Source organism: Gossypium arboreum, chromosome 13, assembly GCF_025698485.1.
Source record: "Gossypium arboreum isolate Shixiya-1 chromosome 13, ASM2569848v2, whole genome shotgun sequence".
NCBI lineage: Eukaryota > Viridiplantae > Streptophyta > Magnoliopsida > Malvales > Malvaceae > Gossypium > Gossypium arboreum.
Window position 1 is genome coordinate 123,548,415 of NC_069082.1, and position 101,801 is coordinate 123,650,215.

The 101,801-nt window shown below is 33.6% G+C and overlaps 9 protein-coding genes and 1 pseudogene across 17 annotated transcripts; 5 read left to right on the top strand and 5 right to left on the bottom strand.

Moving 5' to 3' along the window:
• Positions 1 to 5,100: 5,100 nt before the first annotated feature.
• Positions 5,101 to 11,315, top strand: LOC108463920 (probable cyclic nucleotide-gated ion channel 5). 2 transcript variants are annotated; one of them, XM_017763924.2, is made up of 8 exons: positions 5,101 to 5,302; positions 6,510 to 6,596; positions 6,741 to 7,323; positions 8,051 to 8,263; positions 8,457 to 8,773; positions 9,493 to 9,604; positions 9,730 to 9,966; positions 10,407 to 11,315. In XM_017763924.2, the coding sequence occupies exons 2-8, from the start codon at positions 6,538 to 6,540 to the stop codon at positions 11,115 to 11,117; spliced, it is 2,232 nt and encodes a 743-aa protein (XP_017619413.1). In that variant the 5' UTR covers positions 5,101 to 5,302; positions 6,510 to 6,537; the 3' UTR covers positions 11,118 to 11,315. The 2 variants fall into 2 exon arrangements, with proteins under 2 accessions (XP_017619413.1, XP_052880154.1); XM_053024194.1 differs by having other exon boundaries at positions 5,109 to 5,158.
• A 195-nt stretch (positions 11,316 to 11,510) lies between these two features.
• LOC108463152 (transmembrane 9 superfamily member 10-like) lies at positions 11,511 to 14,878 on the bottom strand (annotated as a pseudogene).
• Positions 14,879 to 16,319: 1,441 nt separating this feature from the next.
• Positions 16,320 to 20,067, bottom strand: LOC108464252 (leucine aminopeptidase 1-like). 2 transcript variants are annotated; one of them, XM_017764441.2, is made up of 11 exons: positions 19,788 to 20,067; positions 19,616 to 19,685; positions 18,934 to 19,348; positions 18,648 to 18,842; positions 18,199 to 18,424; positions 17,949 to 18,075; positions 17,697 to 17,792; positions 17,467 to 17,544; positions 17,283 to 17,343; positions 16,782 to 16,969; positions 16,320 to 16,667 (listed from the first exon to the last, which is right to left on the bottom strand). In XM_017764441.2, the coding sequence occupies exons 2-11, from the start codon at positions 19,664 to 19,666 to the stop codon at positions 16,536 to 16,538; spliced, it is 1,569 nt and encodes a 522-aa protein (XP_017619930.1). In that variant the 5' UTR covers positions 19,667 to 19,685; positions 19,788 to 20,067; the 3' UTR covers positions 16,320 to 16,535. The 2 variants fall into 2 exon arrangements, with proteins under 2 accessions (XP_017619930.1, XP_017619929.1); XM_017764440.2 differs by having other exon boundaries at positions 19,616 to 20,066.
• A 19,113-nt stretch (positions 20,068 to 39,180) lies between these two features.
• LOC108464216 (uncharacterized) lies at positions 39,181 to 44,058 on the top strand. Of its 2 annotated transcripts, none has more exons than XM_017764380.2 (6): positions 39,181 to 40,567; positions 40,747 to 41,665; positions 42,383 to 42,440; positions 42,531 to 42,614; positions 42,689 to 42,830; positions 43,484 to 44,058. In XM_017764380.2, the coding sequence occupies exons 2-6, from the start codon at positions 41,179 to 41,181 to the stop codon at positions 43,856 to 43,858; spliced, it is 1,146 nt and encodes a 381-aa protein (XP_017619869.1). In that variant the 5' UTR covers positions 39,181 to 40,567; positions 40,747 to 41,178; the 3' UTR covers positions 43,859 to 44,058. The 2 variants fall into 2 exon arrangements, with proteins under 2 accessions (XP_017619869.1, XP_052879716.1); XM_053023756.1 differs by having other exon boundaries at positions 40,286 to 40,656.
• Positions 44,059 to 44,384: 326 nt separating this feature from the next.
• Positions 44,385 to 47,636, bottom strand: LOC108463123 (probable LRR receptor-like serine/threonine-protein kinase At2g24230). Its single transcript, XM_053023755.1, has 2 exons — positions 47,129 to 47,636; positions 44,385 to 47,033 (listed from the first exon to the last, which is right to left on the bottom strand). Exon 2 carries the CDS (start codon positions 46,881 to 46,883, stop codon positions 44,556 to 44,558), a length of 2,328 nt encoding a protein of 775 aa, XP_052879715.1. The 5' UTR covers positions 46,884 to 47,033; positions 47,129 to 47,636; the 3' UTR covers positions 44,385 to 44,555.
• Positions 47,637 to 50,130: 2,494 nt separating this feature from the next.
• LOC108464339 (omega-6 fatty acid desaturase, chloroplastic) lies at positions 50,131 to 54,738 on the bottom strand. The gene is made up of 10 exons (XM_017764600.2): positions 54,158 to 54,738; positions 54,012 to 54,066; positions 53,065 to 53,315; positions 52,494 to 52,637; positions 52,227 to 52,378; positions 51,779 to 51,901; positions 51,472 to 51,649; positions 50,983 to 51,101; positions 50,654 to 50,768; positions 50,131 to 50,541 (listed from the first exon to the last, which is right to left on the bottom strand). Exons 1-10 carry the CDS (start codon positions 54,194 to 54,196, stop codon positions 50,380 to 50,382), a joined length of 1,338 nt encoding a protein of 445 aa, XP_017620089.1. The 5' UTR covers positions 54,197 to 54,738; the 3' UTR covers positions 50,131 to 50,379.
• A 4,090-nt stretch (positions 54,739 to 58,828) lies between these two features.
• LOC108462196 (beta-galactosidase 15-like) lies at positions 58,829 to 62,789 on the top strand. The gene is given in 18 exon segments (XM_053024656.1): positions 58,829 to 58,984; positions 59,078 to 59,286; positions 59,386 to 59,452; positions 59,556 to 59,598; positions 59,601 to 59,650; positions 59,737 to 59,880; positions 59,985 to 60,073; positions 60,160 to 60,265; positions 60,345 to 60,432; positions 60,541 to 60,659; positions 60,758 to 60,919; positions 61,011 to 61,207; positions 61,294 to 61,397; positions 61,492 to 61,607; positions 61,694 to 61,918; positions 62,007 to 62,221; positions 62,310 to 62,586; positions 62,660 to 62,789. Coding segments are annotated over 18 exon segments (2,484 nt in total). The 3' UTR covers positions 62,777 to 62,789.
• Positions 62,790 to 66,371: 3,582 nt separating this feature from the next.
• Positions 66,372 to 79,068, top strand: LOC108464600 (formin-like protein 13). Its single transcript, XM_017764965.2, has 19 exons — positions 66,372 to 67,154; positions 67,277 to 67,366; positions 67,703 to 68,403; positions 68,630 to 68,848; positions 68,923 to 70,331; positions 70,420 to 70,543; positions 70,967 to 71,038; positions 76,495 to 76,593; positions 76,755 to 76,796; positions 76,988 to 77,068; positions 77,160 to 77,210; positions 77,310 to 77,391; positions 77,491 to 77,585; positions 77,752 to 77,823; positions 77,910 to 78,026; positions 78,104 to 78,172; positions 78,267 to 78,333; positions 78,430 to 78,756; positions 78,875 to 79,068. Exons 2-18 carry the CDS (start codon positions 67,294 to 67,296, stop codon positions 78,597 to 78,599), a joined length of 3,543 nt encoding a protein of 1,180 aa, XP_017620454.2. The 5' UTR covers positions 66,372 to 67,154; positions 67,277 to 67,293; the 3' UTR covers positions 78,600 to 78,756; positions 78,875 to 79,068.
• On the bottom strand, positions 74,150 to 76,678 carry LOC108464599 (uncharacterized). Of its 5 annotated transcripts, XM_053024281.1 has the most exons (3): positions 76,509 to 76,678; positions 75,948 to 76,183; positions 74,150 to 74,516 (listed from the first exon to the last, which is right to left on the bottom strand). In XM_053024281.1, exons 1-3 carry the CDS (start codon positions 76,551 to 76,553, stop codon positions 74,456 to 74,458), a joined length of 342 nt encoding a protein of 113 aa, XP_052880241.1. In that variant the 5' UTR covers positions 76,554 to 76,678; the 3' UTR covers positions 74,150 to 74,455. The 5 variants fall into 5 exon arrangements, 1 of the variants encoding a protein (XP_052880241.1); XR_008277373.1 differs by having other exon boundaries at positions 74,150 to 74,507; positions 75,991 to 76,545; XR_008277372.1 differs by having other exon boundaries at positions 74,150 to 74,507; positions 75,008 to 76,545.
• A 1,329-nt stretch (positions 79,069 to 80,397) lies between the features above and the next one.
• Positions 80,398 to 84,512, top strand: LOC108464568 (reticulon-like protein B21). Of its 2 annotated transcripts, none has more exons than XM_017764925.2 (9): positions 80,398 to 81,730; positions 81,815 to 81,877; positions 81,957 to 82,059; positions 82,141 to 82,215; positions 82,309 to 82,453; positions 82,548 to 82,617; positions 82,735 to 82,800; positions 83,955 to 84,077; positions 84,185 to 84,512. In XM_017764925.2, exons 1-9 carry the CDS (start codon positions 80,740 to 80,742, stop codon positions 84,289 to 84,291), a joined length of 1,743 nt encoding a protein of 580 aa, XP_017620414.1. In that variant the 5' UTR covers positions 80,398 to 80,739; the 3' UTR covers positions 84,292 to 84,512. The 2 variants fall into 2 exon arrangements, with proteins under 2 accessions (XP_017620414.1, XP_017620415.1); XM_017764926.2 differs by having other exon boundaries at positions 81,966 to 82,059.
• Positions 84,513 to 101,801: the final 17,289 nt, after the last annotated feature.

The window sequence follows — 101,801 nt, forward strand, 5'->3', positions numbered from 1 at the left end:
ACGATAGTCGTTAATCCACTAATTGGATTTTTAGTGAGTAATATGTGAAAACAACAAACTAACATGGCATTACACATATGATAATATGTTTACCACATCATATTTTGGAAATAGCAAAACTTAATGAATTTAAAAATTATCATTTGGTGAGGGCTAAAATTTTAAAATTTAAAAAGTACAGAGACTAAACATGACCAAATCAAAATGATTAAATGTAACAGCCTAATTTCAGCGGTGTTGGAATAGTGATTCGAGATCACTAAATCCGAAAAATGAGCAGGAAATATTATTAATTTAGTGAGTATAAGTTAAATCTGGAGTTAGGAAATTTTTTGAAATAAGTGAATAGTGTACTAAAAATAAATACTAAAATAATTAGAATCGAAAACGAGGTATCGAGACCTCAGGAATTTTAAATCGAGCCATAAATATTTTTATAAATATTTATGGAGTGTTAATAAGTTAGTATTAAAATTTCGTCAAGAAATTTTAAAGTTTTGATAGTTAATTGAACAAAAAGGACTAAATTGTATCAAATGCAAAATTGTGGGAAATTATTAAATAGCTTAAATGATAAAAGAAAGAGGGTTTAAAAGGAAAATAGACCCAAGGTCTATTTGGGCTGGACGGAAAGGGCATGAAATCAGCAAGAAAATAAGGAGAATTAAGGGAAAAATTAGAAAATTGCAAAATTTACTTAATAAAGCTAGGACTACAGTGGAATTATCTAGATTTCTCTTTATTTTTCTGCATTCTCATCAGAAAAAACGCTATGGAAGAGTTCACTTAAGCTGTTTTTTCATATTTTTACTTCAATTAAGTTCAATTCTTGATTATTTCTTGAAATTTTTGTGTTTTTATGACTTTTACATCTAGGTCCACTTGTTGAATTCATTATTTTTTGATTCTATGAAAGAAATTGAAAGTTTCTATGAATATGTGCTGGAATTATATGATGATTTGGCATGGAAATAGAGCTTTAAATTGTTTATATGCTGATTTTATTGAAAGAATTGAATAGAAAGTGAATGTTTGGGACCTAATTGTAAAATAGTTTGAAGTTAGAGTTTTATGTGGAAATTATGAATTTCAATACTTATGAAATAACTTATAATGTCTAGAAAAAGTATTAATTGAGAAAATTATCTTAATTGAGGGGTTAATTGAGCAAGGACTGAATTGTATGAATTGTGAAATTTGGGGCAAAATGGAAATCAACATTTTGCACTAAAACTGTTTTGGACAGCAGCAGTAGTCTAACTTTGAAAAATCACCAAAAATTGTAGAAATGGAATTAAAGGATGAATAAAATATGAAATTAAAGCTTATTGAGTCTAGTTTCTTATAGAAGAAATGATGTAAGCAATGGAATTGTAAATCATGAGATATGATGAATTTTGTGAGACAAGGCCAGAATGATTTTGGGTTCCCCTGTTCTGACTTTGTAAAATCATCAAAAATTGGATAAAAATTATTAGGGGCTTAAATTTATATTTTAAGAGTCCTGAATGAGTCTATTTTCAATAGAAACAAATGGAAACATCATTCGAATCCTGAACGAGGAGATAATTAATTTTTAGTGAAGAAGGGTCAGAACTGTCAGACAGCAAAATAGGGGAGATTTCAATGAATAAACTGTATTAATTGGCCCAACCAAAAATTATGAAATTTTTATGGTAATAATATATTTGAGTCTAGTTTTAGGGAAAATTTGCGGACCTTAATTTGGAGTTTCGTAGCTTTAGATATAAATAATTTAGTGACTATGACACGGGTGGATAGCTTGAATATTCACATAAGTAATTAGTGAAAATTATGGATAAGGTTACTCACAAGTGTATTATTTATACTAAGGATGTGGATGGAGAGGAGGAGGAGGAAAAATATACATATATATATGAATGACTTGCATACAAATCGATCACATGCCCGATTATAATCGATATGTGTTGAATTAGAAATAATATAATGATTTATTTGGAATATTTATTATGAAATTATGATTATCGTTATAATACAAAAATCGAACTTCTGAGTTTATATGGCTAAATTTTAGTGATCATTTGTTAATTTTATGAATTTCATGATGTGTTATTTCATATGTATTGATGATAAAATCGTGAATAATATAAAAGCATGAAAATTGAATAAATGATCAAATTGAGAATTTCAGTTCAGTGACAAGATGAATTGAAGGAAAAGACCATGGTTAGACCATGGCAACAAGTGATAAATGATAGCTTCGGCTACACTTATTTGATCAATGACAAATGAAAGTGATAAGTGATAGCTTCAGCTACACTTATCTGATCAAGGACAAGTGAAAGTGATAAGTGATAGCTTCGGCTACACTTATCTGATCAAGGACAAGTGAAAGTGATAAGTGATAGCTTCGGCTACACTTATCTGATCAATGACAAATTACAAGTGAAAAGTGGTAGCTTCGACTACCTGATCAGTGAAAAGTGGTAGTTTCGGCTACCTGATTAGTGAAAGTGGTAACTTCGGCTACCTGATCAGTGAAAAGTGGTAGCATCTGCTACCTGATCAGTGAAAAGTCGTAGCTCCGACTACGATCGATGAAAATGGTAGATCGGCTACGATGCGTGAATAGTGGTAGCCTTGCTACAAGTGACAAGTGACAAGTGATTTCCGTATAAGACCATATTTGGGATATGGCATCGGTGTGATATATGCTACTGTATAAGACCATATCTGGGATATGGCATCAGTGAGATATGTGATTCGTGTAAGACCATAGCTGGGCTATGACATCGATATGTGATATGTGATTATGTGTAAGACGTTAGCTGGGCTATGGCATCGATATATGAATATGTGTAAGACCATAGCTGGGCTATGGCATCATTATGTGAAGATGTATAAGACCATAGTTGAACTATGACATCGAGAAAACGAAGTACTCAATTCCGTAAGATGTTCACTAATTTGAAAAAGTTTGGTAAGTATTACAAGGAATTATGTGACATAAGGAAATATGAGTTGATGAGACATGAGCATAAAACTTGGTTGATGAATGAGTTCATTTGTGATTATATATTTCTACGCCTTGAGTATATTATCCGTATGAATTGGTATTCCAAATGAGTTAATGAGAAAACTTCTAGTATGAAATAATCTGAGTTTGAAATGAAATATCATGAAAACGTACTTGAAATACATTGGTATGTCTTGTATATGCTATTTGAATTCATAAATGTGGAAAGTACATGTATGTGGAAATATGAGATGATGATATCTGTACATGGAATTTATTGATGAATACGTACATCCAAATTTATATGATAGATTTTCGTGAACATTGAAATTGGGCTCAATAAGTGATTTGGCAATTTAAATCGTGATTGGTAGGAAGAGTCAATGAATTACATATTTATGAATTGTTACACGTATTTGTCTGAAATACAAGGAAGTGATGGTAATTGATACATGGAAATATGAAACTATGATATATATAAAAACATGGAATATGTGTGATAAATGTGTTCATTCATAATTATGGAATTATGTACCTCATGTGTGCTATTTGCATAAAGATGATATTTTAAATATTTTGGTGAAGAAAGCTTAAATATGAAATAGTATGAAATCGAAACAAATTGTTATGAAAATGTATTTAAATTATCTATAAGTGTTTCGTGCTTCTCGATAATGCCTCGTACTCTATTTCGGCGACGGATACAGGTAGGGAATGTTACATTAAATTTACAACTTTCGTAAAATACAGGGACTAAAAGCAGAATTTAACAAAAAAATCTAGCTCAGGCACTCCCTAGCTCCTTAATAGCATAATTCATATGTGATTGTCTTTTGTTGGTGTTAATGGAGTTTGAAAATCAACAAATCTTGCCAAGCTTATGCTGATTCAACTTTCTTTACATCTAGATTTGTGCTTTCTGCTCTGCCTGGCTAACGTTACATGTTATTTTGCAGGCAGCTTTACCGGCTTCTGCAGCACAATGTTAGTGCTATGATGATTGCATGTTAACAATACATGCACGTAGGCTACGAGTATTGCATCAAACATAAATGTTACTTTTTCAACATATTTGGCCCCGTCGCACGAAGGTGCATGGTTTAATGTTAGTACCTTAATTTAATTTTAATGTTCGTTTAATATTTAAGGGTTTTTATATTCGAAATAATCATATTCTCGTATAATATTAATCGTAAGTATTTCTTCTCCATTAATTAAATTTTTAAAAATTTATCACCTTTCATCATTCCAAATATCCTTAAAATTATATATGAGAAACAAATCACCTCTCATTAATAAACGTTAACATTTTTTTACTAGTATTTCTTAGTTAACTAGCCAGTAATAATTAAAAACGTATTTGAATTTATTTTATATACAGTGTGAACTGAACATAACAAGTGATTAATCTTTACAAAAAATCAAAAACTTCGGAATCAAATTTCACTTGTCTAAGATTAACTCAAAATAATTTTTTTTCCTTCAACCTTATTTGCTTTATAATGTAATTAAGATTGTGTTGTGTTATTCTATTAAAAGCATTGCTTCGTGCGATAAAAATAGGTGAAAGTATGCTATTAGTTCATGTACTATGCATAATTTATGGATTTAGTCCCTATACTTTAATTTGATTAGATTTAATTATATTTTTTGATATGGTTGATTTTAGCCACACTGCTTTTCGAAAATTAAACTTTCAGTCCTGATTTAATCATTTTTCTCCAATTGTATCATTCTTAGTCTCTATACTTTTTAATTCCAAAATTTTAATTTTTACTCTTGACTCAAATGACAATAGTTAAATCAATTAATTGATTTTTTTGAGTAATATGCAAAATAATAAATTACACCATATTACAAATGTGATAATATGTTTGCGGTGCCAAATTTTGTAAATAGAAAAATTAACTTAATGAATTTAATGACTATTATTTTAACTTAATGAATTTAATTACTATTATTTGGTGAGGGGTGCAATTTTAAAATTTGAAAAGTACAGTAACTAAAAATACCAAATTAAAGGGACTAATTTCACATTTTACGCATAATACAGGGACTATTACCAGAATTTAACCATAAAAATAAGGTGAACTAAAGGCTAAAGGGGACCATTTGGACATTTCCCAATTTGACTCCCTTTCTCTCTTCGTCCTTTTTTCGGTAAATATTATCTTCGTGTCTGTCTTTCATGTTTTTTCTCCCACATTCTTCTTCTTCAGTCGCGCTTAATTGTAAATCTGTTTTGTTTTTACATTATTAAGAAGCTTTTAATTCATTTTTGAAGTAAATTTGAAGGATTTCTCTGTAAGTTTTCTTCCTCATCTTAATTAATTTTATTTTAGATAATTTTATAATTATGTACTGATTTTTTTTTCTTTTTTATGAGTTCTTAAAATTGCTTTATAGTTTGAAAATTTTATGATCTTTTTCTTCTTTGTAATTTATTCAATTTTTTGTTGGTATGATTTATATGAGTTGAAGTTTTAGCTAAGAGTTTCGAATCTAGAAGTCAACTCTGCTTTCTAATTAGTCGTTCGTTACTTTGAGCGAACTTTCCGTTCGATTAAGCGGTTAATTAAGGATAGTAAATTTGATTCTTTAATAGATTGAAAGCTTGGTTAATACTTGAAAAGGACAAGCTATTTTTTGCAGCCATTTATTGGGATCCAGTAGTATAGGTAGAGAATTTGCTCGATTTCTAGCAATTTAACTTGCTAAAAATAGAATAATTAGGAAGGTGGAGATTTTTAGTGAAATTATGGTTTTTATTTGATCAGTAGATAAAGAGATGAAATTTGCGGCTTTTGGTAACTGTAGAAGAGGTGTGTGTTGGTTTCAATTAGGTTTAGCTTAATCGATTTCTAGCAAAATAACTTGGTAAAGATAGAAGGATCAGGAAAGGTAGAGATTTTATTGAAATTATGGTTGTTACTTGATCGGTAGATAAAGAGATGAAATTTTCAGCTTTTGGTAATTATGCGTATCTGTTAAAATTATGTTTAGCTTCTAAATAGCGATTGTAGAGGCATATGGCTAGTTGAAATTTTGAAGGAGGGTGATAATTTGTGATTTTGAGAAATATGGACTAGTTCAGTTCTTCAACAAGTGTATAACACTAAACATCTGAATGATGTTTAAATTTAGGGTCTTTTGGAGCATTTGTTGAGTCTGAATTTAAATTTAATTCACCAAATTATTTCAACTGGAACTGAACTCCACTTGAAAGGATTGAATGATGGGAATTTGTTTCTCCAATTATAGCGTTGAAATCTCTTAGAAACTACAGACATAAATTATATGCAGTTATGTTACTTCTTGCGATCATAAATTTGATTGGTCTTACGGGAAAATAGGTTTGTGCTTCCTCCTTATTCTGTTCAAACATTTAGAATTTTCTTTGCTTTGCTATCTTCTGGAATTGTAGCTGCTTAACTGCTGGATCATGAATGATAGCATAAGAAACTTCTCTAATTGCTTGGCACTTGATTGAATCGTTGTTGCTGGATTGCAGGATGTATTTATGCACTCTATTGTAAAAAATGTTTGATTGTGGTCATAAAGCTCAGTATATGAGTGGACAAAGGGAGAAGTTTGTCAGGTACCAAAGCATTATTCTGAATGTTCTTTTCCCCACTTCTCTATCTCTCGTGGTTAGAGTTTAAGGCTGATAGCTACCGCTGTTGGGTAAATTATTTTAGGGGAAGACATATCATCTTTAAGTTTTTCTTTCTATTTTCTCCAGGTTGGATGACTTGGACTCTAGATCATCATCACCCTCTGCTGCAGGATTGAAAAATTGTGGGTTTAACATTGAGGGATTAGGTCGTTCTGGCCATGCAAACAATAGAACATCTAGATCTTTCAAGAGAGGGATCAGAAAGGGATCTGAAGGACTTAAGTCAATTGGTCGCTCACTTGGATTTGGGGTTTCTCGAGTCGTGTTTCCTGAGGATCTTAAAGTATCAGAAAAGAAAATATTTGATCCTCAGGATAAATTCCTCTTGCTATGCAATAAATTATTTTTCGTATCATGTATTCTGGCTGTATCAGTGGACCCTCTATTTTTTTTTCTTCCTGTTATTAATGATCCAGAAAAGTGTCTCACTATTGATAAAAGTTTAGCAGTCACTGCAACCACTCTGCGGACGATTATAGATGCTTTTTATCTTATCCGCATGGCTCTTCAGTTCCGTACTGCTTACATTGCACCGTCTTCTCGAGTTTTTGGACGAGGTGAACTTGTGATTGATCCTGCACGAATAGCCAAGCGATACATGCTGCAATATTTCTTCCTTGATTTTCTTGCTGTGCTTCCATTACCACAGGTCTTAACAGTTGTTTCCTTCAGTATTCAATAGCAGAATGCTGCATATTATCATTTGTTCTAATGCATCTAGCTCTCTGTTTCTTGCATTATATCTTTCTTTATTGATTTTTTTCCTTCTCATGTATCCATGTTTGGTGAGCCACAATTTTATTTTTATTCCATCTGATGTTGTAGTATTGTTCATTCTTACTTCTTGTTTTGCTTCATTATTGTCTGCTTTATGTGTATTAACTTTCTTTGTATACATGCTTCTTTTTTCTTTCACATTGACACACTCTTTACCGCATGTATTCTGTTATTTAAAGTGTGAAACACGGGAGCAACTGATGGTTTGTGTTGTATATATGGACTATGTTAAAAGTAATTTTTTCATTGCATTTTTTTTCTGTCATCCTTGGCTACTGTTAATTCACATGGGTAATGCTTTGAACGCATGTAGGGCAAGGCCAAAATAAATATTCTCAATTCCAAATACAGAATGAATATAACATCCATAGGATTTTTTAAGTGAAAATCTGGTTGAATATTATTTTCCTTCAAGTGCTTAATATGCTGATTATGGATGTCCAAGTTAAGATTATATGTGCATTGTCATATTAGGGAGTCGTAGTTAACTCTACCTAGGAATAATGTTGATGAACTATCATTGCTGCATGGCATCCTAGTTGCAACGTGGCTGATCAAAAGCACGTGCTGTTTTCTCACTATTTTGTTCATAAATGCAGATTGTTGTTTGGCGATTTCTTCATGGTTCAAATGGTTCAGATGTGCTAGCAACAAAACAGGCCTTGTTTTTCATCGTCTTGTTTCAGTATATCCCTCGATTTCTTAGAGTTATACCCTTAACATCAGAAATGAAAAGGACAACAGGTGTCTTTGCTGAAACTGCTTGGGCTGGAGCTGCATATTATTTGGTATTATATATGCTTTGTAGTCATGTAAGTCCCTATCAATATGCATCTTTATTGCACTAATAAAACCTGTTGTTATTTGTTCTCCACTTCTTTGATTTAGGCCATCTTTTGATCTCTAGGACACAATTTTCGCTCTAATCTGTTCTTTAACAAATATGATTACTTGTGTAATTATATTTTGATCTATGTTTTTTTTTTTTTTGGATGAATGATTCAGATAGTAGGGGCATTCTGGTACTGGGTAGCTGTAGAACGAAATGATACTTGCTGGCAGAAGGCTTGTAAGGATATTGGTAGGGATAAATGCAATACAAATTTCTTATACTGCGGGAATCAGCATATGGAAGGTTATGGAGTATGGAATAATACCAAAGACACTGTTCTTAAAGAAAAGTGCCCAGCTGATGACAATATTAATAATCCTCCATTTGATTTTGGAATCTTCACACATGCTTTGTCATCTGGTATTGTTTCATCAACAAAGTTCTTTTCCAAATACTGCTACTGTTTATGGTGGGGTCTACAGAATTTGAGGTGGGAAATCATGTTCCTTCTAACTGTTGATTAATATAATAAGAAAATAAGAAAATAAAATGTGGATTCTGTTATATGATATTCTGCACTGTATATTAGATTATTATGTAGCAAGAAGTTGCTTTCATATCAGACATTGATAATCATCATTTATCATGATTGCTTGAAAGAGAACTTGCAAGACGCCACTTGTGTGGAAAGTTTTCTTGTCTTCTTGGCAATGCATATGAAATAGATACACTATAGGTTGTGTTCTACTTTCTGTTATTTGTGATCTATTTACAGGGACTTGGATGTTAAATACAGCATCTATTACACATTCAACTCCTACTGATTGAACCCTAAGAACTCAAAGCCACATGTACCCACATACTCATGGATTATGAGTTATTGTTGCCATTTCAGAACATTAGTCTTATATTTGTACTATCTTTGATACTCTTTTTTAAGTCTTACCTTCCTATCTTCATCTTTATCAATCCTTTGGCCTTTAGTTGCTAGACTATATAATAAAGAAATAAATAAAAGGCCTCTCCCCTTATGCTTAAATGCTTCCTAACTTGATTTTTGGTTATTTGCCCTTGGTGCCTACTGTTTTGACTTATCCTTTATATGGGACGGTTAATTTCTTGTTATTATATGTTCTCTATGCTTGTGTTTGACTTATATTCAGCTGATTCCTAAGATTCTTCTGTGTATTTCCTTCAATATATTTGCAGTACCCTTGGCCAGGGACTTGAAACTAGCACCTATCCTGGTGAAGTCATATTCTCCATAGCACTTGCCATTTTTGGACTCATTCTCTTTGCACTTCTGATTGGAAACATGCAGGTAGATTTTTGAATATTATCTCAAGCTTTATTTAGCCAGTTAGTTAGTTGAGACTTGAGACTGTAGAAAGCAAAATTGATTTGAGAATGTTCTGGTATTGTTGTTGTTTTCAATGTTGTAAACAGACCTATCTTCAATCTCTCACTATTCGGCTAGAAGAAATGAGGATTAAAAGGCGTGATTCAGAACAATGGATGCATCATCGTATGCTTCCCCAGGACTTAAGGGAACGGGTGAGGCGTTATGACCAATACAAGTGGTTGGAAACACGCGGTGTTGATGAAGAGAACTTGGTCCAGAGCCTCCCAAAGGATCTGAGGAGAGATATTAAGAGGCACCTCTGTCTGGCTTTGGTTAGAAGGGTAAGTTATTTTCTTTGTGTTTTGGTGTCTTCTTTATTAGCAGTAGTGAGAACTGAGTAGTACAAGTTTTTTTATTTTTCGTGCAATGGATTACCTTTCACTTGTCTTTCTGTATCCATGTTCTGAAGCCTATGGAATACAAGTTTTCCCCATAACATAAATCTCTTGTTTGTATTATATATGAAAGTGATCGGTAGCATGTTGTACTATCTTCGTTTAGTGGATGATCTGGTGTGTCTCTAGAAGTTGTTTTTGCTATACTTCATGATTTCAATTCAGTTCCGTATTTACGCATAGGCTTAATAATTTTTCCTTCAATTCCATTTCCTTTTCCTCCTGTTTTTTTGTATGATCCTTCCATTGTGGTCTTTTCTCGACTGGCATCCAATATTGTATTGCTTTGGCACCATCGTACGCTCTAACTACTTTCATTTTTGTAGGTTCCTCTGTTTGAGAGTATGGATGAGAGATTGCTTGATGCCATTTGTGAACGGCTGAAACCATGCCTGTTTACTGAGAGCACCTACATAGTCCGAGAGGGGGATCCTGTTGATGAGATGCTATTCATTATTCGTGGCCGTCTTGAGAGTGTAACAACAGATGGTGGAAGGAGTGGGTTTTTCAACCGCAGTTTGCTGAAAGAAGGAGATTTCTGTGGAGAGGAACTTCTAACATGGGCATTGGATCCCAAAACAGGTGCTAGCCTTCCAACATCTACTCGGACAGTTATGGCTTTAACTGAGGTCGAAGCTTTTGCCCTCATAGCTGAGGAATTAAAATTTGTTGCCGGTCAATTCAGGCGTCTTCACAGTAGACAGGTACAGCATACATTCCGTTTTCATTCACAGCAGTGGAGAACCTGGGCAGCTTGCTTTATCCAAGCCGCTTGGCGGCGTTATTCCAAGAGGAAGATCATGGAGGAGCTTCGTCGTAAGGAAGAAGAAGAGGAAGCAGCAGCAGGAGGATCAGATGGAACCCGCAATAACAGCGGTGGAGGTTCATACAGCATCGGTGCTACTTTCTTAGCTTCCAAGTTTGCTGCAAACGCACTTCGTGGCATTCATCGGAACCGGAACGCTAAGAGCGCAAAGGAGTTGGTGAAACTACAAAAGCCTCCGGAACCTGATTTTACTGCTGAAGACGCAGATTGATATGTAATCCATGATGTTATTTTTATATTTGTTGTTACGTTTGATTAGAAGATCTGAAACCACTATACCCAATACATAGACATTCCAGTTTGGAAATACAGTTGTAAGTAAAGGCTTGCTTTAAATTCTTATGCCTATGGATTTACATATAGTTCCCATTTCCCTATGAGATATTATTTATTTTAAAAGGAATGAAAACGATTGATTCATGTTAGTATCATCAATCACGTCAGTACTTAATATTAAAATAAATAAAAGTTTTAATTTTAATAAAATGATCAATTTATTCTTTGATCTTTTATATAAAATTCATTTATTTTTAGTAGTACAGATTTAAGTAGTAGAGATAAAATGTAATCGAACTCTTGCTACAATGTATATAAATTGATCATCTTCTTTATTGGAAGATTATGAAAATTCTTTATTGACAGAATTGCAGGATGACACAACATGACTATCAACTCTGAATACAACAATTCCTTGATTTCTAGACAAAAAGAAAAATGACTTCTGAAAAAGAGATTGCTTCATAATCTCTTTAGTACAAAACCAGTAATGGAATCAGTTAACAACTAAAAATTAATCAAAGAACTACCATGGAGAAATCTAAAAATAAAATTAAACCATTTCAATGATCAAAATATTCAAAACTTAATTGGTGAAGTCCACAAGCAAAAGAATGTCCTGCATTTCTGATTCAGTTTTGGGGTTTGATTTTTGAGCAATCCTCATGATGAATTAAACCCACAAATTTTGATTTGAGTCGCACAAAAAACAATTCAATCGATCTTCACCGATGAGTATATGAGCCTAGTGAACCAGAAGCAAGCATAGAAACCAATTGTACCGGTGAGTACGAAGAACGCGTATGACACAATCAACATGTAGCCAAAATACAACATTCCGGATACCAGTTTTGTGATCTCAAGCTTTGTGAAGAAGTAGAAGGCAGCATAGAGGAATAAGTAAAGTGCCGAAGAACCGGAAGTCAAGTATGATCTCCACCACCATTGGTAATCCTCACTACATAACTGGAAATAGCATAGAACAACTGTGATCTCGGCACAAGTGACAACAAGAATGATGAAGACAATGAAGAGGAATCCAAATATGTAATAGAATTGATGCAGCCATATTGATGTTAGGATGAAAAAAAGCTCAATGAAAACAGCACCAAATGGAAGTATGCCCCCGATCAAGATCGAAAATGCAGGGTGCAAGTACCACGGCTGGTCCGGGACTTGCCTTGGGATCTTATTAGTTTTCACCGGATCTTCTTTTACAGGTTTCTTGAAACCAATATAACTTCCCACAAACACGAGTGGGACGGAGATGCCGAACCATAAAAGTACGAGAGCGAACATGGTTCCGAATGGTACTGCACCGGACGATTTCTGACCCCATATCAATGCATTCAAGCCAAAAAAGATGGCAAAGACAGTTGCAGGGAATTTAATAGCTGTTTTGAGTGTGATGCTCTTCCAGTTTGCTCCTTTGAACATCTTATATAGCCGAGCCGAAGAGTATCCGGCGAATAGGCCCATGAAGACCCAGAGTAGAAGCATTGCAGTCATTAATCCGCCTCGATTTGAAGGTGATAGGAAGCCAAGGAGAGCAAAGATCATTGTAACAAGAATCATACCAAAAAACTGAACCCCTGTTCCTACATACACACAGAGTAAATCGAAGTTTGTTGGAGGCCGAAAAACATCACCATGGACAAGCTTCCACCCTGTTTCCTCTTGAGCTTCTTCTTGTGTCTCGAGTTGGTTGTACTTGGAGATATCACGATAAAGAGTTCGCAACATGATCATCGCCACCATTGCAGACAGGAACAGAACAATCATCAAAGAATTAACAATTGAGAACCAATGGATCTGATCATCAGCCATCAGAAGATAGGTATCCCATCGAGATGCCCACTTTATATCACTTTCCTGCAAGATTACTAGGAGCAAGGTGATTAGAATGAAATAACATCAAATAGACTAGTCAAATTGTAACAAGTAGCAAGAACCAATGTTGATTGGGACTATGTTCGAGTAACATATGCAATTTACATAGGGGTACATGACCTGACCTGGAACTCAACATCATATGTGAATATGATCTCCTTTTCTTCAACCTCTTGTGGAGATTCAGAGCTCGTTACTGCACGTTTTGCATGGGGATCGCAGGTCTTAAGACGGGTCTTCGCGTTCCACTCGCCCTCGTATTCATGTTTAACACTGCATTCATCAACATGATTTGTTAAGAAACACAGAAAATAAACACCATTGATAAGAGATATTAAAGGCAACAAAGTCTAATAACCTGAATGGCTTGACTTCAAATCCAACAATCCTTGCAGTTTCTGCCAATGGATCCTTGTGAAACTTGACTGTAAATGCCAAATGATTGTTAATGAAATGTTTCTCTTCCTTGCTCTACAATTCACAGCAACAAACCAGCGATGTTTGCATCATCAAATTGAAAAATAAAAATAAAAATTAATCTAAAAAACAAGCTGATAAATCTAGTATTTACCCCAGCATACTTCCCTTTGAGACCAACATGAAAACCATGCTGGTACACAACAGCATTTTCAACATCAGGCCTTCTTATAGGAACAACCAATGGAAGATTATCCAAAATCCTATATCACAAACAAAACCATAAAAAAACATATTCATTCCATTGTTACTCAAAAGAAATAATACTGAAAGTGGGAATTTTTTTGAGAGCCCTCACATGTTAACACGATATTCATCATCTATCTTCTCTTTGAAAGCTTTTGTAGCTTTTTTATCAAGAACTTTACGACATACAACATTGCACATTCGTGATTCTCTCATTATAAACTGCAAATTAGAATGATTCTTTTTTTAATCACTGAAAACAAAACAAAACCAAGATATAGAGTGTAAAGAGACGTAAAAGAAAATCATAGTGGTGGATTCACCACCGTGTAAGGAGAGTTTTCAATTCGATCACCACGAAGGACTTCCCCAAGATTCTCTGCACTGTCAACTATGTGATCAGGCTGACAATAGGGCAACGAATAGTAGGAATAAGGAAGTTGTGTTCTAGTTGAAGTTATCTTATTCACTTTCACCAGCAATGGATCCCCCTGGCATTGATGGAAGAATACATAAATTTGAAAAATGTTAGGATCCTTTAAACAATGGGGGGGGGGGGATACAAACTATCAAGAGATCATAAAACGCAGATCTGAATAAAACCCAATAACAGAATGGAAAATCAAAGTCGACCCAAAGATCCAAAAACACATTATAATGAAGATGATGCATCAATCAACATTGACATGCATGCATGCATATGAAGAAAGTAACTGACCGTTTTGAAATCTTCAGGGGCAACACCAGGGAGGTAGAAGCAATGCGAAGGAAGGAAGAAGAGATAAAACAAGGAGAAGAAGATCCATGCAACGTGAAAACAACGACCTGCCATGGTTTTAATTTCCTTTTTATGGATCTTAATCAGATAGCCTGGATTAATACCAGTTTTTTCCCTATTGAAAAGACACGATGGTGGTGTTTATGGAGTTGAATATTTTCTTGGTCTTTGTTTGGGACCAAAAAAAGGAAGGGAAAGATGGAGAAAGAAAATAAAGGAGGTAGTTTGTTAGGAAGAATGAGAGGAAAAGAGAAACGACTATATATATATATGTTGATGAAGGGAAGCTTTCTCCTCCATTGGCACCCACGAACCATGTTTTGCTTCTTTTTTTCCTATGTACGGTCTCGATTTTTGATGAAATCGACTCTGATGGTTTTACATGTGTTACGTGTTATGGTAGGGTTGATTGCACTATACACACTCAAATTCTAACTTTCACTTTAAATGGCCATTATAATTTTATCCCAAACCATTCAGCTTATATCAATAAGGTCCTTCCATTATCAAGATAATTAATTTAACCCGCTAAATGAGATATCAAATATTATGTGACATAATTTAAAGAAAAATGAATATCGTAAAAATATTGATTATTAGGTTTTCAAAGCTTTTACAAAAGCTTTATCACTCACTTTTTTTTATAAAATTTTTACTTTTAAAAATTATGCGGTCATATTTTACTTTTCTTTAAAATTAAATTGTCATTTAGGCTTTCTAATTTTTTAAAATTTTAAATTAGTAAAGGTAAAATTTCACTTTAATCTCCTCTAAAATTATAAAAATATAAATTATAAAAATTAAAACTTCATTCGGCCCTTCTAAAATATTATTCGGCTTCACCCTTAGAGAAGCTATAAATAATTTTAGGTATTGAGTCAAAAAAATATAACCAGAATCTATAAAGAAATTATTAAAAGAAAATTAGATTAGATTTTGCTTGGATTAAGCCTAGCCTTAAGTATTCTAGGGTAAATTTTTAATGGTGAATATAAGTTTAATCATTTATATAGTGTAAAAATTATATTTTGGTCACCAAATTATAGATTCCCCATCATCATTATTATTTATTTATTTGCTTTTGAGACAAAATGATTTTTTTCTTATTATTTATTTATATTATTTTTATATAATATTTTAAATTTTTTAAGTGTTATCAAATTATATTTAAGTTTAAAATGAATGTATTAATCTATTTTTACATAAAATAAATAGATTAAATTGTTAATAATGAACTAATTTTTATTAAGAGAACTTTCGGAAAATAATTAGTGAACCAATGTGACTTGTCTTAATGTAACTTTCTTAATATTTTAGCAACATTTTCCCATAATTATAAGTATTCCTAGTAATCACATTTTTAACTATCTTTAATTATTTTTCTATTTCTACTTCCTTCTAGGAGAAATAAATTCATTTGAGTTCTAAGTGTTTCATAGGATAAATTATCCTTTTATTTTTGGTTAAATCCTAGTTAAGACTTGAATTTAGTAATTATTCTCATATTGAAACTTAAAATTTTTTTTATCCGACTTAGTCCTTGAGTTTGATAATTGTTCTATATTAAGACCTAAATTTAATAATTATTCCCACGTTGAGGCTCAAACTCTAAAATTTTCAAAAAAATATCAAGTACTGGTAGATAAAAGAAATGTTTAAGTCCTAATATGAGAATAATAGTCAAGTTGAAACACCTAACTTAAAAAAAATTTTAACCCTTTATTCTTTCCTAAGTTACCCAAATATCCTGATATATATATATATATATATATATATATATATAATATAGTTAGAACACAATCACCATAAAACATGAGAAGGAAAGATATTTATTGGTAAAAAGCTTTATGTAGTTATAACATTGTAGGAACAAGCTACAAAAAGCAAAGGAAAACAGAGCAGTATTCCAACAACAAGCTTCTTATTCATGAGACAGATCTTACAGAACCCAACAACCTCGAACAGGTTGTTCTCCTTTTTCGGTCTGCCACCGTCACGACAGAGCATGTTCCAAGCTTTCATTTAAGAAGAAGAGTTCTTCAGAACCCATTCCACCAAAGTTGAGATGCCAAATCCAGTTGCCACATGCTTCTTATCATTCAAGACAGGCCCAGCCATGTCAATGTGCATCCACTTTACTTTTTCATCAACAAACTGCAAAATCATAGTTCCAACAACAATGAAGTTCTGCAACATGGTTCGACCGTGGACATTACAATATCTATAGTTTGAATGCGTAAAAATATACAGACAGTAAAATTGACATACTTGTTTCAAGAACAGAGCTGCATTGATAGCACCGCCTTGACGACCGCCGGTATTTACCATATCAGCAACTCCTGATTTCATTGATTCCCAATAGCTTTCCTCTAATGGCATCCTCCAAAGTTTCTCACCACTGGCCTCTGAAGCTTGAAATAACTCCTTTGCTAGATCATCATTGGGTGTGAAGACGCCTAAAGAAAATTTTCCAATAAATTGGCAACGGTGAGACAGTACACACTTTCAATAATTGAGTAACAATCAATGAAACGATGACTGCTTGCCTTTCGAACCAACTATGAATAAGGAAAACACTTTAAATGGAAAGAAAAAAATTGTTATATTGAAGTGCCAACTTTAAATGTTTAAACATTCAGATTGCCTGTTGTTTCTCCGAACTTAATTGTCATCCAGAAAATGATCATAAACCTGCTTCCGAAATTAACCAAAGCTAAGTTCGAAAAACTGTTTTCCAGGGATTGTAAAATTCATATGTCAAGTATATACCTGCAATTGAGGGTCCAAGAGCAACAACACAAGCCCCGGTTAGTGTTGCCAGGTCAACTATCTGCAAAATTAGTCAACCAGACTTGAAAAATGGAAATCTGATTATCTATACAAAATAAGCAATTGAAACTACCAAGTTTACAACTCTAATCACAAATTTACGATATCTGGTTTTCAGGTTTACCTTCTCAACACCTTGGTTGCAAGCATAAACCAAAGCATCTGCTAGTGTAAGCCTACCTTCTGCATCAGTGTTATTAACCTGCAATCAGCATAGTGGGCAACAAGTAATTTATTAAAGACAACGAAGAAAGAACCCAACTATGAATGTCACAATACCATATATATTTCATGTATACCTCGATTTTCTTTTTTTTTTTTTTTTTTTTTTGGCTAGAATAGAACAAACTATACCTCAATTGTCTTTCCATTTGAAGCTGTGACAATATCTCCAGGCCTCATACCCTTTCCACTTATCATGTTTTCACAAGATGCAACAATAAAATGAACCTGCGTATTAGGACAATTTATGAAGTGAAAGACTAGATTTGATGCAGAAATCAGAAGAAGTAAACAAACATAAACTAACATATAAAACACAATAAGAAAAGATTGCACAGAGATGGAGAGCAACAATAGTAAAATGAGAGCAAGCAAATAAATTACCTCTACTCCAGAAGGTTTGATTTGTCCAAGGGCTTTTGCTGCACCAAAAACAGCTGCCGAACCTCCCATGTCTACTTTCATGGTTTCGATCGAGGAACCAGGTCCAGTCTTGATATTGTAGCCACCACTAAGAACATTTAAGACAAGTAGTCAAAACCTGAACAATACATTGCTGGATAGTTCCTATGGTAACTGAATCATAAAATATTCGCCTGTTAGAATATGTTAATGTAATTATTTATGAAATTACCTGTCGAAAGTCAACCCTTTTCCAACTAATGCTAACTTGGTTTTAACAGATCCGCTTGGTGGTTTGTAGCATAAATGAATAAAATGAGGAGGATTTGCAGATGCTGCAGCAACTCCGAGATAAGATCCCATCTTCAATTCCCTGCATTGCTCTTCGGTCAAGATGTTTGCAGACAGAACATCACTGTACAGTGAAGCAATCTTTGAAGCCTCTGCGGCTAATGCAGCTGCAAGCATAAACAGACACATTGGTTCAAAGAAATTACAAATTTTCTCTCCTTTTTATTGCCCCATCTAAACAATATACTCACTGTCATTGACAAGTTAGAAATTCAGCCTTCTAATTACACCTTCAGACATAAAATTAAACAATAATCTTCCTTACAATTAAATGCAAAAAAGAAAGGAATATTGGAAAAAAAAAAAAACAAGAATAGTGCTCGTACGAACCAGGGGTAAGTACGTTGGCTGGTGAATTCACAAGCTCTCTTCCAAATATTATAGCACAAGAAACAACTTCAGCATACTTGATCTTCTTCTCTATCTCTGGTCCAGTTCCAAGACCAAGAATATCCAGAGATTTAAGCTGTGGTTTCTTTGACTCAGATTTGTATCTATTATCTTCATATAATCCCAGCACCGTCCCTATCGAAAACCAAACCATTCAACTAAGATAAACTTCAAACTTCGGAATAAGAACATTGATCATGATACTAAGTAATCATAAGAGCATTACCAGATACAATAGCTGCAGCAGTGTTGCCCTTCGACATGACGGAAGGACATTCTGAAGAGGCAAGGATGACGGCGGCAGTACTGGCTTGAGCAGTCTTTGCAGCTGCAGCAACAGCCTCACCAAGACCATGAAAAGCAGCTGGCGATGAAGCTGACTGACCAAGGCCAAACAAACCAACCCTTTTGGAGCCAAGGCCTGGAAGTCTATGAACCAAGGACTGGCCAGCTTTCCCAGTGAAATCCTCCTCAAAAGAGGCCTCAGCTAAGAGACTACCCAACAGGCCATCTAATTTTTTCAAAATTGGGTTTTGGAACTTGGAGTTTTCATCTTTGGTCATGTCTTTTTCAGTGACCCCAACTGCAAGTAAGTCCCCTTTCCATTCTGCCACATCGATCTCTTTTGCAGCAAAAGAGATCTTTCAAGCATTTTCACAAACATTAGACTGACAATTTTTTTAGCTAATTTAAATTCAAGTCTGTACTCATCAATCCAATGATATGCACATCAAAATATCAACTTTTAGAGACCCTTTAAAGAACCAATCCATGACCAAAGTTTGAAACAAAAAAAAATCCAAACAATCGATAAATATAAATTATCCCCGTTAGCGAAATGTCAGAATTTTCAATATTAAAAAATTAAATCTAAACCCAAAAAGTCAATCAAAAAATGGGGCGTTCACCTTGGGGAGTTCTATGTTTGCTGGTTGAGTAAGACCAAGAGTGTGTGCCATGAATAACACAAAGGAACAACTGCCAAAAAAACAAAAGAAAAAAAATCTAAAAGCCCAGATGAAGACTGTAAGTCTGTAAGTAGCCGAAGATCAAATAAATAGGAGGAGACGAGAGAGAAACCAGATTAAACTACAAGACAAGTAGCCAAAGACGCAACAGTGGCGAGCATCTATTTTAGTGTAGAAAAGCCGGCAATTTTTGTAAGTATAACGAAACTAGTCAAAAAGCTAAAGCATTTAGGCAGTGACAATGATGGTGTATTGAGAATGACATGGAACTGTAGGACATGGCATGATAATCATCATTTCCACGCTTTGGATTATCTTGGGTTTCTCATTCTTATCTCATCGATATTACTGCTTGCTCGGGGCCAAGTGGCTCGCCCAGTAAGCCCAGAATCCCACTCCAATCAAATAAACTTTTTTTTTAAATTTAATCTGTATAAGATAATTTGGGGTTTTTTTTTATGTAATTGAATAATATTATTAAAATATGTTAGCTTAATATTAACATTAATAATATCGTGACTAGGGGCGAAGTCAGAAAAATTTTTTAGGGGGTCGGATGAAATTTTAATTTTTTATAGTTTATATTTTTATAATTTGTAAAGGAATAAATCGAATTTTTATAATTTTAAGGGAGCCAAAGTGTAATTTTATCTTTACTAATTTAAAATTTTTAAAAAATCTTAAGGGCCTAAAAATACAATTTTACATTTTAGGGGGGCCGGGGCCCATGCCAGCCCCCCTGGCTTTGCCCCTGATAGTGAGACCTAACAATTTCACATTAACATGAGGTAAAAATATATTTTCTTATTCTTGCCACATTAATTTTGTCTTATGATTTACCATCGATTGCCAGAGAAAGGCAATGTCGTGTTTTCACGGGTAGTTTTAACCTCTCTCAATTATTGTCTTTGATGGTCAATGAAGCTTTACCTTGAATGACTCGGTTTTTTTTTTCTCTTTGTTTTCTTCATGTACCTCTCTTGCTTTGTGAAGCTTGAATCATTCATGGTTAGATGTCAATGTCTCTTTGATCCCCCGCTAGACTTGAGTTTCGATGGTCGTTGGCGCCATTGCATTAGGTTCTGCCTTGGTGGCTATCATGGTCAATGTCTAGAGGTGATGTTTTGACCTTGACTCTTCCACTCTTGATGCTATCTTCGATGTCGTGTCGATTCTAATGATTGTTTTCAGGTCACCGGTTCACCGATCCAATTAAAAAACTAGTAAAAAATCAAAAATTTAAATAAAAAAAACTTGGTTCAACCTATTTTCGATTTAGTTGGTTCAAAGTCACTTTTTGAATTACTCTCCTGATCGGTTCCTAATTCGACTATCCGCTCTGGTTCAAACAACCCTGGTTATAGATATAACATGCATTGCATATATAGTATAAGTCAGTAAGAGTGTAGTCCTAGGATGGATGAGGGTAAAAGAGTGAGCCTTCCTACTGTTGACATTAGATTAGCCTTCTAAGAGCTTAGTTCTATTGTATAAATTAGTGTAGGCATAGTGACTGTAATAGCGATTTCACCTTTTTGAGGTAGACTCAAGTCTTTTTTTGCTGCTAAAGAAATTTGGAGGATTCTATTCACATCACTTTCACAAAAGGTATTTGTAATAGCCTAAATTCAAAGTTATCGAAACAGTAGTTTTGTAACCACAAATCCGATTTAAAGAGAAATTATTTTAAAAAATTATTGCATGAATATTAATATAATAGGAAAATCGTATGAAAATATCGATATAAAAATTTTACCGATTTAGTGGTTAGTTAGAAAAAAATTATTGAAGAAATTGGGTAAAAATAAGGTATCGAGATCTCGATCTCATAAAACCGAGTCGGAAATATTTTTATAAATATTTATGAAATGTTAGTGATGTGGTATTAAAATTTCGTCAGAAAATTTTAATGTTTGGGTAGTCAATTAAATAAAAAGGACTAAATTGGAAAAGATGTAAAAGTTGCTAGAATGATTAAATAGCTTAAGTGTCTAATGAGAAAGGATTTAAAATGAAATTAGACCAAAAATTTATTTGGGCTGGACGGAAAGAGCATGAAATCAGCAGGAAAATTAATGATTTAAGGGAAAAATTGGAATATTGCATAATTAACTAAATAAAGATAGGACTAAATAGGAAATATCTAGATTTTTTTCATTTTTCTTCATTCTCATCAGCCAAAATGCCATAGGAGCGGTTATTTAAGCTGATATTTCATAATTTTTGCACCAATTGAGTTAATCCTTGCCTATTTCTTGTAATTTTTTTGTTTCTAAGACTTTTACAACTAGGTCCTACTATTAAATTCATTAGTTTTTGATTTCATAGATGAAATTGAAAGTCACCATGGTTGAGTTCTGTAATTTTATGATGAAATAGAATGAAATTGAAGCTTTAATTTGTTTATGAGATGATTTTATTAGGTAATTTCAATAGGAATTGATTTTTAGGACCTAATTATGAAAATGTTTGGAATTAAAGTCTAGTGCTGAAATTATGATTTCCAAAGGCTGTAAAGTAGTTTAAAGTGATAGAATAAAGTGTTAATTGAGAAAAATCAGCTCACTTGAGAGGCGAATTGAGTAGGGATGAAATTATCATTTATTAAAACCTTAGGGGAAAAATGGTAATAAACAGTTTGCACTAAAACAATTTTAGACAGCAGCAGTAGGCTAACTTTGAAAAATCACCATAAATTTTATAAATCGAATTAGAAGATGAAAAAAATATGGAATTAAATCTTATTGAGTCTAGTTTCTCATAGAAGAAACGGTGTAAGCAATAAAATTGTAAATCACGAGATATAATAAATTTTGTGAGACAAGATTAGAATGAACTCGGGTTCCCCTGTTTTGAATTTGAAAAATCATAAAAAATTTAAGAAAAATAATTATGGGCTTAAATTTATATTTTTATAATCCTGAATAAGTCTATTTTCAAGGGAAACAAACGATAACATCATCTGAATCCTGTATGAAGAGATAATTAATTTTTAGTGAAGAAGGGTCAGAACTGTCAGATAGCAGAACATAGGTGACTTTAAAGAATAAAATGTACTTATTGGCTAAACCAAAAATTCTGAAAATTTATTGGTAAGAATATATGTGAGTGTAGTTTCAGGAAAAATTAGCGAATCCTAATTTGGAGTTCTGTAGCTCAAGAAAAAAATAATTAAATGACTATGACTCAAGTAGACAGCTTTGAATGAACTATAAATAATAATGGAATTATAGAGAATGTTGCATATGAACATGAAATGTATTAAATTGATAATTAAATTTATTTATTTAGATCCAGAAATTTCAAATACAAAGCTAGATCTAGAAAAGGAGGAAGTTTGGGATTAGTAGATTTTTGTATACGAACAAGTATCGAGGTAAGTTCATGTAACTTGAATTATATTCTTAAATACTTGAAATGTATGTTATTGATGTGAATATGATTTTAATATTCATTGTATGAAAATTGATGAAACATTAATATATTTGATAAAAGGGGAAGAAATCCCGGTTGAATGAAAGGAAAATTCGATGGATCTCCGAAAAGAATTGATGGTAAAAAGGATCTAGCCCGGACGGGTGATCCTATATTGATACAGCCCTCCCGAAGAATATGTGGAAAATGGATTTAGCTCGGACAGGTAATCCGAATTTGGGTCTGAATTTAGCCTGGACTGGTAATTCAAATCCAAGCTCATTAGAGTAATTTTCGTTGCAGGGGATTTAGCCTGGACTGGTAATCTATGAGTTTATATTACAGGGGATTTAGCCTAGACTGGTAATCTCTCTGTAAGGATGAGGTTCGTGGGAGTGTGCTCTCTGAAATAGAAATGTGCGCACATGAATATGAATTGACTGACCCGGAAATGTACACTAAAAGTGTACCTCTGAAATCCATCAAAATTTCGAGAAATTCAACGAGATAAATATGGAAAAATAACAAGGGAATGAAAATCATGGTATCGATGAGCTCATCAATCATGGTATATATTATTGATACATGAAAATTATTGGACTAACTTGAAAGTTGAGTTTGTGCATGTTAGGGTAATAATGTATTGAATGGATATTTGAATGTTTATTGCATTGTATTGAAAATATTAGGTAAGTATAATTCTTGTTACATGAGCTTACTAAGCACAAAGTGCTTACCCTATTTCCTTTTTTCCTGTTTTGTAGTGTTAAGAGCTCGGAGGTCGGATTTGATCGGAGACACATCACACTATCAACTTCAAGATTTCGGTATATCAGGAAACTTTATTTTGGAAATCAATGGCATGTATAAGCTAATAAAGTAAATATTAATGTGAAATGAATGTAAGGTCAGCCATTGGTATGGCTAACGAATCTTGGTTTTGGTATGTGATGAGGTTATCTTATAAAAATGCATGAATCTATCTTGAAAATATGTTGAATTGGATTGGTTGATGTGGATTGGTCTCGGTTTAAAATTGTGACAGCCCTAATTTGACCCTAGTCGGGAAGTGGTTTCGAGACCACAAAACCGAGTCATAAAAATAATTAATTGTTATATTCTATGCTTATTATATGTGTACATGCATATGTGAAAGTTTCATGCTCTAATTTTGTCATTTGTATGTGAAATTATTAAATAGGACTTATGTGAAATAATTGTGGAAGGTGATAGGTAATTTTAAAAAGGGGTCTATTAATGCCTATTAATGCATGTCACAAAAAGTTTGGACTTGCATGTCAAATATCCAATTTTTGATTATGGTGGCCGGCCATAATGATTGTTGATGGGCAATATATATGTTTAATTAAATATTATAATAAGAATTTGCATTATTTTGAAATAAAAATATTAATTGAAATAAGAAAAGAAGAACAAAAGGTTTGGTTCATCTTCTTCCTTGCTTAGCCGAACCTTAAAGAAGAAAGGGGAGATAGCCATTCGGTCACTTTTGAGCTAGAATTAAGGTATGAAATTTATGTTCATTTTTGAAATTGTAGCATATATTAAGTTAGTTACTAAGTCCCTAACTTAACCATGTCAAAATTTTGATTTTTTAGTAGTGATATGAGTAATCGGCTATGGAAGATTTTTGAAGAGAAAAAGATTAAGGATGTCACCTGATTCTGGTTGCTGTTAAATTTTGCATATCTTGTACTGTGGGTAAAATGCACAAAATAAATATGGTTAGAACCAACATGCATTGCTGTTCGGTTTATGCTTGAGGAGTTTAAAAATTTGGGAGCTTAAAACTGTTTAAATTGCTATTTATATTGCTGTCCAAAAGTTTCAATTTTAGTAATGTCCCATTATTAATAGTTGAAACTAAGAAACAAGTATTTGATGAAAGGATGTAGGTGGCTATCTGAAAATTTAATTGTTGTTAGCTCGAAAAGTATTCGAATGCGTGCTGGAAATTAATATCTAAAGGCACGCTAGAGTTTAATATGCCGAATATGAACAATTATAAGTTAAATTAAGGTTTGCTAAATTACCATTGTCATTGCCGAATATGTGCTTAATTAAAGAAGAATTTGTTGTTGAATGTTTTAAATGATTTAGATAGTTATAAATTAAGTCGAAGCTTGGTAAAATTGAATAATTGTGGCTTAATTGTTTAATGGCAATTGGCTATTATAGTGAAATGCAATGTTAATATTTAGTTGCTAGTGTTATATGTGTGTTAGCCGAATTTAAACTTGAATAATGATTTGAGCACGATGTATTGTATTGAGATTATGCTTTAGTGAAATTATAGATATATGTGATGAAATTGATTGGTGATTTACATGTTTAAATAACATGCATGCAAAGAATGTGTGAAAGAATGAATTGGTAATAAATCTGCTTAGGACAGCAACAGTAACGTGATTTTGGAAAATCACCATAAATTGTGAGAGTTGAGTTAGAAGCTGAATAAATTATGTAATTAAAGCTTAATGAGTCTATTTTCTTATAAAAGAAACTGTGAAAGCAAAAGAATTTCTGATAATGAGATATTTAAAGTGATGTAGGACAAGGTCAAAATGACTTCTAGATCCCCTGTTCTGTTTTTATAAAATCATGATAAATTTTAAAAAAATGGTTATATGATGTAGTTTATATGCTTAGACTCCTTAATGAGTCTAGTTTCAAATGAAATAAATGAGGACATATTTTGAATTCTGTAAATGATAAATTTGATTCGTAGTGAAGAGTGGTCAGATTAGTCAAACAGTGAAATAGGGGAAACTTTAAGAAAAATCTGGTATTTATTGGCCAAGCTAAAAATTCTGAAAATTTTATGGATAAAATATATATGAGTCTATTTTCAGGGAAATTTTATGGAAATTGATTTGGAGTTTCGTAGCTCAAATTATAAATAATTTAGTGACTATTGCTCAAGAAGACAGCATATTGTGAATTTGTGATTATGTGGTAAATATTGATAAAAATTTGTTAACGAGTTGCTTAATGTTTTCTTATAAACTTACTATGATCTATATGTGTGAAAGTCGTATATATATATATATATATATATATTATATTCTGAAAGTAATGCTTGAATAGTCGAATAATGACTAGTTTAATATTGTTGAATTTAAGCTCAAGAGCACAGAGAACCAAGGTTGGACAAGGGAAAAGAGAAAGTAGTTGAATAGCCAATCTGAGACTGTTCGAAAATATTCAAGGTAAGTTTTGAATAGTCACATTTAGTACGTAATTGATAATGTCTTGATATGTGTATGATAACTGTCCTGCGAAGTGACAAATAATTTATGTTTAAGGCTTAAAGCCGAATAGACATTAGAAGTTAAGCTTGGAAAGTAAAATGGACATATATTCTTATGTATGTTATTGAGCCAAAAGTTATATGAATGGTGCCCATGTTATGCTATTATTCGAATGGAATAAATGAACTATGATTTTGAGATGTTATGTGAATTGAATTTTCTTGCGAATAAGTATGCATGACATTCAGTGATGTATATCCAGACTTAGGGTCCGTAGGCTATGTGCTGGAATTATATCCAGACTTAGGGTCCGCAGGCTATGTGCTGGAATTATATCCGGACTTAAGGTCCATAGGCTACGTGCTGGAAATATGTCCGGGCTAAAGTCTCGTAGGCTTCGAGCTGGTATTATACCTGGTTTAAATTCCCGCAGGCTTGTGCTGGTAATTGGTTTCAAGTTCTAAGACCTGACAAGCTTAATGCCAGTAAGTTAAGTAAGATTACGATATTGAATGTTCGCAGTAAACTATCGTCGAGTAAGTACTATACATTTAATATGTTCAGGTACGTATTACTTACTCATCGGTGAATTGATTTCGAAGTGAATCATTAGCATCAAAGAAGAATATATATATAAATATGATTGATGGTTATATTTGCGAATATGAGAATGATTTGATCGGTCATGGTATATTTGTATATGAATTATATGTTAAAATTTCTTTATGTACTTATGTACATTCAGTCAATGATTTTGTGAATTATTAGTATCAAAGAATGATACTTAAGTGTGAATGATTGTTATATCTACGAGTAAAACAATGACCTATTCGGTCAAATGTTGTTATTATATGAGATTATTTGATTTAAATGCATCGCATGAACTTTTAGTAAAAGAAAAATATGTGCTGAGAATCTATGTGTATGTTTATGTGTATCCGGCCATGAAGCAATTTGAATTGAGAATAAGTCTGTTTAAATGAATGTTTTGATTTTCGATAAGTTTTAATTATTTGTGATGCTTAAACTTACTAAGCTTTGAAAGCTTACTTCGTTTGTTACGTTCTCTGTTTTATAGATTGTTGATTCCAGTTACCTGCTCGGAAAGAGAATCGTCAGCTACTCGTCACACTATCTATCATTTTGGGGTACTACTATATTTTAGAGCTAGTATGGCATGTATGGAATAGACTTAAGCGAATGATATTTTGAGATGTACTTATATATAAGCCATGTGAATATGGCTACTTTTGAATGTCGATACAAGTTTGAATTTCGATCTTTAATTGAGTTTGGCGATGTATATTTTTATTTTATTTTTATTGTGTATGTTTTTTTTTTAAATATTAAATTTTGGATCAGTAACTCTTCATAACCCACCCCGGCGACGGACACGGGTTATAGGGGTGTTACAAAAATTGCAGGGAAGGTTAGATATCTATAAATGGGCTATATTGAGTAAAAAAAAATTTTAATTCGTAAACTCCAATAATGCCTCGTACCCTATTCTGGCAACGAATATGGGTAAAGGGTATTACAGTATTCCTTATTTTTTCCACCTTCTATTGCCTCGAGTCAAAGTCAATTAGGTCCGCCATAACATTGATGCCAATATTATTAACATCACTTTGTCTTTTGTAATTTTTAGATCCTGACACTCACGTATCCTTCGCCACCGAAATTTGGGCCCCCATCCCTCTTCTCCAACACATACTATCTTTGAGAAGTCTTTTTGCATCCCACACATTTTTCTAGGTATAGGAAGGTATATTCTCTAACCCTACATTTAAGAAATAAATAGTCAGATAATATTTTGCTTTCAAATTATACACCAACAAAGAATTTGGACAATTAATTAATCGCTACCCTTGTTTTGTAAGTAAAGCTAAATTAAACTTTGTCAAACTCTGGAAACCCAAACCCCCCATTCTCTTTTAATTCACCTAAACGATTCCACTCACACTAGTATATTCCAAGCTTCTCATGTCCTTTTTTCCACAAAAAATTCCCTATAATACTTTCCAGTTCCCCACAAATAGATTTTGGTAGTAGGAAACATGCCATTTAATATCTTATAAAACTGGTTTTAAAAATACCTTTTTTCCCCCTTATGATAGAAATTTGGTGCTCTAACTATCAAATTTTGACTTCATACGATCCTTTAATATCTGAAAAGTCTACCGTTTCCCCCTTCCCATCATATTGGACAATCTGATATTTTTTTTGGAATTTTTGAAACTCGAACATTAAGTATCTGTGAAACAAAATTTCTATAACAATCTGGAGTATTTGTACTATAAAAAACAGTAGATTTTTCATAATTAACACATTACCTAAAACAATTTCCATATTCTTCAAGTATCTTTTTGATGGTATTTGCCCTCATTTCAGTGACTTCTCCAAATAAAATATAATCATCAGCAAACATTAAATGAGAAATTTGAGGTCCTCTTCGACATTCCTTTGCCCCTTTCAATGAACGATCTTGTTTTTTCAGTCTCAAGAGAGATGAAAGACCTTCGCTACAAATTAAAAATAAATAGGGACTCAACGGGTGTAATATCCTGATTTTGGGCCTAGTCGGAATAGTGGCTTCGTGACCACAAAATACGAGATAGAAATAATTATTTTATGATTATTTTAAGGTCTATGATATGATTGCATGATTGTGTGAAAATTTCGTGAAGAAATTTTATGCATAAAGTGCTTAAATTGAAATTAGGGACTAAATCGAATAATTTGCAAAACTTGCATTCTAGAAGTTTCTAGTATGAAATTGTTTTGAAATATTAATTAGGAGGTCTTAAAGAGTAATTTTACCAATTTCTAAGTCTATGGACAAAAATTGGACATGGATGGAATTTTTGGAAAGTTTAGTAGTAAGGGCATTTTGGTCATTTAGGGGTAAAATGAATTAAAATACAAAATTAAAGCCAATTTTGCTCATCTTCAACCCCATGGCCGAATATAGCAAGGAGAAACTATGGCTAGGGTTTTCAAGCTTCCAAGCTCGATTGTAAGTCCGTTCTACCCTCGTTTTAATGATTTTTACGTTTTGGAGTCCCTAGCTCGATTTAGCTTATGCTAGCAATAATTTAACCTAGGTTTATATTTGGAAAAATACCCATAGGTGAAATTTGTGTATTTTGGTGTTTTATGATAGAATATGAGGTTTTAAATTATGTTAGACAACTTGTGCTACTCGGTTTTAAGTGAAAACGAGCAAAAGGGCTTAATCGGTAAAAATACCTAATAGTCATAAGTACATGTTAGAGTGAGAATTTGATGTTGCCATAGAAGGAAAAATGATCAGCATGTCATAAAACATAAGAAAATAGGCTGAATTTTAATTTACGAGCTTTGGGGCAAAAGTGTAAATATGCAAAAGTTTAAGGGCAAAATTGTAATTTTTCCAAAATATGATTTTGGGTCAATTTGAATAATGTGAGTCCTAATTAGACTATATTTTAAATGATAGAGCAAGGAAAACTGAAATTGGGCTAAAATGGGGAAAATACCAAGTTGTGGACGAAATGGTAAAATAGCCATTTTCGCATACGAGGTAAGTTCATATGTAAATGTTGGTAACATAGTTATTATTTTAAATGTTTTTATGTTATTTAAATGATATGATAATTATTATGAAATATCATACTTGTGACAATTGTTTGATAATATGTCAAATTATGTGATATACTTGGAAAATGAAATGTGAAATACTACAGAGTATCGTATCGACATTCCGTAGGAGATGGTTGAGACGCATAATTGGGAAAAAGGTCCGTTGAACCTTAGGAAAGGATTAGGATACAAGTGACATGTCACTAGGATGTTTGGGCATCCGAACTCGTTGAGTTGAGTCCGAGTTCACTTATGGATGCGAATGTCCGAACTCGTTGAGTTGAGTCCGAGTTCGAGAGATGTAACTAGGCATCCGAGCTCGTTGAGTTGAGTCCGAGTTCACTTATGGATCGAACGCCCGAGCTCGTTGAGTTAAGTCCGAGTTCGCTTATGGGCGGGTTACGTGGTAGCTTGGCTACATATGTGGCACTTATGTGCAAACTTTCCATGTATCCGAATTATATTCGATGTGTTCAACGGGTAAAGTTCTACTCAAATGGAGGAATACTCAAGATGAAAGGGACGTATTGGTAAGTGTTGTGAAATGGATACTTTGAACAGGTATGTACTTAACCCTCGGGTTGAAAACTCGATATAACAACAATATGGTAAGATGATAAATGAAAAGGTGATATGAATGTCTTGGTGATGATTATGCAAATGATGTTTTATGTTTGCTTATATGGTTATGTTACTTGCTATTTGCATGTGAGCTTACTAAGCATTTATGCTTACTCCTCCTTTTCATTCCTTGTAGTGTTGACAAGCCAGCTCGGAAATCGAAAACGGTCGGAGGCACGCTCACACTATCCGTATACCATCTTAGCATAATGGCTTGTATATTTTGAGTATGGCATGTATAGCATTATAATCATTTTGTATATATGGTCTTATGATATGGTTATTGAGTGGTATGGAAATAGAAATGCTTGGTAATGATTAGCCATTGGAATGGCTAATCATGATCATATTTGGTATTATGTATGTCAAATTGCTAGCTAATCCATGGAAACCATGAAATAGGTAAAATTTACCATAAAATAGATTCAGACAGCAGCAGTAACGTGAGTTTGAAAAATCACTAAAAATAGTAGAAATGGAATTAAATAATGAATAAGTTATGGAATCGAAGCTTGATGAGTCTATTTTCATATGGAATAAGCGAAACAGGTATATGAGCTATATTTTATGAGATGTTTAAATTTTTGTAAAACAGGGCCAGAGCGATTTCTGGATCCCCTGTTCTGACTTTGGAAATTCACCATAAATTTTACAAAGATAATTAGAAGTCACGCTTTATATGTACAGATTTATTATTGAGTCTAGTTTTATTAGAAACAAACGTCATAGTCATTGAAGCTCTGTACAGGAGATATCTGATTCGTAATACACAGAGGTCAGAGTAGTTGAACCCTGAAACAGGGAGACTTTAACTAATAAACTGTACTAATTGGCCCAACTAAAAATTCTAGAAAACAATTAGTAGATATATATATGAGTCTAGTTTCAGGAAAAATTTACGGAATTGGATTTGAGTTTTGTAACTCGAGATATGATTTTTAAAGCGATTGTGATGCAGTTAGCCAGCTTGTCTGGAAATTTTAAAATGAATTGTATGAATGTTTAATTAATGAATTAAGTCCGTTAACACCTCGTGTTCGACTCGCAACGGTCTCGGTGCGAGGTGTTACATTTAGTGGTATCGAGCAGGTTTAGTCGGTTCTCGGACTAACCTAGCATGTGTAAAAGTTTAGCTGTACATGCCACCGATCGTGATAGTGTGATGTCTTCCGACGCGTATAAGTATCGTCTTATTTAGACAGGTACTCTCCAACCGAATGTGCCGACCATGTTCAATGTTATGTGAAGATATTTGAGTAAAATTATGATTATGATAAGTCTCGGTTCAGAAAAGTATGAATAAAAGTTTATGATACATATGTGATAATATGTGAGATGAAAGTTCATGTTGTGATAAATATCCATATTTGCTTAATGCTCATACGATGTAGTGTATGTGGCTTACTTGATAAGATGAACGGAATAAATAGAAAGTAGTAGAGGTATGAATAAAGGTCATAATATCATATCTGAATGAAAATGTCCTTGTCTTGATTGGACGTTGAATGTTGATGAATGTTAATGATATACAATTTTTATGAGATAAAGGATTATAATGAAATGAACTTATCTATGTTAAATTCTTTGGACTGAATTGTATGATTGTAATGATATGTACATGATGATGCACGAAATGAAAGTTTTGATTGTGATGCAAATATCTATGTTTGTTTGGCCTTATATAATGTCATGAGCATGAATTAATTTAATTAAATGAATGGATAAGTAAAGTGTCTAGAAAACATAGAATGTATGCATAAGTATATTGTCTAAATGGGACAATAGGAAAATTGGTGTAAGCCAACATGAATGAATGACATGATTTTGATGATGTTACTATGATGATGGAAGTTGTGTCATATGTGTATGTATAAGAAAGTCGAGTCGGAGGTCCTACAACCCTCCCCTTACAAGTGGTACTTATAATGGAATTTCATGAGATTTGTATTGAATAAGTTTCGGTTGAGAACCCAAAGAGTACAGTGATAGAATAATTATAAGTATGATTAGAGATTGAAAATGAGCTGATAAGTAAAGTCGAGCCAAGAAAGTATCGGATTGACGTAAAAATTATTGGAGTTATGCTTTGTCCCGATTAGAAAAGGAATTCTCCTTGGTAAACCGAATTACTCGGTGCAAGGTCGAGAAAAGTGTAAATCGAAATTTATTCAGAAGCGGCCTTCTTTAGTGAATGGTTTAATATGAAATTTGTGACGGAGAACTAGTTGGGGAAATGATAATTGAAATGTGAACTATCCGAGTGTGTGCAGTTATGATCGGACAGATTTAGCGATCTCTTTTGAGATGTTCTATGTGTTTACTTGTTCTCAAAAATATTTCTATGGCTATTGATCTTCGAAGAAATTCTTGTTATATGGGAATGTCTTCTAATTTGGTGTTGGATGAAAGCATTGGTAGTCGACTAGTTTATAATTTATATTGCTCTATTTCATCGGTATTCTATTTCATTTAAATCGATAAGAATTGATGAGAGAATACGTATGATATTATGATTCTGTTTCTTCTACTTGATGCTTCATCTAATATATATGTATGGGAAGATATATTGATCTTGTTATATTTGATTTCAGTGGGATTAAATGATGTTTTCTTCGGACTTTCTTTCTTTGAAGAATTATCGGGTATTCCGTATTTTCTCTATGAGTTTGGTTTTCGATTCTCGGCATAGTATCGTATCTTGGGTTTCTTTATCTGGATCTCTTTATTCGGATTTCTTTATTCGGGTTTCTCTATCTTGGATTTCTTTATTCGGTTTTCTTGTTATCTTTGTTCCATAATTTGTCAATTACAACTCATGTTCAAGTGGGTTCTTCGCTTCGTGATAATCATGTCAAATATGACTATACTTCTAATTTGATCTTGGTAATGTGGTAATTTTAGTATTGGGATTTTTCTAATTTCGTGTAAGGATTTAACATCGGTAAAGGCATAGGTGATAAAAGCGCGAGTTTTAGTCGGTATGGTAAATTATTTATTTGAAAGATTTCATGTGACAATTATGTCGGATTATTTTCCCAAGTCGATAATAGAATTTCATTTTGTACGGATAAAAGAGTAAATAGTTTGAACGAGAAGTGTATATTTATTAGAAAAGAGTTGGATATTAGTTTAAGTCACTACGAATGATAAGGTTTCCATCTTGTGAAAGTGAAAAGTTTATTACATGTTGACAGAGTTCGGATAGATGAGAATATTGGTAAGCAAGCGTCGAACTAGACTAGTCTACATTGAGCAAAGACTTTCTGACTTTCAGTAATGTATTGTTGTATGAATTGTGATGTGTTTCAAGACAGTGAGGTAATGTGATAGTTTAGAGCATCTGATGTTACATAAAATCGGAGTTGTTAAAGGGGTTAAAGCCGAGCATTGGGATCTATCAAAATTATCCCTGTCAGTGTTGATATTGGGATGGAAATGAGAAGGATTATTCTTGAAGCCATATCAGAATCATTTCTATGGCGGAAAGAGGAAAATGTGATGTATTCTATTATTAAATGTTTGGCGAGATCTACAAGTCATATCTGTATTGAATGAATTCCTACTCATCAGATCCATGGAATTTCAGGTCTCTTTGATTGTTGGATTTCTTGGAATTCTGGTCTCCATTAAATCAAGTTGAGATCCGGGTTTTATGTCATGATATCATGGGAAACTGAGAAGGGTTGAAAGTTTAAGAACAGTTGAGAGTTGAGGCGTAAGCTTTTAGATCATATGAGAAATTGAAGAGATGTATTGGAGGTACAGTCTAAGTGCAAGTTCTTGACACGAATATGAGATTAAAAGTGAAGACCGCTTTCGGTAAGATTTTCGGGACGAAAATCCACGAAGGGGAGAGTTGTAATATCCGATTTTGGGCCTAGTCGGAATAGTGGCTTCGTGACCACAAAATACGAGATAGAAATAATTATTTTATGATTATTTTAAGGTCTATGATATGATTGCATGATTGTGTGAAAATTTCGTGAAGAAATTTTATGCATAGTCTTAAATTGAAATTAGGGACTAAATCGAATAATTTGCAAAACTTGCATTCTAGAAGTTTCTAGTATGAAATTGTTTTGAAATATTAATTAGGAGGTCTTAAAGAGTAATTTTACCAATTTCTAAGTCTATGGACAAAATTGGACATGGATGGAATTTTGGAAAGTTTAGTAGTAAGGGCATTTTGGTCATTTAGGGTAAAATGAATTAAAATACAAAATTAAAAGCCAATTTTGCTCATCTTCAACCCCATGGCCGAATATAGCAAGGAGAAACCATGGCTAGGGTTTTCAAGCTTCCAAGCTCGATTGTAAGTCCGTTCTACCCTCGTTTTAATGATTTTACGTTTTGGAGTCCGTTAGCTCGATTTAGCTTATGCTAGCAATAATTTAACCTAGGTTTATATTTGGAAAAATACCCATAGGTGAAATTTGTGTATTTTGGTGTTTTATGATAGAATATGAGGTTTTAAATTATGTTAGACAACTTGTGCTACTCGGTTTTAAGTGAAAACGAGCAAAAGGGCTTAATCGGTAAAAATACCTAATAGTCATAAGTACATGTTAGAGTGAGAATTTGATGTTGCCATAGAAGGAAAAATGATCAGCATGTCATAAAACATAAGAAAATAGGCTGAATTTTAATTTACGAGCTTTGGGGCAAAAGTGTAAATATGCAAAAGTTTAGGGGCAAAATTGTAATTTTTCCAAAATATGATTTTGGGTCAATTTGAATAATGTGAGTCCTAATTAGACTATATTTTAAATGATAGAGCAAGGAAAACTGAAATTCGGGCTAAAATGGGAAAATACCAAGTTGTGGGACGAAATGGTAAAATAGCCATTTTAGCATACGAGGTAAGTTCATATGTAAATGTTGGTAACATAGTTATTATTTTAAATGTTTTTATGTTATTTAAATGATATGATAATTATTATGAAATATCATACTTGTGACAATTGTTTGATAATATGTCAAATTATGTGATATACTTGGAAAATGAAATGTGAAATATTACCGAGTATCGGTATCGACATTCCGTAGGAGATGGTTGAGACGCATAATTGGGAAAAAAGGTCCCGTTGAACCTTAGGAAAGGATTAGGATACAAGTGACATGTCACTAGGATGTTTGGGCATCCGAACTCGTTGAGTTGAGTCCGAGTTCACTTATGGATGCGAATGTCCGAACTCGTTGAGTTGAGTCCGAGTTCGAGAGATGTAACTAGGCATCCGAGCTCGTTGAGTTGAGTCCGAGTTCACTTATGGATGCGAACGCCCGAGCTCGTTGAGTTAAGTCCGAGTTCGCTTATGGGCGGGTTACGTGGTAGCTTGGCTACATATGTGGCACTTATGTGCAAACTTTCCATGTATCCGAATTATATTCGATGTGTTCAACGGGTAAAGTTCTACTCAAATGGAGGAATACTCAAGATGAAAGGGACGTATTGGTAAGTGTTGTGAAATGGATACTTTGAACAGGTATGTACTTAACCCTCGGGTTGAAAACTCGATATAACAACAATATGGTAAGATGATAAATGAAAAGGTGATATGAATGTCTTGGTGATGATTATGCAAATGATGTTTTATGTTTGCTTATATGGTTATGTTACTTGCTATTTGCATGTGAGCTTACTAAGCATTTATGCTTACTCCTCCTTTTCATTCCTTGTAGTGTTGACAAGCCAGCTCGGAAATCGGAAGCGGTCGGAGGCACGCTCACACTATCCGTATACCATCTTAGCATAATGGCTTGTATATTTTGAGTATGGCATGTATAGCATTATAATCATTTTGTATATATGGTCTTATGATATGGTTATTGAGTGGTATGGAAATAGAAATGCTTGGTAATGATTAGCCATTGGAATGGCTAATCATGATCATATTTGGTATTATGTATGTCAAATTGCTAGCTAATCCATGGAAACCATGAAATAGGTAAAATTTACCATAAAATAGATTCAGACAGCAGCAGTGACATGAGTTTGAAAAATCACTAAAAATAGTAGAAATGGAATTAAATAATGAATAAGTTATGGAATCGAAGCTTGATGAGTCTATTTTCATATGGAATAAGCGAAACAGGTATATGAGCTATATTTTATGAGATGTTTAAATTTTTGTAAAACAGGGCCAGAGCGATTTCTGGATCCCTGTTCTGACTTTGGAAATTCACCATAAATTTTACAAAGATAATTAGAAGTCACGCTTTATATGTACAGATTTATTATTGAGTCTAGTTTTATTAGAAACAAACGTCATAGTCATTGAAGCTCTGTACAGGAGATATCTGATTCGTAATACACAGAGGTCAGAGTAGTTGAACCCTGAAACAGGGAGACTTTAACTAATAAACTGTACTAATTGGCCCAACCAAAATTCTAGAAAAAATTAGTAGATATATATATGAGTCTAGTTTCAGGAAAAATTTACGGAATTGGATTTTGAGTTTTGTAACTCGAGATATGATTTTTAAAGCGACTGTGATGCAGTTAGCCAGCTTGTCTGGAAATTTTAAAATGAATTGTATGAGCTGTTTAATTAATGAATTAAGTCCGTTAACACCTCATGTTCGACTCCGGCAACGGTCTCGGGTACGGGGTGTTACAACGGGTCCCCCTAACATAATCCTTTCGTCGGATTAAAAATCTCTCCTTTTTTCACCATTCATAATAACTAAGTATAAGATAGTACTTATGCAATTCATAAATGAAATCAACCTACGATCTTGCAAAACCTATTCATAACATCATACTTCTAACAAAAATCCATTCAACACGATCATAAGCCTTACTCATATCCAGTTTCAACGCCATAAAGCCTCTCCTATCCGCCCTTTTCTACTTAAACGTATGTAAAATTTCGTAAGCAAGGAGAACATTGTCCACTATCAATTTTCAGCTACCATCTTTGATATCATTTTGTATAAAACCAAACATGAGCTTATAAGGCAAAAATTTGTTAAATTCGAAGGATGACTAATTTTTGGAATTAGCACAATATTTCTAACATTCAGAGCTTCCAACGACTAACCTTTATTAAGAATCTCAAGACAAAAAGAACTGACCTCTTGTCCAATAATATGCCAAAATTTCTAGAAGAAAAGAGTTGAAAAACAATTAGCCTCTAATGTTGTTGTTGGACGCATATTCTTTAAAGCTAAATAAACCTCCTCTTCTGTGTAGTCAGTAGTCAACATCTGATTCATGCTATCTGTTATACATCTATCCACTCTAGACAAAACGTGCTTCAAGTTGCTAATACCTGTTGTAGAGAAAGTGTTACTAAAATAATCACGAGCAATCCTTTTCATCTTATGAGCATATGATGTCATTTCTCCTTCCCCATTCTGTAATCTATGAATGCGATTCATACTCCTCCGTTTGGGAAGCAAAATTATGGAAATATAACGTATTTATGTCTCTCATTCGCAACCAATTTGCACGTGCATTTTGCTCCAAATACATCTATTCTTTTTCCATCTCTATTTTAAGATGTATTTTAACATCAATCAATTCTACCATTGTCTCATCATCTCTATCTAGCTTGTTTAAATAATCCAACCTTTTAGTAAGGTTTTGCGTCAGCCCCATTCTCTTCTCTTTAATTTGCACAACCCATTCTTGTAAACCAATCTTCAACTTCTCCAACGCCCTTCTTGTACCACTATCCCATATTCGCCTTATTTCCTCTTCACAAGATTCCTCCACTAACCACCAATTTTTAAATCTGAATCTTATTTTCCTTTATCTTATGTTTGTCTTATTTGTTTGAATAAAAAGAGGACAATAATTTGAAAAAAAATGGGGTAAATGTCGAATAGAATAATCAGTGAACATAGACATCCATTCAATATTTGTCACTCATATGATATTTATTTTTAGTAAATTCCCCCTCTCCCAAATGAACCATGGCCCTGAATAGTCAATATCCATAAGCTGACATTCCTTTAACACCTTATGAAATTCCTCTATACATTTATCTTCTTTCAGCATTCCCCCTAGACTTCTCAAAAAAATATAAAATCTCATTGAAATTGCCACAAACTAACCATGGCAAATCATGATTTTCTCCTAATCGTCGCAACAAATCCGAAGTTATTTATCTATTCCGAACATTCAAGGCTCCATAAAATCCCATAAACCTCCACTTCAAAACTTCTCCCTCTGTCTGAATCTCTACACCAATATGGTTTGTCAAATAACTTTGAACATTAATCAAATAATTCCCATTCCATGCTAAACATAGTCCACCTTGTGCCCCATCTGCTTGGGCGTCAATTCCATTTTGAAAACCACATCTTTTAAGTACATTTCTCATTTGGTTGTCATTTAATTTAGTCTCCATAAAGAAGACAAGTTTGAGATGATAAAACTTCAACGAATGCTGAAACCTTCAAATAACCTGCCAAACCCCGAGCATTCCAACTTAAAATTTTCATTTCTCTTGGTTGGTTAGCCCCTTGGCAGCCGCCAATATCAATTGGTTGCAAGCATCAGATCGCTCAACAATAGTTTCTAATGAATCCATCAAAACAAAAACATTAGAAACCAAATTGTTTGGGCGAGGCTTTTTTTTTTTTCCGTTCCTCATCACCATTGGGCTTTTTTTAAGTTATGCTCCATTTCAATTTGACCCAGACCATGTGAAGATCCACCCTTATTCGCATCCTTTTGATTTGAAAATCCCTCCAAATTAAAGCCTAATATTGGATTGACATTATTCCATGATTTTCTCCTAATACCATCCCTAAAATTTCACCCAAAATCTTGCCTTCCCTAATTTGCTTCTCCAGAATCTCCATCGTCACCCTTCCTCAGCCAAACATTGTTTGTGGCGAAAGCCTTCCTCGATTGTGTCTTTAACACCAAACTCCACCCCAATTCCACCTCTTTCGAGCCTTGGCTAAGTCTAACAAGGCAGAAATTGTCATTATGGCCTAAACACCTGCACATAAAACAAAATAACATTAGCCTTTCATATTGGAAATTCACATAAATGAACTTTGGTGGAAAAATCATAATTTTGTTTCATCTCTTTAAAGGGCGCCTAATATCCATTTGAACCCGAATTCAGAGATAGTTCTTCATTCCCCAATTTATTTACTTCATATTATATTCTATGACTTTCCCAATAAAGTTTCTCAATTGTATTACTACAGGTTCTGAATAAAAACCTGGAGGGAGATCATGTACCTGGATCCAAAAAGATGAGAAAACCAGTGAGATTTGCATCATATCTTCATTTTCCCCTAATTCGTGGATCACCAACGAGTGATTGTTAAAAGTCCAAGGCGTTCCATTGATCACTTGTTCAATGTCTATCTCATGAAAAAATTTAAACAAAAATCACTTTTTCCCCAAATAAGATATCTTTACTAAAGATTCACCGTTGTGTTTCTCATAGCCAAAAAATGAACTACACTTGCGATAAGAAAACATCCTACCAAGCAAAGCTAATATACCGATTTTTGGGATTCCAAATCAGCCGGAATTAACAACACCTCCTTTTCCCTTTCATCTAAATTTATGGACTAAATTGTGAAAAGCTGGTAAGTTCAGAGGATATAGTAAAAATTGGCAAGTTTAGAACTAGACTTTATCCATTTTCAAATTAAAAAAAAAAAGTAACCGGGAATAGCAGGTAATAAACCGGTCACTCTTCAATAAAATACTGCGAACAAAAGCCAATCTTCACTATTCTCTCTTTTCCACTCATTGGTTCTTTACTTCTTGCTCTAAATTATAGAGAGAAAATTCGATTCCTAAAGATCGAACCCTTTTTTTTTTCTTCTCTCGGTTTCTTTTCAAGTCTCCGATCAAATTTTCTCGGGAAAATGAAAGAGAAAGAAAGTACTGAATTGTCAGCAAATTTGTCAGTTTTTTCCCTTAAGACAGTGACTGAAACCAAACGACGCAGTTTCACAAACAAACACTGCACTAACTTTTTCTTTTGAGGTAACAGAAACGCTTTCTCTCTCGTTTTCCACAATGCAGAATGGAATCTCTGTTTTTTCGAGGCTAAATAATTTGAATTAATATACAATGTGATCCTTTTTTTTTTCTTCACTTTCAAAATTTAAACCTTTTTATAGAAGTAATCTCATTTTTCTCTAACTTTGGGTATTGATTTTTAGGGCTTCCGAGCTGAGTTGGAGACTTTGAGGATAAGGGAAAATGGGGGTTGTCAGGGTTCTTGTAAGGTATGCTCTGGATGGTAATGAGAGAGAGAGCTGTGTGGGTTTTTGAGGATTTGAGTGAAGGTTGGAGTGGTAGAATTGTAAATTTGAGGTTGTCTGGTGAAAAGCTGAGATCTAGTTTCTGAGTTTTCAAAGGGCTGTTAAAGGTTTTTTTGAAGTGGTTGAAGCTTTGTATTTTGAGGAATGTGATGTTTTACTGGATTTTTGTCAGTGGGTTTTTATAATTTTGAGGGTTGAATAGGCAATGTTTAGGGTGGGGATTGGAGTGAACTAAAGAGCTGCTAAAATGAGAACTTAGGATTGCTTTGCGGTTACAAAAAGCTGAGATCTCTATAGTTAGTGTCTGTGTTTGTGAGTTTTTCTCAATCTATGTTGGGTGCACCGAGATTGAGGTCAATGAATGCTCCTGATTCCGAGGCACGGCCTGTACTGGGACCGGCAGGGAACAAGGCCGGTTCATTGAGTGCAAGAAAACCAGCTTCAAAGCCTTTGAGGAAGGTTGAAAAGTCTCCAGCTGAGGTCACTGCAACAGAGGAGAAAAAATCCCTTCCATCATCTATTGTTAGTTCACTTTCTCCGAAGAAACATTCTGTCAGTGTTCCTTCAGTGCTTCGTCGCCATGAGAAGTTATTACATTCTAATTTATCACTAAATGCTTCATGCTCATCGGATGCTTCCACGGATTCATTTCACAGTCGAGCATCTACTGGTAGGTTAATTCGGTCAAATAGTGTTGGAAGTAGGAGGAAGCCATATGCGTCAAAGCCAAGAAGCTTTGTTTCTGATAGTGGTTCGGATTCGCCATCTGATGGTTCACATCAGAAAAAGAGATGTGCGTGGGTGACACCAAATACAGGTGTGTTGTTGTGTCGTTATAATTTTACAGTGTTCAGTCCTGATTGATTAGAAATTGTGTCAAATTTCTTCCTTGAGACTGCTTTCAACTGTTGTAATAACTGCAGAAGCTTGTCTGAGAATCAGGTTAGAGCATATTCCTCTACATTTAACTTTTGAATGTCATAACCAGAAGAATTACTTGGGGTGGCAATGGCTGCTGGCACTAGAAATAGGATATAATTTTTGTGGTTCTGCACTAAGAACAAAGCAATTTTTTGTGTAATTTATGCTTTTCAAGTTCTCCAGTCTTGATGTTGCCGTATTGGATTAGGTTCACTAACTATAAATATGGTGCACAAGGAAGGTTGTGACTCGATGCTTTGCAGATTTTAATGTTTTAAATTGAGCAGTTAAGTTGCCTTATATTTATCTTTCTGACTTCATATGCACATTCCATTTGCTTGCAAGTTTTGCATGGTTATCACCAAGCACATTGTATGACAGTAATTACATGAATGCAAATTAGTTACACTTTCAGAGATTCAGGTATTGTCTTCAAAGTGAAGAACTGTCTATCAGACTATTGCAATCCGTTAGGGATACATCCTCAAGTGATCCCTAATTTTTGAGGGAGTTTTATTTCATTTAATGAAGGCATTCCAGTGTGGTTCCCTTGATGCTCTGGTTTTTCTTATTTCATGTTTTTGGCTGACTTATTTTTGTTTGTTGGGGTCAGATCCAAGTTATGCCACTTTCCATGATGAAGAGTGGGGAGTTCCTGTACACGATGACAAGTATGTGATCGTAATAGTGCTCTGTCTGGTTATTGATAAAAAGAATTTCATTTGATAAATAGTTTGATTGATATTATTATCCACATGCAGGAAATTGTTTGAGCTGCTTGTACTTTCGGGTGCATTATCTGAACTTACATGGCCTGCTATCTTAAGCAAAAGGCAAATGTTTAGGTATTGTTTGGACAGAAATTCCATCTTACTTCATTGAATAAGCAGATTCATTGCGGATGTGTATCTTTATGCAGGGAAGTTTTCATGGATTTTGATCCTGCCGCTGTATCAAAATTGAATGAGAAGAAGTTAATAGCACCTGGTAGCGTGTCAAGTTCTTTGTTATCAGAACTAAAGCTTCGAGCTATTATTGAGAATGCACGCCAAATATCTAAGGTAGATTCACATTCTTCTTTTCACTATTTTTACCTTGCTTGGCATGAAAAGTAGTGCTTGGCTGCTCACTAAATCACTTCTAAGCAGCATAAACTAACAACAGTCTGTAAGCTAGACGGAATATGTTGCTCTACTAAAGTTTACACAGTGAAGTTATAATTTGTCGCTTATCTTGCAATATATAGCATATTTCTGCCATCTTCTTTACTATCTCCCAATATAGAGCTCATTGGGTTGATTGTTACGTCCAATATTTGGGACCAGTTTGCATCATTCTCTTGTTTTAACAAGTGATTAGCCAAATATAAAATTGCTTATTGATCACTTATTTGAGGAGGTTAGGTGAAAAGTAGCTGAAAAGTGGTCCTAAACCCTCCAAGCAGTCTTTTATCATATGGGACAAACCATAAGACAAAAATAGATAATTTGTCATATATAATCATTTTTTTTGAGCATGAGGAAACTTAATTATTTGTATCAATTAGATGCCAGCTTGCTTAATAGTTGGTAAATGCCAAGTCATTCATGTGATTAATTTACTTTCCATCCGGAACCACTAGCCATTGTTACAGCAATAAGTACCATAATTGCACTCTCCATAATGGCTATGATTATCGTTGCAACTAACTTTTTGCAGATTTTGGTGATGGCAGGTTATAGATGAGTTTGGGTCATTTGATGAATATATTTGGAGTTTTGTGAACCACAAGCCTATAATAAGCAAATTCAGATATCCTCGCCAGGTTCCTGTTAAAACCCCAAAAGCAGATGTCATAAGCAAAGATCTGGTAAGAAGGGGTTTTCGAAGTGTGGGGCCAACGGTCATCTACTCGTTCATGCAAGTAGCAGGAATAACAAACGACCATCTCACGGGCTGTTTCAGATTCCAGGAGTGTACAACAGCAGCAGAAGGAAAAGAAGTTGAGATCAAAGAGAGGGCTGAAGAAAAAAAACCCGATAATAGTGTTAGTGTGATCGAATCAGAATTATCCATAGCTATCGATGAATTGAGTTTCTCCTGCGAATGATGTTGACAGATGGCAGATGGTGCTTCAGGTTTAATCATCCGTTCACCCACATTGATTAATTCACTACGCTTTTGGGTGGTAATGAAGGTGGTTTTGTGTATAAAAACTTTCATGAATACTTGTGCATCATGAATTTGCTAGTTTGTAGATTTCTGAAAAAGTAAATGAAAATTTAACTGGTGAATGTGCTATTGATGGAAGCCTGTCTGTCATGGAGGTTCATAGTTTGATATACAATTTTTTTTTGTATAGTTGAAGACTTTAGTGATTAGAGATCATTTTTTTATACGCTAAAAATTAGATTCTTAGATCCTTTGGTTAATAGATAGGTAAAAACACTTTTTCCGTTCGATTGAGTAAATTGATTTCTCTCAAAAATAAAATTGGAGTAATTTAATCTTGTTCAATTTTAAAAGTGAACAACCAAAGAACATTATCATGATAGTTATTATTTTTTATTAATTGTACATAATTATGATTGATATAATAATAAATTAAACTTTCAATGTAAATAGATTTGAACAACTCGAGTTAACAAACAAGATTTTATAAATTTGATTGGCAATTTTCAAGTAATAAACTCTTGTATATAAAAATTATAATTTAAAGGAGAGTTTAACGGATACAACCATCCTCACCCTCCCATGGTGGCATAGGATAAAACCAAACTGATTTGCCAATTTATAGTCATTGTTCTTCATTGAGAAGCTGTGGGTTCAATATCCTTGAGAAGGCCAACAATTTGTTGCATGCTTGGTCGCTTTGTAGGAAGTTCAGCCGTACACAGATATGCAATCTTGAGGGCTTCCTCCATTTGGTAAACTGCTCCTGTATCACGAATTTTAGGATCAATGGCTTTTGAACCTTGGTTTTTTCTCACCAATCCTCTAACCCAACTAACCAAATTTGCTTCTTGTTCCTCAGGATAATCGTCTCTGATCGGCTTTTTCCCTGTGATTAGCTCAAACAAAACAACACCGAAGCAATATACATCAGATTTTGGTGTGGGGGTATCATCGGATTCCAGCTGGGAAAACTCTGGTGGTACATATGCAGGTGATCTACCGCTAATTTCATCATCCTCTAGACTAGTTCCAAAAAGTTTAGCCAATCCAAAATCCGACAATCTAGGCTCCAAGTTCAAGTCAAGATAAACACTACTAGCTTTAACATCTTTGTGGACTAATGGAGGTGAGCAGCCATGGTGAAGAAACGCCAATGCTCGTGCAATGCCGAGTGCTATTTTGTGTCGAAATGTCCATGTTGTTAATGTTGATAGCCCTTCAGAGTCTTCTTCCCGAGTATCATGTAACAAGTCCTGCAAGTTTCCATTCTCCATGTGATCATATATGGCAATCCTTTGATCCCCAGCCAAGCAATATCCGATTAACGGGACAAGATTCGGGTGTTTGATTCGACCAAGATACTCGAGCTCTCTTGCAACTTCATGGTCAGTCAATGTTGATCCATGAACCAAGATTTTAACAGCTACATAGATCCCACCAGGCAGAAATCCTCTGTAAACAGGCCCAAATTTCCCTTCTGACACTAAGGTGCTTATACTGAAATTTGATGTTGCAGACAAGAGGTCTGCAAATGTGATGTTTAACAATGGTTTCTCAAACATCATTACAGGGACTGATGTTGCATGTTTAACATCAGCCACCCATGTGGTCGAATCGGTTTGGAAAGAAAACGGACCTGACATATTTTGTTCTTCTTTATATGAAGGTTGTTTAACTAGCCATGTCCTAGATTTCTTTCTGCAATTAAAGGCTAAGAATAGCAAACCGGCGAGCAAGCAGACCATGGCAAGGGTTAAAGCTAAAGCAAGGTTAAGAGTGAAAACTTTGTGTATATGAGCTCTTCTTTTGAACAGGACAGGATTTGCAGCAATGGGACAACTGTTTAATGAACCATAAAAGGCTGTTTCAAAGGTGTCAAGGGAGAAACCTGAAGCACAAAGGGTTAAGTTGTTGTAAGAGAAGTTGAATCTCTTCATCAATGGCAGTTTTTGCAAGACAGGAACAGGGATTTCTCCACTCAAATTGTTTGATGAAACATCAATTGTATGTAAATAACTCAGTTCTGAAATTTCACTCGGAATATGACCGACGAGGCTGGTTTTAGACAAATTGAGATACTCTAAACTCGAAAGCATTCCGATTCTCGGGAATTTTTGTCTAGCAAATCGATTATATGCAAGATTAAGGTGTCTAAGATTAAGAGCTTGACTCAGGTTTACGAAAATTTCGCCACTAAGCCGGTTTTCAGACAAGTCTAAATAAACCAAATGAGACCAGTTGAAATTTACCTGATGAATGTCACCTTGAAACAAGTTGCCATAAATCTCATTTCTGGCAAGGTTCAAATATTTGAGCTTAGGAAATGCTGCAGTGAGACCATCTGGCAAGGTACCATTAAGACGATTGGAGGAGAGATCGAGCGAAACCAAAGACCAGCACCTTAGAATACCTGTTGGAATACTTCCTTCAAATCCATTCCCAGCAAGCTTAAGAGTTTGCAAACTTACCAGGGAACTTATAGTTTCAGGTATTTCCCCAGAGAAATCATTGTCTGAAAGATCAACAACTTGTAGCCGACCAAAGTTGCCAATGTTGTTAGAGAGAGACCCTGTAATTTTATTACAGGAGAGGTTAAGTCTCTTGAGTGACCCTAAACTCCATAAATCCGAAGGCAAAGCTGTGATTCTGTTGTTGCTAAGATCCAAAAACCGAAGCTTGGTTAGCTTGCCAATGGTGGAATCAGGAATCAAACCAGTTAGGCCTAAACCAGAAGCCTTTAAACCAATAACATTCTCCCCTTTGGCATCACATTGTACCCCTTTCCATGTAAAAACAGGAATAGAGTTGTTGTTGTGGGACATGTAAGAGTTTGAGCCCATTTTCTTCAGGAAATCAGAGACATAAAAATAATCTGTGTTGGGTAGTTGACAAGTAACATGCTTGAACAACAATGACAAAATTAGTAAACAATCGAAGAAACCAAAACCCATTTCAGCCATGTTTAAATATTAAGACCACCTTACACCAACTCAAAAGCCTCTTATCTCTAAAGCTTCAAATGACCAGCAACTTACAGACACTTGTCCATAATCTGCAAATTCCATTGAAGCTAGTTATGACATGAATTTTTATCCCTCTAGCTCTAAAACCTGTAAGAAAAATCAACAAAATGAGTAAAAAGATCTTGGAAAAGAATGAATGGAACATTAGCTTTGGGTGTCTCTTACAGAGAATGTGAGCTTACCTTGTCTGGCTTTGCAAATGGATCACTTTTGTCTGTGTTGGAACTGAAGAACAGGAGAGAAGCAGAGACAAGGATTCAATAATTTTAGGTTGAGCTTCAAAGGAGAATTCAATACAAATATATTACACAAAATATAATTTTGGGTTGGTGTATTTATCAAGGATATTGTTTTGGTGGGTGTTCAATGATACTTCATTGAGTGTTAGAAACTGCTAATCATCTTTTTTTGCTAATACATAGTATATTAACACTTAGTTCTTACAATAATTACCTTGCAACTACCACAAAATCTTTTACATTTTTTTCTTTCTCCATCAGTAAATCACAGTTCTTCAAACCTGTTTTCTTCTCCCTGTAAAAACTTTGTTAAAACTATAGATTTTAGTCAAAGAATGTAAGTCATAGTTGTAGAGCGGAAAAAAAGCACAAGGAGATTTCAATTTTTGTGTTAGCGGAATTGATTTAAGATGTAACAATTTTCTTTTCAGTAAATATATTGGTACAATAATATGTTTAGTCCTCATCGTTTTATTTTTTGTCAATTTAATTTTTATTCTTATTTTTTAGTTAAATTTGACCATTAACTTTTTAAAAATAGTCAAACGGAAATACCAACTAAAATATTATTTTTTTAATGATGTTATAGTTCATATATACTTCATGCTAATATAATAATACTATTTGTCATGTCAACAAATAATTTAAATATTAAAAAATATTAAAAAATAAAAATATATAAAACAATAAAATTAAAAAATAAGTAAATGTGAACTAAAAAATGAAATATGCTATTGAAATTATTTGCATATATTTTAATATTTTTATTTAAACATTATATTATATTTTAAACTTAAGTATATTTTTAAAATTTAGTTTATATATTCAAAATATTATTTCATGAACAATTTTTATTAATAGATAAATATTTAAATAATAATTTTATATAACAAACGAATAACTCGTGCATTACACATGATATAAATATAGTTTATTATAAAATAGCGAGGATATATATATATATATATATATATATATATATATATATATATATATATATTAATTAATGAACTTGTTATTTTAATATTTTTATATCATTTAATCTTTGATTCAATTTTTTAACCTTGATTTGATTTTGATCCCACAGACACTTTAATTTCTCCAACTTGATTATGTTGAATTGTGGATTCATTATGATAGTTACTACCATTATAATCATTATCATTATTTTCTATTACTACTTGGTAATAATAAAATAAAATTTCAGCTTTTAAAGTATTTTTACTGTAAATTATAAATTCGATCATATCTATTTTTTTTTACATAATATTTAGAATTATTCATAGCGTTTCAAAGACACTTGAACGACATCCTCCTTTATTGACAACAATATCAATAATATTACGTTTGGAGATTTAAAATATATTTATATTTAATGCGTATAATTTAATACGTGACAAAATATTGTTTATTAAAAATATAATAATTACATCTACTTTTAAAATTATTTATTAATATATATATTAATAATGCATCTCGATATGTAATTTTTTACATAGGAAATGAATGGAATTTTACAACATATAAAATCTCATCCATATTTACCTTGAATTTTAAATTAAAAGGAGAACAAATGGTCCAATTGAGCATGCCCAAATCCGACAGGAAATTAAAAAATATTGAAGAAGCAAAATCTTAATCATTTGCAATGACTTAGGAAGATGAGTGACAATAAATCGGCCGGTAAACAGTTTATTTATTTTTATTCAAAAGCAATTTTGAAATATTCATACGTTTTTCTTTTAAAATATTTTATTATATCTTTAATAGGCCCTATTAGTCGAACTGAACAATAGTTTATTTAAAAAGTAAGAAAATTTGGACAAAAATATAAGTTTGAAGGATGGGTTTAGGTAAAAAAAAAATTCATTTAGAAAATGAAAATGGACTAGGCCTTGAGTAAGTTTTTTTTGCTCGAGCTCAACCTGAATTTGCAGAAACAAAAATTGCTATTATTTTTTCACTTTTGTCGTTGTTTTGTTGTCATTTCACTATTATATTGCTACTATTTTGTTGTTATAATTTGAATATTGTATAACTCTTATTTTATTATTAATTTTGTTACTATTTTAGAGGCATTTAATAGTTAAGTTGTACTTATCTTAGTATTTTAATTTTTTTAGTGTATTTAACTTATTATATTTTTAAAATTTATTTTTATGTAAATAATAATAAGAATTTAATACGAGCAGGTCGGGTCGGGCCAGGCTCAAATTTTAACTTTTTTTATCTAAGTTGGGCTTGAACAAAATTTTAGACTATTTTTTAGGCCGAGCCGACCTGGGCCTATAAAATAGGTCTAAAATTTTGTTACAACCCGCGCCAACCCATAATCACGTCTAAACCCTTAATCAACCCCTAGCCCTACTTATGAAGTCTAAAAACCTTACTAATAGTGTACCAAATATTTTCCCTATCATATCCCATACATTAATGTTCTATCCGTATAAACTACAATTTTAAACAAACTTTGGAATCAATATGAATGGATTTTACCCTAATTATTATGTGTTGAATTTTGCTTAAAATTGAAGGATCTGGTTAAATTTACCCTTTTGGTATTATTAACATATTAATGGGGAAATGCAATAATGTATTGAGTTTAATCTGAAAAAATGAAAATCAAAGGTTGTAATTAAAAAAAACGAAGTAAATTGCGGCTTTGTTAAACGTCCATGAATGAATTGAAGTTGATAAAAGGGGAATGATTGTTGCCATCCAAATACTTTTAAGTATGAATGAAGCAAACTTAAAGCTTTGGGGCACCTGTAACTAACAATTATGTCAAAAGAATGACAAGGTGTGATACTAATAATAATTAATAATCATCACTACCACTCAAACAAAATATTATTACTTCATAGTGAATGAATATATATATATATATATAAACTTAAGGAAAATCAAGATTCGAGTCTAAGCAACATATAGTGAGAACTATATAATTGTGAGTAAAATCCATCAACTATCATGATTCATAAATTGCTATATATATGTATCGGCAGTCAAAATCAACAAAAGATATTTCCAGGGAACTTGCACTATCATACTTTCAAGAATGATTCACCATTCAAATGAATAATATACTTTCTGAAACTGGAATAACATTACCTAATTTGACCCAAAAAGTGATGGCTGCTACCAGATAAGGAAGTACCTAAAAGCAATGGACCCCCAAGGTGTTTAACAAGGAGTTAAGCATAATCAGGCATTACTCTTTTCAGGAATGTGATTGGAGAAGCTTCATTAGGTGCAAGTTCATCAAAACCGATGTAATTTTGCTCCTTGTCGTAAACATGGCACACTGTCATTATCGTCTTCATCAGACGCCAATTCCATGTAGCCTCGTTCAGATACTGTCATGAACATTAACATGCAATGAGAACAATCATTAGCATCTCCTGAGGGAGTTTGAAAATAACCATATTGTTGTTCTACAAACTATTTTAAAAAAGTACTGCTCCATACCGGTCCCCAGTTCTCTTGAATAGACTTATGTGCTGCTCGTAGATTATAACTTGGTATCCTTGAAGATACATGATGCGGAATGTGGACATTGATATCATGGCAGAGGACCTCAATCCTGTCAAATATATAAAGTTCAGCATTTTGCCAGAGTCTTCAAGGACATGGAATCCGAGGAAATAGATGAGATGTTGAATGAAGAAATAGTGGAAAGGCATCCCCTAATATGATGTCTAATAAAGCTAATTCTACAATCTAGTTTATCAGCTTTCGGGAAACATGATGGCTCAAATAAAAGATCGATAGAAGGGCAGCAAAATTAATATATTTACCAACGAGGGTAATCACAATGCACTGTTCCATTAAGCTGAGCCTGAGCCGCATTCCATTCATCTGAATGTTTGAAGGGTATATGAGGGGCCGTGTGATGCACCATTGTGAATGTACTCATCTGGCCAATTTAAGAAAAACCACAAGTTCTAAGGGTATATAAATAAGTTTCATTTGCATAATTAAATCACTCACATTCACATCAAGCCACGGGTTGACAATCTATGATTAATCAACTCATAACAAAACATGCAAATATATGAAGTTATTCGCTTCAAATAGCTCTTGTTTCAAGTATCACTTTGGTCAATATTAGACTAAAAGAAATAAGGCCGGTTTTCCACATGATTAAATGGCATTAGAAGATAAATTATTGTCCACCAAACTGGTATAGAGTTTCACAGGTATCAAATCTTATCAAGTGATGATTTCCTGTTAAAGATGTTTGAACTCATAAAATATAACCACATGAAACTTGGAAGTAGCATTACCCAAAAGTGATAGCCTAACCATGGCATTAGCCAAAACTTGATCCATCCCATTATTCCCGTCTTATAGATGATCAATGGCCATCCAATTGCCATAAATGCAAAAACACAAGCCAAACTGATCTTCACTCTTTTGACTTCATTCGGTCTGAACTTGTTCAAATCAAAGTGCCATATCAACCTATGCATTTAAAATGTACAAGTCAAATTGTAGGAGAAGAGGATGGAAGTGAAGTGTGTTTAACTCATTTAAGATAAGCGTGGGCACTGCAGTCCAGAATAAAAAGAACCAACTATTTTGCATCCATACCAGTGAGCTATGGACATCCAAGGTCGAAATGGGCCATAACCGAACATGATTGCTTTGCGTAGAAAAGGAGAAGTCTCAAACTCTTTTTCCCAAACAGGGTGCCAAGCTGTATCTTCTGAGAGCCTACAGATATGAATAAATAATATAACTTGGGTAGAAATGTGTGAAACATTAGAACATTGCTGAATTTTGTGGTAGCTGAATCGAATCCCAAACTAGTCACCCCAAAGCAACAATATCAAACAACTTGTGTGGAAATTCAAGTGCTTACACTACATGTATAAGGATAACATGGCAGTAAAGGAGCTAATCATCTAAAAGGGGTAGGACATATATGCAAAAATCTAGCACATGTGCAGCAAAAATGTTATTTGCATCCCCTGTAATGACATTGAAAAACTTCACTGCAACAGTGATAATAATAAAACAATAAACATATCATACGTACATGTTTGTCTTTGCATGGTGCCTGTCATGCTTAAACCGCCATGGCTCATATGGGTATATTAGTGGTAGAAAGGCCAGAGTTCCCACAATGTCTTCCAATAATTTGTTTTTTGAAAATGATTTGTGAGCGCAATCGTGGCCTATAACAAAGAACTAAAGAAATTGCAGGGGAAAAAGATACAGTAAATAAGGTGGCATAGAAGTATGTCTGTATTTGGTTTTATAACAAATAAAGGGTAAAAAATGAAGAGACTGTAAAGAAATGTACCCCAGTTATTGCTGTTCCTGTCCATGCCCAAGCTAAAGGAAGTAGATACCATGGGGCTTTTGAAATCATGAAGATCCCCAATGCATAGGAAGTGACAGATATTAAAACTGAAGTCCATGCTTTCACATCGTCAATCTCAAACACCTTAAAGGAAAATTTGGGCAAAAGAAGAGGAAATCAGTAAAGAGATTTATTGGTTAAGCTAGCATTTTCATATTCATGTTCATAAATTCAATTCGGTAATAAAAAAAGAAGAAGAAAAACAGTCATGTTTAATTTTTTGCTCCCCTCAGTTCAGATTATCGGAATAAGTCATTAATAAGAAACATGCTCGAACAACCTGATCCACTGTAACTGCAAAACTGTTTTATTATATTTAACCATGAAAGGAACAAAGGCACAATTCTTCAATAAAATTATCTCATTATACAATCTTGCTCATACAGACAATCATAGAACCCAAAAACTCAATCAGCAGCATGTTCAAAATGGCAAAACATTATACCCTGGACCAAATTCATCGCAAATGATCTGAACAAGTAGGATGTATGGGAACCATAAAAAAGAATACCTTTCTTGGAAGGGTGTCTATAACATCCTTTAATGTAACATTATCAGGAAGAGGCTCTCCAATTTGCCTGAATCCATAAGTTTCCGCTAACAGTTTTCTGTACTCAGCACTGTCAGCACTGTCTGCTGAAGATGGTCTTACTGGAACCGCCACAGCTTGTATGACTTTATTCCTTCTTAAGGGAATTATACCCTTCCTATGGTTAATTCCCTTAACGAGAAGATTGTCCCACCTCAAATGACAGATACTTGCTAATGGGGGAGAAAAAGGCATTAAAACGGTAAATGAGAGGAAATCATATGGAATGATAGCATATAGGTTCATACCACACAATGCTAATCATACATGCGGGAAGGCTAACAACTCTGAAAGGACTCGATTGATTTAGATCAAGAAGTTAACATCGTATTTGGTAAAAACTAGTTCAGAAGTCTATAATTTCTTGACAAGAAGCTTCACATGGGGCCCGATGAACAACAAGAAACTACCTACTTGTCCACTTGAGTCTTGAAGTTCTTTCAATTGAGCATATAGCCATTCAGTGCTTCAACTTCAAAGCATAAGCAAGAGAGCATCCACATAATGGTTTAATTGTTGTTAATTTGTTTCATAAGGTACCCCATGTCCTCTTTTTGCAGCTTAGCTTATTCAAGTTTGCAAATAAAATGATGTCTTAAGAAATACTATACCTAATTATCAGAACCAGTGACACTAACACTATGGTGCAAGAGAGTCAGATAAGGCACTGATTAACTTAGAAATGAAATTGGCATAGTCAACAGATAATGCAGCTCAAAGAAACCATGGCAAAGAACACTAGCTTATGAAGAACATCAAACTAACAAAACCCATCCCACCAAATGTACCAAAAACTTCACCAAGTGGTCTACAGGTTGAAATTATTGAGTTTAATAGCCAAGATTAAAGAGAGAAAGAAAGTTGAATACCAGTAGAAGAATGAATAGCAATTGTTTGGCTCCTAATTGGCCTTTGACTAGGACCCTGAAAATCAAACCAACAAAGGAACGAAATTTAGAATTCAAAACAAAGAACATATATATATTTCTAAAAATATTGAGAAATCAGAACATACCAAGCAAATGAACATGGAATTTGAGATTTTACAAGCCATGGAATTGGGAATGACGGAAAGCAGGCACCTTCCCTTTTTCCCTTCTCTTCTTAGAAGAGTGTTTAATGAAGTTGAAGAGAAGAAGAAGACAGGGAGGAGAAAGATAGGCTTTTTTTAAGCCGTTTTAAAGGACAAAAGAAAGGAAGGGACAAAAAATAGAGAGAGAGAACACTTTGAAAAGACTCTGAACCCCTCTCTCTTCAATGGAAATGATAATATTGACAACACAACTCCAGCCAAGTTTACAATTCTTGTGTGGTCTGTGTCTCTCTCCCTCTCTAAACCGCCTTTTTCTTTTTGTGGATAACAATGCACGCGTTATTCAACACTAATGGCTACCACTACCCCTTACCATTTTGTTTTATCATCCATGGCTTTCTGGATTTGGGTTTTGTTTTCCTTCTTGTTTTCGAATGAATCAAGAAGGGTTGGTTTTAATTTTTCCCATAAATTGTTAAACCATGCCACCATGTCTATGCCTTTATACATTGTATGAGATATTTCTGTATTTGATAATTAGGTTTTTAAATTTTCCATTCTTGATATTCTGAATATATTTATTTTTTATTAAATACTAAAAATATCATAAATAGAAAAATAATCCGCCGACCATATAAATGTTTAAATTGAGATATATGCACTTAAATTCGACGTATTGAACTTTTCCCCGAACGAGTAAACTTCCTCACCGGCAACTCGTTTTTGGACATGTACAAGTTGCGTTGCGTTGCGTGGATTTGTGACATTTCCCTAATTTTGAAAAGCTCTCCCATTGAAAAGCATGAATTGCATGCCCTAATCTCTCTCATAAAGCTTCCACTTCCCCACTTCGATTTGATGCACGTTTTCCATGTTCCATCAAAGAGTTAAAAGTTGATTGACCACCGTCCTTAACTCATTGGGAAAATGGTTTATGAAAACAATAGCAACATCATGTATGATCCCCAAGAATTTGACCAATTCCTTATCAAATCAAAAGCAATGGACACGTATCGGAGCTTACAAATTTAACTATTCTATAATCTCCTTACTCATCTTTTGCTCGGTTGGGAGACGGGCGGAAAGCCAAAGGTTGTGGAGAGGGTGTTAAGGTTGGAAGTTGAAAGTTGTGTGGGCTTAATATTGTAACACTCCACATTTAATTTGGTTGATAGATTCAAATGCATGATGTCACGTTACGTTATCGAAGCAATTTAATCATCAATCATACTCACTAATATGTATTGATAGTGTTTAGGATTCAATTCATCATACTGCGGGGTTATGGTGGGTCAAATTTAGAATTAGAAATCAAATTCAAACTTAACTATCAAATTTCAATGTTGTGTCTCGAGACAGAGGACTCCTTGTCTCGAGATAGAACTCACTTTATTTTAACTATTTTTGGTTCGATGTCAATATGTCTCAAGACACTAAAGGTGGTGTCTCGAGACTAGGTCTAGAGACCAACCTTCCATGTTTCCTTAAATTTGCTTCGATGTTTAACTGTCTCGAGACAAGGGATTCTTGTTTCGAGACCTAGAGTAGGGCACAACTAATTTAGTTTCAAAGTTTACTTATCTCGTGACAAAAATCACTTGTCTCGAGGCACTACGCATATAGATCAAAATATAAAGTAAATTTTATTCTTATGGTCTTTCATGTTATCTCAAAACTCAATGGTAAAATAACTCTAAATACACATTTCCAAGTGTTCAAACCATAAAAAATGGTACCTCAAACATACATAAACTTTACATCAAATTAACATCATCAATTAAACTCATATAAACAAAACCAAACATCATCAAATTATAACCATCGATGTAACATCATTTAACCAACTAATTCACATAAACAAACTTATAAAAACTAGCTTAACTATCTACTAATTAAAGATAAAAATTCATCTTATAAAACCTTTTAGGTTAAGTACCAAAAATACCAAATATACCAAAATGAACCCTTAAACAACATACCCAAAACAATCTACGTACATGTCATTCCAACTCAAACATATATATACATACAAAAGAGTTAGCAAAAAAATTTTGGAGCTGAGCTTTCTAGAATGGATGCTTTGACATTTTCAACTAGTTGAAATCCACGTCTGATATCTACGCACATAAATCAACAAAACGTACATTGAGTATTGAATATTCAATGGTGCTAATATAATTGAAATTCAAACATATTGCATTAAGAATAAACTAAGTATAATAACAAGTATAAATTATTTTGATAAATACTAATTTAACTAATCATATCATTTTTCTGCTTTCTTATTTATTTCATATTTTAATATCATTTTCAATCAGAGGCGGATACAAAGGGGGGCTAGCAGTGGCCCTGGCCTCCTCTAAAATAGAAAATTTATATTTAGGCCATTGAAATTTTTTTAAAATTTTAAATTAGTAAAGGTAAAATTGTGCTTTGCCCCCCCCCCAAATTAGAGAAATTCAATTTAATCCTATAAAAATTATAAAGATATAGACTATAAAAAATTAAATTTTTATTTGGTCCCCTTAAAAATTTGTTCTGGCTTCGCCCCTGTTTTGAATACTTATTGATTCTGGCCCTTATTACTCGAAGATAAACATTAAGGCGGATACACAAATCTATTTTATTCTAATATCCTGGGTTACTCGATAACAATGACTTTTAGAATTTGTATATTGTACCGTCTTGGGTTGTCTGACAACTATCACTTTTACTATTTGTTTGTACTGTTCATTTTGCCATCTCAGATTGCTCGACAATGATGGCTAGTAAATCACTATATCGATGACCCTATGGCTTGCTAGGTATACCCGAACCACGTCTAGCATTGTTTAACGAGCCATTACATCATAATCAGCTTTGTAACACATACCATCATAATATCAACGTCTCAAAATTTATATAAATAACAAACACAAATTCGAATATTTATCACAAATTCCAAATATCATCAATTGAATCCATTATTCAAAGTTTATAGAGAAAGATGTCATTACCTCAATGCATAGGCATATTGATTATAACAATTAATTAGTTTACGAAAGCAAATTGAAATTGAATTATAGAAGCATAAATCGAAAGCGACTATTTGTTAACGGCTTTAACTTTTCCTTTGTTATGAGACAGTCCTACGCCATCTTTCGCTATAAAATTTAAGTTCGAAAACAAAAACTCATTATCCGTACAATTCAAATAATTTACGATCATTTAAACATGAATGCATTTATTCCAATTTAATCCTTTACAACCCTAATATCCAAAACATTCATATTACATAATTTATCCAATCAAATTTGAATCCGATTTAATAACTATAGTATAGGACCCTTTCCAATCATTATTTGCTATTAAAATTTAAAATTTTTATCTTTTACAATTAAGTCCCTAACCACTTATAACATCACATAATTAGATCAATCATTCAAGTCTAATTCATGATTAATTCCATGTCTCTTACTACACTTTTAACATATTCTTTCCTTAAATAAACTAATATTACACAATGCACATACATCATTTTAAGTCATTAACACCGTAGATATAATTCATGAAAACTTAAACTTCAACATAACCATTTCCAAAATTAACACTTGGGCAACTACTACTTTGATTCGAGTACTAGCAATGTGAATAGTTACTACGGTTAACATTATAGCTGAATCGTGGTTGCGCAGTGATGTGAAAAGTCATTATGGATATACCCTTCACTAATTGCTCAGTGGCCAGACTGCCCCATCGGGAATGAGTTTCACTCGGTTTTGTCTCTGCATTTCTTATTAGGGTATCCTTTCTAAAGATGATAAAAAAAATTAAATGTTAAAATTATAATTTTATTATTGTAAAAATTAAAATTTAATTTCCGCCCCAAATTTCCTGCCTTCGCTCCTGCTAATGCAAATGATTTTGTTATTGGCAGGTTGCAAAGTTGAGCATACTGACTTGCAACATCTCCCCAATGATCCTTCTCCAGAAAGATAAAATGCTCTTCTGGAGCTTGGAAGGTATGCTTTTGCCTCGTATATATCACTATATTTTCTAAACAGAGTATGCCCGGATTTCTTCCTTTATTTCTATATGTTCGCTACAAACATTGCTAAGGCTGCCTTCTCATTCCCTGTTAATGTTTTGGCATAACAGAAGAAAGGCGATCCACACAAAGTCCTGGATTCTGAACCGCCCGAAATTAAACTGCTTTCGAAGACTTTCAGCTGCCTTCATCGACCTGATCGCAACTGCCGAAAACACCCGTCCTGGGTCTGAAGAACTAGAATTGCCCCAAAACTCTATTTTTACAGAAAATTGCTCAAATTAATCCTAGAACATCCATACTTATCCAAAGAAACCTTAATTTAATATAACTAAAACTCTAAATGTTTTAATAATACGAGAATTTAATTAATTATAATTAAAAAGTTTATTTAATTAATGCTGTCAACTCGTATTATTAAATCCAAAATCTATTTAATGATAATATGCTGATTTAACTAATAATATAAATCTAACTAAAATAGTAAATAAATCAAAGTAAATATCTTTTGAAAATCTAGTATTTGATATGAATTCAATTACTACCCTTATAAATACATTATCACACTCTTCTCATTTTTCACTCAACACTTTTTCTTCTGCTTTACAGGGTTGAAAAAAATGGATATGTTCAATATTTTATTTTCTGCTCTTATTTTTTCTTTCTTCTTATTTCATTCGAATGCGCTTAATGTTACTCATGATTCAAGGTCTATCATAATTGATGGAAATCATAGAATTATCCTTTCAGGTTCGATTCATTATCCGAGAAGTACTGCTCAGGTAATATTTTACATTTAAATTATTTGAGATTTTTTTTATAATATGATTTCGAATGATTGATTGATTAGTTTTTTTTTTTTTTTTTTTTATTAGATGTGGCCGGATCTTATAAGAAAAGCCAAAGAAGGTGGATTGGATGCGGTTGAAACATATGTGTTTTGGAATGCACATGAACCAGCCCGTCGTCAGTATGATTTTAGTGGAAATCATGATATTATTCGATTTCTTAAAACGATTCAAGACCAAAGTTTATATGCAATTCTTCGAATTGGACCTTATACTTGTGCTGAGTGGAATTATGGGTAAATTAATTTATTTTAAAATTTTAACTAATTATGTTATTTAATAAATTATTTAATTATTTTTTTCAGCACTAACAGTTTTATTATTTTTTTTATTAGAGGCTTCCCTGTATGGTTGCATAACATGCCTGGAGTTTCTCTCCGTACTAAAAACGATGTCTTTATGGTAAATCTTTTAGTTTTCGGTAACTCTTTTAAAAATAAAAATTTTGTTCTATTTTTGTTTATTTATATATGTAAATAATGTGTTTTATTATTATTATTATTAGAATGAAATGAAAAATTTTACAACATTGATAGTCGATATGGTGAAAAAGAAAAATTATTTGCATCCCAAGGAGGAAATATCATTCTAGCTCGGTATGTATATATGATAAAATTTTATGTTTTATTTTTTATTTATTATATATTTAAATAATATCAAAATTAAATGTATATCTATATGTATAGATTGAGAATGAATATGGAAATGTTATGGATCCATATGGAGATGACGGGAAATCATATATTAATTGGTGTGCTCAAATGGCTGATTCTCTTGATATTGGTATCCCGTGGATCATGTGTCAACAAATTGCTGCTCCAAAGCCTATGGTATTGTATTTAATTTATTCTTTACTATATTATTTCATTTAGAAATACATTTTTTTTTTGTGATAATTGAATTTTGATTTTGTTTTGTTTAATTATAATTGTAGTTGGAGACATGTAATGGTTGGTATTGTGATGAATACAAACCAAAAGACCCTAATACCCCTAAAATGTGGACTGAAAATTGGACTGGATGGTGATTCTTTTTCTTCTTAAAATTGTTCATAATTTAATTTAAATAATTATAAAATTTATATTGAATTTTATTTTAATTGATTTTAGGTTTAAGAGTTGGGGTGGTGCAGACCCTCTTAGAACACCAGAAGATCTTGCTTACTCTGTTGCTCGATTTTTCCAAAAAGGTGGTACACTACAAAATTATTACATGGTAAGTGATTTTTTTTAAAAATTAAATCATTAATAATTTAATTTTATTAATTAACCCCTTTGTTTCCCCATTTTTTTAGTATCATGGTGGTACCAATTTTGGTAGAACTTCTGGTGGGCCGTATATTACCACTACATATGATTATAATGCACCTCTTGATGAATATGGTAATTTCATGCCTTTGATATATATATATATATATATATATATATATGTATGTATGTATGTATGTATATAAATTATAATTATTTTAATTAATTATTAATTTTTATTAGGAAATTTGAACCAACCAAAATGGGGACATTTAAAGCAGCTTCATGATATTCTACATTCCATTGAGTATTCTCTTACAAATGGGGATGTTACAAATGAAAAACTCAGCAATTTAGTCATGGTAATAAAATTAATTTATATATAAATTTATTTCAAAAAAATTATAAATATTTATCATTTTATTTCTAATTATTGTTCTTAATTGTATTTATGAATTAGGCTACTATTTATCAAACAAAGGAGAAATCAAGTTGTTTTTTGAGCAATACAAATACCAAAATAGATGCGAATGTCAACTTCGGAGGCATTAATTACTTTGTTCCAGCATGGTCTATTAGTATCCTTCCAGATTGTAGGGAGGAAGCATATAATACCGCGAAGGTAAAATCTATTTTCATGTTTTGTGTTATTATAATTATGATCAATATGATATGGTTAGAAATGGATTTATATTTAAAAATAAATAAATCAGGTTTCTACTCAAACTTCATTGATGGTTAAGAAATTGAATAAAGCTGAAGGTGAACCGAGTTCTTTGAAATGGACGTGGCGACCCGAGTTGATCGAATCGGCTTCTCTCCAAGGAAGGGGAGATGTTTCTCTTAACAAGATTGTTGATCAAAAGGATATGGCAAATGATGCTAGTGATTATTTGTGGTATATGACGAGGTAAATTATTTAACTCAATTATATTCAATTCATTTAAATATAAATTATATATGTTTTGATTAATTAATTATTTTTTTTTGGGACAGTATTGATGTTGCAAAAGATGATCCCATGTTGAATGGAACAGTGACACTTCGTGTCAATGATACTGGTCATGTTCTTCATGCTTTTTTCAATGGAGAATATATTGGTAATTATGAACTATATATATATATATATATATATACACATATTATTGAATTCAAAACATATTTATTTAAATTTATATGTATTTGTTTTCGTAGGTTCTCAATGGTCAAAATATGGTAACAACGATGTGACATATGTTTTTGAGAGGAACATCAACCTATCCCTCGGGAAAAACTTGATATCATTACTTAGTGTCACTGTTGGATTCAAGGTATATACATATATACATCTATATATACGACAAATAAAAAAAAAACCCTAGAATTTTAATGTATAATTTGAATCAAAATAATGCAGAACTATGGTCCAATGTTTGATCTGGTTGGAGCTGGAATTACATCACCAATTGAGCTGGTTTTGAACAAAAATATTGTCAAGGATTTGTCATCAAATAAATGGACATATAAAGTTGGTTTGAATGGGATTTCGAACAAATTTTTTGACATAGATTGTGCTTCAAAATCATCATCCAAATGGGTTTCCGACCCTATTCCGATTTACAGGAACTTCACTTGGTACAAGGTAATTAAAAGCAATACATGTACTTATAAATGTTACATATAATGTTTGATTTTATTAATATTTATGTTTGGTGTTTTTGAAATTGTAGACAACATTCAAAGCTCCATTGGAGAATAAACCAGTTGTTGTGGATTTACTAGGTTTAGGAAAGGGCATGGCTTGGGTGAATGGTCATAGCCTTGGTAGATATTGGCCATCTTATATAGCTGATAAGCAACTTTGTAAGACAGAGACTTGTGATTATCGTGGTAGATACAGTAATAGTAAATGTGTCTCTAAGTGTGGTGAACCTACCCAAAGATGGTAACCCTTGAGTTTTTTACGTATATAAATATTCATTTTCATATTATGAGTATTATTTTTTCATTATTCCAATTTTGTTGTTTTATAGGTATCATGTTCCTCGATCATTTCTTAAAGATGGTGAGAACACTTTGGTATTGTTTGAGGAATTTGGTGGTAATCCTTCCGGTGTACAATTCCAAACCGTTGAAATTGGATCCGTTTGCATAAATACTCACGAAGGAAAAGAAGTGGAATTATCATGCCAAGATCGACCGATTTCAAAGATTAAGTTTGCTAGCTTTGGTAGTCCACAAGGAGTGTGCGGATCATTTGACAAAAGTGAAAATGACTCGGAAGTGGATGCTTTATCAATTCTTGAAAAGGTATGTTATTTTTTTATTTTTTAAATATCTTGAATTTTTTTTCTAATAATATATATTTTGAAAATTTTAACAGGAATGTGTGGGTAAAGAATCGTGCTCCTTCACAATTACCGAAGACAAATTCGGAACACCTTCTTGTGAAGTCAAAAAATTAGCTGTGGAAGCCGTTTGTGAAGATTTTACTTTTTAAATTTTTCAATAATTTTAGGTCTTTTTAGTTTTATTTTTTAATTAATTATTATTATTATTATTTTAGGAATTTATCTTAGGTTTTGTAATTATAATAAATAATAAAAGCATTTTTTTTTATTCTTTGTTGTGATGATAAATGTTCTTTTATAGATATAATCTACAAACTAAACTTAAAACCCTAAAACACCCCACAATTGTCTAAATTATAAGCCAAATATTTGGTGGTAGCAAGGCACCCAGGCAGTTTTCCCGACAACCTTAATGTAGGTAATTTGAGTAGCTTTACAATCGACTTGAAGATACAGAAGGCTAAGCATATATACCTCTTGACACCGTAAGACACAGCTGATTTGATCGATATAGCTTCCTTTAGTGTTTATCATCTTCCACCTGGTTGTTCGTATTGCTAGGGTTTTGATATCATTGCTCATTGCAATAGTAACGATATTTTACATATGTTTTACCTGTATAAGTGAATGATTTGCGCATGCAAGTACTTCATAATTTCCTGTTTTCTCTAACAGGTGTTAGCCCGACGGCAGATTGATCTACTAACAGCTCAGGCTTGGTTCTCAGAAAATAAACAGCTCGAGGAGAAGGCTCGTTTATAAATATTCTAGATCCTTTTTTTTTTCATCCAAAATCGGTGGGAGAATACTTCTGGATCGCAACTACTATGATTCGAGTACTAGCAATGTGAAAAGTTATTATGGATAATATGAGTGACAATGCCTCTGGCTCGAATATGTATATGTAGAACTCGAACCTAAACATTTAAATTTTCAATATCTTAGCCTTTTGCTAGGCACTGTTAAAGTCTTATTGGCCCAATTCAACAAAAATATAATAAAATGACATGTGAATATAGCCTTAGTATTGTTGAGAAAGATTAAGGGTATGGGCCATTGAGTGCTCGGATTTGAGTTTAATATGTGCAATTGCCAATAAAATCTTGAGATTAAAGATCTATATCCTTGAGTATCATGTTTGGGAAACTTTGATTTTTAGATATCTTAGACATACTTCACATGGCCCTCCGCCAAACTTTGTCAAGTCAACATACTTGCAGCCCATCAGGTCTTATAAATTGACCTAACAAGGGAGATACTAAATGATGTTGGCCCATGCAGGCCCTTCGCCTAGCACACATCTCACTTGGCTTAGAGAAAACATTATTCAACCACTTCTATAAGATAACTAGCATTCGTTATCAACATACGTTATAACTTAATCACATCATGTCTTATAATTAATCTAATAAAAGAGATACCAAATAATAAATTCACCGACCAGAGGAGGACACGTTCCTTATGGAAATCAACTTTATATAACTCTCTTGATCCTATAGTAAGTGATCTTCTCCTGTCTCCCATCTCTCATCCTCTCGACTTTCTCCATCCCTTGCTCTATAAGGTATTTTCGCATCTGCTCTCCATCTATTACCATCGGTACAATCTCCATCTAAAACTATTTTCTCTATCCTTTGTAGTATAATTTTTATTTTTGTCTGTTTTCAAAGAAAAACAAATCTATTTTGCAAGTTAAACTTCATTCATTTCTAAGCAATTAGTGTATGAATGGACGGTAGTTAAATGATACGAACCCGCCCCGCGAACTACTTTGGTCAAGCTTACCAAGCCGAGGTTTCCAGCTCCCCGAGCTCTGTCTAGCTCAATTCAGCTTGTTACCGATTTAATTTCGTTTTGACGCAAGCTCATTGAGCTCGATTCGAAATTATTTAATTTCATATGCATTTTAATTTGCTGAAATAATTAAGTTAGTTTATTTAGTTAGCTTAAAATAATTAGCTCATTTTAATTTATCAAATCAATACATAATTAAATAAAGTTTTTAATGTGTCTTAGTTTAAGACATGAATTTAATATGTCAAGTTTAAGACAAATTAATTAGCTGCTGCTATTTATTTGTCTAAACCGAATTTAATGGTTGTCCTAGCATTAAAACGTGGGTCATAAATATGTCCTAGTTTAGACATGTTATTAATGTGTTTTGTGATTAAAACCATGAATTTAAATTGTCTCACCTTTACTGCAGGTTTAACGTGTCGAATTTAATGTGTTTAACATGAATTAATTTGCTTCATTAAATTGGTTTTAGGCACATGAATGAATCAGCATTAAAGAAGCCGAATTCAATGAGTGTTGGAGCTTGGGACGGATTTAATGAGCTGTTGGTTTAATGTCTTGATTGAATTTAATCCATGTTGCTACTTTGTCCAGCCGTATGGTGCATGATTGCTGGCCGAATTAATGAGATGTTTGGGCAAGCATGGAGCGCATTTAAGAAGCATGCCCAAGCTCCAACACTCATTGAATTCGGCTTCTTTAATGCTGATTCATTCATGTGCCTAAAACCAATTTAATGAAGCAAATTAATTCATGTTAAAGACATTAAATTCAGCACATTAAACCTGCAGCAAAGTTGAGACAATTTAAATTTATGGTTTTAATCACAAAACACATTAATAACATGTCTAAACTAGAACATATTTATGACCCACGTTTTAATGTTAGGACAACCATTAAATTTGGTTTAGACAAATAAATATCAGCAGCTAATTAATTTGTCTTAAACTTGACATATTAAATTCATGTTCTAAACTAAGACACATTAAAAACTTTATTTAATTATGTATTGATTTGACAAATTAAAATGAGCTAATTATTTTAGCTAACTAAATAAACTAACTTAATTATTTCAGCAAATTAAAATGCATGAAATTATATAATTTCGAATCGAGCTCAATGAGCTTGTGTTAAAACGAAATTAAATCGGAATGTTGAATTGAGTCGACGAGCTCGAGGAGTCGAACGAGCTATCACTTGCCAACAAATGCAATGCTCGGCTTGGTAAGCTTGACCAAAGTAGTTCGCGGGGCGGTTCGTATCATTAAATGTATCATCCAAAATCATATCGGTTTAATGGTGTAAAAGTTCCTCAATTTAAAAAAAAAAAATCAAAGTCTCTCTCAATTTTTTTATCCAATTCAGCTGATGTTATTTAGATTGGAACGGTGATTGAACCATTCAAGTCACCGTTAGTTCATCAGTTTGATCGGTTCAATCAGTTTAATTAAAAAATTATAAAAATTCAAAAACCAAATTCAATCGGTTCATACCAATTCCTGATCCAACTGGTTCAAAGCACCCTTCACATCAATATTCGACCATTCTTGATCGAACCGATTCAATCTAATTCAAACAATATTGCCTTTGATAATTTTGACTAGAGTAACACTTTGATCAAAGTTGACAATTAAAAACTAACAACAATACCGATATGACGGCATCATGTCAGCCAATAAATGCTAACATGACGACCCATGTTAATAAAAATATATATTTTTTAAAAATAATTTCGAAATGAATATGAGCAAACGCAACATCCACCAATAATTATATCAGTTGTTAATTTTTAATTGTTAACATGGTTAAAATTATTAATCGGACTAAATTGAATGAAAAACGAGAGATTAATTAATTTTTTTCGAAATATTTTTTTATCTAAAAAAGAAAAAAATTTCTTTCGGAATTCACATTTATATCCTAAAGCCTAAAATGAATGACGTGTTTCCTGCATGACTTGTTCTCAGCGCTGAATTTCCGAAGGCAGAGTGTAAGCATTTTTGTCTCCCACATGATAATGGAAAGATAAATCGTGATGATGACGCTAAGCGGTTTCACAGATATCAAACCATCGACAGCATGCCAACACTTGAATCCCTGTGCAACCTAATCATGGAAGAGAGAACGATTAGAATAATTGATAAAAAAATAAAATCCTCCTATCAAGATTTCTGATACGTTGATGGACTAAAAGATTGGTCTTCTCTCCTCCATTAAGTATTCTAAACAAAGATGGATTCCGGCAATGGTGTTTATGGAGTTTAAAGCTTTTAGAAGTTCATGAACTAATACATGATCCTCAATAGCATAAGCCATTAGCCCATTACAGTATTTCCAACAGCAGAGCTCCTTCAATTCAAAGCATTGATGGCTATATGAATGAAGGTCATTTGTTCTTCCACCTACATCCTCTAAGCATACATTGATGGAAGTGAAAAGGGAAAGTGAAGAATTTATAAAGGGTGAAACTTGCCTTTTCGGGCTTTTGCCCAAAATCCCAAATTCCAATAATGTTGTTTACATAATAATCGGTTCATATAACTAAATAAAAAACTTAAAAATACATCGTAAAAAAAGGATAAAATGTGTAGTAGTAGATGTCGGGGAGAGATGGTGCCCACGTCATTAAAGGGTGACATAATAGCTTCTCTCTTACTTGTCAGCTGCAAAGTTGAAGCCTTGATTGAATTTACAATGCCCTTTCAACGAACTCCTTATTTCAAGGACAAGGTCTGGTTTTTTTTTTTTTTTTTTTTGGTTTTGTTTTCTTCTTTTGTCTTTGTTTTGTATTGTTTTTTTCTTTTAGCTGTTTTTCGAGTCTGATTTTTGTTCTTGTGCTTCAACTTTCAAAGAATTCTGGGGCAAAGGCATGGGTTTGTTTCGTAAACTCTTTTACAAGAAGCCACCTGATGGCCTTCTGGAGATCTGTGAACGTGTTCATGGTGTGTTTTCTCCTCTTCCCTTTGTTTCATTTCATGTTCTTTCCTCTTTATATATATAATTGGGATTATGGATAGCTAAAAATAGAAATTCAATGTATATATTTGATTCTGGAAAAATTGGTCACTCAGGAAATGATTAGTATTTAGGTGATTAGATATGAATTTTGAAAAGATTGCTGCTTTTTAGATTCTGGGTTCTGTTTGGTTGGTTAGAAAATTTGGGAACAAAATTGGAAGTTTGCATTTTGAATTCTCTGTTTAAAGTGTAAGAGCATATAGGGTAATTTTATGACTTGAAATAGTAGCTGACAAAATGTGTGCTATGGTGGCAAATAGTTTTTGATTGCTGCTTCACTATTGATGCTTGGGAAGAAGAAAACTACAAAGTCCATGTAAATGGAATAGTTAATAATCTTCATGGTCACTTCCCGGACGCTTCATTCTTGGTCTTTAATTTCCGCGAAGGAGAAAGCAAAAGCTATATGGCCGAATTACTATCCGAGTACGATATGACAATAATGGATTACCCTTGTCAGTATGAAGGGTGTCCATTAATCGCAATGGAGGTGCTCCACCATTTCTTGAGATCATGCGAAAGTTGGCTTTCACTTGATCAGAACAATTTGTTACTAATGCATTGCGAGCGGGGTGGTTGGCCGGTTTTGGCTTTCATGTTGGCTGCATTGCTTATATATAGGAAGCAGTATAGCGGAGAGCAGAAGACATTGGACATGATATACAAGCAAGCTCCGAGTGAGCGTTTGCAGTTGCTGTCATCCCTGAATCCAGTGCCTTCACAATTGAGGTATCTGCAGTATGTCTCGAGGAGGAATGTAGCTGCTGCGTGGCCTCCATTGGACCGAGCTCTAACCTTGGATTGTGTAATTCTTAGACAAATTCCAAATGTTGATGGAGAGGGAGGTTGCCGCCCGGTATTTAGAATACATGGACAGGATCCTTTTCTTGTTGCTGATAAAGTTCCAAAACTTTTGTACTCAACCCCCAAAAGAAGCAAATATGTCCGGTATTATAAGCAGGTAATATCATGGCCTTGCTCTTGAAATTCAACTTGGGGAGTTATGCTCTAATATCAGTGAAAAGTCATTATTCTTTTTAAATAAATCTACTTAATATGTATGGACTCATGTCAACGTGTTGTTTTATATGCTTGCTCATATTGTCACATCCTCTTTCGTATGTGCCTGTTGTTGGATTCTACTCCAGAGCAAGTGATTGCTTAACATCTTACTATTTTTTTTGCAGAAAGAGTGTGCGCTTGTTAAAATTGACATAAATTGCCATGTTCAAGGTGATATTGTGGTTGAGTGTATCAACTTGAGTGAGAAGGAAAGAGAGAAGATGATATTCAGGGTTGTGTTTAACTCAGCTTTTATTAGATCAAACATTTTGATGCTCAATCGTGATGAAATTGATGTGTTGTGGGATGCTAAGGATCAGTTTCCAAAAGAATTTAGAGCTGAGGTATCTATATCATTTGCTTGCAATTTTTTTCTTCCTTTTTTTTGCCCTAATAAAAGGTTACCTTGTTGGTGAAGATACTTTTCTCGGAAATGGATGCTGCTGCTTCCATTACTTCCATGGATAATTTTTGCTTTGAAGAGAAAGAAGGACTTCCTATAGAAGCATTTGCCAAAGTTCAAGAAATGTTTAGTAATGTTGACTGGTTGGATCCCAGGTCAGATGCTGCATATAATATACTTCAACAAATGGGTGCATCAGCCCAAGAAAAGTCCGACAGTGAGCGGAATAGCAGTGTTGACAGCCCTCGGTTTGGGAGATTAAGTCCTAGAAAGCTTTCGGATGAAAAAAAACTGTCATCATTACCAGGTAGCCCGAGGAGTCCGACAACTATGGGTCTGAAGACTCTGGTTTCAGCACCCTCAGAAAAGTCATCTCTTGATTCTGAAGCACGTGAGGAGGCTGAGCCCCAGGACTCTCAAATTGCACCATCCAGTCAGCCTGATGCCCCACAGTCTGCGGAGATAGCCAAAGATCAGCCTTCAGAGGTTTCCACTTCTATGTCCTCTCCAGCTTCGGCAGCAACTTCAACCGTGACAGCTCCTTTAGCACTGGCTGGCAAGGAGGACCAAGTGATCCCTACTGCCAAATCTCCACTTTCTAAAACATCACCTGCCAAGGAGGACCCTGAGGTTAGAGTGATCTCTCCCGCTACATCTCTACCTCCAACCCCACATGTTCAAGAGAATCAAACTATCAGCGACATACCTACAGAAGCATCGGCATCTTTGGAGGAAAGTTTAGCTCAGAGAGCAACAACTCCAGCAGCACGAACACCTTCTCCTGCATCTCCTTTGAGTAAAACTGAAGTTGGTAAAGATGGACCTCCTGCAGTTCCTCCTCCAGCACCGGTTATAGCTGAGTCTCCTGTTGCTGCCCCTTCACCTCCTCAAGTTTCACCTTTTAAGGAAGATGTAGCTTCTACGGCTGCTCCTCCTCCTCATCCATCACCTCCTCTTCATTCCAAGCAAGAAGCAAGTCCAGCTGCTTCATCATTAGTACCCCCAACCCCGCCGCCACCACCACCGACCCCAACTGATGTCTCATCAGCAAACCCAGCAGCACCCCCACTCTCACCCTCACCTTCACCCTCAACTGGTTCATCATCAGCACCCCCACCCCCACCACCGCCACCAACTACTGGTTCATCATCAGCACCCCCACCCCCACCACCCCCACTCACAACTGGTTCATCATCAGCACCCCCGCCACCCCCTGCTCCTTTTGGTAAGAAGACAGGTGGTGGACCTTCAGCTCCTGCACCACCACCTTTGCTTTCTTCTGCAAATTCAAAGAACAAACTTCTTTCACGTTCTGGTAATTCAAAGAATGACAAGAAACTAAAGCCACTGCATTGGCTGAAGTTATCCAGAGCTGTGCAGGGAAGCCTATGGGCTGAAGCACAAAAAACGGGTGAAGCTTCCAAGTATGTGCCGCTCTGCTAAGTTTGGATTTTTCTTTTGAAATTTGCGGTGTCCTTTTAAGTCTTATGGAGCAGTTAACACTCTTTGTAGGACTCCTGAGATTGACATATCAGAGCTAGAGAATCTATTCTCAGCAGCTGCTCCTAATACAGATCGTGGTAATAAACAAGGTTCACGTACAGCAAAAGGACCAAAAACTGAAATAGTGCAACTGGTAATGCATTTTCTAAAAAGGTTCATTTTCTTGTTTCATAGATGTTACCATCCATCTGTAGTTATAACTTTACATACTAAGCAGTTTAACTTTTGTATAAATTTATCCTTTATTAAATATTAAGTGCAGTTTTTATCCACCTGTTTGTCATTGCTTATTTGCTTCATTGCCATAGAAAAAAAAAGCATTTTAATACTGCTCCAAATTGGAAACTTGGTGCAGATAAGCAATGATAGATACTCATACATGAATTGGAAACTTGGTATGGTGCAGATAAGAAATGCTTTCAGTCTGATTCATGCTCACACATGAACGAAGACTTTATAGTTTATACCATCAGCTGTTTGATGATGATTGCCATATCATGAACCTAATCGTTATATATAGAGTATGCTTTTTTTTAGTACTTGTTCCTTCTTGCAGATTGACCACAGACGTGCATACAATTGTGAAATCATGCTTTCAAAAGTGAAAGTGCCCTTGCCTGAGTTAATGGTAGGTTGAATGGTATTATTTACAGCATGCAATTATTTACTTACCTAAAATTGTTGCTCTAAAACCTTATGTTTGGATAGTTTTAATCCTAAAATCAACTGCAAACTCATATCCTAGCAGTAGAGTGATTTTTCCATATTACCGATTTGTTGCTTATTCATCTTAACACCTCTTTCTCTTTATTTTTAACAAATGTACATGTAAGAACTCTGGCCTTCATACTGTCCAATGTTTTAGATTGTTTCAAATGTCACTAAGTTCTGATGGACAGTGAAAAGCTTAGCTCATATGATCCTTAAGGAGAAAAGCGTGCTGTAATTTCAGGATACCAAGGGAACTGCTGTTATATTAGTGTAGGATGTACTCAAACAATATGGATATTCATATTGGTCTTTAATAATATGGGTGTCCACTCAATAAGCTTAAATATCAAATTGCACGCACAAATGCATCTTACCAAAAAGGAAATGGTTGTGCTGTGTGGATATGGTTAATGATGAAATTAGAGATGAATACTCTAATGTATTGAGGAAAAAACTCTCTCAAAGTATATATTTCTTATAAATGTGTACAACTATATATACATGTAGGATTTAACAACTTAGGAAATAATATCTCTTAATTAGAATCTCTAAAAATATCTGTTGTAATCTCTAAATATACTATTTAATAATATCAAATAATCAAATTAACTCAACACTTCTCCTCAAGTTGGTGCATAGATGTCTCGCATGCCTAACTTGCAAAGAAGATTATGATAAGTCTTATAGTTGAGCCCTTTAGTAAAAACATCAACCAACTGTTTTTCGGATGCTAGGTAAGATAGACTTAAGACACCATTAGCTACTTTTTCCTTGATAAAATGACAATCTATTTCGATGTGTTTGGTTCTATCGTGCTGTACTTGATTTTGAGCTATGCTCATGGCCATCTTGTTGTCATAGTACAAGGTTGATCCATTTTCATTCAAAAACTTCAGCTCTTCTAATACTCAGCCTCTGCACTTGATCGAGCCACAATACTTTGTTTCTTGCTCCTCCAAGTGACTAAGTTTCCTCCCTCAATAGTACAATAACCCATTATAGACATTCTGTCATCAAGAGAGCCAGCCCAATCTGCATCTGTAAATACTTCTATCTTGAGATGACTATTTTTTTAGAAGAGAATACCTTTACTCAATTTAGACTTCAAATAGCACAACATTCACAATACTGCCTGCATATGAGCTTTGAGAGGATCATGCATAAACTGGCTTACCAAACTAACAGCATAGGCTATATCAGGTCGACTATGAGCGAGATAAATTAAACGTCCGACAAGTTTCTGATATCTCCCTTTATCCATCATTTCACCTATTCCTGCTTGTAACTTGTGATTACTCTCACTAGGTGATTCTGCTGGTTTGCAACCTAACATGCCAATATCTATCAAAAGATATAAGACATATTTTCTTTGGGAAATAAAAATTCTCTCTTTCAATCTGGCCACTTCTATTTCGAGGAAATATTGTAACTTTCCCAAATCTTTGATTTTGAATTCTTAAGCCAATTGTTTTTAAGCCGACCCATTTTTTCCTAGTCATCTCCTGCCATAATTATGTCATCAACATAAACTATAAGGAGAGTAGTCTTACCCTTGAGATGTTTTATAAAGAGGGTATGATCAATATTACTTTGTAGATAGCCAAACGACACCAGAGTCTTACTAAATCTATCAAACTAGGCTCTGGGAGATTGCTTTAGTCCATATAAGGTCTTTTTCAATTTACATACTTTCCCTTAAGTATCTTTATCCTCGAATCCTAGAGGAACTTTCATATACACTTTTTCTTTCAGGTCTCCATGTATTGACGCACATGATAAAAGGACCCTAATGTGTTCAATTTAGCAACTGGAGCAAATGTTTCTTAATAATCCACTCCATATGTCTAACTGAATCCTTGCTCTACTAATCTGGCTTTGAGTCTTTCAATTGAACCATTAGCCTTATACTTGATAGTGAACGCCCATTTACAACTAACCAATTTCTGCCCATCAGGAGGATTAACTAGTTCCCACGCCTCATTTTTTGCTAAAGCCCTCATTTCTTCAATCATAGCCTTCTTCCATCTTGGATCAATGATAGCCTCTCTCCAATACTGTGGAATAGATATAGAGAACAAAGACAAAGCAAAAGCTCTATAAGATGGGGATAAGGAATCATAAGAGACAAAGTCAGAATATAAAGTGCAAGTTCTAACACCTTTTCGTTGGGGAATCAGTAGCAACTTGAGGTAAAGAAGACTCACCTGATAGTGAAGAGTCAAGGCATAAAGTAGATTGTATGATGGTATCTTATTTCTTGCATTTTCTAGTGTATGTCCGTAGATCAAGCCTATCTAACAACCGTCCACTAGTCTTCTCTTGAACCAAATTCTTAGCTAGAACTAAATTCTCACTAGAAAGAGTAACAGAACAAGGTGTCATCTCTTCATTTTCAATAACCTCCCTCTGAAGAGATGATTGTGATGAAGAAAAGTAGGATTCATCCTCACAAAATGTTACATCCATACTTACATAATACTTCCTAGGTGGCGGATGATAACATTTGTAATTCTGTTATATGGAAGAGTATTCAATGAAAACACATTTAACTGCGTAAGGATCCAGCTTTCTTCCATGTCGAAGATGAACGAAGCAAACATAACCAAAGACCTTTGGTAAAATTGGGTAATCCATCTTGCCCTGTAAAGTTTCTATAGGGCTTTTAAAATCAATGACCCGAAAAGGGATATGATTAATGAGATAAGCCGCAACCAAAATTGCATCTCCCCAATAAGGCTTTGGGAGATTCATAGTGAACATAAGTGATCTAGCAGCCTCCAAAAGATGCCGATTTATTCTTTCAACAACACCATTTTAAGCACTTGTACCTAGACAATTGGTCTGATGCAAAATCCCATATGATTCCAAATAATCATTAAAGTTATACTCGGTTCCGTTATCAATTCGCAAAATTTTAACCTTAGCATCCAACTGATTAGTAATCAATTTATGAAAAGAATGAAAACACAAAAAAGCATCACTTTTGGATTTTAATAAAATATCTATGTCATCCAAGTGCAACAGTCAATAAAAGTAACAAACCAACTATTACCAGATAAAAAAGTAATGCGAGTAGTGCCCCAAACATCCGAATGAATAATCTCAAAAGGAACAGTACTTCTATTATTACGGAAATGATAATTATTTCTTATATACTTAGCAAACTCAAGGGCATCACAAACTAAAGAGTTTAACTGAGTTCTTGAAAACAAATTAGGAAGCATCTTGGCAAGAACAGTAAATGATGGATCTCCTAACCGCCTCCACTAAATTATCTTCTGGTTGACATCTTTATTGTCTCCAAATAATGCTTGAGATATACTAGGCTATCGATTTAGAAGATATAAGCCATCACACAATCTACCATTGCCAACCGTTTTCCCTGTCTGGAGGTCCTGAAAGACATAGTGATCAGAAAAGAATTCAAGTTTACAATTGAAGGCTTTAATGATAGTACTAACAGATAAAAAGTTAATCAAAAATTTAGGGACATGGAGGACAGAGTACAAAGTGATATTGGGAGTACAAACAATAGAACATGTTCCAGAGATGAAGGTAAGGGAGCCATCAGCTAATCGCATACTATCTTTAGATGGACAAGTAGTATAGTTAAATAAGCTTTTGTTTGATCCTCTCATATGTCTGTTCGCATTGGAATCAATAATCCAAAAATCAGAAGTAGATGGAGCAGTTAAAACAGTACCTAAGTTCAAATGATTAAACTTGGCAATCGAGGTAGAGTCCAATTGAGACAAAAAGCGTCGAAGATGTTAAATCTCGTCCGAGGTAAAACTTTCAACATAAGTGGACTTATTCTCTATTGTCACAGAGTATAACAAATTTGCCAGAGGCCGAGATAACAAATTTGCCTAAGGCCGAGAATTACCCCCTCATTTTCCACGACCACAAATGGGACGACCATGCAACTTCCAGCACGAATCTTTAGTGTGCCGAGGCTTACCACAGTAGTCACACGTCAAGTGATCCTAGGTAGACTTACCACCCGATGGACCATCCTGGTTAGCAATAAGGCCAGCATTCTTTAAAGGTGGATTATAGAGCATAACACCACGACAACTCTCCTTCTGTTGTACATAGGAGTATGACATATAAAGAGAAGGGAACGGTGTCTTGCCAAGAACTTGAGCCCGAATCTGATCATACTTAGTATTCAACTCAGCCAAGAAATCAAAAGCATATTCTTTTTCCACCATCTTTTGAAATTTTTCGGCATCCTTGGCACAATTCACTTGAAAATCTTGATAATAATCAAGTTCCTGCCACAACTCACTTAATTCAGCAAAATATTGAGAAATTGTTAGCTCTCCTTATTTTGTACCATGGACCTTATTACGAATCTCAAAAATTTGTGCATCATTCCCAACAAGAGAGTAGGTAAGAGCAGTAGCATTTCAAATCTTTTCCGCAATATCAAGCAACAAATAGGTTTTGGAAATATGGGGTTGCATAGAGTTGATAAGTCATGCCATAATAAGAGAGTTAGTTGAATCCCACTGACTAAAGGTTAAATCAGTGAGTTCAAATTTCGACAATTTACCAGTGAGGTACCCTTGCGAGCCACGAGCCTTGATAAACAACAAGTAGGACCTTGACCAAGCAAAGTAAGTATATCCATCAAGCTGCACAGGTCTAATTTGCAATAAGGGATTATCGGTTAGAATCACGAGTTTCTCGTCTGTAGACATAATGCTGGGAAAAAAACAACTAACCCCCAAAAAAAAAATCTGCTTGCACAATTAGAACAAAAATACCAAAAAAAAAAACACCAAATATAGCCCACACAAAAAACTTAGCCAAAAACACACCACCATTTAGAGGAAAATGACCGAAAGAGAGCAGAGAGCACACGTTGGCAGCAGGTGGAATCCACGCGCGGTGCATGAAACGGAGAAACAGAAGCTTGCGATGGGGGTAGGGCCCACACGTCGGTCTTCTGGTCACCGAAGTTTGGGGTTTTGCCAGTGTGTGGATTCCAACTCCAATGGTAGGGGCGGTGAGAAGAAAAAATAAGGCTAGGGTGGAAAGAACCAAATTTGTGTTTCTAGGGTTTGTGGGAAAAAAAATTTAATCAGAAAAAAAATTCTAAAAAATCGGATCAAAAATCTATTACCATGATGAAATTAGAGATGAATAGTCTAATATTGAGGAAAAACACTCTCTCAAAGTATATATTTCTTATACATATAGGATTTAACAACTAAGGATACTATTTAATATCAGCTGTAATCTCTAAGGATACTATTTAATAATATCAAATAATTAAAGATTCTCAATATAGAATAGTCAAAGATTCTCTACAGTTAACAATATCTCCTGCTTGTTAGCTTATGCTATTTACTGAAACTGTTGCAGAGTTCGGTTCTCACCTTGGAGGAATCAGCATTAGATGTTGACCAGGTTGATAACCTCATAAAATTTTGTCCTACCAAAGAGGAGATGGAACTACTGAAGGTGAAATGAATTATTATTCAAATAATAAATTTTTAAAATTCTTCATCATATTAACATTAGACTTGATGCTCTCCAATCATATGCCTACGGTGCAGTCAAAACATCTTATACTAGTATTATCTTTTCCATGAGTTTAATTGCATTCATAACTCCTTGTTCAGGGCTACACTGGAGACAAAGATAAGTTGGGAAAATGTGAACAGGTATGTAGGATTTGATGACCTCCGTCGTGAATTATTCAATCGAGCTATGATATTTAATGACAAACTACATAACCACCATGGTTCAGCTTCCATAGCAGCTCATTGCTGAGAATGAAAGTTTTACTTACTATCTTCTTTTCGCTAATTAGCTACACTCTCGTATCAATATGTTTCATGGACCTCTGAAACAGTTCTTCTTGGAGCTAATGAAAGTCCCGAGAGTGGAATCCAAGCTCAGGGTATTCTCTTTTAAGATTCAGTTTCGCTCCCAGGTTTGATCCTGAATCAGTATCCAAATTGAAGAGTTGCTAAATGTTATTTGCTTATCATTGTTATTTATCTGGACTTGAAACTATCCTTTAGGTTTCTGACCTTAGGCACAGCCTCAACATTGTAAACTCTACAGCAGAGGAGGCAAGTTATACATTATTTTTGCCTGCATTCATTTTTTACGGAACACCTTTCGCTATCCGAAGATTGATATTGCATTAATGTCGGAACTTCTTTTATCAGATCAGAAATTCTGTCAAATTGAAGAGAATAATGCAGACAATTCTTTCATTAGGAAATGCTTTGAATCAAGGAACCGCAAGGGGTGAGTTAACTATGATTTGGCTGGTAATGGAACAATGCTAATGCACTATCATACATTCATATCATCAAATATTATCCAATGTCTGTGCGATTGCTTTAGGTTCTGCTATCGGATTTAAGTTGGACAGCCTTCTTAAACTAACAGATACACGTGCACGGAACAACAAGATGACTCTCATGCATTACCTTTGTAAGGTAGGATTTCTTGTGACCGTAACAAAACCTGTTCTTTCTCGACTTTAAAGCCTATATGAAACTTGCAGTGATTTTAAAGTATGTATTTGATTTTAATCTGGTAACTAGATGTAAAAAGTCTTAACATATTGAGTTGGTCATAATAATTCTGAATAATAAATCGTAGGTGCTTGCTGATAAGCTTCCAGTTGTACTTGATTTTTCGAAAGATGTTTCGAGTTTAGAACCAGCAGCAAAGGTATGTTACTCGTTCTTAATGCAAATAGTTTTAAAATATTCAAGTTATAGATAGCATCTTGTCTCTAACATGCGGATTTCCTTTAGATACAACTGAAATTTTTGGCAGAGGAAATGCAAGCCATAAGCAAAGGATTGGAGAAAGTTGTTCAGGAACTGTCGAGTTCCGAAAATGATGGACCTGTGTCGGATAGCTTTCGTGAGGTATTTTAAGAATATAAAACACCTACATGTACATACACATATACATATTTCTTTTTGATTGTCCTTTTGTTTTTCAGAAATTGAAAGAGTTCCTTTGTTTTGCCGAAGCCGAAGTGAGATCCCTGGCTTCATTATATTCCGGGGTGGTATGTCTCTTGCTTTGTTGCAAACAATGGCATTCTTACAAGTTACAACCATTCACCATATTAAACCGTCCTTACCTGGGTTCTATATCGACAGGGTAGAAATGTGGATGCATTGATTCTTTATTTCGGAGAAGATCCAGCTCGATGTTCCTTCGAACAAGGTATTTGATCGAAAAAGTAAAAACCTTCAACTTTTGTATCTCTCTTTGTTCACTAGCTTATGAGGCTTGGAATGTGCTTTCTTTGTGATATTGTAGTTACTTCAACTCTACTAAATTTTGTGAGGATGTTTAACAAAGCTCACGATGAGAACTGCAAGCAGCTCGAACAAGAAATGAAAAAATCGGCGGAAAACGATAAGTCGAAGATGCAGGATGAATCGAAAAACATATTACAAACTTCTATCAAAAGCAACAATGTTAAATGATTCAAACATCAGCAAAAACTGCCTTCTTTTCCCGAGAGACGGCAGGGGCAACCGAACGATGACGGTGTAGGAATTCTTGTCGAGAACCGATACATCATCAAGTGAAATGTAAATATCAAAGTGCTGCATTTCACCACAAACTCGATGCTTCTCAAAGGCAAGCCTTATACTAACTCATACCGATCCATTTTTCCGCCATTTCCCGAGTTTTGTTTACCTTAATACTAATCACTGACTTTGGTCTTTTTATCATTTTCTTTTTGTTGTTGAAGCAGAGATGGGGAGTTAAAGTTAAACTACTCAGCTACTATAGATCAACTTGTAAACTAATCCACTCAAAGAACTAGTAAGTAGTTTTTCAAGAAAGATTCTGGGGATTGTGAATCTCATTTTTCGTTTCCCTCATCAAAAAAATTTTGTTTATTATTCTATTCTTTTTAATTTGATTTCTTATGAACTTAACAAATAATTGTAGAAACTCTATATGATTATTATCTGCCATATTTACTGATGGGGCTCTTATAAATAGCTGTATGTACAAGTGGGTTGAAACTTGTGCATTAACATATATTCAGCATTGCTTATTTTCTGGGGAAAAAAAACGTATAACTTTCTCGGAAATTTTCAGCTAATACCGATGGTGTTAGACTTTGGGATTTTCATGAAACACGTTGTAAAAAAAGAATTATTACACCCAAACACGTTACAAATTTAGATTGGATGAAACCGGTGTCGGTGGAAAAATAAGAGTAAAAAAAAAAACCTTTAAATTTGTACATATATATGAAGGCAGTAGGCAGCTGTTTGCATGAAATGTCTGTCGTGACATGCTTTTTAAAATAGAAAGACACCTTTCAATTTATCAGCTTTTTTCATGTACGTACTGGATTCCGGCACTCGCCCCTTACGCCAGACTTTTCTCTATGTGTAAGCTTTTTTTTTTTTTTTTTAAACCTGGATTTTGAGAAATTATGTACGATTTAGTATCTGTAATTTAATAGGGTAATTTTATATTTTATAATTTTAAATTTTGAAATTTCAATTTTATGTGATTAAATTTTGTTTTTTAATTATTGTAGTCATGGGGCTGAAAAAATTTTTATTTATTTTAAATTAATAAAAATAAAATTATATTTTAACCCTAAAATGATAAAATTTAATTTAATCATTTAAAATACAGATTGTTCAAATGATGAAATTGTATTTTTACAATCATAAAATTAAAATTTAATTTCAACCCCAATAAAAAAAATTTACCTTTGACCCTAGTAGTAAATATATTATCATATGTATAGTATAATGTTAATTTGTTATTAATTTGCTATATTTACTTAATATTAACAAAAGATAGTCATATTATTTTAATTAATAAATTTAACTGTTATCACTTAAATTAGAATTGAAATTTAAAATTTTGAATAGTGTAGAGAATAAAATATCAAATTAAGCCAATTGAATGGTGCAGTTAGTATCGCAACAACTAAAAAATGAGTTCGAGTGCATTTAAATACGTTATTGCTCAAATTGAGGAGGTGGTATAGGAAGAAGTAGGTATTTTATAAAAAAAATAATAATAATAAAATTAAAATATATTAACTAAATTTAGAACTTACACATAATATAAGGGTTAAACGAGAATTCCTCCAACGAGAATTCCTCCAAAAAGGAGTAAATTGAAAAAGTTTTGAAAGTTGAAGGTACAGAGATAAAAAAGAATCAGGTCAAAGTAATTAAAGAGTAAAAAGAATCAGGTCAAAGTAATTAAAGATTTAAAGCTAAGAGTATAAATTTTATGATTTGTTTTTTACTTGGTTCAGATCCAAAGCAAATTCGCAGAAGAAACCATCATTCATTTCCAGAACAATTCAGCAAGGACAATCTCTCAATTTGCATGTAAAAATAACCCCCTTTTTAATATCCAAAAAAATCCTTAAAAGTAGCCCCAAATCATATAACCCCAGTAACCCCACCATGTCATCCTGTTTTTGTTTCTCAATAGCTTTGTAATTGTGAAGAAAATGGTCCGTCCCACCATCCTCCAATCCTTCAAATTCAAGCCTTATCAACAGTTAACATCAATGTCCTAGTAGTACTCAATTATCCATAAAGCCGAAAAGGTAATAAATTGGAAAGAAAAAGGATGGATTTGAGTTACAGAAGACTAGGTGTTAAAAGCAGTGTTGTTGCAGCTGGGTCGGTGTGGGAAACTAGAATGAAGAGCGATGAATTCAGAGGTGGAATCAAGGTTTTCAATGGAGAAGATGAAGATGAAGAAGAAGAAAACATCAATGGTGATGATGGTGATAAAAGATTGAAGAAAGGACAAAGTGTCGGTGGTAGCAAGAGAAAGACTTGGAAAAATGAAAGCTTTGATGGGTTCAAGAAGAACCCAATTAAGGTAGTAGCTAAAGGAAGATCCATGGAACATTGTAAAGATTTGAGCTTGGCTGTTGTTGATAATGGGATTAAGAAGAAGAGTCCAGTTCAGGTCAAGAAAGGAAGATCTGATGGAAATGAGAGAAACCCAATTCTTACGAGGAAGCAAAGATCTCAAGTTCATAAAAGGACTGCAAAAACAGATTCAAATGGAAATGAAGATTTGGGTTTGGATTCCATTGAAGAAAATGAGAAGAATCCAGTTGAAACAGACAAGGTTGAATCTGAGACTGAAGAGAACAATGAAGAGCATGGTGTTTGCCAAGTCAAAACCATTTCAAGCTCTGCTGATAATGGAGATACAGTCAAATCATCACCTGAACCATTACTTGATGATGATGATGCTCATAGTGATGGTGATGGTGCTGAAGATGATGAAGAACAGATAGAGGAAGAGAATGGAATTGAAGTTGAAAATGAAAAGAAGAGCTTTGATATTAAGGAAATGAATGTACAAGAGGACAAGAAGCTTCCCAAAATTGATACTCAAGTGAAGAAATCACCAGAAGAAAAGCCTAACAAAGCTATCAATGAAATGAAGAAGGTACATGAGGATAAAGGTAGCAATGTTGTTAATCAAGTGAAGAAATTTAGTCAATTCCATAACAAAACTGCAACTTTTTCTTCAACTATGAACAAACAGCCTCCACCAGTTGTAAAGCTTGCTACTTCAATTCCCACAAAATCTAAACCTTGTAAGTAACATGTTTCTATTTAATGCTCTTACATGACAACTTGAGATTAAAGATTGTTGTGTTCTGGTTTTGTTTCTGTTTCAGCCTCAAATGATGATCACCATTACCACAAATTCCCACAAACACAGAACAAATTGCAGAATATAGGTAAGTCAAGAAAATCAAAGAATTTTTCATAATATCAACTTGTTGAATTCTTGTTTTTACTTTTGTTAAAATCTTTCAGTTGATTTAGTAATGTGGAGAGACATACCAAAATCGGCATTGATCTTCGGAATAGGAACATTCATCATAATCTCATCCTCTTACACACAAGATCTCAACATCAGGTAATTGTCAATGAAAACACATGTTTCAATCTGTTCGTTAATCGTTACTAAAAACCTTGTTTGATCAATGCTGTTTTGCAGCTTTATTTCTGTAATTTCCTATATGGGACTTGTTTACCTTTCAGCCATTTTCCTTTACAGATCAATCATCTGCAGGTAAAAAAAAAAAAAAGCCTCTGCAGTCATCAAAAACACTCAATTTTGAACTAATTTTTTTCACCCTGAATTCATTTTATACAACAATGACAGGGGAGTTGTGGAAATAGATGAATCAAACTGTGTGGTTGGAGAAGAAGAAGCAATTTGGTTACTTAAATTGGTTCTTCCTTACTTGAATGAGTTCTTATTAAAGCTGAGGGCACTTTTTTCTGGTGATCCTTCAACAACAATGAAGGTAAATTTTCCTTCTTTTTTTGCTACCATTCTTTATATTGAGGAACAAGATGGAAACATAACAGAAGTTGACCATCAATTGGAACAATTTGCAGATGGCAGTGCTGCTGTTTGTTTTGGCCAGGTGTGGCAGCTCTATTACCATCTGGAAAATGGCTAAACTGGGTGAGGTTTTTTTTAAACACCCTCAAACTCTGATAAAATTTTTTTTACTGAGGGTGAAAATCTTGCTGTCATTTTACAATATTAACTGTGAGTCTTGGTTGTGTGCTTAAAACTCAGGTTTCTTTGGCGTTTTCATTGTTCCAAAACTCTGCACTTCTTATTCTCACCAACTAACTGCATACGGTAAATCCCTCTTATCTCTATTGATATATATATTAATTACAAAAGGAGGACAGAATTTTAACAGCAACGCAATTAGCGCAACTCGAACTCAGAAAATACCTTAGGCGATGTTACCATTGGGGTTCATCTCTATTGATATATTTTAAGCTAAAAGAATAAAAACATTTTAAGGGCGATAGTTTTCAAAAGAGTAGGAAGTTTCTTTTACAGGGTGAATAATTTTATAAGAATTTAAAATTGATCCATATCGGTTCCAGAGTCAATCAGTTCAAAGTTTTTTTCTAACCGAAATCTTAGTCGATTCACAATTCAACTAATCTAATTAATCGATTCAATCCGAATCAAATAACATTGTTTACAAAAATAAATTTTAATTTAATTAGTAACGTTATTTCGAGCACATTTAAATACGTAGAAATTATATAAAAAAATTACTTGAGAAGTTGATAATAAATTTTCTCATCAAATTGCTAAAATTATTTGTTGAAATTGAAATAAAATCATAATTTATTGTGCTATATAGCTTTATCACTTTGGTTTGAAGCTAGTGGCCATCATTATTATGGGCTCATTACCTTTTTCATTAAAGTTTGAAAAAAGAACCCTTTTCTTCTAATACATTTATAACCCTCAACTTTTTCGGTTCACCATGAAAGCTTTAGGTAAAACTATCATATCATGCTTGTAGTATTAAATTTGGAGATTCCCTTAGTCACAATCAATTTTACAATTAAAAGCTATATCTTTTTCAGTCCCTCTCAATTTTGATATTGATCAAATTGATCTCTTCAAATAAACAACAATTTAACCCTCTATGCTTAAGTATTCTATTAATCTACTTTTGATTTTTTTAAATTATCCAATAAATATATATAATAGATTATATATAAATTTGGAGGGTTAAATTTGTAATTATATCAATAAAAATTCTAAAATTAAGATTGTAAAAAGGATTGAATAACTCTTAAATAAGAGGATAATGCACTTTTATGTATTTGAACCTACACTTTTTACACTAGTAATAATATCGATGCTAATTGAGTTAATACTCAATCTCGACAATTTAATGTTTATATTTCTATTATTAATTATTTATGTATTTTTTAATTGTTACAACATTGTCTAATTTTTAAAAATCTACGTGGAACATGAAGGAAAATTTTGGATTGGACGGTTTCGAGATGCATGGGAATCATGCACGCATAAAAAGGCCGTGGCAATGGTCCTCTTCACCCTGGTTTGGAACCTATGTTCTACTGTTGCTCGCATTTGGGCCGGTAAGAACAAAAAGTAGCTCTACTTTTCATTGCTATTTGTTGTAAATCGATGGGTTCGTTTTTTTTTTTTTTAACAAGTTATTTGTTCTTGGTGTGAAACTGTGTAGCATTCATGCTATTTGTGGCACTTCGATACTATCAGCAAAAAATGACGGATGAATGGATGGAGAGGGAAGAAGGTCTATGTGGAAGTGGATCATCCGTTGAAATTTAAGACAAAGACATCATCGGCTTAACACATCTAAAGTAGAACCACTTAAAAGTTAAGAAAGGATTCTGACTCTGCCTGCCTGCCTGTCTGCCTGCCTGCCTGCCTAGCCCCATAAACCTTATAAGCTTCTTCCATGCATCACGTGTTGGTGCTCTGTAATATTTGTAGAAAAACATAAATATTTTTCTATGGTAATATATTTTATTTAATTTTTTGGCTGTAAATATGCATGTTTGGTTTATGTGGCTAACAACATCCCCTTATAAGATCGATTGAGTTTTAGCTCGATTGGCATGGGTAATATTGTCAATGTAGGATGACGTAAGCTCGAGTGCGTTGAAATATATTATTTTCCTATTTATAAGTTGGGGAGGAGCTTTGAGTAGTTCTGGATATTGTATCAAAAAAAATCCCTTGCAAGATTAACAAAATTTGAAATTTAGTCCTTATATTTAAAAAAGTTGCTTTTTTTATTTGAAAATCAAAGTCCAATTATTAAAATCTTAAGTATTTAATCAAAATTTGTCAATTTAGAATTTTGATTAGATTATCTCATATGATGTGGCATATGATTGAAAAAAAAGTATGCATATTAAATTGATAAATTTTGATAGAAACTATCAACGACAATAATGATTGGACTAGATTTTTTAAATTGAAAATGTAAGAAGATTAATTTTTTATCTTCTAAATTTCATGGACTAAATCTCAAATTTTGTCAAAGCACATGGACTAACAACAAATTTTGACCTAAAAAATTTTTTGGTACAAATTTATAAAAGAGCAATTAAAACTTAGCAAAAATATACAAATTATACAATTTGAACCTAAAACATCGAGCAGCATGAATCGTTAATTTTATCATTTCAACCAAAGTCTCATTGATATGTTATATAAACTCGGTTAAAGGAAGTATTGAATGTTAGAAAATTTGGACATCACATATATAATAAGGATAATTACATGTTATTATTTACTATTATGATAGGTTAGCCCAAATTAAAAGTGATTTAATTTGGGTCAAATATGTGTAAATACTCTTCTAATCAAATTCTAATTAATGATGGGCTAATTAGAATTTGATTATAACTAATATTTTAAGGTTATAAATATTAGGGTTATGGTCTTGAATTATACACAAGATATTTTTTCTAATATCTCATCATTAGGAAAGAGAGAGCATATATTCTCTGAATTTCTTGTGTGCTAATTTGGAAGATCAAATCTCCAAGATCTAGAAAGTTTCAAGGAATCCATAGATTCAGGTACGTTTCCGCATCTAGTTTTGTTCTTGATTTATTCTTGATGATTTGACATGACAGATACTAGTTTATTAAGTTATATTATAGATTTATTTTATAAATTCTAACAAGTGACATTTCGAGCCTCGTCATATCGAATCATTGGGAATTGATTCAGGTTCTTCATTTGAATAATTGATTCATGAAATTTCATGAGTTTTATATTTCGGATATATATGTTGTTTTTGAAGATTTATATTAAAGTTTTTTTTATTATCTTGAATTCATGTTAAAAAAAGGGTGATTTTCAATTAATAGATTAAATTATAAAGTTTAAAATATTTGTGTAATATTATTTTATACCTACGTTTTAAGCTTTATTTGAAAATATTACGATTCGATTCTGTAAGGCATGTGATTATTATTATTTTAATCCTATATGACATTTAAAAATATATATAAATGTATATATAGAAATTGATTCATATATATGTTTTGTATATATATATATAAATATATAATATATGCATGCTTTGATTGGTTTAATGTATGTGGTTTTGGAAAATTATATAAATATATATGTTTATCTATTAATTTGATTGAAAGATAAAATTAAGGTAAATATTTTGGAACAAATAAATTCAGATTTTGGCTTTTAATTAAGGATGTCTAATATTTTAAATAAATTAGTTGAAACAAAATGCCGCCAAAGTGACCTCTTTTGTGTAGATTAGTTTATTTGAAATCTTAATATGGTTATATGTTTTTGTAATTCATGCGTTTATTGATTGATCCATAGGTAAGTTAATATTTGCAAGAATTACAACGACATCTGTGGTGATAAATGTGTGACAATTATAAGATATTTTATGTGAGCAATAAGTTAGTCCAAAGATTAATTCATTGCTTGACATAGTTTATTGTCAATGTTTGATTGCTACAACAAGAGTACCGCTTACTGTTAATATTATTGTCCAAAGACTTGATATTAATGTAGTGTTTGGTATCTTGAGATGAGATTAGCTATTATCTTGAATTTATTCTTTACTTATGAATATTGATTTAAACTTGTCTTTGCTCTCTATTCAGCTAATTCATCTTCTGCTGCCACAATATCTGCTAATATAAATTCTATACCCATGCTTAATGGAACTAATTTTAAGGAATGGAAAAGGCACTTACTTATAGTGCTTGGTTGTATGGACATAAACTTTGCACTAAGGGAAGAACAACCTGCACCTCTTACCGCGGAAAGCACCCCTGATATTAAGAGGGACTTTGAGAGGTGAGATCATTCAAATCGCATGAGTTTAATTATCATGAAACACAGCATCCTAGAAGCCTTTAGAGGCACAGAATCTGAAAGATTACTCAAGCCAAAGGTTTCCTTGATGAAATTGAGAAACGTTTTGCTAAAAACAATAAGGTTGAGATGGCATCACTTTTGACTTCTTTGATGTCTATGAAGTATAAGGGTCAAGGAAACGTAAGGGAGTACATTATGGAGATGTTCCATACTACTTCAAGACTTAAGGCACTTAAGATCGAGCTTTCTGAGGAATTGCTTGTTCTTATGGTTTTGGTATCGTTTCCTGCACAGTTTAACCAATTTAAGATTAGTTATAACTATCAAAGGAGAAATGAACCCTAAATGAGCTCATTTCTCATTGTGTGCAAGAGGAAGAAATGTTGAAGCGTGATAAGTCTAAAAGTGCTCGTTGGGTAAATGCCCCTAAGGACAATGGCAAGAAAAGAAAATATCAGAATGAAGCTACTAAGGATCCAGCTCAAAAGAAAAAACAACAAGCTACAGAGAGTTGTTTCTTTTGTAATAAGTCTGGACACGTGAAGAAAGATTGTACCAAATATCATGCTTGGCATGTAAAGAAAGGTATAATTCTTAATTTGGTCTGTTCTGGAATTAATTTAGCTTCAGTACCTAGAAACACTTGGTGGATAGATTCTAGTGCTACTACTCATATAAGTGTTTCTATGCAGGATTGCCTGAGTTACCGAAAGCCAAGTGATGGTGAAAGACACATCTTTGTGGGCGATAGAAAATCGATAGAAGTGGAAGCAATTGGGCATTTTAGGTTGTTATTAGGAACTGGTTTTTATTTAGATTTAAAAGACACTTTTGTTGTACCGTCATTTAGATGGAATTTAGTTTCTGTTTCTTTGTTGGACAAATTTGGATATTATTGTTCATTCGGAAACAATCAATTTAATTTGTCTTTAAATTCAAATGTTATTGGAACTGGTTATTTAAATACCTATGACAACATTTATTTGCTAGAGACAGTTGCATCTTATAATGAAACATTGCATGCGGAATCACGTGGTATTGAATGCAAATTAAACAAGGAAAATTCAGCATCATTATGGCATAGGGGCTTGGGTCATATCTCAAAAGTTAGAATTGAACACCTTGTGTCTAATAGTATTTTAGAGTCCCTTCACTTCACAGACTTTGATGTTTGTGTCGATTGCATTAAGGGAAAACAGACCAGGGTACAAACAGATCTTCAGACGTCTTAGAATTAATTCATACAGATATTTGTTGGCCATTCCCTATGACATCCTGGAATGGTCAACAATATTCTATAACATTCATAGATGATTACTCACGTTATTGGTACCTATATCTCATTCATGAGAAATCTCAATCTTTGGACTTGTTCAAAACTTATAAAGCTGGTGTTGAGAATCAACTCAACAGAAGGATTAAAAATGTCAGATCTGATCGTGGTGGTAAGTACTATGATAAATATGATGGCTCAGGTGAACAATGTCTAGGACCATTTGCGAAATTCTTAGAGGAATGTCGTATTATCCCACAGTACACCATGCCAGGATCACCTAGTATGAATGGTGTAGCTGAAAGACGAAATAGAACTCTTAAAGATATGGTAAGGAGCATAATTGCTCATTCTACCTTACCTGAGTCCCTCTGGGGAGAAGCATTAAAGACAGCAGCTTACATTCTGAACAGAGTACCCAATAAAGCAGTTGCAAAAACACCTTATGAGCTTTGGACAGGTAAAAAAGCCTAGTTTAAAGCACTTTCACATTTGGGGATATCCAGCTGAGGTAAGGCATTATAGGCCACATGAAAAGAAATTTGACTCCAAAATAATAAGCAGCTACTTTATTGGTTATTCTAAGCGATCTAGGCGCTATAAATTTTATGATCCCATAATAAGGAATATTTTTAAGACGGGAACTGCAACATTTTTTGAGGATGTTGAGTTTGGGGGGAGAAATATGGTTAGAGACATTACTTTTAAAGAGGAATTGGATTCTAACTCAATTCCTACTATCACTTTTGACAATGTTCAGGTTCTTATACCTATCAGTGATCAAGAAGTGAATCCAAAACCTCTACAAGGCAATGTTGAACAACTTCTCATTCAAAATGAGGTAATTTTTCCAGAAGAACAAACTCAACAACCTCAAAAACAAGTGTCATTAAAGAGGTCTACAAGAGAAAGGAGAAATGCTATTCCAGATGATTATATTGTATTTCTCTAGGAACATGAGGATGATAATGGAATGATGGAAGATGATTCAATCAACTTCTATCAAGCCATGAAAAGTTCTAATTCTCAAAAATAGATTGATGCCATGAAAGATGAGTATAAATCTATGCAAGACAATAAAGTTTGGGAACTTGTCCTATTACCTGAAGGTCTAAAACCAATTGGTTGTAAATGGATATTTAAAACTAAGAGGGATGCAAATGGTAATGTAGAGAGATATAAGGCGCGTCTTGTAACTAAAGGATATACTCAGAAAGAAGGTATTGATTTTACTGAGACTTTCTCTCCATTTTTGTAATACCCCTACCCGTATTCATTGCTTAATAGGTACGAGGCATTACTAGGAGTTTACTTAATTAATTTTTTTTATATTCAATATAGCCCTTTATAAATATCTAACCTTCCTGTAATATTAAATCGAGACCAATCCACATCAACCAAATCAATTCAACATATTTTTATGATAGATTCATGCATTTATATAAAATAACGTCATCACATATCTATAACCGTGTTTGTTAACCATACTAATGGGTAACTTTACATTCATTTCACGTTAACATTTACTTTGTTAGCTTATACATGCCATTGATTTCCAAAATAAAGTTTCTTTATATACCGAAATCTTGAGGTTGACAGATGTGATGTGTCTCCACCAAATCCGACCTCCGAGCTCTTAACACTACAAAACAGGAAAAGGAACGGGTAAGCACTTTGTGCTTAGTAAGCTCATGTAACAAGAATTATACTTACCTAATATTTTCAATACAATATAATAAACATTCATATATCCATTCAATGCATTATTACCCTAACATGCACAAACTCAACATTCAAGTTAGTACAATAATTTCCATGTATCAATAATATATATATACCATGATTGATGTACTCATCAATACCATGATTTTCATTCCTTATTATTTTTCATATTTATCCCGTTGAATTTATCGAATTTCAATGGATTTTCGAGGTACACTTTTAGTGTACAATTCGGTCCGTCAATTCATATTCATGTGCACATTTCCATTTCGAGAGCACACTCGCTGAACCTCAACCTTGCAAGCGGGATTACCATCGAGCTAAATCCTCGCAATATAAACTCATAGAGTATTGTCGGGATTACCGGTCCAAAGCTAAACTCTGCAACGACAATTACTCTAATGAGCTTGATCTGAATTACCGATTCAAAGCTAAATTCAGACCTAATTCGGATTACCCGTCCGGCTAAATCTATTTTACACATATTCTTCTGGAGGGCTATATCAGATAGGATCACCCGTCCGGCTAGATCCTTTTTACCGTCAATTCCTTTTCGTAAATCCATCGAATTTTCCTTTCATTCAAACGGATTTCTTCCCATTTTATCAAATATATCAATGTTTCATAAATTTTCATACAATGAACATTCAAATCATATTCATATCAAAAACATACAATCTCAAGTAATTTATGAATATAATTCAAGTTACGAACTTACCTTGATACTTGATTGTAAACAAGTAAAAATCTATTAATCCCGAACTTTTCCTTTCCTCGATCTAGCTTCGTATTTGAATCTTCTGGATCTAAATAAATAAATTTAATTATCAATTTAATACATTTCATGTTCATATGCAACATTCTCTATAATTCAACTATTATTTATAGTTCATTCAAAGCTGTCTACTTGAGTCATAGTCACTAAATTATTTATAACTTGAGCTACGGAACTCGAAATTAAGATCCGTTAATTTTCCCTGAAACTAGACTCATATATATTTTTACCATAAAATTTCAGAATTTTTGGTTTAGCCAATCAGTGCAGTTTATTCTTCAAAGTCACCCCTGTTCTGTTGTCTAACAGTTCTGACCCTTCTTCACTAAAAATAAATTATCTCTTTATACAGAATTCAAATGATGTTCTTGTTTGTTTCTATTAAAAATAGACTCATTCAGAATTCTAGACATATAAATTTAAGTCCCTAATTATTTTTATTCAATTTTTTATAATTTCTCAAAGTCAGAACAGGGGAACCCGAATTCATTCTGACCTTGTCTCACAAAATTAATTATATCTCAAAATTTACAAATTCATTGTTTACAATATTTCTTCTATGAGAAACTAGGCTCAATAAGCTTTAATTACATATTTTGTTCATCTTCTAATTCGATTCCTACAATTTTTGGTGATTTTTCAAAGTTAGTCTACTGCTGCTGTCCAAACTGTTTTAGTGCAAGCTGTTTATTACCATTTTTCCCCTAAGCTTTTAATAAATGATAATTTCGTCCCTACTCAATTAGCCTCTCAATTGACCTGATTTTTCTCAATTAACATTTTATTCTATCACCTTAAACTAGTTTACAACCTTTAGGAATCAGAATTTCAGCAATAGACTTTAATTCCAAACATTTTCACAATTAGGTCCCAAAATCAATTTCCATTGAAATTGCCTAATAAAATCATCTCATAAACAAATTAAAGCTTTAATTTCATTCTATTTCATCATAAACTTACAGAACTCAACCATGGTGACTTTAAATTTCATCCATGAAATAAAAAACTAATGAATTTAATAGTAGGATCTAGTTGTAAAAGTCTTAGAAACACAAAAATTACAAGAAAAAGGCAAGGATTAACTCACTTGGTGCAAAAATTATGAAATACCAGCTTAGAAAACCCTCCTATGGCGTTTTTAGCTGCTGGAATTGAAGAGAAATGAAGAGAAATCTAGATATTTCCTATTTAGTCCTAGTTTTATTTAGTTAATTTTGCAATATTTCAATTTTACCCTTAATTTATCAATTTTTCTGCTGATTGCATACCCTTGCCGGCCAGCCCAAATAACTTTTGGGTCTAATTATCTTTTAAATCCTTTCTCATTAGACTAATAAGCTATTTAATCACTCTAGCAACTTTTACACCTATTACAATTCAGTCCTTTTCATTTAATTGACTACCCAAACATTAAAATTTCCTAACGAAATTTTAATACCACATTAATAACATTTCATAAATATTTATAAAATTATTTTTTTGACTCGGTTTTACGAGATAGAGGTCCCGATACCTTATTTTAACCAATTTCTTCAATAATTTCTTTTTCGAACTAATCACTAAATCGATAAAATTTTCCTATAAATATTTTCATACGATTTTCCTATCATATAAATTTTCAAGCAAAAATATTAAAATAAATTTTTCTTTAATCGGATCTATGGTTACTGAAACCATTGTTCGATAACCTTGAATTTAGGCCATTACAACTCTCCCCCTTTTAAGGATTTTCGTCCTCGAAAATCTTACCAAGAAAGAGGTTTGGGTATTGTTTCCTCATTGCCTCCTCCGGTTCCCATGTTGCTTCCTCAATCCGTGCTTTTGCCATAATACTTTCACCAAATTTATCTTTTATTTCTAAGCTCTTTTGTCTCCGTGCCAATATCTTGACCGGTTCTTCACCGTAAGTCATATCCGGTTGAATCTCTACTCATCGGAGAAATAACATGTGAAGGATCTGATCGATATCGTCGTAACATAGATACATGAAAAACATTATGGATTCTATCAAGTTCCGTGGTAATGCCAATCGATAAGCGATCGGTCCAATTATTTCTATGATTTCATAGGGCTGATAAATCTTGGACTCAATTTACCCTTTCGATCGAATCGAAGAACTTTCTTCCAAGGAGACACTTTCGAAATACCTTGTCACCGACTTGAAATTTAATCTCTTTTCGCTTAAGGTCGGCATATGATTTTTGACGATCGGAAGTCGCTTTTAGACTATCTCGAATAACCTTTACTTTTCTTCTCTTTCCGAATCAAATCAACCCCATATATCTTCCTTTCATCGAGCTCATCCAATATAACGGTGTTCTACATTTTCTACCATACAAAGCTTCATACAGAGCCATTTTAATACTAGACTGATAACTGTTATTGTAAGCAAATTCAATCAAAGGTAGATACCTCTCCCAATTACCTTCAAACTCTAGTATACAACATCGAAGCATATCTTCCAATACTTGAATTACACGCCGATTGACCATCCGTCGAGGATGAAATGTAGTCTGAAATACAACCGAGTACCCAAGGCTTCTTGCAATTTGTCCCGAAACGAGACGTAAATCGGGATCTCTATCTCGATATAATGGAGACAGCACTCCATGTAACCCGACAATCTCAGATATGTACAGTTCAAACTAGTTTATCTAAAGAATAATCCATACGTCTTTAATAAAGTGAGTGACTTTGTCAATCGGTCTACAATCACCCAAATAGCATCTTTTTTCCTGAGACAAAGGTAGCCCGATACAAAATCCATAGTGATTCTTTCCCATTTCCATTCCGGTATAGTAATTGGTCAAGTAACCTCGAAGGTACCGATGTTCACTTTAACTTGTTGACATATTAAACACCTTGATACAAACTCGGAGATATCACGTTTCATTCCGACCACCAAGACATCTTTTTGAGATCATTATACATTTTATTACTCCCGGATGTACGGACATAGTACTACATGTGGGCCTCGTAGAATCTTCAGATGAGCTCAATTCGAGGTACACATACCCTACCTCGAATAATAAACAATCATCGAACCAATCAAATTCGAATCATTACCGACTCACACTGCGTGCCCGCTTAACTGTAACTTCTCATCATTCTTCTAAGCTTCACATATTTGTTGTAAAATGTCGGTTTAGCTCTCAATTCAGCTAGATTGAACCATCATCATCAATGATAACCGGTATTCATAGCTCGTAAAGCAAACAGAGATTTTCGCTCAAAGCATCAGCTACAACATTAGCCTTACCGGATGGTAATCAATAATCAAATCATAGTCCTTTATTAGTTCAAGCCACCGCTACTGTCTCAAATTCAAATCTTTCGTGTCATCAAATATTTCAAGCTTTTATGATCGGTATAAATATGACATTTCTCACCGTACAAGTAATGCCGCCATATCTTCAAATAAATACAATAGCACTAATTCAAGATCATGTCTTGGGTAATTTCTTTCATGTGGTTTAAGTTGTCTTGAAGTATAGGCTATTACTTTACCTTCTTGCATCAAAACACAACCTAAACCATTTAATGAGGCATCACCGTAAATAACAAATTCCTTACCGGTTCAGCCGCACTAATACAGTGCTTTCGTTAATAAGTCTTTCAATCGGTTGAAACTTTGTTGACATTCATCACCCACTCGAACTTTACATCTTTCGCAATAATCGAGTCATTGGAGAAGCTATCATAGAGAATCCTGCACAAATCTCCGATAATAACCACTAAACCCAAGAAACTTCTAACTTCGGATACATTCTTGGTGGACTCAATTGACAATAGTGAGATTTTACTTGGATCTACCCGATGCCTTGGCAGATACAATGTGTCCAAGAAAACTCACTTCGAAGCCAAAATTCACATTTCTTGAATTTAGCATACAACCGCTTCTCTCGTAGAATTTGCAACACAATTCTCAAATGTTCGCATGTTCCTCTTCATCCCGAGAATAAACCAAAATATCATCAATGAATACTACTACAACTGTCTAAGTACGGTCTAAATATCCGGTTCATCAAATCCATGAATATCGCAGTGCATTAGTTAGCCCAAACGGCATAACTAGAAACTCATAATCCCGTGCACGGTTCTAAAGGCTGTTTTTGGCACATCCGACTCCTTTACCCAGAATCGATAATAACTCGATCAAGATCAATCTTTGAAAACATAGTAGCACCTTTCAGTGATCAAATAAATCATCAATCCGGTAACGGATACTCTTTATGGTTACTTTATTAAGTTTGCCGGTAGTCGATACACAATCTCAAAGACCCATCTTTCTTTTTCACAAATGTAACCGGAGCACCCCAAGGTGAATGACTCGGTCGAACAAAACCCCATCAACAAACTCTTGCAATTGTGTCTTTAACTCTTTTAATTCTATAGAGTCATCCGTGCGAGCTATGGAGATCGGAGTAGTTCCGGAATCAAATCTATTGAAAATTCCACTTCTCTTTCGGTGGCAATCTGGTAATTCTTCCGAAACACATCGAAAATTCACATACCATCGAATCGCACAGTATCTTTGACTCGAGATACCTTGGTGTCGAGTACATAAGCCAAGTAATCATCATACCCTTTTGACATACCTGCTGTCGCCATTATCGAAATCATATCGATAACCCTCCGTTCGATCGATTTCACCCGGAGCAACTCACCATTCTAACATTTTAACACAATATATTTTTGTTTACAATTTACTACCGCATCATGCTGGGTTAACCAATCCATACCCAATATCACGTCAAATTCATCAAATGGCAGTAACATCAAATCGGTAGGAAACAATAACCTCTTACCATCAGTGGACAATTTTTACAAATTTTATCCACTAACACAGACTCGCCCAGGGGGTTTGAGACTTTAACCACAAATTCAGTAGGTTCAATAGATAAATTTTTAACAATTGCAAGTTTAACACATATATATGAATGCGTAGAACCGTGGATCAATCAATGCAAGAATATCAAGATCAAGTAAAGAAAATTTACCAAGAATAACATCGGTGTCAAGCATCTTCTCCGCACGAATGGCATATGTCCTAGCGGTGCTCGTACCTCGTGCCTACCTATAGTATCTTTTGTAGCTCCTCGACTACCACCGACATTACCGGATAGTCGAGGTGGTCGCCTCGAAACTAGATTACTCGCTTCGATATATGTTCAACTTCTTTTCAACCCTTTCGGACAATCTCGAGGAAATGGTCAAAGAACCACATTGGTAACAAGCCCCACTCTTAAATCGGCATTCACCAAAATGAGCTTTATTACAAGATCGGCATCTCGGTTTAGGAGTGCCAACACCGCCAACACCGGTCATCGATGGAGTAGAAGGCATTGGATTAGTGCGTTGAGAACCTCGCTCTTTGCCCGAATACCCAATGGTCAAGTAGAACGATCCGATATTTCTTCAATTTCTTTGAAGCGTAAAACGGGATTTTCCCATCGGTCTTTTACTAAAAATTCGAGCTTCCTCTCACTGTTTCTTTTCTTTGCTCAATTCTTACGCTTTATAAGCTCTCTCGCCAATGTAGCAAACTCTCGAATTTCAAGAATTCGATCAAGAACTTAATGTCTTCATTCAACCCTTCTTGAATCGTTTGCACATTTCAAACCGATTGTACCCATTCTCGAGCATATTTACTCAATCGAACAAATTCTCTTTCATATTCGAGATCTTGATCTATTGCCTGTTTTAGCTCAAGAAATTCTTTTCTTTTCGGTCAAGGAACCTCTGGTCGATATATTTTTTTCGAACTCGGTCGAAAGAATTCCCATGTAATTTCTTCTTTCGAACAACTGAAGCTTTAGTATTCCACCATTGGTAAGTGTATCTTTTAGCGGTGAGACGGCACATTTCGACATTCTTCGGTGTACAAGATAATTCTTCCGAACCCGAGTAGTATTTTCTAACCGAATTCACCCGTTCGAATCATCATCAATCGCCGTCAAATTCTTCCCCATATTTTCGAATTTTATCTCTCGGAGCTTTCCCTTTTCGATTGATTCAAGACTGCACTTTGTGGGATCTCGGAACCGTGAAGGAGCAGGAGGGAAGCTTGAACTTGTCTGCACTACTGTGGTTAGTTCTTAAGTATTGATTAAACCATTCATTCATCATTTGAAAGAAGGTTGTTTTGCCTCCTCCCTCGACCCTCCTCTCGGGCCTTCTATCGCTAGTTTCTTCTCTTTGTCTTGAAGTCGGAGTATGACTCCGACTTCCTCAGATTGAGCTCGGTCGGATGACATTACTATAAGAAAACACATTTTAAATGGTCGGGAGATATCACACTATCAATAATAATTTAAATGGCATGTATAGCTAATCCCGTATTTGCTACATCGGTCCTAGAACCGCTAAACCGTAGCTCGATACCAATAAATGTAATACCCTACCCGTATTCATTCTTGGAATAGGTACGAGGCATTACCGAGTTTACTTAATTAATTTTTTTATATTCAATATAGCCCTTTTATAAATATCTAACCTTCCCGTAATATTAAATCGAGACCAATCCACATCAACCAAATCAATTCAACATATTTTTATGATAGATTCATGCATTTATATAAAATAACGTCATCACATATCTATAACCGTGTTTGTTAACCATACTAATGGGTAACTTTACATTCATTTCACGTTAACATTTACTTTGTTAGCTTATACATGCCATTGATTTCCAAAATAAAGTTTCTTTATATACCGAAATCCCGAGGTTGATAAAGGTGATGTGTCTCCCACCAAATCCGACCTCCGAGCTCTTAACACTACAAAACAGGAAAAAGGAAGCGGGTAAGCACTTTGTGCTTAGTAAGCTCATGTAACAAGAATTATACTTACCTAATATTTTCAATACAATATAATAAACATTCATATATCCATTCAATGCATTATTACCCTAACATGCACAAACTCAACATTCAAGTTAGTACAATAATTTCCATGTATCAATAATATATATATACCATGATTGATGTACTCATCAATACCATGATTTTCATTCCTTATTATTTTCATATTTATCCCGTTGAATTTATCGAATTTCAATGGATTTTCAGAGGTACACTTTTAGTGTACAATTCCGGTCCGTCAATTCATATTCATGTGCGACATTTCCATTTCGAGAGCACACTCTCATGAACCTCAACCTTGCGGCGGGATTACCGGTCGAGCTAAATCCTCGCAATATAAACTCATAGAGTATTGTCGGGATTACCGGTCAAAGCTAAATCCTCGCAACGACAATTACTCTAATGAGCTTGGATCTCAATTACAGTCGAGCTAAATTCAGACCTAATTCGGATTACCCGTCCGGCTAAATCTATTTTACACATATTCTTCGGAGGGCTATATCAGATAGGATCACCCGTCCGGGCTAGATCCTTTTTACCGTCAATTCCTTTTCAGAAATCCATCGAATTTTCCTTTCATTCAAACGGGATTTCTTCCCATTTTATCAAATATATCAATGTTTCATAAATTTTCATACAATGAACATTCAAATTATATTCATATCAAAACATACAATCTCAAGTAATTTAAGAATATAATTCAAGTTACACGAACTTACCTTGATACTTGATTGTAAACAGTAAAAATCTATTAATCCCGAACTTTTTCCTTTCCTCGATCTAGCTTCGTATTTGAATCTTCTGGATCTAAATAAATAAATTTAATTATCAATTTAATACATTTCATGTTCATATGCAACATTCTCTATAATTCAACTATTATTTATAGTTCATTCAAAGCTGTCTACTTGAGTCATAGTCACTAAATTATTTATAACTTGAGCTACGGAACTCAAAATTAAGATCCGTTAATTTTCCCTGAAACTAGACTCATATATATTTTTACCATAAAATTTTCAGAATTTTTGGTTTAGCCAATCAGTACAGTTTATTCTTCAAAGTCACCCCTGTTCTGTTGTCTAACAGTTCTGACCCTTCTTCACTAAAAATAAATTATCTCTTTATACAGAATTCAAATGATGTTCTTGTTTGTTTCTATTAAAAATAGACTCATTCAGAATTCTAGACATATAAATTTAAGTCCCTAATTATTTTTATTCAATTTTTTATAATTTCTCAAAGTCAGAACAGGGGAACCCGAATTCATTCTGACCTTGTCTCACAAAATTTATTATATCTCAAAATTTTCAAATTCATTGCTTACAATATTTCTTCTATGGGAAACTAGGCTCAATAAGCTTTAATTACATATTTTGTTCATCTTCTAATTCGATTCCTACAATTTTTGGTGATTTTTCAAAGTTAGTCTACTGCTGCTGTCCAAACTGTTTTAGTGCAAGCTGTTTATTACCATTTTTCCCCTAAGCTTTTAATAAATGATAATTTCGTCCCTACTCAATTAGCCTCTCAATTGTGCTGATTTTTCTCAATTAACATTTTATTCTATCACCTTAAACTAGTTTACAACCTTTAGGAATCAGAATTTCAGCAATAAACTTTAATTCCAAACATTTTCACAATTAGGTCCCAAAAATCAATTTCCATTGAAATTGCCTAATAAAATCATCTCATAAACAAATTAAAGCTTTAATTTCATTCTATTTCATCATAAACTTACAGAACTCAACCATGGTGACTTTAAATTTCATCCATGAAATCAAAAACTAATGAATTTAATAGTAGGATCTAGTTGTAAAAGTCTTAGAAACACAAAATTACAAGAAAAAGGCAAGGATTAACTCACTTGGTGCAAAATTATGAAATACCAGCTTAGAAAACCCTCCTATGGCGTTTTTAGCTGCTGGAATTGAAGAGAAATGAAGAGAAATCTAGATATTTCCTATTTAGTCCTAGTTTTATTTAGTTAATTTTGCAATATTCTAATTTTACCCTTAATTTATCAATTTTTCTGCTGATTGCATACCCTTGCCGGCCAGCCCAAATAAATTTTGGGTCTAATTACCTTTTAAATCCTTTCTCATTAGACTAATAAGCTATTTAATCACTCTAGCAACTTTTACACTTATTACAATTCAGTCCTTTTCATTTAATTGACTACCCAAACATTAAAATTTCCTAACTAAATTTTAATACCACATTAATAAAATTTCATAAATATTTATAAAATTATTTTTTTGACTCGGTTTTACGAGATAGAGGTCCTGATACCTTATTTTACCCAATTTCTTCAATAATTTCTTTTTCGAACTAATCACTAAATCGATAAAATTTTCCTATAAATATTTTCATACGATTTTCCTATCATATAAATTTTCAAGCAAAAATATTAAAATAAATTTTTCTTTAAATCGGATCTATGGTTACGAAACCATTGTTCCGATAACCTTGAATTTAGGCCATTACAACTCTCATCGAAAGACTCCTTCAGGATAATCATGGCACTTATTGCTCATTTTGATCTTGAGTTACATCAGATGGATGTTAAGTCTGTGTTTCTTAATGACGACATTGAAGAAACAATTTATATGGTGCAACTAGAAAATTTTGAGTTGAAAGCCTCAAAGAATATGGTTTGCATATTGACAAAATCCATCTATGGACTCAAACAAGCTTCCCGTCAATGGTACCACAAGTTTCGTCAAATAATTGTTTCGTTTGGTTTTGAAATGAATATTATTGATGATTGTGCGTATCACAAATTCAATGGGAGTAAGTACATATTTCTGGTTCTATATGCTAATGACATTTTTCTTGCCACTAATGATATAGGCTTATTGCACAAAACCAAGAGGTTTTTATCCAAGCATTTTGAAATGAAAGATCTTGGGGATGCTTCTTTTGTTTTAAGAATTCAGATACATCGAGATCGATCTCAAGGTATTCTTGGATTATCACAAAAGAGCTATATTGATAAAGTACTCAAAAGGTTTGGCATGCAGAGTTGTAGACCAGGTGACACCCCTGTCACTAAAGGAGACAAATTTAGTCTTACTCAATACCCTAAAAGTAACCTTGAAATTCAGGAAATATAAAAGATTTCCTATGCATCAGCTGTTGGGAGTTTAATGTATGCTTAAGTATGTACGCGTCTGGACATTGCATACATTGTTAGGATGTTAGGCAAATATTTAAACAACCCTAATATAGACCATTGGATAGCAGCCAAAAGGGTTATGAGATATCTTTAGAGAACAAAAGATTACATGCTTACTTATAATAGATCAGATCTTTTGGAAGCCGTAGGGTATTCTGATTCTGATTTCACTGGATGCCAAGATAGTAAAAAATCTACATCAGGCTATATTTACATGTTAGCCGGAGGAGCTATATCTTGGAAAAGTGAAAAACAGATACTTGTAGCTTCGTCCACTATGGCAGCAGAGTTTGTAGCATGCTATGAGGCATCAAACCATGGAATATGGTTGCGAAACTTTGTCACAGGGCTGCGCATTTTGGAGAATGTAGAAAGACCACTCAAATTATTTTGTGACAATAAGTCAGCAGTGCTGTATTCTAATAACAACATGAGTTCATCTAAGTCAAAGCATATTGACATAAAGTTCTAATAACAACATGAGTTCATCTAAGTCAAAGCATATTGACATAAAGTTCCTAGTTGTAAAAGAAAGAGTGAAAAATGGTCAAATATCCATAGAGCACATTAGGACAAACTCCATGATAGAGGATCCGCTCATAAAAGGTTTACCACCCATGGTCTTTTATGAGCACACTGCTCACATGGGTGTTATATTGTTTGAGGATATCATGATTTAGTGGGAGTTTATATTTCAGACATTTATATATTTGATTATTTTCTGATCAGAAATGAAGTATTCAGTTTATTCACTCTGTTTATTATTTTGAAATTGACCTCACTTAATTTTAAAGAGGACCAGTTGGAAATAGACATGTTTAGATCATATTGCATGTAATTTCCATGCGACATATCCATACTTGATCTATGTCATTTGGTTGTGTTAATATACGTGATAATAGATGGATTTAGTTACGATATATGTAACGAAAGTCACATTGGTTCTATGTTAACATAATTAATGGACGAGATTGTTCGGAATACCTTTTGGATATGATAGTAAAATTTTGAGCTCATAAGGTTATACAATGACATGTAATTATAAAGTAATTAGTATATATATGAGGTCCAACTAGGAGATTGTTGAAAAATTTGGACATCACATATATAATAAGGATAATTACATGTTATTATTTACTATCATGATAGGTTAGCCCA

What these genes read in the sequence shown, in the direction of transcription:
- LOC108463920 (XM_017763924.2), top strand. Translation starts at nt 6,538, where the DNA reads ATGTTTGATTGTGGTCATAAAGCTCAGTATATGAGTGGACAAAGGGAG. An exon ending in CAAAGGGAGAAGTTTGTCAG is followed by an intron (nt 6,597 to 6,740) that starts GTACCAAAGCAT and finishes TATTTTCTCCAG; the next exon opens with GTTGGATGACTTGGACTCTA. An exon ending in CTGTGCTTCCATTACCACAG is followed by an intron (nt 7,324 to 8,050) that starts GTCTTAACAGTT and finishes TCATAAATGCAG; the next exon opens with ATTGTTGTTTGGCGATTTCT.
- LOC108464252 (XM_017764441.2), bottom strand. Translation starts at nt 19,666, where the DNA reads ATGGCACACACTCTTGGTCTTACTCAACCAGCAAACATAGAACTCCCC. An exon ending in CAAATGGAAAGACAATTGAG is followed by an intron (nt 17,545 to 17,696) that starts GTATAGTTTGTT and finishes TGCTGATTGCAG; the next exon opens with GTTAATAACACTGATGCAGA. An exon ending in CAGCTCTGTTCTTGAAACAA is followed by an intron (nt 16,668 to 16,781) that starts GTATGTCAATTT and finishes ATGATTTTGCAG; the next exon opens with TTTGTTGATGAAAAAGTAAA.
- LOC108464216 (XM_017764380.2), top strand. Translation starts at nt 41,179, where the DNA reads ATGTTGGGTGCACCGAGATTGAGGTCAATGAATGCTCCTGATTCCGAG. An exon ending in GTGGGTGACACCAAATACAG is followed by an intron (nt 41,666 to 42,382) that starts GTGTGTTGTTGT and finishes TGTTGGGGTCAG; the next exon opens with ATCCAAGTTATGCCACTTTC. An exon ending in ATGCACGCCAAATATCTAAG is followed by an intron (nt 42,831 to 43,483) that starts GTAGATTCACAT and finishes TGGTGATGGCAG; the next exon opens with GTTATAGATGAGTTTGGGTC.
- LOC108463123 (XM_053023755.1), bottom strand. Translation starts at nt 46,883, where the DNA reads ATGGCTGAAATGGGTTTTGGTTTCTTCGATTGTTTACTAATTTTGTCA.
- LOC108464339 (XM_017764600.2), bottom strand. Translation starts at nt 54,196, where the DNA reads ATGGCTTGTAAAATCTCAAATTCCATGTTCATTTGCTTG. An exon ending in TGCTATTCATTCTTCTACTG is followed by an intron (nt 53,316 to 54,011) that starts GTATTCAACTTT and finishes CTCCCCCATTAG; the next exon opens with CAAGTATCTGTCATTTGAGG. An exon ending in CATTGTGATTACCCTCGTTG is followed by an intron (nt 50,769 to 50,982) that starts GTAAATATATTA and finishes TATATTTGACAG; the next exon opens with GATTGAGGTCCTCTGCCATG.
- LOC108464600 (XM_017764965.2), top strand. Translation starts at nt 67,294, where the DNA reads ATGGGTTTGTTTCGTAAACTCTTTTACAAGAAGCCACCTGATGGCCTT. An exon ending in AGTTGGGAAAATGTGAACAG is followed by an intron (nt 76,797 to 76,987) that starts GTATGTAGGATT and finishes CCTCTGAAACAG; the next exon opens with TTCTTCTTGGAGCTAATGAA. An exon ending in TAAACTCTACAGCAGAGGAG is followed by an intron (nt 77,211 to 77,309) that starts GCAAGTTATACA and finishes TTCTTTTATCAG; the next exon opens with ATCAGAAATTCTGTCAAATT.
- LOC108464599 (XM_053024281.1), bottom strand. Translation starts at nt 76,553, where the DNA reads ATGAGGTTATCAACCTGGTCAACATCTAATGCTGATTCCTCCAAG. An exon ending in CTAATGCTGATTCCTCCAAG is followed by an intron (nt 76,184 to 76,508) that starts GTGAGAACCGAA and finishes CACAAACCCTAG; the next exon opens with AAACACAAATTTGGTTCTTT. An exon ending in TCATTTTCCTCTAAATGGTG is followed by an intron (nt 74,517 to 75,947) that starts GTGTGTTTTTGG and finishes TATGTCTTTCAG; the next exon opens with GACCTCCAGACAGGGAAAAC.
- LOC108464568 (XM_017764925.2), top strand. Translation starts at nt 80,740, where the DNA reads ATGGATTTGAGTTACAGAAGACTAGGTGTTAAAAGCAGTGTTGTTGCA. An exon ending in TACAGATCAATCATCTGCAG is followed by an intron (nt 82,216 to 82,308) that starts GTAAAAAAAAAA and finishes CAACAATGACAG; the next exon opens with GGGAGTTGTGGAAATAGATG. An exon ending in ATCCTTCAACAACAATGAAG is followed by an intron (nt 82,454 to 82,547) that starts GTAAATTTTCCT and finishes AACAATTTGCAG; the next exon opens with ATGGCAGTGCTGCTGTTTGT.